Source organism: Neopsephotus bourkii, unplaced genomic scaffold (assembly GCF_033783945.1).
Source record: "Neopsephotus bourkii isolate Nb327-2 ecotype Australia unplaced genomic scaffold, CSIRO-AGI_Nbou_v1 NB_1825, whole genome shotgun sequence".
Lineage (NCBI taxonomy): Eukaryota > Metazoa > Chordata > Aves > Psittaciformes > Psittacidae > Neopsephotus > Neopsephotus bourkii.
Window position 1 is genome coordinate 6,516,650 of NW_026902298.1, and position 144,179 is coordinate 6,660,828.

Genomic DNA, 144,179 nt, shown 5'->3' on the forward strand with positions numbered 1-144,179 from the left:
AGGAAGAAAAGCTATTTTTTAAATTCTCTTAGAAGAAAACACAGCTACAGGTTGGGCAGAGAAGAGACTCAGAGCAGCCCAAGGAGAAGGACTTGGGGTGTTGGTCGATGAGAAAATGAACATGAGCCAGCTTCAGTGTGTGCTTGCAGCCCAAGAAATCCAACTGTATCCTGGGCTGCATCAAAAGGAGTGTGACCAGCAGGTCGAAGGAGGTGATCCTGCCCCTCTGCTCGGCTCTCGTGAGACCTCACCTGGAGTTTTGTTTGCAGTTCTGGTGTTCTCAACATAAAAGGGACATGGAACTGTTGGAACAAGTCCAGAGGAGGCCACGAGAATGATCAGGGGACTGGAGCACCTCCTGTATGAAGATAGGCTGAGAAAGTCGGGGCTGTTCAGCCTGGAGAAGAGAAGGCTGCGTGGAGACCTCATAGCAGCCTTCCAGTATCTGAAGGGGGCCTATAGGGATGCTGGGGAGGGACTCTTCATTAGGGACTGCAGTGGTAGGACAAGGGGTAATGGGTTAAAACTTAAACAGGGGAAGTTTAGATTGGATATAAGGAAGAAGCTCTTTCCTGTTACGGTGGTGAGGCAGTGGAATGGGTTGCCCAAGGAAGTTGTGAATGCTCCATGCCTGGCAGTGTTCAAGGCCAGGCTTGAAGGAGCCTTGGATGACATGTTTTAGTGTAAGGTGTCCCTGCCTATGGCAGGGGGGGTTGGAAACAAATGATCTTAAGGTGCTTTCCGACCCTAACTATTCTATGATTCTATGAAAAGCAGGGATTTTATCATCTCATATTTATTGCATGTCTTCTTTTGCCTTTAGGCATGCTGATAGATCTCACCTGCAGTGTGAAGCACCAGGAAAAGAAGCAGGCACCCAAGTGATCTTTAGGAAAGCAGGATAAAATACTGTTTGTAATGTTCATCTTTCTTCCCTGCTATATGACAGCAACAAGGGCTGAATCATTTCCTATGCTTCTTCAGAGACATTAGCTGCTGGAAGGATAATGGCTACTTCATGCAAAGACAAGTGTTTCAGATTTGACTGAGGTCACCTGAGCATTACATTAGGTTATTTTGAAAGAAGGAGTAAGCTAAACCTAAGAGACATTTTTCAGACACTCTCATTCCAGGTAATCATTGCATAGCTTGTTATGAAGCCCCTGTGATTCCCCATCATAGCCCTTTTCATTTACATTTACTGGATTGGCATAGGCGGCAAGATTTACTTTATGAGTTTCAAAAGCCCAGGACTCTCTCTTTGAAGCTGCAACTGCCCTTTGTAAACAAATCACATCCTCAGCTTTGAACTTTAGCAGCAGTCTGTGATTTTAAAACTTCATTTAAATGTTAATGTGTTATTTTCTAAATTTCAGACTTCTAAACTGCTGCGTGGTTTCCAAATTCCACAATGAAGGTTTCAACGTTAAAATGACATTTTCTCTAGATTATACAGAAAGGATTCTCTGTAGTTACATAGAGAAAAGAGAAAGTCAAGGGTTTCAGCAGATGAAAATACACCTGTGGTCACAGCTGAGTTGTTCACTGATTAGCTACATTAAGGTAGAGAAAGGCACTTGGAAAACACTATTTAAATGCCCCATGCAGCCACAAAACAAACTTTAAGCTTCATTCCATGCTGCATAAATAGCAGCAACCTATAGCTACTATTGATGTATTTACAGAAGACATATATGTACAGTTTCTAGACTCAAGACCAAACTACCAATGGTAATAGTGATTGTTGCCTTTTGATGTAGAAACCTCCACAACACAGATTTCATTTTTCAGTACTGTAGCAATAATCATACATGGCTACAACAGGGCATCTCTTCTGCCACAAGTATATGTTCTAAGTACATAAAAGGCAATGAAAACCATCCCAACTTCATGTCAGGGTAAAATGGGAAAGAGGTCTCTTGACCAGAGTGGAGTCAAGTAAAAGTCTTCAGGAGCTGAAAAACAATACAAAAAAAGGATCAGCTGCCAATTCTGTCCATTATTTACTATTTATTTCCTTCATTCAGTGCATCCACAAAAGTTCAACTCTTTTTTTTTTCTGGAGCAGAAAGAAGCAACAGGAGATGTGTAGAATATCTACCTATACACTGCATTTCTCCCTGTATTTAGGGATCAGCTACAAGGACACAGTGGTTATGCTTACTACATGTACTTCATCCAAACAACTGGATTCTAGGGCATCCATGAGTTGAAACAATATCGTTTTAGATTTGCCTGACTCCTGTGCATAAGGCAGTCAAGTTAATGTCTTTTTGCTAGTGGATTAAGCCATGTATTAGGTATATTAAGCCAACAACAACATATGAGTATATGGGGTCCTACATTTGCTAATGGCACCTCTTAGTTGCCAAAGGGCAACACATTTGTAAGTTGCACAATAATTTTCTACCCTTTAGTCCTCAAGGTACAGAGAGTACTTTCACTGGTTTTAGCTTGATTTCACCAATGCTCCTTCCTTTCAGCAGGTTCTTAGTGTACTGCATATGTGATATTGGCTACAGCTTTCCTCCACAGATGAGTAAAACTCCAGGCATATAATTCTAGAATCATGCTAAGATAAATACACAATAAGCAAACAGTAACAAGATCATACCTATTCCTTTTTTCATCCTTATTTTCAGGTTTTCAGGTCATTAACACATATACTAATTTTTAATCCTATACTGAGGGTGCTTCACAGACTAAATAATATATCAATTTCATGAAGGTGATCAGGTTTCCTTTCAGATTAAGGTACTATATACAAGAGACAATGAGGATGTATTATAAGACACATATGAAAACCTGTGGGAAATGTGCAGACCTCTGGACAAACCCTAGGGCATTTCAGATCGTTTAAAATGCCTTTGCATAGGTTGGTCGATTGGAAAACAAGGAGTTAACTGCATATTTCCTGTTGAGCAAGAAGGACTGATAGGCAGCAAGACCCCTCTGTGAGTTGTTTGTTTCCCTTAATCAAAACCAGCAACAAAACCAAGACAAAGGCTCATCAAAGGGGTGGTTTTCCCACAGGAGTAATAAGGAGGTGTAGTCATTATAAGCAGGATTACAGAACCCTGTGGAAGGTAATGAAATGTTTTCTGACACACCGCACAGTTGTAATTGAGGTCTGCTGGGGCAAAAAGTCTTTGAGCAGTTATTATTTACTCACTGATTCAGAAAGGTCCTTTTTATTTGCAGCCATTTGGGCTTAACTAACTACATAGACTATTTATAGTATCTGAAGTCTGTTCACCATTCGTTTGGAAACAAATACAGCACAACCACAGTAGGTAAGTCAAAACCCTGCATTATGTCATCAGGATGGGGGCTAGAGCCTTCTACACAGCATTTAGAGACACTCTACACAGACCTGAATCACACTGTGTGCGAAGAGGTGGACGGCTCTCCCTGTTGCCTCTCCTTGACTGACTCAGGGGGGCTGCTTGATCCCAGAATGGGGAGAATTTTCTGCAGGGAACCTAGCAGGGGAGCAAGCTAAATCATGTAGGCAGCTGATATGCAAAAAATCAATGGAAATGTTTAGGATTGTAAAGCTTTGCAACATGAATAATTCAAGAATAACTTTCAATAATTAGAAACATCAGTGTAGCTTTGCAACATCAATAATAAAAGACTGACACCAAAGAAAACCTCACATTTACATTGCTGTATTGTAATGGACTGTGGAGATTTGGAAAGTGATGAGTAACTCTATAGGCCATGTACCAACTCTATAGGCATGTACCAACTAGTTTTGCATGTGGTTTCTACATCCCTCAGAACTAATGGTCTGTTTGAACTGGTGTTTTTAGCTTTCTCCATATTCCTTTATCACCACTTTCCTTGGATAAAGCAGTTAAAAAAATGAGTACTTTGTCAGTTTTATTTCACACAAGCATCTCTAGTAGAAACACCTATCAGTACAGCAACTACCTTTAATGAGTGAATTACTTAAAGTGATTAAAGAAATTAATTCAAATTGATTCAAATTTAAAAAAATGGAAAATAATTAACAATAATAGTATCTACTGTCATTTAACGCAGGTCTTTTCTTACAAAGCCCTCAAAACTCTAAAATGTTTTCCAACAAAATCATGGACCCGTAGAAAACCAACTAAGCTAACTGGGAACTGGCCTGCTTTTGCAGACCATGTAGAAGTCTGTAGTCTCCAGTGATGCAGAGTCCTCAGGCTGAAAAATCACATCTGAAAGAGATACAATTCCCAAGACTGAGAAACATAACACAGTCTAAAAGCTCAATAAATTCAACTGAGGTGTCAGTGGTGGATAAAGCCAAACTGTGGAGGACTTGACACATAATTCAATAAAATGTCAGCTCTCCAAGGAAGAAGACAGAACGGTTTCAAAATAACCGAGGGAAATACCTCCACTCTTATCAAAAAGGGAATTATCTTAAAGATAGACATGAGGTTTATATCGCTCATGTTCCCCATTTAAATTACCTGTTAGGTTAGATTAAATCCCAGCAGTGACTCAGTCCTGACTTTTCCATTATTTATAGATCAAAGTTAGTTTGAAACCTTGCTGTACATTCAATAGTAGATTCTTTCCCCAAAAGGTATATATATTATATGCATAAAAAATACCATAAGATTAATGTCACACATCCTGTCTGTGGCTGACTGATGAAAATGTTTCTGTCTGTGGCATACAGAATCATAGAACAGTTAGGGTTGGAAAGGACCTTAAGATCATTAAGTTCCAACCCCCCGCTGTGGGCAGGGACACCTCACACTAAACCATGTCACCCAAGGCTCTGTCCAACCTGGCCTTGAACACCGCCGGGGATGGAGCAGTCACAACCTCCTTGGACAACCCATTCCAGTGCCTCACCACCCTTACAGGAAAGAACTCCCTCCTTATATCCAATCTAAACCTCCCCTGTTTAAGTTTTAACCCATTACGCCTTGTCCTATCACTACAGTCCCTAATGAAGAGTCCATCCCCAGCATCCCTATAGGCCCCCTTCAGATACTGGAAGGCTGCTATGATGTCTCCATGCAACCTTCTCTTCTCCAGGCTGAACCGCCCCAATTTTCTCAGCCGATCTTCATATGGGAGGTGCTCCAGTCCCCTGATCATCCTCGTGGCCCTGCTCTGGACTTGTTCCAACAGATCCATGTCCCTTTTATGTTGAGGACACCAGAACTGTACACAATACTCCAAGTGAGGTCTCACAAGAGCAGAGTAGAGGGGCAGGATCACCTCCTTCGACCTGCTGGTCACGCTCCTTTTGATGCAGCCCAGGATACGGTTGGCTTTCTGGGCTGGAAGTGCACACTGCTGGCTCATGTTCATTTTCTCATCAACCAACACCCCCAAGTCCTTCTCCACAGGGCTGCTCTGAATCTCTTCTCTGCCCAGCAGCTGATCATTTCTCTTGACATCCATTGGCATAACTGTCCAGGTAATTGTTTCCTAGCAGAATTCAATCAATAAAATTAGAACTACAAGAGATCTATTTTAAACTGTTAATGAGAAGATAGATCATGTCTAATTGGATTAGACAGCAGTTCCACAAGCACTTATGCTGGCAGATCAAAGATTCAGAGTCAGAATCAGTAGCTCAATGAAGAATGAGGCAAGTGAAGCTCTATAAACGTCTGGACACATGTGACCTCGGATAGCAGACAACATGGGAGATTCTTTCTTTGGATATAGGCAACTTATGTGGTTTTAAATCACACAAGACAACCTGCTGTTAGCCTTTTTCTTCAGGAGTAAGAACTTGAAGAAGGAGAACTGGAGTTTGGGATTGCAGCAGAAAGAATCAATACCCTTCCAGGTGCCTTCCAGGCAGACTGGAACGCTTGGGCTTGGTGGCAACATGTCCTCCAACCAGGCACCACTGCCTGAGGGTAGTAGAGTGCAGAAGCAGGTGAACATAAGAGATTCTACTCTGCTCTTGTGAGATTCCACTTGGGGCACTGTGTGCAGTTCTGGTGTCCTCAACATAAAAAGGACATGGAACTGTTGGAACAAGTCCAGAGGAGGACCATGAGGATGATCAGGGGACTGGAGCACCTCCTGTATGAAGATAGCTGGGAAAGTTGGAGCTGTTCAGCCTGGAGAAGAGAAGGCTGTATGGAGACCTCAGAGCAGCCTTCCCGTATCTGAAGGGGACCTACAGCCAGTGCAAAACTTCCCTTCCTGCAGCTGAAGCAAGTTGAGGAGGTGTTTCTGAAAATTCCAGCCTTGAACATTGAAAATCTGATTGCAAATGCACAGCAGGCATTTCCTGCAGTGGTCAAATCAGGTAGCAAACTACAGTGAAAGCTTAATAACCTTCATTCCTTTAGGTACATATATTAAAGATCTTTTCTGGTTGTATAAGCTCACTCTGTATAAGCTTCACTCTGTCGCAGCTCTCTGCCTAATAGCTATGGAGCAAGAGCTGTTCTGCTCTACCTTGCATATTTATTCCTCAGTAATGTTATTGTGCTGAAAAGGCAAAGCTACAAAATACTGTATTCGCTTTCAAAAGCTAAGACACTGGGAAGTAAGCAGTTTATGAAAGTCAGATAGAAATAAAGATTGGAACAGAGGAGTCCTGGTTCCTTTGTACAGGAGAAAGCATCCCCAGTGCTTCCAGATTAGCCAAGGCCACACTGCAAGTGTTGTACACTTACAGAACCGCACAGCCTTCCATTTTTAATTAACTCACAACTTGTGTTACTCAGAGGCCAGTGACTGGAACCCTGCTGTGCTCAGACACTGCACCATCTGACCTGCAAACCTAGCATCTAAAGGCTGACAGCAGGTGGAAGGAAAATAAGGTTATAATCCTCCTGTCATAAAAGGGAACCAGGGTTCAGGAAAAAGCAAGCATTTTGCTCAAGGCTGCACAGAGATGTTGCAAACCTATGAAGTGAACAAGGGTTACCGAAGCTGTAGGCTACCATCTGAGAGCTGGTTGTACCCCCTTTTGTTAGGGGGAATCTTCTATGACCTGAAAGATGTTGACATTGGTTTGATATAAATAAAGACCATATTCAAGACAAAAGCAAATCAAGGAGTAAGAATTCACACACCTTCCCTTTCCCCACTGCCTCTAGAGAAGCTCTCAGCTATACCAACGTCTCCACTTGGCACCAAACATATCCCAGAATCACAGCATGGCAGACATGGGAAAGACCTCAGGTTGCTCATGAGAACAAGTCAGGCCTTAAATATCTCCAAGGATGGAGACTCCAGTATATGTCAGTGCTTGCCACTATGTAATCGGTCTACAGGCCACAGTGCTGGGATTCCTAAGGCAGCATTTTGCATCAGTGCCTTACCCTTATCCTGTGGTGAAACCAAATTCCTTTTTTCCTGAAGGATTGGACCCTGCCAGCCTGACTGAGCCAGCTGCAGTTGGCAAAGCCAGGGTCTACTCACTGTGAATAAGATTGTGAAGTTTTACAGGGAAATAAATCTAAAATAAAAAATAAATGAGTCTTTGCATTCCGCTCATTTCTCCCTGTGGGCAAGTGTTAAATCAGTGTCTTCATTAGCTGTAATATGCCACTTGCTCTTTCTTCCGTTCAAAACAATTGTTTAATTTCCTTACCATGGGCAGGGAGGGAGGAGGGCTGGCAGGGCCACCTCTTTGTGCAAGGATGGGTAGCTGTGAGCAATGATAGTTCTTTATTACTTTGACCATTTATCATTATAACTTTGCTTAATATTGTAATTAGAGTATGTGCTTCATTTAACCAAGACTGATAAAAACCAGTTCCTTCATAGGTACTTTTATATACCAGAGATGATTGAGAACTCAGTGAATGAGTGATCTTCCATTTCCTCTTCTGTATCCTCTCTTTTTCAATGTATTTTCATTTCAACACAAGAGAACTATGAAGTTAGGCCAAATCTCAACTTATCTGTATCCTTCCGGTTGGCAGATTGAAAGGTATCACTGGGACCATTTAGCCTAACTCCCTGGGATCATTGTTTGGGACAGATAAGCCACTAGCACTTTAAAAAGGTGTGAAGGAAGGGGATGAATCAGGGCATGAAAAAGTATGCCACTGGTGAATAAGGAAGGCAAATCAAGTAGAACAACTGATGGAGCCTGAGCTATGCCATGATAAATTTAGGAGTATCTTGGTCCCTGTCATGGTTTAACCCCAGCCAGACAGCTTTTCACTCACTCCCCCCCCTTCTTGCCCTCCCCCTATTCCCGGAGGGATGGAGAGGAGAATCAGAAAGAATGCAACTCCCACGGGTTGAGATAAGAACAGTTTAGTAACTAAGGTATAACACAAATCACTACTGCTACCACCAATAATAATGATAAAGGAAATAACAAGGGAAGAGAATACAACACCTCAGCACCAGCCGACCGATAACTTGCCCCCCCCAGCCCGACCAAGCACTGACCGATACCTCCTCCAACCCTGCAGGCCCAGCCCTTCCTTGTAACTCTCCGTTACCTCCAGGGCATGACGTGCTGTGGTATGGAATACCTCTTTGGTCAGTTTGGGTCAGGTGTCCTGTCTCTGCTTCCTCCCAGCTTCTCCTCCTCTTCCTTGGCAGAGCATGAGGCTCACAAAGTCCTTGGCCAAACCAAAACATCATTGTTATCTGCTCTGTTCCCAGCCCGGAAGTCAAAACACAGCACTGCACCAGCTACCAAGAAGGAGAAAAATGACTGCTACTGCTAAACCCAGGACATTATCCACCCCTTATTCCATACCATTCATGTCATGCTCAGATCCCACATTTTCAATATACCATCACTCTTACCTAAGTGCACTCTTATCGTAGTGCATGGACCAGTCCCTATAAAGCTGCTGAGTCCATCTGGTCCATGATGTCAGGTTCCATCTCTTATAACAGTCTTTCAGAGCAGGAGAGACTGTGTGCAGTGTTCACACACATGAATAACCTGGACAATAGTGTCCATTGCTAAGCCCACCCCTCGACCATGAGTCCATCTCTATGTTGCATCTCTGCTCTGTTGGCCTGAAGTGCCATGGGCCCACCAGGCTCAAAATAATTCACTGTCCCCTTCAGCAGTTTCTGCAGCTTGTTGCTGGGGACTCCATACAGCTGCCTTCCATCTCCAATGCTTCCAAAGCACTGGAGGGTCCCAGTAGACTAGATACTTGCCCATACTGTCCCACATGCCCTGCCACTCATGGCTGTCCAGCCTTGGGGGAAACCTCTTGGTCCTCCCATATTGTCGTCTAACCCCAGACAAGACCCAGACCTGACTCTGCTTAACTTTTGAGATCAGACAAAATGGTGGTGGGTAAAACACAGTCTGTATGTGTGCCAACATGGTGAACACCATCACAATCAGCAGGCAGGTCCCAAGGGTACCCAAAGGCCATCCAAAACCTTCAGAACTCTCAAACGATGCTGCTGTACTTGTCACTGGGGCTGGTGCAGCTGCTGTGCTTGCCGGCTCTCCCACCACCAGCTTCTGTTTTCCTGAGTCCAGCTCTTCCTCCTCTGCCTTGCTGGGAAATGCTGCGGGGTCTCCTGCGTCCTCCTGGGGCTCGGCGGGCGGCTTCCGGGGAATGCTCTCGGCCATCACGGGGCTGGGCTTGGCCGCGGGGCTCGGCTCCTCCGCTGCCTTCTCCCGCTCCTCGACCGCCCCGACCTCCTCCACTGGCAGCCGTCTCCTTGCGGCCTCCAGTCCCGCTCCTGCTTGGTCCCCGGGGCCGCTCTCCCGGGCCACTTCAGCAGACGCCGGCTCCCGGGACCGCCCCCCCTCGGCTCCCTGCAGCCTCACGCAGACGGAGGCGAGGGCGAGGGCCAGGACGGTGAGGAGCAGCCGGACGGCCAGGGACCAGTCCACGGCCACGTCCGTCCCGCCCTGCTGCTGGAGCTCGCCCGTATTACAAGTCATTGCCATAAAGTACAGTGAGACAAAAACCTTAGCCCAAGCCCCACACTTGATAAACACTAACACAGCAAATACTGGCTCTAAGTAAGTTACAACATTCTGAAGATGTGAGATCAAGAGGAACAACTCTGAGAGCCAATAAATCAGCATTGTGACGAGTGACTATCAATCCGGACAGATCTGTCGTTACCTCAACCCCTTTTGCCCCACCTTGGGAGCCAAAAAGAACTGTCGTGGTTTAACCCCAGCCAGACAGCTTGTTCACCCACTCCCCCCCTTTTTGCCCTCCCCCTATTCCCGGAGGGATGGAGAGGAGAATCGAAAAGAATGCAACTCCCACGGGTTGAGATAAGAACAGTTTAGTAACTAAGGTATAACACAAATCAGCACCGCTACCACCAATAATAATAATGATAAAGGAAATAACAAGGGAAGAGAATACAACACCTCATCACCAGCTGACCGATAACTCGCCCCCCCAGCCCGACCAAGCACTGACCAATACCTCCTCCAACCCTGCAGTCCCAGCCCTTCCTTGTAACTCTCCATTACCTCCAAGGCATGCCGTGCTGTGGTATGGAATACCTCTTTGGTCAGTTTGGGTCAGGTGTCCTGTCTCTGCTTCCTCCCAGCTTCTCCTCCTCTTCCTTGGCAGAGCATGAGGCTCACAAAGTCCTCGGCCAAACCAAAAATATCATTGTTATCAGCTCTGTTCCCAGCCCGAAAGTCAAAACACAGCACTGCACCAGCTACCAAGAAAGAGAAAAAATGACTGCTACTGCTAAACCCAGGACAGTCACTTATCTGAAAATCAAATATCACCTTCTGGAATAATCTTTTAAGCAGTGCTGGAGATTTTCTTTTCCATACATTCATCAGGGTAAAGATTTGGCTGAATGCTCAGAAATTCTCTTGATTCCACATCCAATGTATTCCATTACCTCATGCATGCAAAAAGCTAAAGTAAGGAACCCACTGTTAGCTGCTTGTCCCAAGCCTTCTTTCTTAAACATGCACTTCCACAGAATTGTCTAGGGATGCAGGAATGCAAATTGGAGAGTTTCCTCTGTTCCTTTCTATCCATTTTTTCCCCAAACAACAACATTTTTTGGCTCTGCAGGCAGCAAGTTCCACAAGGAAATAACCCTATCTATTTTAGAGGCAGATGAGCAGGAGTAGTAATCACTGTATGGAAATCATGCAAGTTGAGCAGAAGATCAAGCATTCTTAATCTTCATCTATGCAGAACAGTACAATTTAGTTTTAATTTAAAGTGTTGTGTAAGCGTGGCCCAATAATGGAAATCCCTGTTAAAGCAAGAGATTAACAAATGGTAGTTTTATCTGAAATGACCAGACATAAACAGAAATAATTATGTACCTATATAGAGAGTCATGAAATGGTGAATTACCCTTCTTGTTCCACCCTGCTCTTTTTATTTAGAATGTGGCAAGTTTAAGTGTCTCAATTCTAAAACCATATAACATAGCAAAGACAGCACATTTAGGAGCTTGTGAAGTTTATCAACAAAGCCTAAAGCCTTGCCTAATCCCCAAGGAGAGCACGCATGTCTTCTCCAATTATATTGCTCTAAGTGCACAGAATTCAAGTGTGTGCTTTGCTTTGCAAGAGGCATCTTCCTTGGCAGCAAACAGGGGTTTGCCCACCCTTTATTCTGGAGCCTCCACTCCTTTACATTAAGACCTTCCAACTAATTTTGTGCCGTAAAACTCTGCTTGCTGTTTCTAGTAAACCACTGCATTTTCATTCTCCTTTTCCGAAGTACAGCAGCATAAGTGAATCAGTATTTCTCACTACTAGAAGCACAATATATCTAACACCAAATATTAACCAAATATCAAACCCTGTGGAAAGAAGGTCCCTAAAGAAAATTGATTCTTAAAACTGAGTCTGTTCATCTTAGTGGGTCTAGAGAAAACCACCTCAACCAGCTACCCTCAGCAACATATTCATCAAATGTGAAGGCTCCTGACAATATTCACCCTCATAAGTGGTGAAATTAAGTCATTTTTAATGGCAATAAATTATTTTTAATGAAAGAAAATGTCAAATAATCTTTTCCTCAGATAACTTCAATATAGTGCAAAGCTAATGGCCATGTAGGAGATTGCTTGGAGTACAATACAGACTACTATTCTAAATCAGTCCCTTGCCAAGACAGGAAGGAGTGACTGGTTATTTGTATTAGCCTCTAATATTCAGTATCTGAAGGGGGCCTGTAAGGATGTTGGGGAGGGACTCTTCATTAGGGACTGTAGTGATGGGACAAGGGGCAATGGGTTTAAACTTAAACAGGGGAAGTTTAGATTGGATGTAAGGAAGAAGTTCTTTACTGTAAGGGTGGTGAGGCACTGGAATGGGTTGCCCAAGGAAGTCATGAATGCTCCATCCCTGGCAGTGTTCAAGGCCAGAGTGGAAGGAGCCTTGGGTGACATGGTTTAGTGTGAGGTGTCCCTGTCCATGGCAGGGGGTTGGAACTGAATGATCTTAAAGGTCCTTTTCAACCCTAACTATTCTATGACTCTATGATTCTATGAAATAGAGCTAGCAGGACTCTCACTGTGCTGATTTGGCTGGGATAGACTTAATTTTCTTCATAGCAGCTGATATGCAAGGAACACTTCCTTTTCTTCATGAACACACTATACCGTTTTATATTAATATGCCAATTATGTGAATTTTCTCTCCAAGTCTGTTGATAAATTACATCACATTTTGATAAAATGTAAGAATAATTTCATGTTCAAAGATAAAGTCCCCTTGTTTTTTGTCTTATATATAGAAACCTAGAATGTTTGGTAGCCTATGCTATGATCCCCTTTGTTACTCCTAAACCCTGTAATGAGCAAATAACTCTTCTAGTTTCTTCGTCTTTGTCCAAGTCAGCAAGTCAGCAGTGTTTATACTTATTTGTAGTTCACTATCCCATGCTATTCTCAGACCTGGATTAAAACTCTCCTCAATATATTTGCAGAGCAATCTTTAGTTTCTCTTCCCCTCTTTTGTGTATTGGACTCTCATCACTCCGTGGATGACTCATGAAATATCCTTGGGTAAATCAGTGAAAGCGCTTCTGACAGCACCATCTGCTCAGCCATACATTTGTCTACCAGGTACATCTTTATGTGGATGTGTTTTGTCCCTTCACTGGTGTCCCTTCACTGGAGGGACAGATGGAGTCCCCAGTCCTTCACTTTTTCTTCCAGTATCTCACAGTCATTTTGAGGCAGTGTAGTATCATTAGCAGGGCTCACATGACTGAGCAGAACCATGCCTTTGCCGGTGGTCTGGATGTGCATCAGCAGCTTTCAGTTATATTTCAGCTTGCATTTTTCTTTTCTAAGTGTTTCTTACTCTAATCAGGTCTCAGGCATATTGGCATATTTATAGTTAGGTCTCAGTTCTTATTGGCTATATTATACTTTATTTATATTAGCATTTATTACTGGTTTTCTGCAGCTTCATCATTAGGACCCTTAAATTTTATCAGTAATCAAAACCAAGTCTAGTAAAGCATGAGAACATGTTAAGAGAGATAACCATGACCTCTATAAACTTTCTAAGCAGTGAAGTAACTACTGTATGTCAGCACAGCTGCCATGCAACTCCCTCAAACAAAGATTTTCTTGCCCTTAATTATTCAGTTTGTATCTCCTAAGCTCCTCAGTAAAAAGCCATTTGCCATAAGTGATCAGTTAAAGTTCTCAATGAATTCCAACTTTTTTCCCCCAAAAAGTACTATACTTGGCTTCTTGCTTTTGCCTGTTACAACTCTAATATCATGCCATGAAATCCACATTCGTTACATGTTTCAACAGGGATCTCATATCCCATCTGTTGACACAGAATGTGAAGTGATCTCAGACCAGTAACTAGGCACTGCTGACAGCTTTAGTTGGTTGACGTTCAACACAGGGCACTGGCTCATTGCCATCATTGGATTCCCAGGCAAGAACTGAAAATCACACAGCTCCTTGATTGTAAAGCCTGACTGATCAAGTGTAAAACCTTCTTTTGCCGTATCTCCTTAATTTTATGAGTATCTCTTCTCTCTTTATTAGACCAAACAATGGCCAGATAACTCATCGTCCCTGAGAGACAATAACAGTGAAGAGCTCTGGAGAAGCCCCAGTGAAGAAAAGCTGGACTTCTTTTATTTCACACATTTTCTATTTCTATTCCTTCCTGAACCTAATAGACTAGAAAGCATCTGTTAAGTCATAGTTACTTTGCCAACAGTTCCTTTAAATTATTACAGGATCCTAGATCTACTAAACAGGAGGAAAGACACAAGTTCATGTCCTTTTTATTTCCAAAATCAAAGATATTGCCTCCCATGCCAATACGAAAGAGTGATAAAACAAAAAAACTTGGCTTGCATCCCTGTTTACAGCCTTGTGGATCTTCTTAAGCTACAGTGTGGTGACACCGATCCACTTCACCTTAGGGAAACTTCCAAAGGAAATCCCTTTTGAAATGCCTTTTATGACTTATTTTATATATGCTGTATTTTGACTTCCCAAGCTTTTCCAAATTTTATTTGTTGAACAATATATTTAAGGATTTCATAGTACTAAATTCTAGTAGAATTTGGTAAACTTATACTTCAATTGCCAGATCTTTACCACTACAGTGTGCTAAGACCATGACTTTATTACTATCTTACTTTCACTTTCTACTTTGTTGCTAGTCAAAATCGATTCCAGTTAATAATTCTAGCTTAATATTCCTCTGCAGTTACATCTCTGTTGCAGGAAGGTGCTACACTTCTGTGTAACATGCCAACTTCATTATATCAAGAAGCTAGAGTCTAAATGAAGTGGATTATTCAAAGTTTGCTTCTTTTCTGTCTTCATATCTGTTAGTCTGAAAAATATCTTAGTAAGGTTAATGCTTCAAGCAACACCTATTGAGAGCACTAGACCACCTGCGGTACAAATTATCTGTTTTCCATTATTTGGAAACTTTAATCTCCATGCAATTAATCAGAAGTACAGTCATAATTTAAAGGTACATTCTTGTGGCTGTGAGGAAGCTTCTTATTTGTATGTAATAGTCCTTATTCCTCACTTCTTTATTCCTCACTGTAGAGGGTAGAGGCCCACAGGCAGCCTCACCAGAGGGTGAGTCCCAGCTATACTGAGCTCTTGTCCGAGAGTAAGCAATTTAATTGCTGACAACAAACTGACAAATTAACTGCAGTCACTCAGGACCTGACTACAATTACAGGAGGTGGTTTCTCCAGGATATTCCTGTTAAAAAGAGAAGAACCATCAGCCAGCAACCTGTGGTACAAAACTTGCAGTTTTATTCTTTTGTGTAGCAGAGACCTAATACACGCACCTGCATTTTGGTAGTACCCACAGGTATATATGAAAACCAAGGGGTTAACGGACTCGTAGTATATGTAATACTCCACCTATCTCTTTTAGGCTGCAAACTGGTTTTCATTAAGCATCCAGTAAGTAAGTAATTTCTCTCAGTGGTCCCCCAAACTCAGTACTGGTGTAGCATCTTTCAGCTCCCCTTTGGAAATGCATGGTTCCCATTTATCACTGCGGTGCAAGCCTTTTTTTGCATTCCTGCCAAAGCTCTGAGGTACCTCATTGGTAGTGATACTTCCAGGGTCACTTCCAGTATACACTGTTACTTCCATTTTTTCTACTAATTCCAGTGTTAGTGATGCTTCCAGTAATTCCTGCAAGAGACGGAATTTGTCACAGATTGCTAGAAATACTGAGGTTGGAAGGGACCTCTGAAGTTCATCTGGACCCACCCCCAGCTCTAAGGACTAGACTCAACTTACCAGGGCCTTCACAGGTAGTTTTGAATGTTTCCAAGGATGGAGGTACCTCAGCCTCTCTGAGTACCCACCCTAGTGCTGCACAATCCTCATGGTGAAGGTTTTATTCCTTCTACTGATTCAAAGTTCCCCTTGTCACAACTTCTGTCCATTGCCTCCTGTCCTTTCACTGCACACCTCTAAGGAAATATTGGCTGTATATTCTCCACAACTCTCCTTAAGAGAGTTAAAAACTGCACCAGGCTAAACGTATGCAGTCCTCAGAAATCATACCCATCTCCATGTTATTGGTCCTCCACTGTGCTCTCTCTTGTTTGTTGATAACCTTTTGTGCATCAGAGACTCCCAAACCAGACAGGGTAGTGCAATTCATCCCTCTTCTTCCCTAGTGTGAATCTCAGAAGTTCAATGTCTGGAATCACAGCTTGGTTTTGGTACTGCAGGGCATCCAACACCATGGGGCTCTGCACCTCCATGGGTTTTGTCTAAAAAGGGATAAAAAGGTTACAGGCTTCAAGCCTGGAAGTCTTTAACATGCATGAAAAGCACACAGACAAATGCCTTCAGGACTAGTGCATCAGACAAGAAAACAGGACTGAAACTATTAGAACTATTGATGAAAGAAGAAAACAGAAAGCCATTAGGCTATCTAAATTGTGGAATATTTGGAAAGCATGAAAGCCACGTCCACATGCTGAGACCTGTCAGGAGTACAGAGACCATAAGTTAAAACCTGTAAAATTAATCAAGCATGCTGTTTCTGTAGGCAGAAGACAGCTGGTAAGTGACCCTGGCCTCCCTGCTGCACACCAGGCTCACTGCTGTGCACATTTACCTTCTACTGAAAGATTCATGAGCCATTTCTCAGCCAGATGGAGGAGACTCCAGGCTCCATCCACAGGCATGGGGATACCAGGTGAGGGGCGCAGGCTTTAGCTGAGCCCTGCAGCTGAACTGGAGAGCTCAGAAATTAATCAGTGTATCCCAGTCAGGGGTGGCAGGAGGTACCTAAGGACAGCAGCTCCAGCCCAGCAACCTTCATCACACAGCTGAGAACCTGGGAAGGAGCTGGACTCTACAGAGCATCTCCTTCTGCACACTGTCAACAGGGGCTTATTTGTAGCTGCAGCCTAAAACCTGCCTTCACAGAAGTGGTATGCACATAGGAATTACATCCTTTTCTTTTGTTCCAGTAGAATTATTTCACCATGGTATAACATTACACAAAAATAAAACTTTAAAACATATTTTCTCTGTAGTACTACATATATATATAACATAATATGGTTCAGCATGCCTTATCTTTAAAATCAACCCTTTTTTCTGCAATATCATGAAAATACAAAAATTAACAATGAAATAGAATGTTAGTTTCAACTGTCTGACTATGACTGACAGAATGTACTTTGGAAAGGTTCATTTTATTCTACAACATGAGATGGAAAACAGTTGTCATCGCTCTCCTGCAAGACAGCCACTGTAATTTCTGTTCTATAAGGATGCAATTACCGTGAGATGTGAAGTCCCCTCTAAAAGATGCTTGAACTCACTGCAGGGCCATTATAATTTACCAACATCACTTCACAGAGATCTCGGTGATTTTTCTGTCATTTGGTTTCAGATAATATGGCCTCAATGACTTCAAGTTTCATTTAAATGTCAAATTCAGATTAAATCTCCAGCATGGCTAAATTCTGGCCACCCACTCTGATGTGAAATTACATGGCTAGGTAGATAGAGCCCACACTCATAAGCATATTGAGTTATTTTTAGTACCCAGAGAAGTAGATAGCTTTGTCTAGAAAGACAAAAAAGGATAGTAATGGAAATCAATTCAGGAGAGGAATCTTAGATGACAGTTGTCCAGCTCAGAGAAGAGAGAAACTGCAGAGAGCAGTGTCTTTGATGGAGTATTTCTCATGTGTTAGGGTATAGGACAGATATCAATTTATACTTGGTATATTTGTATCAGTTTAGTTAGCAAATCTTCACAAGTGTGCTGGTTTTAGCTGGGATAGAGTTACTTTCCCTCATAGTAGCTAGGACTAGACTATGTTTTCAATCTGTGCTGGAAACAGTGTTGATAACACACGGATGTTGTAGCTGTTGCTGAGCAGCGCTTACACAGAGCCAAGGCCTATTTCTGCTCCTCACACAACCCCACCAGAGGAGGCTGGGGGTGCACAAGGAGTTGGGGACACAGCAGGGACAGCTGACCTCAAATGATCAATATCTCTTTGGAGATATAAAAATGTCTATACAAGGTGCTAGGCAATTGGATCTCAGTCTTTTCCAACCTCAACCATTCTGTGATTTCATTATTCTGTCTGAAAAGGGTTAGGGTTAGGGTTAGAGTTAGGGTTAGGGTTATATAATCTTTCAACCAGCCTGACAGCGTCAAAATGAGTCATCTCATCACGTTAATGAAGGGTGGGATTGTTACACTAGGGTATCATGGGTGGTTTAGTGATTGAGAGTGAACATCATACACAGTTGGGATGAAGGAAATCAGGATTGCCAGGTTTTATTCCTAGTATCACTGCTGTTTTGACGGATGAAATGGCTTAACCTCTCTGTGTCTTACTTAATCCACATGAATAATGTAAACACATTTTATTCCTTTATATAATTACCACTGAATGTGGTTTATCAATTAATGTCCTTAGCAAGCTTGGAGATCATTATGTGAAATGCATCACATGTAGTACTAACATCAATTATTGAAGCAGATATATTAACAGGAGCTAGATATTAGCAGGAGAGAAATAAAGTCCAAACTAACACATGTCCTTATGGGTTTGACTGATTGACACAAATATGGCTTATTAGTTAAATACAGGCTCTAAAATGCACGTTTGCAAGTATTCGACACTGATAAACACAGCACGCATTTGACCAAGTCCCAGGCTGTCTCCAAACCTCAGAATAAGAAACTGAATCAAAACATAATTCAGAGTGTAAGCTCAAAACTTACTGTTAGTCATCTTCAGTAAAGCAGCCTTCCTCACGCAGTCACTTCAGCCCCATATTCTTCCTTCCTCTGAACAAAATCAGCACCACTGCTTTGAAATGAATAATCGGGCATTAAATCACCAAATCACAGAATGGCTGAGGCTGGAATGGACCACCAGTGATCATCTAATTCAAACTCCCTGCTCAACCAGGGTCACCTAGAGCGCATCACTCAGGTTTGTGTCCAGACAGTTCATGAATATCTCCAGGGAAGGACACTCCACAGCCTCTCTGGACCACCTATTTCAAAGCTCAGTCACCCTCACAGTAAAGATGTTCTTTCTCATGTGCAGGTGCACTTCTTATGGTTTATGAGACAGTTCATTGCCCCTCATCCTGTTGCCTTACACCACTGAGAAGAGTCTGGTCACATTCACTTGACACCCTGCCTTCAGATACCTACATGAGCATCTCCCTTATGAGGAGAGGCTGAGGGAGCTGGGTCTCTATAGTTTGGAGAAGAGGAGATTGAGGGGTGACCTTATTAGTGTATATAAATATATAAAGGGGGAGTGTCACGAGGATGGAGCCAGGCTCTTCTCAGTGGCAAACAATGAAAGGACAAGGGGAAATGGGTATAAATTGGAACACAAGAGGTTCCACTTAAACCTGAGAAGAAACTTCTTCTCAGTGAGGGTGACGGAACACTGGAACAGGCTGCCCAGGGAGGTTGTGGAATCTCCTTCTTTGGAGACATTCAAAGCCCACCTGGACACGTTCCTGTGTAACCTTATCTAGGTGTTCCTGCTCCGGCAGGGGGATTGGACTAGATGATCTTTTGAGGTCCCTTCCAATCTCTAACATACTGTGATACTGTGATACTGTGATATATAGATATATTTCATATGTATGTGAACCTCATGAAGTTCAACAAACCAAAGCACAAGGTCTTACCTCATGAAGTTCAACAAACCAAAGCACAAGGTCTTACACTTTAGTTGGAACAGCTGCAGGATACAGGCTGGGCGGAGAAGTGATTCAAAGCAGCCCTGTGGCCAAATGGCTCATGCATGAAGTCTGTTCCTGAAAGACTGCACCCTATGGTGCTCCAGTCCCCTGGAGCACCTCCCATATGAAGATCGGCTGAGAAAGTTTGGACTGTTCAGCCTGGAGAAGAGAAGGCTGCGTGGAGACCTCATAGCAGCCTTCCAGGATCTGAAGGGGGCCTATAGGGATGCTGGGGATGGACTCTTCATTAGGGACTGTAGTGATAGGACAAGGGGTAATGGGTTAAAACTTAAACAGGGGAAGTTTAGATTGGATATAAGGAGGAAATTCTTTCCTGTTAGGGTGTTTAGGCACTGCAATGGGTTGCCCAGGGAGGTTGTGAATGCTCCATCCCTGGCAGTGTTCAAGGCCAGGTTGGACGAAGCCTTGGGTGATACGGTTTAGAGCGAGGTGTCCCTGCCCATGGCAGGGGGGTTGGAACTTGATGATCTTAAGGTCCTTTCCAATCCTAACTATTCTATGATTCTATGGAAGGGACCCATGCTGGAGCAGTTCCTGAAGAACCACAGCCTGTGGGAAGGACTCACACTGGAGAATTTCATAGAGCACTGTGTTCTGTGGGAAGGACCCCACGCTGGAGCATGAAAAGGAAGGGATAGCAGAGATTACATGTGATGAACTGCCCTCAGTCCTGTTCCCCATCATCCTGTGCCACTCAGGGGGTAGAGGTAGAGAAATCGGGAGTGAAGTTGAACCCACGAAGAAGGGAGGGGTGAGGGGAAAGTATTTTAAGGTATTTTTCTTATTTCTCATTATCTTACTGTGTTGTTAACTTGCAGTAAGTTAATTTCCCCAAGCTGAGTCTGTTTTTCCCATGAAAGCAATTGATAAATTATCTTCCTGTCCTTATCTTGACAGATGAGCTTTTTCATTGTATTTTCTCCACATATCTTGCTGAGGAGGGCAGTGATAGAGTAGCTTGGTGGGCACGTGGCCACCACCCATGGTTAGCTCATCACAAGCAGTTCATGTGAATTGCACTTGTTATGCCAAGCCTCATTATGCTGCTCTTACCGGAACAGCAGCATAGCAAGGCTTGGCATACTCATGCTGAGAAATAACCTGACCTCTACCCTTGAGACTTGAGCCTGTAGTATCAAAATCATAACATTGCAGTCAGCTAGGAATTTCCTCCTTTTGAGGAAGTCTGAAGAAGTAAGCAGTATAATGGCTTGGTCAGTGATCAGGAACGTTACCTAGATAAAAATAACAGAACTGATGCACTGCTGGTTCCCAGTAGACTGTGTCTTCCCCTTGGAGGGAAGGGACTTTGGAGGTAATCTGTTCCTGTTTCCTCTGAACCAAGGACAGGCTTTGGGACAGGAGGTAGATTGGAAGCCTCCCATGGTGCACCATACCCTAATCCCAGTGACCATTAGTAGTTAAATGTATTTCTAGCCTCTTCAATCCACTGCTTAATTACTGTTAAACCATTAGCTAATCAATGACTACCTTTGAACACCAGGGTTATACTCAGTAAGTCAACTTTAAATAAATCAATAACAGATAAAATTCCTATTGGTTTGGGCCGGCTTTAAAAGAGGCAATTTAGAAACTGATTTTTCAAGGGTTCAATTCTAGCAATTGGCAGGGGCACAAAAAATCCCTCAGCTTCCATCAATGTTATGAATGTTTTTATAGAAACATTACAGTAACATTTTCAAGGGAGTTCAGCACCCCAGATTCCCAGCGTGCCTGAAAAACCTGCTACTTGCTTGGTACTGAAATACCTGCTGAGAGTTTACATTAGTCACTGGCTTTTAAAGGCAAAACCTCTACACTGCCTACCACAAGCAGAAGGGGACTGCTCAGTACATACTCAGTACCAAAGGAAAAAATAATATTTTCTGAAGGAAAAAAAACAAAACAACAAAACATTTTAATGAATGATTTTGCATTTCTTTGTCTATCCATTAGGAAAAAAAGGTGGAAGGAAACTGCAAGGAGAGGAAATAACTCTTTAGGGAAATGCTCATACCTAACATCTGCATTTATAGTTTTCAGCTAAAAGGCTGTTGTGTGCACTATAATACTATAAAAAAAAGACATAAAATCTTGATTACTTTCATACCTAGCGGCCAAATCCCATTAGTGGGGAAAAACGTGTTTGGCCACTTTTTCTAAGTTTAGACTGCTAACATTTTTCACGCTTAATTTTCAGATTATACCATAAAAGTCCATCATGGTCAAATGCAAGGACCCCCACAGGCTCTGAGAAAATGAGCCAGGCCACTGGTTGGTTATAAAAAATTCCTAAATAGCCTACCATCAAGGAACAACTAACATTTGGCAATTATCAGGAGCTAACCCCAAAACTGGGAAGTGTTTGTCTGTGCCTTAAAACAAGGTATGGGTTTTGAGTGCTAGTTTCCCAAAAATCTGGAAAAGAGGCAAGACCAAAGGCTCATTTCCTTCCATTGATTCATCCCTCACCAGTTTCACCAGTAGAAGTTGTTCCAGTAGCTCTAATAGAATCACTTGTGAAGGTTTTAATAGCAAGCAGAGTGGAGCAATAGCTGTTACCTCTGTGCTCCTTAGAGAGACCCTGCCTGAGCTGAAGTGTGACCCAAATACAGTCATGCCATAATGAGTGCTACTATAATTATCCACATAGTAGGCAACTCCATTCAATCTAGCATGTAGTTCATGTCAGCTAGTCTAAAGCTCATCTTTGCAAATACCATGTGTATTCAGAATTAAGCCTGCTAATTGAAATAACAAGCAAAACCCCCAATTACTTTTAATGCTTCCTGATGATTTCTGTAGGGCACATTGTGGAATCCTGCTGTGATTAATTGGCTGGTTGCAAGGAGATAGACACCTGAAGTGTCCCACAGTGCTTTACACCTGATTATTAGCACACTGGATCATCACCATGACTTGAAAGCATTCAGATGGACAAGAAGAGCATATTGCTGTCAAAATCCCAGCATAGTCACTGGATAGTGAGAAGAACATATGAGGTTTCATGTTTAGCATGTAGCAAAAATGACTAGTCATACAATCTTATTATATACAATGTCTAACAGTTCATCTTGTTGCTTCACAACTATCAAGCTAGTAAAGACAGAAAAATCAGGCCTGATATTTTTCTTTGCTGTAGACAAAGCCAAGATTGATGTTTAGTTTCTTTCATAACTTGAATACCAATAAAGTATCTGTTCTTGTGTGTCAGGCCCTGAGTGATTTTATCCCCCTTCTTTATTCATGTACCCTCCTCTGTTTTTGAATTATCCTACCATTATAACTGTGCATCCTGGAATCCTGGGACTTTTTTGGATGCACAAGCATTGGGAGATGCTTGGTCTCAGGACACAGGTTGTTGCATACAGTATCTCTTTCATGACTCCTTAACTGTTAGGTACATCTTGTCTCTTAATGAAAGTTATATTCACCAGGAATAATCACATAAAACCCACTAAATATTCTCAGGCCTGTTGCGAGCCATGCTCCCCTTCATCTGCATTTTGCCTTCCCTCTTCTTTGGGTGGTTGTTTGAGATGGAGTGACTCACCACTGAACACCTTGGGATATCTTCAGCAGAAAGAAAGAGGATTGTTGAAAGCTAATTTAGTTTAAAATGACAGGAACAGTGTGCTAGAACTGTCTAATCTGATTTATTAGTGGTCCCCTGCCAGGTAATTTGGATGAGATTCCAGTCACATGAATGCATTCATTTGTTGGCCTTTTAGAGATATTTAAGATGGCTCTTTCTCATGGAGTTTGCAGTGTAAGAAAAATCTGGTCAATTCACTTTCTTTCTTTTTTACCCAGTTGGTCTTTTAAGCCACCACTGAACATATGGAGCACAGTTAATTTGGGAGATCTGAAGAACAAAGAAAGGCAGGTTTAAGTCAAATTAGCTCTGTCAGAATTTAATTTCTTCTTCTCTGGAATTATTTCTAATATTAAGGGGTTTTAATAGAAAATTCATAACAGGCCCATAAGTGGATACTAAGAGAGTGGGTGAGTTATGCCTTCAAACATTCATAATTCAATGACTGGATGTTGCACAAGAGGAATGGACTGCAGAAAACAGGCAGTTTATTCCCATGTAAACCTATAGTGTAGTATAATATTGCCATTGATGCTAAGAAGCTGCAGGCTTTGTATTTAGCTTTTAAGGCCTCAAAAGAAGGCTGATCTGGCTTGGTCCATCTGAGCTTTCCTTGACCTGTACAAGCTGCACAAACTTGACAATCTGCATTCCTATCATTATTATTATTGAAATTTTTCCTGCATTAAAATATTGTTTTTCCTGTAATAATAAGATCTGGACTATCATTGATTCTTGGATTAGGCTTCAGATTAGATAGACTTCAGATAGAAATCAGATTTCAAACACAGTACTAACAAATTCTTGCTTTATAGATGTTTCTTCTGAAGTTCCCAATGCTTTACACACTCCCTGTCCTGCTTTGCTCCCCTAAACTGCACACTCCAGAGTGGTGGCCATGCTGAAAATGAACCAATGTCAAATGCGGTGTTATATCCAGTGATTTGTTCTGGGATGGTAGATAAACTTTGCAATGCATCAGACTGAAGGGAAGATTATCACCAACTTCATTAACGCAGGAACCCTACTCAGTTTTATTATCCGAGCATTATTAGCATTTCAAACCTCTCTCATTCCAACAGAATGTAAAATGCAGTAATAAGTACCTGTGAGATTTCTATGGCTATGTCCTGACAGTACAGCAGCAGCATTTTTTTCTACTCTTATTTATTCTTCTTTGTTATACATACGCATTTGTTCCAATGTTCTTTTCTATTTTAAGTATAAAACCAGCTGCATTTTAGGAAACAAGAGTTTCAATGCTGTTTATATCTGAAGTGGGTCAGTGACTAAAATAAAAGTTCTATTTTCAATGTAAACTCTCTTAAAAATTACTATTCTCTGTGTTTGCATATTTCAGTGATTATGGCAGCATGGGAAGTAAATGCCATATATGATGAAACCTATAATTTATCCTTTAATACTTTTTTCTTATCTAAAATGCATTTCTACAGTGTATCATACAAGCTAATTCTAGCCCATTTTACACATATACAACATGACCTTTCTTGACGGGAAACTGAAAGATGCAGGAGATCTAACAAGACACCATATGAGGTGATTTACAATAAGTTATTCATTTAATCAGAAAAATGAAGAGACATCACGTGTGAAATACCTGTGCAGGGTAATTCTTTACAACATCCACCTCACAATAAGGAAATTATTTCAGGTGTGCAGGCTGCAGGCTAAAGCTGTTCACTCATTAGGGCAGAGAGAATTCTTTCGTTCTTTGCTTATTCAACTTACATAGACATCCTAACTGATTCAGGTCTTCTTATAACCACAGGAAAAGCAAGTATTATATACTTCTTTCTCTTTTAGTTCAAACTTATCTGAGCTGTTGGTTTATTCTGGACTGAAGACCTTGCACATCATGCCAGGGACTATCCTGAAACCTACGATCATGTTGAAGCTTTGCAGCTCTGTAGTATCGCAGTTCCACCTGAGGCTACAGCCACCTGGATCCCATCACAGATGAATGTCTCACACTGGTCAAGGTACTTATGTCCAAGTTTCCAGCAGTTTAATGCTTGCAATCATTTCTTCCTTTGGTAACTTTTCAAAGGTTTTTCCTCAGTCTGGGATTACATTTTCTGAAAATAAACCCCAAATGTTTTGTCTGTCATTTCCATCTTAATAACTCCTTTACTGGCGAAGTGTAGGGATTGGGCACCTAAAGCATCCCATGGGATACATGTTGGCTTTTCAGGGCAAAACTCATTACTTGTCAAATTCATGTGTTTTTACAAGTCTATTTTGTTTCTAGCTATCGATGTTGGTTGTTAGATTTCCTATGGCTCACCAGCACTTGGATGGTTCTGAGCACCCCATGTGTTGCTCAAGAAAGCTGGAGGTGAGGGTTAGTGCAGGGTATTGATCTGACCTTAATTTAACCTCATAGTGGGTTATCCAGCACCTTGGAGAAAAAAAAACAAGCCATTATGTGATTACTCACTTTTGCACCCTGAACTTTGCTCCCCCATATCTATGCTTTAAAAATGGGAGTCCTTCTACACCCTGGGAACCATATGAACCTACCAAGGCAACTTATCCAGCCCTACCACCGTGCCTGCTGGGTTTTGTAACTGTGGGTCTCCCAAAGGCAAGTTATTCTGACAACAGCAGGCTTTCCCTGAGCATCCAGCCTGGCAGCAAGTAAGGATGTAGCCACAGGGCATGCAAGAGTTAAATTCATTTGGTAGTGAGAAGGGGCTGGCTGGGGAACCCAACGCACCCCAGAAACATCAGGGCAGTGCAGCACATCTGGATCACCTGAAGAGTGCAGAGCACAAGGCTTTCTCTGCCACAAGAAGGCATGGTTTGTCACATCACTGCTTTGCAACAAAGTTCCAAGCCCTAATCTGTATTTGTCTCTTTGCTTTAAGTATATTCTTACTTAGGAGCTGCTTCTTGCAGTGTGGTGAGGGCCATAATGGGAGAGTTGGTATGAACGTAGTTTCTCCAAACAAGAAGTGAAATAATTCCTTTAAACTGTTAGATCAGGAACTGAATAAGTGTTTGTCATCTAATTTCTGCTCTCCCACACATTCAGTGAAGTCAGTAAAAGTTTAGGCACCTAAAAGCTATTTTGAATTGACTTCAGTCTCCTAATCTGTCAAGAAGAACGAAATGTGAATTCTGTACTTCTCTAATAAGAAGTGATCTCATCGCAATCCACTTCTTTCTGCAATTACATGTAGCTCATTAAGAGTGAGTTATTTCACTTAATTTTTATCTCTTACCAATAAAATCCTATTAGGCAGCTAAAGGCAGAAGTCAGCAAACAAGCAGTCAAACTCTTGCTACAGTAAATCAATTGTTGTGTGCTGAGTTTTATTCATCTTCAGACTTTCTACTCAAAAGCCTTCACCTAAACCTGTATTCTCATCTACTCATATCTCTAGTTAAATCTTTTGCATGGCTGACACTCCAGAACTTGTTAGTCTGCACTTTGTGACTGACTTTCAGCTGAAAGTTATTAAAACTACAGCAACTGCTACACTGCTTTACAGTTGTTGACCCACATTGATTTGTGGTGCTGTGTTGACCATGGATTGAGAAAAGAACAGCATCCTAAAATGAAAAATAGAAGGGAGGAAAGAAATGAACAATAAAACAGAAGTGAAGACTATTGCCCCTCCTTGGTAGTGGTTATACTGGTGCTGACAATCACACATAGCCTCCTGGTGATGTGTCTGGTGCATTGGGCAGTGAAGCTATGGGGCACCTCATCAGCCAGACTCAGGGTCTCTGATACGCTTAGTGAGCACTTCCACCAGTTCCCTCAGTACATTTGGAGTTATTTTATAACTATAATACAATGCAGTTTTTATTAGTGCAGTTCTAATGATACTAACACTCATAGTCCAAATGAATCATTACAGAAGAGCTATACACAATCTGAAATTGCTATACACAATGTAGGCTTACTCAGTAGGTATTCACAGAGCTAAACTAGAACAAGATAGGCAAAAATCAATTGGACTACATTGTGTAAATAGCATAGGAAAAAATATCTGCCTCTTTCCAAATGTTTCCAATCTGAATATATTCTGAAAAGTGACAAAGAATCCTTTGAAAGCCCTTTGGAAGGTAAGTAATTTGAAGATAAAAACACCAAAAAGAAATCTTCATAATACAGATTGGAAAAAGTTCATTCTTCCTTCCTTCATTGGGTTGGAAGCTGAGAAATATCAAGGCTTATTTCTTCTTGGCAGATTTTCACTACATTTGAAAGCTTTTGCCACATAGAATCAACTGGGTTGGAAAAGACCTTTAAGATCATCAAGTCCAGCCATTACCGGTTACATTATAAAAGACAGCACAAAGACACTGCACAAAGTCATTGATGATGCAAAGCTGATGTTATTTTTACCAAAATACTAAGTAAAATGTGAAAAGGAGAAAAGCCAAATTAGCATCCTACCCTGAATGCAGAGAAAATCTCTCCACCACCTGGTACATGGGGAGGCAGTTCTCTGTCAGTTTTCCCCAAGAATATGACTGCGTGAATTGATGCTGCATTGTCAAGTACAGAAATACCATCATGACATTATCAAACTATCAGTGAATTAATTAACAGCAATGCTCTTTTGCAAACAATAAGGTCAGGGAAAACTGTGCACACAGAGTGGAAAGAAACAGCCCTCAGATTGATTTTATCATCCTCAAGGGATGCTTTTGTTATTCATGGCATGAAATAAGGCAATAGCATTACTCCTAAGAGAGTAAGAAATATTTTAAATGCTACCAAAGTGTTTAGTATGAAATCACCTATGGAAAAGGACACCCATTTCATCCAGGAGGTCATTCATGAGCTGATGCTGTGTAATTCCTCAGCTCTTCTTAATCAAGAACAGGTCACTATTCTACCCTCTGGTGACTGAAAGCCTTCATGGTGTTGCTGAGAGTTCATCATAGTTATGCTGTCAGAAAGCCAGGCTTGCTGCCTGTAGCCTCCCAAATCCAGCCTCTAAGGCTCTGCCCTCATTCAGTCCTGCACCCTTGAGATCAGACTCCAGTCAGAGTGTTGCCTCCACTGCCTGCCCTTTCACAGCTGAGACCTTGGGGCCTTTGCACCCCTACCATCCCTGAAAATCTCCACAGGATAATTCATCTTCCCTATGACATACACGTGGAAAAAGCCACTATTATCTCGCTTTCATCTCTGCTAATCTTTGTTCTCCAACAGAATGCGCCATGAAACCCTCTGGCTACTCAGCACTGCTGCCATCCTCGGGGATGTGAGCATTGAGAACAAGATGAAACACCACTGAATTACTCACTCTTTCTTGTCTTGTCCTTGGGCTTTGAACATCTGGCACTCCGAGGTGCTCATATTGCCAACCACCCTGAAGAACATGAATCATCCCTTCTTTCTCCCAAATCACAGACTGTAAAAAAGGACGGGGTGAGTTAGAACATCAATAGATAAATGCTGATACTTTCATTTAACTTTTTAATTTTTCCTTTCTGCCCCTGAACTTAAGTTCTTAATTTTGTCTTTGATAGCAAACAATTGATTCAAGTAGGATTTTGAGATAAGAATAAAGGAGAGTGAGCAGAAATGCCACCAGCTTTAGAATCTGATAACCTTACAAACACAATTACTTCTGTCATAATGCTTTTCTAACTATTATTGCAAGGAACTTGATTTTACTGCCTTTATAAACAAGCATAGCACAGCACTAGAATCCCTGAAAAACAGTGGTTACCAGCTTGCTGAAGTGTCCCCTCATATGAGCTCCAAAGGAAGAATCCCTACATGGTATTACCAAATCCCGTCTTCCTTAGTCTCCTCAGCAGAAGCAGTGACCCCGACCATATTTGATTCCAAGTAAGCTCATTTCAAAACCTGAGCTGGGGGACTGGGACTTTTTTAAGTGTTTTGAAGAAAAAAAGAGAAAAGCAAAAAGATAACAAAAAAGAGAAGAAACTGTCTTACCCCTCAAAAAAAAAAAAGTCTGTCTCAATAAGCAGTGACAGGAAACAAGGTAAAAAACACTGAATTGACCATTTTGGTTCCAAACCTAACATACTGTCAGCAACTTGACAATTTTAATAGAAACCAACAACTATTTGTAAATAGGCAGTCATACAAGAATCTGTCATTTAGAAGGACTCTCTGCTTTTTATTGTATCATATACTCTGCCCATTTTGAGATACAGGGAGAGAACAAAAGCAGAAGATGGGTCCTTTTCAGAAAAGGATGTGATTAAAACAAAATGCCTGAAAGAAAAGAATATTTGGGCTATCACTGACAGATGGCCACAGCAAGCACAGTAAGTAATCAAAGGCGTTTGTTAGCTGAGGGGTAGATCCCCATGCTTTTAGTGCTGAAAGTCTGTCCGCTGCAATGCGTATGGTCAGCATCTGTTACAGAGAGCGGTAACCCAAAGACAGATCTGAGCAGTTTAGGGAAATTCTGTCATTTCCACTTTTGATTTTATAAAGAACAAGACAAAGCTGATCTCTGTTTTGATGGTTTGCTTTAGGGTTTTTTTCTACTAGATTAATTTGGAAATGCTGACTTTTTATTTTGACGTGCATCATCAAAATAACATGTTTTGAAACTCACAGTATTGACTGTTGGTTTCACAGGACACACATAAATCATTGTTAGAAGTCTTTTCAATCTTAATAACAGTTTTGCTTCAGCTATTGCCATGTATAAGCTGCTCATCCATCTTCGCTGCCTCCCCTGACCATACTCCTTGGGCTACTACCAGAATATCCCCACTGCCCTTGATAAATTTCAGTTAGTCAGAATAAATCAACACATTATCTACAAGTCTCTGGAGTCCTATACCCAGAGGTAAATAAACCAAACCCCTGGTAAGAGATACCAAGAGAAATGTACTCCAGTGTCAGTAACTGATTCAAAAGTCAATGCTTCTGAAACATTTTATTTTATTGATGTATTCAGCCATTAGAAGGACATTTTGGCTGAAAGAAATATGAAATTAAATGTTTCATTCTGTTTCCTTATGAAAAAGATACATCAAAATTTAAGTTTTCCTATGAAAAATTTAAAGCAAAAAATCCATTTCGTGATCTCAATCTCTTGACTATTAATGTCAGGGTCCACTGATAACAAATGGACAATTCTGACTGTTTCCTATAGAGGGCAGCAAGATATGTGTTAGCAAATCCTTTCTGATGACAGTTACCTGAGTGCAAGTGACCATAACTAATTAGTCTTTCTTGCCCATCTTTGACAAAGATAATCCTAAAATAAAGATGATGAAGACAAAGATAATCATAGAGATAAAAATAAAGATTAAGATTATGAAGATAAAGATAAAGATAGATAAAGATAAAAGATTAAAGATAAGATAGAGATGTCATTATCCAACTCACTGTTAATTATCGAAACAACTATCACTGTAAAATTATCCAGTCATATTATCCAACACATTCTCAGTGCTTCAGGCCACACCTGGAATACTGTGTTCCATGTCAGTCTCTGCTACACAAAAAGGATGTGGACAGGCTTGAGAGGATCCAGAGAAGAGCCACATGGGTGATCCAAGGACTGGGAAGCTGCTGTAAGAGGAAAGGCTGAGAGAGTTGGGCTTGTTCAGCCTGGAGGAAAGAAGGCTCGGGGGAGACCTTATCGCCACGTCCCAGTATTTAAACGCTGGCTACAAAGAAGACGGAGAGTGCCTTATACAAGGAGGCACGCAGAAAAGACAGGGGGCAATGGGCACAAGTTATTCCTGGGGAGCTTCCAACTGGACACAAGAGGAATTTTTTTCACAATGAGAAAAATCAGCCATTGGAATAATCTCCCCAGGGAAGTGGTGCATTCCCCAACATTGGACACTGTTAAGATTCAGCTGGCCAGGCGGCTGGGACATCCAGTCTAGGTCATGCTTTGCCAAGAAAGGCTGTGCCAGGTGCTCCCTGAGGTCCCTTCCAACCTGGTGTACTGTGATTCTCAGAAGTCAACTAACTTTCAGCAAAAGGACAGGAAAAAACCAAGTTCAGGTGAAAGATTGCAACCCCTGAGACTTTTCTCAAGCTGAAGGTTTCTAAGGAAGAGGTTTTGGATCCAGCAGTGTTTAACAGGCAACTTGAAATCAAACATCTGAGCTGGTGTAGAAGGGGTTGCTGTGCTGAGTTACCGCTCGGCACACACTATTTCAGATGGGTACAGGTCTCACTGCTGGAAAGACCAGAATTTGAATTCAACATCACCATAATAACTCAAGGTCCTTTGAATTATAACAACAGAGTTGTGGAAACTGGTGGTTCTTCTACCACAGTTTTCATCTTCTGTGGATCAAAGTCATAGATCTCTATAGCAGAATTATTACCGTTTGTTTGTTTTAATGACTTAAAAGGAGTGTCTCTATTTCTCTTGGGCAGATCAGTCTGATTTTATGATTCGTCTTGGATTTGTCATTGTAACCACTCCATGCTCATTAATCCACTATGAACACATATAGAATCATAGAATCATAGAATCGTTAGGGTTGGAAAGGACCTTAAGATCATCAAGTTCCAACCCCCCTGCCATGGGCAGGGACATCTCTCTCTAAACCATATTACCCAAGGCCTCGTCCAACCTAGCCTTGAGCACTGCCAGGGATGAAGCATTCACAATGTCCCTGGACAACCCATTCCAGTGCCTCACCACCCTTACAGTAAAGAATTTCCTCCTTATATCCAATCTAAACTTCCCCTGGTTAAGTTTTAACCCATTACCCCTTGTCCTACCACTACAGTCCCTAATGAAGAGTCCATCCCCAGCATCCCTATAGGCCCCCTTCAGATACTGGAAGGCTGCTACGAGCCTTCTCTTCTCCAGGCTGAACAGTCCCAACTTTCTCAGCTGATCTTCATACAGGAGGTGCTCCAGTCCCCTGATCATCCTCGTGGCCTCCTCTGGACTTGTCCCAACAGATCCATGTCCTTTTTATGTTGAGGATACCAGAACTGTACACAATACTCCAAGTGAGGTCTCACGAGAGCAGAATAAAGGGGCAGGATCACCTCCTTCGACCTGCTGGTCACACTCCTTTTGATGCAGCCCAGGATACGGTTGGCTTTCTGGGCTGCAAGCACACACTGAAGCCAGCTCATGTTCATTTTCTCATCGACCAACACCCCCAAGTCCTTCTCTGCAGGGCTGCTCTGAATCTCTTCTCTGCCCAGCCTGTAGCTGTGTCTGGGATTGCTCCGACCCAAGTGTAGGACCTTGCACTTGGCACGGTTAAACTTCATGAGGTTGGCATCTGCCCACCTCACAAGCGTGTCAAGGTCCCTCTGGATGGCATTCCTTCCCTCCAGTGTATCAACCGAACCACACAGCTTGGTGTCATCGGCAAACTTGCTGAGGGCGCACTCAATCCCACTGTCCATGTCAACGACGAAGATGTTAAACAAGACCGGTCCCAACACTGACCCCTGAAGGACACCACTTGTTACTGGTCTCCAGCCGGACCTTGAGCCATTGACCACAACTCTTTGTGTGCAGCCATCCAGCCGGTTCTTTATCCACCAAGTGGTCCATTCATCAATATATCTCTTCAAAATCTTAAATTAGCATAATGCTTTTATTCTCATTTAAACTGGATTAATGAGACTGATTTAAGATGTAAATAAGTGGGTCACATTGGTCTTTATTATTGTTTGTAGAACCTCAAATGAAAAACACCACCTTCAACTGCAAAATATCCTCTCACTGAGGCTGAGTTTCAAAAGTACACTGTTCTGCCCCAAGCAGCACTATACATGGCAATTTTATGCTTTAAAAAACAAAGCAGAAAAATCCTAATTGCATTACTTTTGGCTGTCTGCTCCTTCTCTCATTCGTACATCATTTACCTTCTTTTTAGGAGGTGAAAACATCAGCTCCTCTGTAGGAGACAGCTGTTTTGAAGCAATGGTTTCCCATAATACTCTCTTTTTTTATATTCTCTTGTGAGCCATCAAGGTTCATCAATAATTTATATAGCATATAATTATGTAATAAGGCACAAGTGAGCATATTTTCTATAGCTATTCCATGCACATCAACAAGGCTTTGTTCCCTTTAAGGCCTTGAAGTGTGTGTAGTTATGGACCTATAAAACTTCCCCTAAAGAGCCTTACTGCTCTTGTTTTATGTTCTTTTAAAATATCTTGAGGGCTTTATTTTCTGGAAAAGAGAAATTTCAGGCCTTTTCAATAGAGAATGCTCTTACTGCTTTGGCTTCATCCTTTTATATGTCAGTATATTAACAAATAATACAGTGCTGTCCTGCACCGGATTGCTGTTCTAAAACCATTGCTCAGGGCTCACAGAAGCACATCACAGGAAGGAGAGCATGGGATCTCAAGGTAGCAAAATCCAAAGTCATTGAGTTTGTTCCTTCCTACTTTAGACAGGACTCCTCTTGATGGTCCCGTTCTTGGTATTCACTTTGTTTTCAACAGGATTCCTTTCACACTCATGCTCTAAAATCACTCCAAATCTCAGGTTTTCCATCCTGCAGTGGGCAAGGTGTGTTTGCTGACTGAGAGGATTCTTGTAATTCACCTGTAAGCATAAATACTTGCATCCTGTTCGTGCATCCAGGAATGTTTTGCTTTTTACAGCTGGTCCTCCACATCTGTGGAAATAAGAGAGATTCAGAAAAATAACCATGAGTTGAACATTCTTTTCTTATTTACAAGTAAATCTATTTCTCACTGCAACAAAAATTTCCTTTGTGTTCACCAGAGGCTTAGTTTTGTTAAAGAACAAACACAGAAACTGTATGAAGCCAGTCAAAAGATACCAATCAGTCTCCCCAGCAGGAAATGCCTTCAGAAATGGAATCACTGTTCTGACAAAATACTTCTTCTCTTTGATGAAAAGCTAAAAACTTTCAAAGAAAACCGAAATTAAAGATCCATTTTCTGATGTATTTGAAGCTAAAGCTTTCCTGGAAAAAAAATTAAACATTTCCCAGTCAAATTCATTTGTTGTCCAGCTTCTGTTATTCTCCTTTCCATAGACTAAGCAGTGACCTCTTTTTGCCCATGGGTTGTTTTCTTAAATATGATAGAAATTGGTCTCTTTTCACACTAGAATAAACATTCACAGCACTAGGGCAATGCCTTTGCCACACATAAAGCATTTTTGTGCCTGTTCAATGCTGAATTTTCACACTTAAGAGCCATTGCTTTGTTAAAATAACTGTTTGCCCTGTGCTAAATCTCTTTCAGGCTAAAGTGCTTCATGGATGTTATGCCTGGTCTTCCTAGGTCCACGTACAACTCTTCATCCAGCACCACCAAATGGAACCTCTGTGCCAGGACACTGCAACAGAACATACTTTGGAGTGAAGTACCTTTGCTTGAGTGATAGGTCAAACTCAGTTTGGTCTTCCCGATACCAAACATCTGTATCAGGTAAGCTAGCTGAAGTGTCCTCCAGCATAAGACTGCAGGATCGATACTCATCTGGATGATACTGATTCTACAGTCAACATCCCCATCTTCAATAACTGTGGTGACACTGGCTTCCTTGATTACTTTTATAGACTATCTGGATGCAAAACCTTAAAAACAACGAATGGATGTCTTCAATAAAATAACAAGTTTTCTACCACAGAAGCAATCTGGAGTTAAAGGAAAACAAGAATATAACGCAAACCTGTACTGCTTTAGCAAATCCATTAATTTCACATATAATTATTTCCCACTCCATATACAAAATTCTTTGAAAATAGTTCTATTCTAGCAGCATGGTACAATGGAAAGAGATGAGAAAAAAATGGGATTTGGGCATCTGAGTGCAGGGAGGACCAGCTGCTGCTGAAGGGAAGCCAAGAGCTGAGGGTAAACTCAGCACAGGTCATGCCCTCACTGACCAGCTACAGTCCTGAGAGACCTGAACATGGCAGACAGCCGGGACTGGTAACAGGGTCCTTTGATAGCCCCAAACATGTCAAGGAATAAATCAAGGCTGGAGTCATCCAAGGAGCCAAGTCAGGAGTGAAATGAAATGGGGCCAGAGACAGGGCTGGAGACAAGGCTACAACACAAGTGCCCATCCAGGAGCTGGGACTGGATACAAGTGTGCAGCGTGAGTCAAAGTGGTCCATCCAGAACAGCAAATCTGGAGACCAGCACACTTACAACACAGTCAGAACCAGCAAGGCCCATTGGCGCCTGATGTTAGGCAAGGGCAATGCAATTTCCACCGCAGCCACTGATTTGCATGGTCTTGCAGCAGTAAGTTAACTCTGTGTGTTTCACTGTATTTTGTAAAATAGGCATCATAAAAGCTTGCTCTAATTGCACAGAAGGGAACTGTGAGACTAACTCACCGTGTTCTGAGGAGCTGTTGTATCCTTAGGCCAAGTGTGTGCTACTGGCAATGTTTCTTAATCTTATAAGTGCCAATCTGAGCAATAGGCACCAAATTCTTTCCTTCCCTAAAGCCAGTGAAGACAGACCCTGTTTTGCTGTCATACCTGATCACACCACATGTTGACCCAAATTTCCTTGGGATTATTATTAAAAGGCAGGCCTATTTCAAGCCTGCAAAAGCACTAAAAAAAGCTAATGAAATAAATGAAAATACCTTTCAGTAACAAAAGTTAAGCTGTATTCACCGAAACACAACATTAAGCTTAGCCAAGTATCAAGTAAGCATGCTTTCCTGCACTTGTGACACATTTTCTGCTATACACAATAGATGGATGTCTGTGATGTTCAAGGAATTGAAGCAGCAGGGGTCAGTTGCAGACAGTGAAACAGAGCAGGAACCACAGCTTCTGAAAATTGTTTCCCATGCTGGTACCATTGGCACTGCATGACCTGTCACTCCATCTCTTTGCTTCATTTTATTATATTTTTGTACTTCTTATATTTTATTTACCTGGCAAGAACTACAGAATTAGTACTACTATTCATGTGGGTTTAATACTCCATATAGTCGTACCCAAGTGTGTTTGGTAATGCTTAGGATTATCATATAGAATAACAGAATGGTTTGGGTTGGAAGGGACCTTAAAGCTCCTCCAGTTCCAACCCCTGCCACCGGCAGGGACACCTTCCACTAGAGCAGGTTGCTTCAAGCCCTGTCCAACCTGGCCTTGAACACTGCCAGGGATGGGGCAGCCACAGCTTCTCTGGGCACCCTGTGCCAGGGCCTCAGCACCCTCACAGGGAAAAACTTCTAATCTAAATCTGCCCTCTGGCAGGTTAAAGCCATTCCCCCTTGTTCCATCACTACATGTCCTTGTCCAAAGCCCCTCTCCAGATTTCCTGTAGCCCCTTCAGGCACTGGAGCTGCTCTAAGGTCTCCTTGGACCCTTCTCCAGGCTGAAAAAGCCCAGCTCTCAGCCTGGCTCCAGAGCAAAGCTGCTCCAGCCCTTGGAGCATCTTCATGGCCTCCTCTGGACTTACTCCAACGGGTCCACATCCTTCTTATGTTGGGGGCCCCAGACCTGGACATAGTTCTTCAAGTGGGGTCATGAGAGCAGAGCAGGAGGGCAGAACCATCCCCCTTGACCTGCTGGCCACGATTCTTCTGGTGCAGCCCAGCATATGGTTGGCTTTCTGGGCTGCAAGTGCATATCCCCTGCAGGTATATGAATAACTGCAAGTGAACATGTTGAGCTTTCTGTCAACCAACACCTCAAAGTTTTTCTCCTCAGGGCTCCTATCAACCCATGCTGTGGCTGTTAACAGCTGAAATTTCACACTTAAGAGCTATTTCTCTGTTAGAATAACTACAGATTCCTTTTGCCCTGACCACAAGTAAGTAATGAGCATGGGAAGAAAGCAAGGTGTATATTTATACATATCAACCTGTATTCTGCAGAGTGAAAACTACATGAAACTGTGATCAGCATGCCATAAATATGTGGAATAAGCTCAGAATGACAAAAGAGACACAGCAAAATCACCACAATTGATGAGTGCATCAGAGTTTTAGAGTGCTTGGAAGGGAGGAAAGATGAATGCAATCATTAATCAATGATGCAGTTTTAGATAAACAGGGAGAGTCAGGAATACTTAAGAAAGCTGCAGAGACAAAGTTTGGCCCATCATCCTGTATACCAAGCTGTGAGCCAGCCTTACCTATCAAGAGAAATCAGTGTAGAAGAGTTATCTGTTTTCCAGGAGCATAGCAATAGAACATTATGGAACTTTAATGCAGATTTTCCACAGCTGAGATTTGCAGCAAAAAAAGCCTGGACTTTTATGGAAACAGTGATTTACCTCCTAAGCCCTTGCAGAACACAGTGATGGGCTGGTTGGTTAGCAAACCAAATCCCTATTCTCCTGCTTACACTGGGGTGTGTGCCAATTTTCTTGTTACTTCTGTGCTCCCTCCATTATTATTTAATTGGATTTTTTTTTGACACAATAACAGATTTTGGGGAGACAAAACCCAACCCAACACAAACAAAAAATAAACATCAAAACAAACCATTTCTGGAAGGGGAGCTCCATTGATTTGGGGTTAATGTGTAAGATTTTAGAACCTTCTGCAAGAAGTTTCCTGTGTTATCACTCTACACAGGGCACATCCCGAGCACATGGCTTTTAGAGCACTTTTCAATAATTTAAGACTTTTATTCATGGAAAGTAAATTAAAAACTATTTTTTGTTTTTCCTATTGAAATACACAATAGCAAATGTTTCCAAATTACTTTTGGAAGATGCAGATCCCTGTAAACACAGAGCTCTCTTTGGGACCAGTGTGTTCGAGGATGATTACTTGGCTTGTCCATCTTGTTCCTGTACTTTGCCTAACAACAAGTTTGGCAACATGCCATTGTTAAGCTTCTCTTTGTGAAACTTATTGTTGTCTGAGTGTGCAATGAAGATATGTGAATGCTTAAGCTCCAACAAGAAGGTAAGTAGGTTAATGATTTTGTGTGTTGCTTTTTAAAACAGAATATCTCCTTGGTTTTGATGTATAATAACATCCACTGATGGATTAAGTCAGCAAGCAAAATTTTAAGACAAAAAAGGCAAAGGAATGTAAATAAAATTATGTTGATTCCAATGCAGGAAAGAATTTAGAGAGGAAAAGGACATACTGGGTTCATCATCCTTAAATTAAAGACATTGCAGGACCATTTTTAACAGTGCTATTGAAAAAAGTGAAGTAAATGAAAGTGTCCGACTAAGGGAATACAATTACAAATATACTTTAGTTGCTTACCCAGTTTTTTACTTTTATGACAGCACTTGCAGTTGCCCAGTAACTGTAATGGGATGAGGGGATTAATGCCCAGTTCTCAATGATGTCCTCTTCACCGCAGTACAGCGTTGACACTCAGCTTTTGTCTCAGCATTCCTGGAGATCCTCAGAACTATTAAGTCCCATTAAAATTAATTTTTCTAATCACTGAATCATCTTCCTCATCTCCTCTTTAAATATATATCCCAGGTGTACTGTCACCATGCTAAGCAGACAGGAGCATTTTATAACACATCCATTGCCACTTCTGCAGAGAGGTGGTACCTGAACCCAGTTTTCTAGAAAGAAATGATCAGTGAATTAAACATTCATATTGCCTCTTCCCTAATGGTAGATATGTTTTGTGTTTGTATTATAGAAAGTCATACATACACTTAGTGTGGCTAAAGAAAATAATCATCACTTTTATTCTCCTGTAGGCCAGCAAGACAATGACCCTTATTTAAATCTCAGTGATGATATAAGGAGGATTTCCATTCAAATGTCACTTGGCTTTGGGGCAGGCACTCTCATACACCAGCAGAAAACCACTCTTCTGATCTTTGTCAGTGGATCTGTCCATGGGCTAAGTCATCATTAGCAGTTCATGTGTCCCACAGACAAGAGGAGTCCTCTGACAGGCAGGAGGGGAATGGAGACAGCCTCAAAGCCTTGTATTTGTGATTGGAAAAAAAAAAGTCTTTTAAAAAGCTATTGTCTAATAATAAAAAATATGGATAGGCAAGAGAATCGAATGCCATCTTTCCATCCAGTGCTACCTTTCCAGACAGGTTTTTTTTCATCAGTGATACACCTGAGAAGGTTGGAGTAGAATGGAGGATCACCTGAAACTGCAGGTGCCTGTATTTAATCAGATCACCTTTATAGCTGATGAAGAGACCTTTAAAACAGTAAAGAGGAATCCTGATTTGAAAATGCCTTTTACTCATCTGTCACTTTAGAGGGCCCATGGTGACAGCTTAAGCCTAGACATCTGCATTGCCCATAAGATAAACTAAGATGCGTTGCCCCCTTCTGTGTGCTTGGCTTTTTTTCTGTGTGCCCTGAAATGCCCTTTAAAATATTGGAAAGCAAATGTTCTTTCCTATTTAATATGCATTATGTTATCATTCAGGTTTACATGGAAAATCAATTTAATAAGATGTAATTAAATTATGATATGTATCATCATGTATAATTATGTGTACATTATGTAAGGCAATAAAAATTTACTAGAGACTTTTGAGGTTTCGAGAGCTTGAGTATCTCTGCAGCTTCTGCAGGGGCAGGTGAATATAAGCCCTGCTGGGAAAAAGAAGGAGGCAGAGCAAAAAGGAAGCACCAAAGTGGAGAAAACACAACACAGAATCAGAATAGTGATGGAAGAATACAGCAGTCAGCATTGTGTGCACTGGCATCTAATGGCAAAACAGCATGTTCGAGCTTGCTAAAACCAGTGGGTTTCAGCATCTCGGGATTCCATTGCAAACTGGGTTGGCAGCTATAGCCTCAGTTCATCCATGGGTAAAACCTCCTATGTCAAATATCCTACAAAAAGGTCTTTGGGGCTCAAAGGGTGAGTAGGAACACACCCAATCACTTCTTATAAGTCCTAATTCATAGTACACAATTACACTTCATTTCTACTTATGTTTGCCCTCTACAAGTGAGCTCAGTCCCTGTCCTAAGGACAGCCTGAAGATGCTGAGAATGGTGCAGATTCTCTGGGACACCATTTCAGCTAATCACAGTGGAAGGACACAGAGACATCTTATTTGTACAGACTTCCATACAGCCAGTACTGCAAGCTCCATTGTTCACTCCAGATATTTATTTGAAAACAGAAAGATCTCTGAGAATGCCTAAGACAGATCTGAGATGCTTCAAGAGCGTGAAGCTCATGTCAGGACTGATGAACAATAAAATCAGCACAGTTAGATGGATAATTGCTTTTTGGTTTAATTTGTGTCCTTGCTTGTTAGGCACAGCTAAATTATTTTTTATTGTGGTTGCATTTGAAATACAGGAATAATTTATCAGATTTGTTAGAATGCAATGTAAGATGATGATAGCAGTAAGGTTTCATATCCAAAGACCAGTAAAACTATTCTGATAATCACTTTGCCATGAGTGTAGCACCATATGGTTTGGAAGCCTGAATTGTCTAGGAGACATGCCTGCAACTTGAAGACATTAAAAAACCCTCAGAAATAAAACATAAGATACCAGAGGCCAATAAAATAAATGATGTTTAAGGTCTTATTATTACTGCCTTGAATGGCAATGGAGGCTCTGCTGGTCATTGCAGTGTCTTTACGAGGAAGAAAATTCTGCACAACGAGAACTAAAATGTTAGTGAGTTTAAATTTGCACACTAACATCACTAAATCACACCAATCCACATCCTTTGAGAGTTCCACTTCGGGTTTATCTGATGCCTTTAGATGAAAACAAAATGATCTTTGACAACAATTGTAATTTGAAGAAGAATGAAAAAGAAGAATGAAAAAGAATGAAGAATAAGAATCTACCCAGATGCAGAGAGATTGCTTTGAAGCTTGCACAATACTTAACCTAGGATGGAAGGGTGTGCAACATTTCTTTTTGAGGTAATGGTAGGCCATGCAACACCAGCAAAGTCTTGACTAAAGGCACTGGGTGGTTGGTAAGAATATTCTCCCTACCAGAAAAAGCCATTTAAAAACATTACTATTAAATGATCATGAAGCTGTTTTATTCTGCACACTGGCTATGGAAATGGTGTTTTCCTCTGAGTACCCCATCTCTAGGTTTCAGCCATGCTTCACCTGAGATATTTTACCAATAAGCCTTTTTCAGTCAGGACAATCAGTACATTTCTTGTCCATTCACTAAGGGGTGTTGGACGATGGGATCACCAAAGCTGACCACCTCACCATCACTTACAGTCTTTATAGCAATGCTTAAGCAGGAATGACCCATGGCAGAGCTAGCATCTGTGTCCCTGTGTACATTGTTTGCCAAGCACTCCCAGGCCTCTCCAATGAACCTGCAACCACCAACAACCCAACCTGCAACAGAAATAGCAGGCAAGATTGAAAGCACAGACAGTGCAGTTTGTCCAACATCAGGCAATAATTAGGTGATGCTAGTGAATGCTGGTGGAAAGGGTGGCTTTGTTTTCTTCTATCAACCTCTCAGCATTTCTCAGACACTTAGCTGTTCACATACTCAAGGGCTTGTCTAAAGGGGCCTTTCATTTGACTACAGACTTCAAATGCTACTGCAGTATAAATGCCACCATGTTAAGTGCTACCCACAATGCTACCCACTCCTAGGCCTTGTGCTGAGTTTTTACCCTGTGGCTCTTTTCATTTGTTTTGCTCTGCTTCTGGCTCTAGACCAATTCCTTCTTTAAATCTCCTTTTGAAAGGTTCAGCAGGAGAACACTATTCATTTAACTACTTACAGTGGGCTCATATGTTCAAAAGCACTGCTGCAGAGCACAGAAACTCACTAATGCTCCTTGATGAAATACCCCATGGTTTTTAAAATGACTCAAGGAAAAAAAGCATTTTGGCTGTTTTTCTGCTCTATCCCCAGTGATTCACCCACAGAAATATGGAGCTATATGTGTGGAAAGCCATTCTGTAAACAAAACGAAACCTGTTGCTTTGGTTTTCTACAAGTCCTGTGTCAATCCTGTGGACAGTCTGAATTTAAGCCTGGCTTGAGCTTGCATGAATGAAGACAACACTTACTTGCTGCCTAAGATGCAGTCATGAACTCTATGGAAGACTGGTACCCCTGAACCTGCAACGTGGGCTGACACATCATCAGCAGAGAAGCTTTAGAGAAAGATGCCCAGGATCTGGAAGGATGAAATCATCTGTGCAAACTATCCAAGGATTAAACTGATTGCCTCTAAATGAATTGGGCCAGAGCAAGGAGGTAAGTCTGGCAACTGAGCGCTGCTGGAGGGGTGCAAATTTCACAGAAAGATTGGAGTTCAGTGCAAGATAATTTATAACAGTGAGACAAGCTATTCCACTAGAGCACAAAATTGAAAGAGCTGAAGGAGAGTCTGAAAACGGTGCAGTAAGTTCTTGGTAGCTCAAAGAGACTGCTAATAAAAGGAAGGATGAGGCACCGGGATTTAGTCAAATAAACAGATTCATGTGACCTTCACAGTAAAATAAAAGCCCTTATTCAAGACTATTGCCACCATGGATCTAAATCAGAGCTGTATGTGGAAGGGTGGGAAGGATTTTGCAACACTTTTTTTGACCTCTCTTTTCAGGGGGTGATTGGCTCACATCTGGTGTCATACCCAGTATGACTCAGCTCTAGCTGACATGAGCAAATAAAATATTCTGTGATAACTTGCTCTAAGCTTCTCCTTCCCTTATCCCCTTAGGGAGCAGCATAAAGGAGCACAACCTAGTAACAAAGCCAAGGGACCCCCTGCCTGTTGCAGAGTGTGTATGGGCTGATCACTCTTGCTCCCCTCCAACAGGAGGATGTCTCCAGTGGATGGTTTCCCATCCCCATGTATCACCTGCAGGGGAAATGAAGTTTGGAATTAGCCCCAGCATCTGACTAACAGACTGCAGCATCTCCTGAAGAAGAAGGAACTTAGCCTAATGGGAGAAAGCAGACTGGGAACAACTCAAACTTCAGGGAAGGAAACAGTGACTGCTCCTGGAGGCTGCTCCTCTCCTGACAGGTAAGTACAAGGACCAGAGTATTAGGCATGAATCAATGGACTCTACACAGGGTGAGCAGAGAAGCTTGTACTGCTGCCAGTTCATTAGCAGTGCAGAAGAGAAGGGCCCTTTCATCAGTGATGCAGACATTTTGCTAGAGGGAGAAACAGTTTATGCTCTTTAAATCTGCCTATTCCTGAAGAATTTCTCATTATAAAACACTGCAGAGGAAATTACAGTTCTGTTAATTTATTTTTTTTTTCACTGTGTGAGTACAAAATGAAATCATTCCCTTAATGCATTAATGTGATACCTTGAAATAAATGTAAGAGAAGATCTGGGACAAAACCAATGCTGCCTACAGATCTGTGAGACTGATGAGGAAAATGGGCAGACTAATACAAAAAAAGTAATTTGTTTCAGATACTACAGCTTAGCCAATGTGATTTGTATTCCTTCCCCCCCCCCCCCCTTCTTCCTCCAGGGAATAGTTTATCCATTATAAAATGGGGTTTTGCCAGGACCAGTTGTTATTAATGAAAAGTCCCTCCTGTCTCAGTAAGTGTTTTACTCACAAAGCTATCACATTAAAAGTTGGGAATGCAAATACTGCCCTTACTTTCCTGAAAGGAAACAAATGATCTATTATCCACGTTTAAAAGGCTGATAGCTGCCTAGACCCAGAGACATTACAGGATCCATTCAGACTTCCTGAGATAAAGCAGTACATTCAAGAAACCTAATATTCAGGTTATAAGTGGGATTACAAGCACATTTTTCTCCTCGGCTTTGCATCTTCCTCAGCTCTGTGAATTCATTCCAGGGCCAGGGATAGTCAGTGCTGCAGGACACCAGATCAGTCTCTGCACATCTGGCTTGGACTCAAGGTCATAGAGAAAGCCTGCACAGAAGGCAGACTCCTCATCTACAGGAAGCACTTCAGAAGTACCAAACCAGACTTGTTACGACACTAAGAAGTAGGAGTCACTTTCAGACCCACAACAATCTGAAATGCAGCTCTTGCATCTCCTTGTCTTCCTCTCTTTACCAGAGCCACACTAAGGATGCTTGAAGTGCTATACCCATAAGAATTAAGGATGGAGCCTTCTGTGCTATGAATCTAATGCCTAAACTCTTTAACAGCCTAAGCTCTTTAATACCCTACATGCAACAGAAGTCACCAACCCAGGCAGCAATTCCTTGGAGGGCAGGTTTGAAACCTACTTTTCTACCAGGGTAGGCTGCAATTCAACACAGAAGAGCATGGACCAAAATACTTTCATTTTAGGGTAATATAGGTTGGTTTTGTTCTAAATCTTGCCTTCCTCCTAGGTAAAAACTGTGCTTGGGGGTGGCCTGGCTCTCAGAATGACCCAGATTCAACAGCCCCTGTAGAATTTGGCAATCTTTAACATTCAGTACTTTGTTTTCATTGTTGCATTTTCTTCCTTTCCTCCTCTTCCACAATACGTCCCTACTTTTACTTCTCATTCCTGTCTCTAACATCTCTGTCTCCAGCCAACTCCTCTCAGTGTAGGATATGTAATTGCATTAACACACATTATTCTCTTCCTTCTGCATCATTACTGAAGAAATTACTTGAAAACAGAAATTACAAAGATCTTTGGTTTACCATCTCACTCTGCCAAAAGTATTACTCTTAGTCCTAACCTTATATGTATGTCATGCCATTTTCAGTCCCAGGAGAGCTCATATTCAGGCTTATCTGAATTCTTCCTGAGTGTGAGTTTTTCAGATATTGTATTTCATGCTCACTGCTTAAGGAAATAGAGCTCTAATGTGCTACAATCCAATAGCACAATAAACTAAATCAATTGCTTTGCTTTCAATGACTCTCTTACTAATTCTGTGGGGGAAAAAAGTCTGGCAAGATTTATTCCTTACGAACATACTAATTTTTCCCTCATGCTTCTGAGGACCAAATCTTTTTCTCTATTAGGCTGGAATACCTCCATAAATGTAACTAACTTTATGCCAGCTATCCACTAGGTATTTTATCAAACTTTCTTCCTCTTTTTCATAGCCAAGAAGTTCTGGATATTGACCTTAAAAAGTATTTTCCATAGGAACATACTGACTTTTTCTTGGTTTGGGTTTTGACTATGCGTTTTGAGACATTTTGGATCTCATTTGCAAATGTATTGACACCTTTGTTAGACACATACAAGTACTAGCAAACCTTTAAAAATACTAACTTTCCTTCCTTTCCCACTGTCCATGAAACACAAACACGGTTTCACTGTATTGCAGGCATATTATGAGGAAAAATATGTTACTGCAAGATAAGGTCTCAGATATTGTGCTAGTGAAGCACATACAGGTAGACAGCTCCATAGATATATTCTATTTCTTCTTCCTTTCCCCTACACTATTGAAAATCATTACACTTCATGTGTGGTTATATTACTTGTGCTAACACATAAATTACCTTTTTCCATTCTTCTACACTTTGTCCTTCATGGACTCAGGATGGGTTGTTGTCCCAGAGGAAATCACTGAAATGGGGAGCATGAGGAAGATCAGTTTTATGCAATAGAAACCTGACTTAATTATGTCTCAGGGTTTCCGAGCTGATACTTCCTGACATCAAGTTGTTCTGTGGAATATGCCCTATTTCAATGTATCACCTGAAAAACAAGCCTAAGTCTCATTAAGCCAGTCAATTAACATCACGACTGCTCCATAATGAGGTAACAATAAGCCTTTGAGACCTGCTGGTCTTTGGCATTCCCATCAAGGGGAATATTTCAAAGGTTCTCCAGCCCTTTGCACTGCAAACATCACCACTCTCATAGAAATGATTTCTGGACTTTACATCAATCAGTAGAAGAAAGCCCATCAAAGCTCTGCTCTGCCTGTGTAAAACTAATGCCATAAACCAATTATTTTTACTTCACATCTATAGCCCAGAGAATTCTCTCTTAAGTTTCTCCACATTTGTCTTCTGGTTTTGTGGCAATAAGATCAAAGATCCTGTTGAAGGGGTATTATCAACAGAGCTAGTCCTTTTGTTTTCAGAACCAAGTTAAAAACAATGCAGCACCACATACATCTGCCCAAGGTTCTTTTAGTCTTTTGTTTTGTTCTCTGCAAATACATTTTTCTATTTTATAGCCTAGCTGTTCCCTTTCTTTCCAGATGAAAGACTATAAATGCAAACAGATTCTGGAGTGAGGCCTGAGAACAGTAAAAAACACCGAGTAAACTAACTTAACCCACCTCACACCACCAGTTATCGCAGTTGGTGTTGACTATGTAAACAGATTCCTGCATGAACAGTAAATCTAACGAAGCCTGATATCACACAGATCTGTGTTTAATGATGCTCACAGCCTCTTGCTTCCTTCCCTCCTTTAGCAGAACTGCCCATCCATCTCCTAGAAACTGAAGGGGCAAAAGTTGATGCAAACTGGTTGCTTGCAAGGGTTTGGGAGGGCTGCTGCTGGGCCAGCACACTCCATGGGCAAGCATGATAATCAGAGCAGATGGCAGTCACATCGGGTTCACTGAATGCCTTCCCCAGAGTCACAGTTGTGACAAAACTTTAATGACTGACTTTAACAAGATTTCAAAGGTGATGGCTATGCCTTTTTGCCAGACTGGTGAACTGGCCAGTGCAAGGTGATGCAACAGGTAAAGATCCATTTATACAACTCAATAATTCATTGTCTTGGCATGTCAGGCTAAAAACCTCAAATTTTCCTGAAGAAATGTCACCAGGGAGGAAACAGTGCAGTCCATACACAATCTACTTTGTGGAGAGAGAACAGAAACTTGATGTATTTATCCATCAAAGAGAAAATCAAGTTGATAATTCAGGTGTGATTGTTTCACACCTCCATGAGGCATGGGTGCAGAGAGTTTTCTCTGCAATATACAAGTGCCATAGCAAGGTGCAAGGATTATAGTCTGAAGCTAGGACTTGAGTCTGGAAGCAAAATGCAGGTTTCATCAATGAACTAGGCGTAAAATCACTGGAGATACGTTTTGTAGTGCACGATGGAAAATACAGCAGATGTAGGTGATGATGGAAAAAAACAGCAGAGTGGGTATTAGTAAAAGAGAAGGCATCATTCAGAGCAAGCTGGCATTGAGGAAGTGATTTCACTGAAACAAGTGCAAATTCATATTCCTGTGAATTATATTAATGAGTTATGCACTGGGTGGAAACAGTAAAATCTGCAAGTGTTATCATGGACAGACAGCTTAATGTGAGCACACACTGCAGGCATGTTGTGAAAGACTACAGGAATAAAAGATCACAAAAGGTTACTGTCAATAGCTCAATCTGTTTTCAAAGATAGTCAATAAATCATCTCATTCAGATTTTGGAGTGCCTTTATGGGAGAAAACACAGTGTTCCAAGTCCTGCACAGGGCTTTAATCTGGTGATGAATAAAAGAAATCATTTTAAAAGATGTCTAGAAGCAAAAAGGAAACAAATATAAAAGAGAAACTACAAACAAAATTCGAGCAGAAAGGGCGCCTAAACTCTTAAGCAAAATGCCAAAGGAAATGCTGGATTTTAAGCTGCTTGATGTATTCGCACTGAAAGATATATTGTCATTCTTGCGTAATGACCTGACGCCTTTCTGTGTAAGAACTGAGGTATCTGGGTGTCAAACAACAGTCTGCAATGCACCAGGCTTGGGTTTGGTGATCTCTGGATACCTTTTTCATCTTTAAGCTATATGAATATGTGAATATTGTTGCCTTTCCACTTTCACAGCTGCTTCTTATTTCAGTCTCTACCCAAATTGAGAAGGAAACCAACACTTTTTGCCTAGGCTTACAAAACTTATATGTTTTATTAATAAACATACATTTCTGCTCCAACAGCTGAATTATCCAGTAATGAGCAAAAGGAGAGGTCTTAGTCCCTTACTTGTATAAGCTATATAACTTTACATGGGTTTTTGCAAATGCAGTTAAACTCTGCAAAGTATGAAGTGAAACCAGCAAAGCAGAAGTGTGTTTTCTGTGTGTTAACACAGGATGTTGGAAAACACATTCTGCAGGTTTTTCCTTACATTGCCTGTTCATCAGCCTGTCATTATCCCGAAGTGCATTGTGCCTTGTAGATATTTATTTGTGTCTATGGGTATTACAGGTCCAGTGAAAACTGATTTAATAGAAAAGTTAGAAAAAAAATGCTCAGGTTTGTGAGCTGTAGGTAGTGCAGTTGTTACAGAAAAGTTTGAATGCATTTAACTTTATCAGTCTCCAGTTAAAGAGATCATTTAAAACGCAGATGCTAACAGCAGTGTTCGGTGAGGTGGCAGGAGATCAACAAGAGGGGTAAAGAAGGGTCAGCTCAAAAGAGAAATGTGTGCCCAATGCACAATTCAACCAGCCTTAATCGGGATCTGCTGACAGAGAGGCACTGGGATGGGTAAAAGTTTCCAAACTTCCATCTTCTGGATATTTACAACTAAACTAGACAAAGCAGGGGTACATATATTTCCAAGCAACAGTTAACTGCTGAGCTAGATGTCTTATGTATCTTCTTCTTTGTGTGCAGCTCTGGTGTCCTCAACATAAAAAAGACATGGATCTGTTGAAACAAGTCCAGAGGAGGGCCACGAGAATGATCAGGGGACTGGAGCACCTCCTGTATGAAGACAGGCTGAGAAAGTTGAGACTGTTCAGCCTGGAGAAGAGAAGGCTGTGTGGAGACTTCATAGCAGCCTTCCAGTATCTGAAGGGGGCATATAGGGATGCTGGGGAGGGACTCTTCATTAGGGACTGTAGTGATAGGACAAGGGATAATGGGTTCAAACTTAAACAGGGGAAGTTTAGATTGGATATAAGGAAGAAATTCTTTCCTGTTAGGGTGCTGAGGCACTGGAATGGGTTGCCCAGGGAGGTTGTGAATGCTCCATCCCTGGCAGTGTTCAAGGCCAGGTTGGACGAGGCCTTGGGTAATATGGTTTAGAGCAAGGTGTCCCTGCCCATGGCAGGGGGGTTGGAACTTGATGATCTTAAGGTCCTTTCCAACCCTAACTATTCTATGATTCTATGATTCTGTTTCTGCTTTCAAACTACATTCAGATACACAACAATAAGATCATCAAACTAGCCCTGAGCATGGAGTTTCCACCCTAAACCTGAGCAATCCCACCAGCTGCTACTGCAGGAACAGGGAGAATGTTTTGTACATCCATGAGAAAGAAAGAGAAAAGGACAGACCAAGATCTGCAGGTGCTTGTCCAACGTATGCCAAGGGATGTGCTTGGAGCCCCTTGTGCTGCACTGCACCACTTCTGCAGCACAAGTTGAAACATCCCTAAATATTTCGACCTATAGTTAAGCCAGGAGCTCCTCACATGGCTGCAGAAGGCAGTGCTTACTCATAAACTAAGCATGTGAAGAGTGAAACTACACTTGCAGATGAAATCATCAAAGGAGCATAGAGGCTTTAGATGCACATTATCCTTTGCTAGTTATGAATCCTCCAGAGAGCTAATGGCAGCATGACTGTATCCCTAATGGGGTTCAGGAAAAATGGAGAGGAGTCTTACCAAAAGTTTCTATGTTCTAACTTTCTGTTAAAAAGGAAGACACAAATAAATAGGAGGTAGCTATTTTGTAAAACACAGCAGTAACATTTCTTCATTACATCAATGAAGCAAACAGTAAATTACATTGTCTGCCAAAGTCTGATGGAGGCAATTGAACATGAGATGAAAATACTGTTTTACACAGGAGGATGTATTGTATGGGGAAGGCAAAAAGCAATAAATATCTGTATCTTGCAGCAAACATTGCCTGAAGGGAGCCACCCATACCCACATTTATGTATACAGAGCATTGAACATCTGCCATAATTATCTGATGGATGCTCCCTTCCCAAGTACAAATGTGTGAATATAAACCAAGGTTCTGAAAAGTAACTACCAGACCTGGGGAATCTCACTTGCATGCCTGACTTGAGATATTGCAATTCAGACAGTTCTGGGTAACTGCCCCTCTAGTTCTGTTCTTTTGATAGGAATATATTGGATTCCTGATCTTGAAGTGCCTTCCTTTGGTAGCAAACAAGAAGGGATAGAAGGAAAAAAAGAAACCAGAAAGAAAGGTACCAGTTATTCTCAGTGCTTAATGGTGCAGGAAATCCTTGCTGAAGCTGATACAAATCTTACTTATTTCCTCAAATAACACTGGAATTATGTTTTAGAGGTGTTCCAGGGAAATTCACAGTGAATTAAAGCTGTTTGTAAGAGAACACTGAAGACCTTAGAGGAGGGAAATGGATTTATAGAATCACAGAATAGTTAGGGTTGGAAAGGACCTTAAGATCATCAAGTTCCAAACCCCCTGTCATGGGCAGGGACACCTCGCTCTAAACCATGCCACCCAAGGCCTCGTCCAACCTAGCCTTGAACACTGCCAGGGATGAAGCATTCACAACCTCCCCTGGGTAACCTATTCCAGTGCCTCACTACCCTAACAGGAAAGAATTTCCTCCTTATATCCAATCTAAACTTCCCCTGTTTAAGTTTTAACCCATTTAGGGTTTATTTATTTGATTGATATATATATATATATATATTTAGGGTTTATTTATTTGCTATATTTGCCTATCAAGCCCAGCACCTTGTGTTCAGTGCTAGTAAGAGCTTTACCCTTTCCTGTTTGATTTCAGAATACCATGATGGCTTTAGATCTTTCAATCTTTTGATTCCTATTTTCTTAATTGAACATTACTACTTCTCTTGCCTCTCCTCCAAACTTTAACATAGCACAGAGGAGGAGAGGTAAACTGTACAGTCTCAACCAAAATATCTATTTCTCTTACAAAGACAGAGATGTGACAGTGAAGTGTGAAATAGAGCAGCGAACAACCACTGTGAAACCAGAAGCTACACAGTTAGAAGGAAGAGTCCATGCAAGCCAGTCTTGTTTCCTGCCACTGGGTAGTTCACCTCACTGCAGGACAAACTGCACATTTCATGTCTCAGCCCCAGAAGAAATACACTGCGCTTGAATTAATAAATCTTATTGGCATTGTAATGCCTGTAAGGGATCATTTCTCTTTAAGCTGAATGACTGTGGTTGGAAAATCACGATGCCAGCCTGGCCTCCAGCAGTCCCAGGATTTACTGCCCTGTTCTGTATCAAAAATCAGGAGTGTGGTAATTCAGGACACATAAAAAGGATCATCCTGCTGTACTTTAACTAAGAAACGTAGCACTTTGAATATAATGAAGGAAAAAGCTCCATACTATGAATAAAACATCTCCAGTGGAGAGGCCCAGGACCATTATTAAAATGCCCAACAAGCTCCTTACAAACTGCAGCATTGCCTCCAAAACATGAAAATGCCAACATTTACAGGACAAAACCATAGAAGCTGTAAACAGGAACGGGCACTGCATGTGATAGTGCAAGGCGAGGCATGTTATGGAAGCAAAATGAATGCATTTTTAAAGAGGAAAGGTCATCAGCTGAGCTGGTGGAAACTGATGGGAACAGAAGGTGTGGGCTGAACAGAGAGGGGGGTAGTCTCAGGCGGAACAAGAGCTTGACTGTCTGATGCAGATTTTAGTGAATGAAGACAGATCCAGTAGTAGTCTGAGGCTGGAAAAAAATAGGTGGGGAAGGTGGGGAGTCCAGAAACAGCCTGTAAAGGTCTTAGGGAAGAGCTGGGGCCACTGCTTGTTGCTGTGGGATTTTCTCAACAGCAGATCAGTGCGATCTCCATGGGAGGATGTCCTGATGCAGCTGGACTGCATCCAGAAAGGCTTTCCAGCTTCCAGCCTGGATCTTCATCTCAGCTTCCGCAGCTGCATTTCACCTGAGACATGGCTCACGCTGTTCCTGTTCTCCTCCAACCTCTGCAGCCCAAACGGTGGCGTTTCCACAAGAGAGCCACGGCCCACTCTGGACAAGTTTTTGACTTCGGTGACTGGAGAATCAGACCCCAGGGCACCTTCTTTCATGAAGTCCTCTAATGAAGAGCTTCAGGCCGTCTAAGTCAAACTTTCCATTAGCATCTCAGGTTATTTCAGGGCATGCCAGGAGATGCGATTTTCTGCCCAGTGCCTTGAGTGACTTTGTAAGACTTGGCAGGACATTTAGTGCCTGTGCTGTAGGCAAAAAATAGCTTAAATTGTGAGTGCGGCAGCAGATAAGTAGATGTTACTGTGTTGGGGGATGAATGTCCAAAACTGAATCATAGAATAGTTAGGGTTGGAAAGGACCTTAAGATCATCAAGTTCCAACCCCCCTGCCATGGGCAGGGACACCTTGCTCTAAACCATATTACCCAAGGCCTTGTCCAACCTGGCCTTGAACACTGCCAGGGATGGAGCATTCACAACCTCCCTGGACAACCTATTCCAGTGCCTCACTACCTTAACAGGAAACAATTTCCTCCTTATATCCAATCTAAACTTCCCCTGTTTAAGTTTGAACCCATTACCCCTTGTCCTATCACTGCAGTCCCTAATGAAGAGTCCATCCCAGCATCCCTATATGCCCCATTCAGATACTGGAAGGCTGCTATGAGGTCTCCACACTGTTCTCCAGGCTGAACAGCCCCAACTTTCTCAGCCTATCTTCATATGGGAGGTTCTCCAATCCGTGACCATCCTTGTGGCCTCCTCTGGACTTGTTCCAACAGATCCATGTCCTTTTTATGTTGAGGACACCAGAACTGCACACAATACTCAAAGTGAGGTCTCACGAGAGCAGAGTAAAGGGGCAGGATCACCTCCTTCGACCCGCTGGTCACACTCCTTTTGATGCAGCCCAGAATACAGTTGGCTTTCTGGGCTGCAAGCGCACACTGAAGCCGGCTCATGTTCATTTTCTCATCGACCAACACCCCCAAGTCCTTCTCCACAGGGCTGCTCTGAATCTCTTCTCTGCCCAGCCTGTAACTGTGTCTGGGATTGCTCCGACCCAGGTGTAGGACCTTGCACTTGGCATGGTTAAACTTCATGAGGTTGGCATCAGCCCACCTCACAAGCGTGTCAAGGTCCCTCTGGATGGCATTCCTTCCCTCCAGCGCATCAACCGAACCACACAGCTTGGTGTCATCGGCAAACTTGCTGAGGGCGCACTCAATCCCACTGTCCATGTCAGCGACGAAGATGTTAAACAAGACAGCTCCCAACACTGATCCCTGAGCTTTTGAACTCTCAATTAGAAGGCTGCTACTTGCTTGCTGCAACTGGTATGGGCTGGTTATAGATTCTGACAAGAGCTGGGCCAAACAAAAGTGGCAAATCCTGAATCCTCCAATTAATAAAGAAACCTGAGACAAAGCCATCAGTCATGAGGCAGATGCGTTGAGCAGGGACATCTATTAGACCAGTTTGCTTAAAGCTCTGTCCAACCTGGCCTTGGACACTGCCAGGGATTTCATTAACCACGATGAAGCATGATATATAGAGCACTGGGCTTTGGTTTCTCAAGGCTGGCAGTTGAAAGCAACCAAAAAAATGTTCTGTTCTGCAAAGCAATTGTATTGGGTATGAAAATGGTCCAAAAAATGAAAAAACTCTGAACTTTCCAATGGCATTTTTATCTCAACATTTAGAGGAATAGATACATCACAGATACAGTTGAGTTCTGGGGTGTTTACAATACCATTTAGGAAAGCTGCTGAAAACTAAGATGCAGAATCAATTCTCCCTATGTGTGCCTGAGCAGATACAGATGGGAGCCCTTCCAAAATAAAACTTTGTTTCTGAGTGCGTATGTTAGAACAGAACCAAAAAGACTTCACTTGCTTCAGTAGTTTTGAGTTCACTCTCAAAGTCAAATCAATCCATCAGGCTCGGAGTCAAAGACTGTCCAGCATAAATTATCCACAGAAGCCATGAAAAGCACTTCACAAAATTCCACATCCACAAATTTAAAGAACTATTGAGCTGTTTAAAAAACACTAAAGGAGCCGTTGTCTAAAGAAAAGATGTGCTGGGCACCTGCGACTGCAAAGTCAGAGAAAGGCCAAACCTGAGCAATCCAACCCACAGTGCAAATTGCCAGTAAGCACACATATGTATGTGTACACACACGTGCACTACACAGAAACAAATGCACACAGCCAGCCACAAAGATCAACACACACTGGAATCCCAGTGCTCTCACATACAGCACCAATGGGCTGGTCCATTTCTCCTCTCTGGCTGATCAGGATGAAAGGCTGTTAGTAGAAAAAATACAAATATACACATATATGCAAAAATACACACATGTACAGATATAGAGAGACACGTTATCAACCTCTCCAGCTTCTGGTGTTAGACATTCAGTCTCCTGCTGCTGACACTGAAGAAAACAGTTATAAATGGAGTTCAGTCAGAAGACAGGAGAGACTGCACTGGTCAGGAATGGGACACGGACAGAGAGACACCTCTACTGACCATCTCCAGCTCACATGTGATTATCTGGCCCCTTTTATGTCTACATTAATACAATCATAGAACTCCATTTTTTCCAAAACACTTTGATCCTTTCACTCCCCACCTTAGGCTCCTGCCCTAAATGCCTAAGTGCAACCCCAAAATACACTTCCCACTTGCCCCACAGAGGCCCTCAGCCTGTGGCTCCCTTTGGACATTTAGACATTAACTCACTTTATAAAGCACCTCCAAAAAGATGCAGAAGCCTGACTTTACCTGAAAAACCTTGGGGAGGAGGTGGGATTTTTCAGGAGTGCTTATGTGACACTGAAATGAGATTCATTATCGATGAAAAGACAGCTCTTGATCTCGTCTGACCACCTCAAGGCACTCACTTGCCATTCCTTGGATAACTTCAAAGGTAAATTCTGCATTAAGAGAGCTATTTCTTCTAGTGATGTAGTAGCGGTGACAGGCAGGATAACAGTGAGTTAGCAGGGTAATATTACTGTAATCTTTATTGATACAGAAGATTTAAGTTACAGAACATTAGGCAAACCCCCCTCTTACTTGCCCAATATTTGAGTATGAACAGTTACAGACAAGAAAATGATCCAGTTACTTACAGCACAGCTAATGATTAAATTACATTAAAACTGTTAACAATATTACATTGCAAAATATGAGTGCATGTACAGTATATAAATATAATAGCTTTCTGTTCCTTGTCAGGAACATAAGCCAATCACATACATCTTTCAGTTTAATTTAGCTTGTGCTAAAGTACATTTCCATCTTAAATATATATTCATGTAAACTGTATCTATTAAATCTCTCAGCTTCACTCCCTGCGTCTTAACTTGCAATTTATATTACAGTACTTTAAAAGCTGAATGAACTCTCTTATTATTCAGAAGAGGTTTCTGTCAGAATTTCCTCTTTTAAATCTTTGGCAATGTTTCACAGGAACTCTCTTATTATTCAGACTTAGTAGGTTTTTATTACATGACATTTTAATCTCATCCAAAGCAAGATAATCTGATTCCTGACTCTTTCTATTTGAAAGAGCAGGCCATGCAAATGCACTGTATGAGTGTTAAAGTAACAGAAGCCCTACACTGTAGGAGAAAATTGACACTGTGCAAAACATATTAATAAACAAAGATTCAAAAGATACAACATTGCTAGACATGACAACACTGACCCGCTGCATAGACACACTACTTCATACCTGCTCAGTCAACGGCAACGCACCGGTTTGAAGATCTGCTCCTTAACAGGCTGCACCCTGGTCAGACGCAGCAGTAAGATGTGTAAGGGTTTGTATTTGAGCCAGGTTATCCATAGCTTGATGGCAAAGATTAGATTCCTCAAACCTAGCAAGCTTCTCAAAAAGTTGCCTGACTTACAGAATGATATGCTCCATTCACCTGGGTATCAAGGCTGCCTATTCAGGTTGTAGATACCCAGTTCAGCAAAGCTTCATTAACAGTACCATGTCACTTGCACTGTCACTAACTCCAAGTGGTCAAGTCCTTCTGCACCCTGGCTGAAGCACCTTCTCAGAGCTGCTCAGTAGGACACAATCGATGCAGAACAGACGGTATGAATGGACATGACAGTCCTTTACTCTCCAAACACACATGGGTGGAAAGATGCAAAAGTACCAAGAAAAATGACCTGCATTTTAATCTTACCAGACCTACTAAAAATGTTCCATGTAGAAGTATTTAAATGTCAATTAAAACATGCTGCACAGAAATACATTCTATGATCAGCATGCAAGGTACAGTTTAGGTAAACAACAGATTCATTACGAAACAGATGGAAACACTTAGATTCAATGTCTTTTAAAACAGTTTAAAGACTAAAAAAACTTTAAGATGAAAAGCTGAAGTTACCTTTTGCTTCTGTTAAGTACCTGTGTTTGCTCCTCTGTGGCACTTTCATATGAAAGGTTTATTCTGCAGTATCATATCTGCAGAGACTCATCCCTTTAAAGTGCCTGCCAAGTATTTAACTTTACCCATGCTACAATGAAAATAACAGCATTATTGTATCTATTTACTTGAACAAACAAAGGCAGTTTGAACTACATGTTAAAACAAATCTTTGTCAGAAATGCCCTCATCAAGATGGAGATGAAAGTGCTGAAATACAGTCACCACATGGTAGATAACTGGGGAAACATTCTGAAGGGAAAATATATAGATGCATAAAGCATTATATTACTGTAGCACTGTAATATGGTTCAGTATTTCTGAGAAATATACTGAAAGCAAGCAAAATGTAACACATATTTCTATCTTAATTTGTATAAATACAGTAGAGAGATTTTAGCAAACCATATTTCTTAGGGGGAGAATGTTACCATTAAAAATATTCCTTAGAAAAAGAAATTTCTTCATAGCAGGAATGATAAATACAGTTCTGTTATCCTACAAAATATAGTGTTTTTAGAAAACAAAACCAGAAAATATAGCTTTATCATTTGGAGTTGAAGTCGTCTATGAAGTATAAGCCCAAAAGCCAAATATGGACCCTGAAAGGTCAGGATTCCAGTTGGGAACTTGGTGTTGCAGCCTTGGCGAACAAATCTCATTTCGACTCAATTACTGGCTCATCAACTTGTTCTGTTTTTCCTTCCAAAATAGACAAAGGAAGCACAAATCAGTAACGGGCATGTTAGTTGGGGCTGTTCAGCCTGGAGAAGAGAAGGCTGCGTGGAGACCTCATAGCAGCCTTCCAGTATCTGAAGGGGGCCTATAGGGATGCTGGGGATGGACTTTTCATTAGGGACTGTAGTGGTAGGACAAGAGGTAATGGGTTAAAACTTAAACAGGGGAAGTTTAAATTGGATATAAGGAGGAAATTCTTTCCTGTTAGGATGGTGAGGCACTGGAATAGGTTGTCCAGGGAAGTTGTGAATGCTTCATCCCTGGCAGTGTTCAAGGCCAGGTTGGTTGAGGCCTTGGGTAATATGGTTTAGAGAGAGGTGTCCCTGCCCATGGCAGGGGGGTTGGAGCTTGATGATCTTGAGGTCCTTTCCAACCCTAACTATTCTATGATTCTATGATTCTATTTAAGGCAGAATATAAGAATGCAAAAATAATGACTGTATGTTCCAATAGAAATATAGATAGGCAGTCTATAGAAAGTCAGTCTACAGACTTCTAGTAACAGATAAAATAATCCAAACAGTATTTCATGCATTTCTATAGCTGAAATCAAGGCTCAAGAAATGGTGTAAAAAATGGTCAGGACAGCAGTTACCTAATGTACAAAAATAAACTGCTTATCATGCAATGTTTTTGCATTATGAAAGTAATATTGCTCTGAGAAACAACATCCTGCAACTTTTCATTCAAAATTCAAAGGGATATATAATTGCTTTCTAAAAAATACTGTATTTTCACATGTATACCCTAGGTCTCATGAACTGTACCTCTCCACAGAGCACCAGTAGTTGAAAGCAAGTCCTGAGTCATTTCTTCAGACAACCTGCAGGCAGGTGGCATTATTGAAGTAAGGGCTTCAAAACAGACATCCCTGGTGACCCCCCAGCTCACAGTGCTGTGGAATCATAAGCTCTTTCACAAATAACTCATACCTTTTATGTAAGAGAGTATGGCAAAAGCTCCATTCTAGAAAGTTTTGTCTCGTATTTCCCTTCCTCATACAGAAATTAACATTGTGAATCTTTAAGCTGCTCTGGACAGTCAGACCTCTGTGGCTCTACTGAGCATCACAGTTGCCATTTCCCTGGAGCAGGTGTCTGGCATGCTGAACATCTCATGGTACAGAAACATACAGTAACAGATCACATAAGGTGGCAAGAACACTCCTAACTAGCTAACTTTTAGCCTAATAAAAGGCCCATCCTTTACCTCTAAACCTTACCCTACAGTCTTGTCCATTCTTCAGCTTGGACATTAAGATGGTCAGCATGAAAGAAATGCCTTTATGCTTACTGTCATGTAAGCCACCAGTAGCAGCAGCCTGCTACGCTAGCCACAGACAGCTTGAGCCTTCCAGTTACTTGAAACCCCTCCGTTGGAGCCAATGTAAAAAGACTGAACAAGCGTCACAGTCATTCTGAACAGTACTCTGATTCCAGACATAGTGACTCCCAGGAACCAGAGCCAGGCAACTGCAACTACCCAAGAACTTCTCCACAGCACACATTCAAGTCCCCAGAAAGGCAATGAAAAACACAGCTGCTCTATTTTGCAACTGCAGTGCCCCTGGTTCACTGGGGTGCGATTCACCCCATCAGAGGCAGCAAGAGAAGGTCCATGCATTACCAAGCTCCCACTCCAACCCTTACAACAGAGCTGGAGTGAAAACAGTTATGCCTAGACTTGCTACCTGGATACGATGAATGGGCTGACTTCCATCTTTTCTGACAAAGAAGGAATCCTGACTTCTTTATTAAAAGAATATTCTTGCAAATAACCTAAAATCATGTTTCCTTCCTATTTTCATGTATATACTTTAAATCCTGACATTAATTCAGTTTTTCACTACATGAGCAGAGGCTGGGAGCAAAGGAGTTAATTCCGGTAGCAGATGGGAAGGAATGAAGGAAACAACAAGCAACAGAATAAGAAAAGGCTGCATGCTATTTTTCAAAATTTCATTTAAAATCCATTGGAATTTGTCCCATCCATAGGTCTGCCATCCATCTAGGATTTCTTGTTAAAAGAATCAAGTTCACAGTGCCTGGTTATTACTGTAAACCAGCCGCCATGTTTGTAACATTGACATCTGCAGCGATGCTCTCTGTTGCATTCGCTAGAACTCTGGATGCAGGATAAATGATTTCTTCAACTGTCACATACGTCCCTGTTAAAAATCCAACAACTCCAATGACAGCTATAAAAATGTCTTTGAATACTGTCCACAAATTTAAGTTTTCCTTGTAGAAAGTGAGGATTTCAACCAGAGGTGGCAGAATCAGTGCCAGAGTGCTGCTGCTGACGGCTCCAACAAAAGAAATCACCAGGTCTAGGCGAGGGATCAAAACAGCTACAGCACCTGAAACACAAGAATAACAATGGTTGCATCAGATTCAACATCCTCATGAAAAACAAAACGATGACAAACGCATCTTCTAGTGGTTCAGGCTGCCTAAAAAGTTTTATCATTCACTATTTTTCCAGCTACAAGTGGTGTGCCCTATATACTTGTCTTGACTCTAGCTTATTAACACTTCATGATTGTACAGATACATGATAGGCATCTTGTATCTGGGCAGAGAAAGAGGTGTCCTTCAGGTAACCTTAGGAACACCCAACACTCAAAAATAGGTAAGATAAGTCTTCTATCCCATTGTTACGATGGAACCTACTCAATACCAGTTTTTTCCACTGCATGAATATGACATTTAAAGACTGGAAATGCCAAACGTTTATGCATTAACTAGGACAAAGCTGAATAAAATGAGAAAGGAATTATGCCAAAGTTAATAAAAGTCACAAAGTACCCACACCTCTGTAACTTTTGCAGCCACAATTCCATTCAAGCCATAAATTCAGGCCCTGTGAATGCCTAAATAATACAGGATGAGCACTCAGACCAGACTGACTGGCAAGTGTGCTTGATAGCTGCACAGCAATGCACAGTCCATAAGTAACTTAAAAGTGCAGCACAAGCATATTTTCAATGTCTGGTAAAACTCTCAGCTAATGAACATGTTGAATGTGTTCTTCTGAAGTGTAAGAGATGGCTGCAGATTTAAAACTGTTAAAAGAACCCTTTTCTCAACTTAATTTCTGAAAAAGCATGCTTTTTCATACAGCTCAATCTCTAAAACAAAACTAAGGAGAAAAAGGAACAAAGCAGAAGATAAACTGCATTTATACTATGAGGTGACAAATTCTACTTTCATGGGTGAAAGATGAAGAGGTATAGCTTGCCCACAAGACAACCACACACACCATATGGCTTGGCTTTATTCCCTTTGGAATGGAAAACTCTTTTATCATTATCTTCCTGCAGCATACACTATGCAGAGATAGAAAGTACTTCACATCATTCGTCCTCACACTGCAACGATTGCTTTGTCCAATGTTACTAGGGAAGACTACACTCACACAGGAGAAGATGGTTTCTTTACCTGAAACATCTTTGCCCTTTACAATGACAGGTAATCCAGGTCACTGTCCCAACACAGAGCAGAGCCATAATGACCTGTTCAAGGAAAGGGCAGATCCATCCCTTTCCCAGAACCGTCCATATCAGTTTCTCAAATGTATGTAAGTAAATTCACTTTTTACAGCACTTTGCATCAGATTTCAAAGCTGTTTACAAAAGGTTTTATAGTTACATTCTTTTTATCCTTATGCAGAAAGATACATAAAGAATGACATCAGAATAAACAGTGATTTAACTCAGGTAACATCCCTTTTGGATGGCAACATACAAAGCAAACCAGGCAGCAAGACACTAAGGAACATTCTCACGCTGCAGGCATGAGCTGCAACACCAAGTGATCTTCATAAAACCAGCAAGCAAAAGGTGTCTGCCACAGCACATGCTGGATTATGCGCAAATGTCTTTCACAATTTAATTAACTACAATCCATGGGCTCAGAAATGACATCTGGTTAGGCTGTTACACCTGAAATGTTGTATTTATTTGTCTCTACAGTAAATTTGTTTGAGCTTTGCTACTGATACTTTATCATACAAGCCTCTTTAGACATACTTCAGTGAAATAATGTAGATAATTGATAGATGCAGCTAGATTTAACAAATAGATGTAAAGCATGCAGCTAAATTCACTAAGATTGAGTTCTAAATGGATGATCCTATACCTTTACAGTACTGACAACCTTCCTACTGTCAATCACTTTCCTTCAGCCACCCATTTCTACAGACCCACCAGAAATGAGTCTGCAATTGAAATTCTGTCCTCTTGTTCTCAGTCTCTTAAAATGAATTACAGTTCTGAGACAGCTAAAGGGCTCCCAACAGTGCAAGCAAAACCTAATGTTTACTGGTTTTGCTGGAGGGAGCAGAGATGAAGAAAAGAGTAGAGAGCAGTGGCTAAGCCTTGAAGAGCTGGCCTTGCTGCTTCCAACGCTGCTAGAAAGTCCTATTTCCCTCCACTCACCATCATTACACCAGACTCCCCAGTCTTTGTCTTGGATATGTTACATATATCAAGCTATGTCACAGGAAAATCCGCAGTGATCCATGATTAATGAGTTGCCTCACACACAGCAAAAGCAAGATCCAGACAACAATAAGTCAAAATAATTTTATATAAAGAAGTTTGTCTTGCCCTCACCTTTGGAAATAAAGAATTCATTATATACCTTTTGATTACTACATAAAGTGAGGAAACAACAGAGTTGCCTTTGCCTCAGTCATTCTCCCAGCCCCTGTGATCAGTGAAAATGTTCAACAAGAACTATCACCACTGGATGAGGATTGAATCAGGGATTACTTGAGAGAACTCAAACCATAAAGGTATACAGGACACGATGGGTTGTATCCAAAAGAGTTCAAGACAAGGGGGAATGGGTTTAAACTTAAACAGGGGAAGTTCAGGTTAGATATAAGGAAGAAGTTCTTTACTGTGAGAGTGGTGAGGCACTGGAACACATTGCCCAAAGAAGTGGTAAATGCTCCATCCTCAGCAGTGTTCAAGGCCAGGCTGGACAGAGTCTTGAGAGACATGGTTTAGTGTGAGGTGTCCCTGCCCACAGCAGGGGGTTGGAATTAGATGATCTTAAGGTCCTTTCCAATTCCAATATCCTATGACTCTAAGAGAACTGGCGAATGTCCTTCTAACACAACTCTATATTGTCCTTGAAAGGTCATGGAGACTGGGGGATATCCCTGGTGACTGGGGGAAAGTAAGCATCAAGGCCAAAAGTATAATCCAGGGAAATACAGCCAAGTCAGATTCACTTTTGTCCTTGGGAAAAAATCAAGGAGCAAATAATCTGGAGCACACTTTTGAGAAAAGAGTGTCTAGAAACAGAAAATGGATTTCTGTATGATAAATCATGCTTGACCAATGACTGATTTATGGATATTGGTACAATGACTTGATTTATGGACGGGGGAAGAGCAACAGGTGTCATTTACCTTAACTTTAGAAAGGTCTTTGACATTGCCTGCCACAATATTCTTGTATCTGGATGGAGGGAAACCAGATGGGTAAAAAACTCACTAGACAAAAGAATAGTGGTTAATGAGTCAGCCTGAAGGCTGGTAAAAATCCTGCAGCTAGTAGGGAAAAGTAAAAGCTCCCTGTAACTGATAAAAACATGAACTGATCACTTAAGATGACATGAATGATGTTCTTTAAGCCTAGAAAGTGATAGTGTGCTCACTACAATCATAGAATAGAATCATACAATAGTTAGGGTTCAAAAGGACCTTAAGATTATCTAGGTCCAACCCCCTGCCACGGGCAGGGACACCTCACACTAAACCATGCCACCCAAGGCCTCGTCCAACCTGGCCTTGAACACTGCCAGGGATGGAGCATTCACAATCTCCCTGGGCAACCCATTCCAGTGCCTCACCACCCTAACAGGAAAGAATTTCTTCCTTACATCCTATCTAAAGCTCTCCTGTTTAAGTTTGAACCCTAACCCTAACCCCTTGTCCTGTCACTACAGTCCCAAATGAAGAGTCCCTCCCCAGCATTCCTATAGGCTCCTTTCAGATATTGGAAGGCTGCTATGAGGTCTCCATGCAGCCTTCTCTTCTCCAGGCTGAACAGCCCCAACTTTCTCTGCCTATGTCCCTATAGCACAAAGTGACAGTGTTGAAGGTGAGCCAACATCCTATTTAAGTCCAAATTAATTTATATCATTGATCATTAATCATAATTCAAAGCTGGATTAAAATTAGTATTTCAAAAGTGATAATTCACAGGGGTTTTTATTTCTGAAGTAAAATGGCTTAAAAATATATTAATTCTTAATTTCAAATGATGTATCATACTATGCAAATAACAGCAGTGCTAAGCACCCTACAAACCAAATACTTTAGTCCCCAGTGAAATTTTAGCCCCTTCTATATGAGAAGCCACACTATCTTAAAAGCTTTTCATAAAAAGCAAATGCTTGGATTAAGTATCTGAATTGGCCTGCTTATTTGGGGCTGGAAAAAGGCAGAGGGCTTTGTTATGATCAGTACTTATTGCATAGGGCGTGTTCTATTATTAATACTGACATGCTAATAAATAACTTCTGAATTTACTGCAACTATCAAAAGTAAATTAAAAAATATTGCCCATAAAGAGATAAGAATCCCACTGCAGTGGATGACCAATCCATTTCCAGAGTAATGCTTAGCAACAGCTGGTGTCACCGGCACAAGTTAGTTAAAGCCTGCTGTGTTGATTGATGATATAGAAAAAACAAGCTGCCAAGTGCCTTGGCTTCCCAGGGAGAGCCACGTGCAGAAGCTAGTTGAGGTTCAGCTCCCTGTGCTGCCAACCTTAGGGAGATTAAGCACTGAATTATGGCCTGCAGTCCAAATCCATCAAAAATTGCAGTCATCTGCAGATGTTTTTAATCTTGATTTGCTGGCATTTCACCTTGCAAAGTAAAGATCAGAGAGAGCAGCTTGCTTCATCGTGTACAGAAACTCAAGTGCATTAGCTGCCTGCAGCTCAGAATGGGGAAATGCAGGAGCACCATGTGTCAGAAGCACAGTTCTCTCCCACAGTCAGCTCAGGGAGAGGTGTGCTCACTGCAGGCTGGGGCTTACTGCACAGGTCAATCCTTAGGAAAAAATACTAAATTTACATGTGTTTCATGAATGATTTTTAATTCAGTAATCCCACAGAAAATAAATAATCACAATTATTGATTTCACATCAAGCTATTTTGATTGCCAGCAATCGTATATTCATCTTTTTTTTCTAATAACCAGACCTCTCAAATAATATGTCCTTTTCACATGACAGTGAACACTTATCACTTTCTAATAGCAGTAAGTAAATCTCATTGTCACATCATTGCTAATATTTATTTTACTTCTGGTAAGCCCAAAATTAGCCATCATCATTAGATCAACTAACAAAGCCAACAAAAACATCTTCACAGTATGTAATACCATCTCCATACTTTGATAAAAATACTTTCACTTATCAAAATTTACTGGAACATTCTTGTGGAAAGAATAGAATGGTTTGGGTTGGAAAGGACCTTATGATCATCCAATACCATGGGCATGGACACCTTCTGCTAGACCAGGCTGCTCAAAGTCCTGTCCAACCTGGCCTTGAGCACTGCCAGGGATGGAGCATTCAAAACTTCCTTGGGCAGCCTTGCCCAGTGAAATTACGTACATTTGCTGTCTATGGTCTTCATATTACTAAAAATAGTGTAAAATAACACAAAAAAGTGAATTATGGTATGTTTGAAATTCACCAAACCCCCTACCTTTTTACTGTCACAAAACCTGTTGCAGTGATTTCATCGTTAGCTCTGGATCAGACTATATTTATAGTATAATATTCAATTTAGAGTACTTTTGTTAAACAAAATTAACTTCATGATTTAAGTATAGGAAAGATCTTGCACTGGGTTTGTTCCCTTAACATTGATTTGGTTGTTGGAGAATTGCTTTACTCTCAACCTAAACTGAAGGAGCAGTTAATTCCTTTCCAAGATCTTTGCGAATATTGATTTAAGGATGCAATTATAAACATGGAGTTAGAACACTGATCTACCCATTGCCAGTATAAGAATCAATTTAGAAAATAAGTGAATTTTTAAGAGCACAAAACTGCCACAAGTTTTGTCAAGTGGAAGAGATGATACTGCTCTTTCTAGATCAGATGGGGAAGAATTTTCTCTCAGTAGTTTTCCTTTAGAGAAAAAGTCATGAAAGAAACAAGAAAAAGGAATTAAGACAATACTCACAGGAGAAGGGTAATATAAAAATGTATCAGGATGGACTAAGAGGATTTTCAAACATAAGTAAAGAAAAAGGATGAAAAATTATAGTAGAAGTGGATTTAGCGGCTTATGGTAAGGTAGATCAGTACTGACTTGCTTTTGGGGATAAACAAAAACTGATGGTTAGATCAATCTTGAATGTAAACAGCATGTCAGAGAAAAATCATATTTTATAGGTTAGGCACGGCTGAACACTACAGAGCACCATGGAGGACTGTTAACATGGTCAGAAAACACAGGAGGTCAAAATTCTGCTCTACCCCACCAACAAATATCAATACCTCAGTGGTAATACTCTGTATCTGTGTAAATGAAAGTTTGGTGTGTACCCCATAGACTGAATCAGCCAGTATGTTTATTGGTTAATTATACCTCATCATTAAAATATTTACTAAAATAGGTAATGTAAATAAGTAGAATATATTTTATGTAATTTGCACAAAATATATAATATTGATTAGAGTTAATCATAAAAACAGTACTTAGTTTCAGTTACTGGATGAAAAGCAAAAAAAATGTAGCACAAGAACATGCACTGAATATGGACAGATTAGGCACACACTGAAGATGAGTGCTCCTTCAGACCTGAGCTCAATGATATCCTATCACAAAGACCTTGAAGGATCTATTACAAATGAAACTAAGAAATCTTTCTGTACTAAGGACTGCTCAGATTTTATCCCTCCCTTTTGTTATCACAAGATATCTTATACACTCTCACAGTTAGTGATTCTTTTTCAATGAGACAAAGCACTTGAGAATATAGTGTAAAGAAAGTCCTATAATAAGGAAGAAGAGTAAATGACAAGGTCTTATCCAACCCTTCCACTTATAGCGTGAATTTAGTTAGTATATCCACGTGAGCAGATCATTCAGCCATTTATAAGCATCTTCCTCTTGAGAGTGAGTTGCAATATTTCAACAAGGCAGGGGAAGGAAAATCACATAAAAAGAAAATCAAATAGAAATGTGAAAATGTAACAGTGCAAGCATGTGGTTTATTTAATATGCTATACACAATTTCTTAATTTTGCTCTGGTATTTTAAGGCTGTGTACCTTTATTATGACAAGTGATCTTTAAAACTTTCCTAACTGCAGCAGGCTGGTGAAGTCATTACAAGGAAGTCATAAAAGACTTAATTCTCATACGGGTCCATCTGTATATCTTTGCTGCCCATTACACATGGTAAAGGTAGAGGAAACAAAACAGGATAAAAGTTTAAAAATTGCTAATTTTGACTAAAGGCAATTCAGAAGACACCACAAGCTGTTATTACCCAGCAATTCCTTTCTATTCTTTTATCAAACAAGACAGATATTTGTTTGAAATTGTTGTTTGAAAGCCTATCCCACTCTGCTCAGCACTTGTCACCTGGAGTAACGTGTTCAGCTTTTGGACCCTGATATACAGAAAGGATGTGGAGAGCCTGTAGAGGGTCCAGAGAAGAGCCACAAAGGTGATTCAAGGGTTGGGAAGCTGCATGCGAGGAAAGGCTGAGAGACATGGGTTTGTTCAGCCTAGAGAACAGAAGGCTCAGGGGAGACCTTATCACCATGTTCCAGTATTTAAAAGCTGGCTACAAGGAAAACAGAGACTGTCTTTTTACACAAGGAGTCACATGGAACGCAAAAGAGGTCATGGGCACAAGTTACTCCCAGGGAAATTATGGTTGGACAGAAGAGAAAGATTTTTCACAATGAGACAATCAGCCATTGGAATAATTTCCCCAGGAAGTGGGGCATTCCCCAGCACTGGACACTGTTAAGATTTGGCTGGACAATGTGCTGGGCCATCTAGTCTAGGTCATGTTTTGCCTAGAAAGGTTGGACCAGATAATCCTTAAAGTCCTTTCTAACCTGGGATTCTATAATTCTGTAATTGTGAGGATCAGGTTATCAAGCCACTAATCACGAATAACACTAAGCCATCATTTGTATTTTAGCTTTTATGCTACATGAAGCACTAGCAAAGAAAATGCCTGGAGTGACTAATTAAAGCTATGAAGTAATTTTTTAAGAAACAACTTGAAGCAAAGCAATGTATCACTTTAATCTAAAAGAAAAAAGCAGTAGGATGCCAGCATACACACTGGCAGAAACGTTACCCTTTGATGGCCCTAAGTATTTTCTTTATTGCCAATTGTTTTCAATACACAGAGAAAAAGCTCTCAAATATTTTCAAGGAATGCTGCTTTCGTTACCTTTATCCTTTGCAGTCTTCAAAAGGCTTACTTGCAATCTGCCTATCATTTCTAGCATCTTGAAAGAAAAACTTTGCCCATTTGGCTCTCTGCAGAACAATGTATCTATGCATGAGAGAAAATGTTTTTCCCCATCTATAAATTAGGAAATTATTTTGAAAATAAAGGGCTTTTTTAATTAGAAGTCTGCATTCAGGACCTCCTGCCAGTTGCCATACAGCCTAGGCAGCAGATGCCTTGCTGGGGCTCATTTTAAGAGACTTCCAATCTATTTCCATTTTTTTTTCACTCAGTATATATTAAATATGGTTATTTTGCTTTTCAAATTGTAAATGTTCTCTCACACTAACCTAGTGATACAGGTGGGTAAGAACAGTTTTCACTCATATTCATATGAGCTCCCAGAAGACTGCAGTCAATCAGAGATGCTGACTGCACATTCCATACCTTCCCTGGAAAGCAGAGTTTGCTCTCTACCAAGTAGTGCTACTAAAGGAATGCAATCACTTCTAATCCCTGCCACTCTTAAATTTGAGTAAAACCTTACCTAAATTCTCCTTGTCAGTTGAGTGATAACCAGAGTGCCACACACAAGTAACTTAAGGAAGTGTGTGTCAATTCTCTGGTGAACTCTCTGCATGGACAGAATCGATAGCAGGGAATCTGCTCGACCACAGTTTGCCTCTACTAGAGCCACAGTTGAGTATCGTATCGGTTTACTTATAAGCAGGAAAAATAATTACCACTAGAAAACTAAAACAAAGTGCCAAGAATCTGTAAACATAAGATGTACCCAGGTATCTTTAGCCAAGTCACTTCCTTCTTGCTCAGAAGTCAAATCTTTCCACATGCCACACTTGTGACTAAGACATTAAAGCATGTGCATATCACTGTGTGAAACATTATCCCAAACAGTTAGTTTTACTAGTTAGACCATTTTCTTCTACAAACTTATTGTTAAGACAGCATATCCAAGAGAAATTAAATTCCATACACTGTTGGGTTATGATTTTCTTTTTGTCTTGTTTTTTGTTTGAGTTGCAAAGCAATACTCTGAAGAAGAAATGGCTTCTGTATGTAAGTTGCAAAGACTGGTAACATCACCTCTTAGCATTCTGCTCCACATTTTACATTGTTTCCTGAAGGGAAACAAATACTTTCAATGTTTTGACAAGAACTTTCACTTTCCTCATAAATTTCTTTGCTCCCGTTATATTCATTCGAGGGAACGCTTAGTAGCACACTTCATAGGTCTTATTTAATAGCATGTATCTGAAAACAACTGAGAATTTTATCTACATGACTTTCAAAAGTATAAGTAACATCATATAAGCCTCCCCACTAAGAACTTGACAGACTTCACTGTCAGTTACCCAGGGGACTTTATCTGAGCAAATACTGCTCAGCTGGTGTTGATGAATTTTTTTGTACTCACTTTTTCCCCAGGTTGAACTACTCCTTAACTAAAACCTTCACCTTTACTGAGCTAGCTTCTCAGCAGGAGAGGACAATGCTCAGCATCTTCCAACTCACTAATTAGCCTGCATGTCTCTATTGGCTAATTAAATGTCCTGTCTGCAAAGAGAAAGATTAAGGAATTCACTGGCTATCCCATCCTTGTTTTAAGCCAGAGCCACAGGTAAGACCACTTGATTAAACACGTCACTCCAAGCTGACTGGATGACACTAAAGATACACACACAACTTTGTAAGAAAGGGAGAAAAATTTGTGATAAATCCCAAGGAGGGAGAAGTATGAAAGCTGGGCTTCCTTTTCCTTAACCCAAGCTTGTAAGGGAATACTGCAAGAAACAGATCAATTCAGCAGCACAACACTGAGATAGCATAAAGATGCCCTAGGCAGAATTCTTACATCTGAAATTCCTGTGACTTTACCAAGTAAATTCTTCAGGCTTCATTTTCACCCATGCAAAGAAATATAAATAAATAGCAACACCAGCAATATGTTTGCTTTAACAAGGCAGCTTGAAAAAGTAGACTTATTTATTTAGTGCTCTAAAACAGAGGAGTCATCCACCTGGGCAATAGACTTGTTTGCTCTTTTGCTGTAAACTGGCTTACATGCATCTTAAATGGTTTTCTGCTGATATTTTCTCAGTGTTGGCAATGAAAATCATGTTTCACTTTTTGAGCTAGACAACACTTCAATGACTGGCAGACTTATCACTCTCAGTTCAATATACTGAGCATCAGTTACACAGCTGCATCAGTGTGAGTAGATGAAAACAACAGTGCACCAGCTGATTGCCACACTAATGCTTTTCTTAATGAAGCTCTTAATTAGCTGCAGTGAAAAAAGGGAGATAGAAGGAGGTGAAAGAGAAGAGAAAGCAATGCTTCTCAAAGAAAGAAAATATCAGCGATAATTAATGCAATACAGTTAAGATACTGTGATGATTAACATTTGGACATCTATAATATCACTACGGCAGGAGTTCACTGTGCTGAATGCCAGATAAAAGCACTATCAATTTTATTTCATACAGCTTTCTTTCCTTCCAGAAAACCTCTCATGCCTTCAGGTGAATGAGAATCTAACTTCTGAATTCGGCACAGACTTCTTGTAAATAGACATCAACAGAGAGAGATGGCAAGACTGCAAGGAAGAGGTAAATTTATTTTTAATCCTATCATAAAATAAAATTGATACAGAATCCCACTATTTTTTACAAGTTCTTTTATACTTATGATGTAAAAGTCCCTGCCCTCACAATTTATAATCAAACAAAAAGCTAAATATAAGATGCAGTAGTTACACGTAAGGACAAAAATAGCTGCCTACTTCAATGCTAAGTGGTTTTATATTTTGCTAGACATGTACGATAGTGTCAGAAATAAAAACATGCCCTACTCTACATTACTATTCAACTGTCCGTGAAATCATACACTAAAAAGGAAACCTTCCTGAAATGATGTTGAAAAGCATCCAAAACAATTTCATTTCTCCATTCAAGAAAACAAAAATCAATTTCATGAGAATATTTGCCTGTGCAATATTAGAGTTTAAAATGGTATAAAACAGAAAATTCTGAAATTTAGTGGTGGTGTTGGAGACCCATACTTTTAGAAAATACCTAGTTTAGTCAAGGACAGAGCTGCCTGAAATGTTTGACAAGCTATAATCAACATCACAGCACTGCTTAGTTGTCTTAACTATGCAATGTGTGATGCAGCAGCTGCAGAACTGTGACAATCACACGCTATCCAAAAAAGCACTCTTTTTACATCACAAGTGATGGCACAGTAGCTCTATGTACAACCAGGATGGTAGAACTTGGATGTTCTGGCCATTATTCAAGCTTCTACCATGATAAAGACAGAAAAGAGTGGCTGTTACCAATGCAAAGCCCAAGGAAGTTGTTTGATTTTCTTCTAAAATCTAATGAAATATTTAGTAATCACTTTGAGATCACTAAATTCCCTAAATTGAGACTTATCCTGCTTTTTCTGCTCCTTCATTGACTAAACTGAATTTCAACTCAAGTAATCATTTAGTTTAGTAATTATCCTAAAAGAAGTTTGCTTAGGCACAACTGCTAATATACACAATACTATCACGAGTGTCCAATAGAGATTTGCTTTCTGCACACAAGGAATGAGATACAATCTGTTTTCTTGACAGGTACATATTCAGAAATTCTGAAAGCTTTATGAATTTTATTAAATAACCATGCTCACCTATGTCGCAGAATAGATATGGTTCTATAACTATAGAGTGGTTAGTTAGGGATGACCTTAAGATCATCTAGCTCCTGTTCCTCTACTGTACTCTCATGAGACCCCTCTTGGAAGACTGAGTACTGCCTTGGTGTCCCCAACATAATCAGGACATAGAAGTGTTGGACCAAGTCCAGAGAGGGCCATGAGGATGATCAGGGGACTGGAGCACCTCCCATATGAAGACAGGCTGAGAAAGTTGGGGCTGTTCAGCCTGGAGAAGAGAAGGCTGCGTGGAGACCTCATAGCAGCCTTCCAGTATCTGAAGGGGGCCTATAGGGATGCTGGGGAGGGACTCTTCATTAGGGACTGTAGTGACAGGACAAGGGGGAATGGGTTCAAACCTGAACAGGGAAAGTTCAGGTTAGATAGAAGGAAGAAGTTCTTTACTGTGAGGTTGGTGAGGCACTGGAACAGGTTGCTCAAGGAAGCTGTGAATGCTCCATCCCTGGCAATAAAAATAATGCAAATAAATTTAAAGGCCACAGCCCTTCAGAATCATATATGAATGTTACATTCTATGGATAGTCTAGAATTAACTAAATACTTTATGGTACTGCATATTAAATACTCTAAATTTTAACTAGTTTCATGTTACCTCACCACATTCTTGTTCACTCTGGCCTACTTATGGCTGATCTCACTCAGTTCTGCTAACAAGAAAAGCAAAGCATGGGACTTTTGAAGAAACTGGACTAAAAATCACTGCTTCACAGTTGGCCCAGACATGTACTGAACTGCAGAGACTGATATCAGTGCAACATGATTTCATCCTACAGATTTCCTGTGGCCAGATTTTCAAACTCAGGACCTCAAAAGTAGTCAATATGAAATCTCCTCAGTATTATACCTCTACATTACAGCACCTAAATAAGCAGACTGCTTTCCTCACAGCCTGATCACCTACTGCTGCATAAGACAAGCTAATGAAATAAATCTTATCGGCATAAAAGTATCAGCTGTGCAAATCTGAACATCAAAGTGTTTTCATACAGTCAAAGCTAAATACCACTTAAGCACCTCGTCAAATCAGAAATTGCTTCCTATAGAGGAACTGATATTTAAAGTGACTTAAATGTATTAACACAAGGATAGTTCAAGACAAGAGTCTGAACGACAGCATTAAACCTAAGTGTCAGACACAGACTGGCACTTGAAGAACAAAACTAAATCCTCAGGGTTTTGGAATACTCTAAGACAGCAACAGAAAAACATTAGGAAAAAAACCAAAGCACTTAAACTTCCACAAATGTAAGTGCTTTTAATATTTGAAATTTTTAGATCTGGACTGCTTATGGAGATCAAATTTTAAGCTATATTTTCCCAGTTCTCCAGAGTTAAATCTTTTGCTTCCAAGAAGTGAACAGGTACATAAAAGCAACTTTAACATCTCATTCAGCATTAATGTAGTTGAAGCTTGAATGCTAAAGCAGAGGTGGTGAAAACCGGACCAACAAAGTTATTAACATGCAGATCAGAAGGAAAACCAGGTTATACGAACAATTTGAAAACTGATGTGATTACCACAAGAAAAGAAATGTAGAAATGCAGTTAGATTTTGCGGAGGACAGGGTTTCAAAAATTCAATTACTAAAAGCCAGACAAAACTGGACAAGAAGTGAAAACAAAGCTTCACAAACCTATTTATTTTGGTTCATAAGCCTTTGCTTAAAATGGAAGAATATTGCATCTTACTCTAATAGACTTTTGTGACTTTGATTTGGGTTAAGGTATCCATCCCATTCAGTAAAAGGTATTTTGGTAAATGTGAAATACTGCAGTAGAAGACACAGCTACTTGTGTTAGCTGCACCAGGGACAGATTAAGAGACTGTAAACTGTGGGAGTTCAAAACAAAGGAAGGACTGTGTTCTTCATCCTTATTGTACAGATGCACTTTTAAAGGCCTGGTCTTGAAAAGCATAATATGGAAGAATTAGCACTGTTGATTCCGCTGTCCAAATGGTATCTTTATGAGAGTGGGAGATCTTAATTTAAATGTTTAATATAAATGCTTTTCACAAATTTCTGGCAATCAGATGAGTATGTAGGCATAAAGAATGGGCACGACATTATACAAACGTATATATTTCTATATATATGGAATGTAATATGCTCTTTAGACAAAATGAAGGATTAAGACTGTACAGGCAACCTTGATTTCACAATTTGATTTCAAAGCTTCACAGAAAAACTAAGGAATTGTACAGGGTAACACAATTCAAGACCAGACTCGAACACAAACCTGCATGCTGCATACTGAATATTCTTGACTTCTTTAAATAATGACAACTTTTCCAGATAGCAATTGTTTCAGTTTTTCAGCATTCACACTACCAGCATCATACAAAAAAACTTATTGGCTATGAATGTTTGGTATCATCCATATAAATGTATTTAAGCAATAGAAAAAAAAGGCTGGACAATGCTGCTAGCAAGAATGAAAGTCATTATTCCTAACTTTTATTTGAGAGTATTTTCGTAAATGTTCATTTACTTGTTGCTGGACTTGTTTAAAATATAACCTCACATACATTTTACCACATTTTTCATTTTCCCTCCTCTTTGTTTCAGCAAAAAACTAGTATCACATACTCCAGTTTCAACTTCAGTAAGTATCTCTACCGACACACCCAGGTGTTTTCTGCTCACACTAGCTTTAAATAACTTCAACATCCTCATGTGAAGAATTTCTTCCTAATATCTAATCTAAATCTACTGTATTTGAGTTTAAAGCCATTCCCCCTTGTCCTGTCACTACTTGCTCTTATAAATGCAAAAGTAAAGAATACTGAGTCAGAGCCTTCACAGTTAACGCCTAATGCCCGGACAAAAACAGCAGGTAGAAGCTGAAATATGAGAACTTCTTTTTGAACAAGATAAAAAACATCTTTACTGTTAGGGAGGTCAAACACCAGCACAGGTCACCCATGGGCTGTGCCATCTCATTTCTTGGAGCTACCTGGACACAACCCAGAGCAGCCTGCTTTCACTGGACCTGCTCTCAGCAGAGGACCAGGGCTGACAGTGACTTCCTACCACTGCTGTTCTGTGATTCTAGAATTGCTCTCATGTTCTGGAAGATTATTTTGTCATTTACCTGTATAATGGAAGTGCTCACTTACAGGTGCTATCCACCTCAGGGTTTTTTTTTCCCCCATATTGGAAAGAATGTCTGGAAAGGGGCACTGCATGGACAAGGTAGAAAAGCAGGAGTAATTTAATGGTAATACTGAACACAAAGTAAGACAGAATAAAGATCTACTTCATAAAGTCTAAACTGAAGAGCACAAGAAGTACTTGGCCTTAACTCAGTACTATAACATTTGCCTTTTTCAGTGTGGCATTATAGGGTTAATGAAGGTTTAATGGACAGTATGTTTTCTCTAACCTGATTTTCATATACGTATAAAATAAACTGAGTGAATTGAACATGTTGGAATCATGGGTTTTATCCCATGTCTAAATATTTCAATATAGAGATCCTCTGTAAATGACCTAAGAGTCTCCCCTTGTCTCTAAGCCTGAACCATTCAACTAGCAAAAGGGGGAGGGTGGATTAACTGCACTGTGAGAACATCAGGCAAAACTAGAGTATTTGTAATGAGTCACATGTGTGCTAAATGGCACCAGTTCTCTAGAACTCCAAAGTGCCTAACAATTAGTATAACTCTTGACAGCATTTGGACAAGTAAGTAGGTGGCAAGAACATTGGTACATTGGCAACAAAGGAACATCTAATTTTCCCAGTATGTATATGCATCACCAGCTCAGTGGCCATCCCCTACAGAGCAGATAAGGTACAATGAAGACAGTATAAGTACCATGTTTTACATCTCCACTAGATAAAAACATACACACTAGCATTGCTACTTCAAAGAAGAAAGATGCTATGGATGTAAATTAGGAAAACCAGAAATAACTGTTCATTCACATGATAAAATAAACCCAAACCAAAAGCTAAAACAAAACAGAGATTTAACACCAATGAAGCACCAAAACTAACTGGTTTCCAGCAGTGGAATATAATGCTCAGTTCTTCTATGAGTATATAATATCCCAACTGAATATTGTAAAATGTTCTCCCATATTCTCATATTACAACTCAGGAAATGACAAAGGGAAGGTTTCTCATACAAGCAAAGAGCTGCTACAAAAAGACGGTAGAGAACTGTGTTGTGAATAAATAGAAGTATTTAGTCTTTAAAATCTCTAACATTTAAAGTAAATATTTTCAACAGTTCTGCATACAATTAAATTTTTTAATATAATTAAACACGTAATCCATTAAATATGATTTTGCTGTGACCAGAAAAAGTCCACGGGTTTTGCACATGCATAACAGTGCAGTCTCTTGACTTGTGTTAGCCTTTTACCTTGTTTTAACTGTGACAGCAATCCTCTAGCCATTAAATTGACTTCTGCCTAACTTGTTCTAGCTTAGTTCTGTGACTACAATATATGTTAATAATCTGTCAAACACTCAAGTTACCTACTAAGTAACCCTACACTGTTTAGAGCAATTTTACGTTGTGTATAGCTTTTCTGTAATAATTCATTTGGACTACAGTGTTAGCATCATTAGAACAAGACTAATAACAATTGCATTGTACTTTAATTATACTCATAAAATATTAACTAAACGTGATTAATAAATCCTTGCACCTGTGTATAATGTTTTTCTGTCTTAGCCCATAGCAAAATTTTGAGTGTAAAAAAACAATCCTAATTGAGACTTGAGCCAACTGTATATATCACTGTGTGCTCTGCTATTGTATCACAATAAATATGACTCACCACAGAACTTCAGTCCTAACAGAGCATGTTGGTTTACAAAGCTAAACTACTGACAGTTTCAGGAGAAGCTTCAGACATATTAATTCAGATCAACAGCATTTTGCCATTTGCACTCGTCCAATTCCACACCCATACTTACAGTAGCTGTTAAATATTTTTCTGACATACCACCTCACATGCACTTCATAACAATGAAAATCTTCCTCTTCGTTAAAATAAGGATCCACCTTTTCCCATTCCTCCCTAGAAAACTGCTACAGCTCCCAGATTATTCACTCATGCCTCAGGATCTATGAAAAACTCAAGCTAAGGCTCAGTCTGAAACCCTTAATTCAGTTCCTTGGCTTGGAATGATGCCAATAACTAGGAAAACTATTTTTACTAAACAAGTAATTTAAATTTTCATTTACCTATTTTAAGGTTTTTTACTATCTATTGATAAGCATCAGCATTTATGGAACAGAATAACCCTACAACTGCATTAGTTTTTAGCTTTCTCATACACAGAGAACACTGGAATGAGATGGAAAGATAAACGGGATTCAATCTGTAAGACATAATTACTATCTGATTATACAGCATTTCAGTATAAATACAGGGTAATTAAACAAGACTTAATTCAGATATTGCAGCACCTCTGCCACTGAAAGCACTGTGTGCTGTGTCACCCCATTATGACTGGGTTTTCTGTCTTCACTTCTGTACTGTAAAGGCACCATCTTTAAAAGAACTCTGTATTTAACACTGAAATACACTTTTTCCAAACAACTGATCTTCTCACCATTTTTAAAAGATATTCTCATGTGTCCTGGACTGTAGGAGTACCCAACCACCTGCAGACAAACTTCAGGAAGGAGAAAAGCCCTCCACTAAAGATACAGGAGATGCAGACAGTATGCTGAGGACAATGAAGTTGGGAGTCAAACAAGACGTGCCCCGGTCCAGGTGCTCCTCATGTATTTTTTTAAGAAGTTGGGAGTTACTCACTAGAAATATATGGAATGTTTTTAATACAACACTACTACAGCACTTGACTTTTCAGAATGAAAGTTGAAAACCGGCATAAATACCATATGAACAACCTGGAATGGATGGATGGGTCTTACTAGTTCTGATAACATAAAGCATGAAAGAAATGTGCAAAACCACAAAATTGGAAGAAAAAAGATAAAGGAAAGAAAAAAAGGTTCCTCAGACTAATCTCTGCACTTCACATTTTGGAAAGGAGTTCTAGTACATGAAATCTAATCACATTCCCAACACTAGAAGCTGAAAAATCAATTCAAAAGCCTATTAAAAGGAAGCATTGCTTAGGTTTGATTCCTCTGCTGCCTCTTAGAAGGATAAGAAGCTATTGTCTGTATCTGTAAAACAAGCTATTTGAAAACAGCAAGCGAACACAGACGTTTAGCTATCATTTTACATTACTGTAGAATGTTTGCTTCCCACTTATAGAAAGCTCAGACCCTGAAGCCTACACTTTTAAATGAGATACCTAATAGCAAAACGTAAGGTCCAAATTTGTTTGCCCCCAAAAGCACAAGTACAGCATTGAAACAGATTGTGCAATTTGTCTCTTAGTCTCCAAATGAACACAGCAGATAATGCAATTATATTTTGGAATGTAGAAGCACAAAAGGAAAAAAAAAATCATTTTTGTTCAGAATAACAAAGGATTTGAACTTGTAAAAAATGAAGCTAAATCCTCCTGAGATAACCAGTTACGCATTGACCAGCCTAGCACATAACATACTAACATTTATAGTAAACTGCTTTAAGTCTCTTATCTGTGTAAATGTCAGTTGATTTCAAGGGAAGAGAGTTCACTGGGATCAGAAAGAAACATTCCCAGAACCAACACTCCCCCATGCCTGGAGGCAACAGTTCTCCAGGAAATACCATTCAACTGTTTGGCCCCATTTCTCTGTGTATAAGTTTTCCTTGTAAATCATTCCTTCCCTGCCTGAACTCCAGAAATTCCCAAATCCCCGACAGACTGTTTTCAGCTTTGCCATCGTATCCCCTCTTCAGAGTTCAAGGTCAGGCAAACACATCACCTACCCTGCTGCACTCTGCAGTGGTGCTGCAAGTCAATACCAGCACCCACGACTGGAAAGCAAATAAAATTACTAGCATCTTTTCAGAACACTGCTCCTTTGCATGATACTTTGCTCCCTTACAGTTCTGTATTGATGAAAAAGGCTGTTATAAAATTAAGGGAACTAGAATTACATACCCGATTACCCAGCTGAGTAATTTTAAAAAGCTGTTGTGTAAGAAACTCAGTTCCAAATTATGAGGGAGATTATATGTTTTGTTCACGACTCAAAATAGGTCACATTTTTTCTCCCTATAGCCTAACTTTATATTTTTTCTTTTATACATATATATATGAATACATGTGCCCTCTAAATTCTCCAGTATCAGGTAAAAATATTGCCATTGGCATCTCAGCAAGCAGCTTTGTTTAAATTTATTAGTGTAAATACTATAGATGTTTTAAGCAGCTCAAAGAAAAGTGGTTTGAAGGTAGAAGAAAGACATTTACTGAAATTGCCTTGATAATTTAGTGCATGAAATGCTGCTCTGCAAACGTACCACCAGTTAGGGAAAAAGTTTAACTATAATTTTAGTTATTATGCGTGCTTTTGATACCACCTGTTATTTTTGTGATTTATAGTCTTGGTCTTTACACTGTAAACTATAAATGACCAAAACAACAGCAGGTGTCTCTGCCTGTGGCAGGGGGTTGGAACTATGCGATCTGTAAGGCCCCTTCCAATCCAAACCATTTTGTGATTCTATATCCTGGCAAGTAAGATGGACAATACTCACCATTGTGAATTGATCTGAACTTGCTCCATGAATGCTATCAGGTTCATGGCTTTTATATTCAAGTTGCAGCACTGAGAACCACAGGACCCAAGATCCTTTTGAGAATACCTATCATGCTGTTTTCTTATTATATACACTCCTTTGTTACAGAGAACTTGAAGACTCATCATCTTTAGTGAATTTAAAATGCTACCCTGCACTTTGGTAACTAAATCAGTAATAATGAATTCTTGCTTTTCTATCAAGCCCTTTGTTCCTATTTAATCATAGCAATTATTTCTATTGTGCTTACCCCCTGTAATTTTATGTTATACAGAACGACAGTGTCTGAGCAGAAACAATTGCTCACAATAATCTGTGTGTTTATTTTTATTGTCATTACTGTCATTCCAGCTCTCTCATTGCAAAAATAGAGTGCTCAAAGTTATGCATAACAGACTATTTATTATCTATGCTGACCTTTTCCTTGGGGTTCAACCACCTAATAAAGACAAATCAAAAACCCCACTAATGCAAAGAATGAAAAGTAAACAAAAGTAAGGTATCTTCTTATCCCTCCAATAATTGCCAATAAATATTGTAATAGTAACATGAAAAAAATAGTTACTGTATTGGGTTTTTTTGCACTGTACCATCAGGTATTTTTTTGTTGCCAAGAAATGCCTTTTAAAGAGAGATCTATTTACCAACATGTATTAATAAGAAACTGAATCCCACAGAGCTAAACCTGAGCTAAAGTCAGAGAAAACTTGCTTTTTCACCTGTACTCACTCTCAGCCCAGTACACCCTTGTCAAAATACAGAGATCAGAATTGCACCAGTACTTAAAGCTGTGGGAAGCAGTTTTCTATGGCAGCAAAATGATGCCCGGCGTCCTGTTCTCTGACAACTGCACTGGCCTTTTGGCTGCTGAGCTGATGGTTTCAGAATCTTCTTGACTCCAAGATCCCAAGTTTTACTGGGTACTTCCAAGCCCAGCACTGTTGTAAGAACAACTGAAATTACTTTTTCCCCTCTTTTTTTCTTAACCAAACGATTTATTTAAAATGAATTTCATTCACTATTTGCAAGCTTCTCCTCTTTGCAAACTCCTTCAATAGCTCCTCATCATTGCCATGGCATTCCGCTATCCACAAGGTCTGATTCCCAGGTCCATCGCCACTAGACCTTTTTTTTTGCTTTTTTAAATACACCAAAATTATATCAATAGCCTTCCAGTCCCATGGCACAGAGGCCGTTGGTAGTAATAGTTCACACACAGCTTTGCATTTTAGTGCTAACCTCCTTCAGGACTCTCAGGTGAATAAAGTTAATAAAGAAAAACAGGAATACAGAAATAAGCTACTTCAGCTCTTGCCATGGAGGAAATCTACACAAATATCAAAAAAAGAGAATTGAATTCTTCTCACCTAAATCTTGGTGCCTGGAGACAAGCTCATTGTGTAGGTTCCATTATATTAGGTAAAGATCTATTCAACATCGTAAATTAAATTTTGGGTACAATTCACCTAAGCAAATACAAAATTCTTATTCAGAAAGCAAGGCAGCCCTTACACTCCACTAACCACGTTGATTAAAATTCATCTCATGGTAGTGGGAGCTGGCACAACCAATTTAGATGCAAACATATATAGAGAGATGCAAGACAAATTGCATTCCAAGATACATAATCTTCCAATAGTTAAAACTGGTTGAGAGACTTTCATGCTTTGTGGCTGAATTTATTTACGATAACTTTACGCTTTATGACTGAATTAAAGATACTGATACTTAAAACACTGTAGGATCTCTGTAACTGACAGCATGAGAGTACCTGTAAATGTAACAAGGCTCATGAGGACCTAACTAGACGATTACACACCATCCTCCCCCTGTGAGTTTAAGCTCATTCTTAATTCATACAAGTCTTGCATGTATGCAACAGATGATAAACTCTATGTGAACCTTACATACCAAACACAACAAATGCACTTGAAGGGAAAAGTGAGGAGACTGCAGAAGTGAGGAGATTGCAGCAGCACACTTGCAGATGCACCTAATGGCAACAGAATTTGCCTTGAACCCACACGAAGACCTGGCTTACACTACGTAATGCCAATTATTCTGAAGAATCGTATTCTAAATGTTTAAAATTGAGCACTTTATAATGAAAGAACACAGCTAACTTCAGATTTTCCATCCTAACTCTTACCTGTTAGTTTACCTGTAGAAATTCTGAAAACACATTTGTGTTTACAGTGTATTTAAAAGCTAGTGTAAAGAAAAATAACCTTGGAAATTATTCCATTTCCAGACAAGATTTGAAGGGTGATTTGCAGTTTGTTAAATAAGCCCTATTCATACTATGCCCTAAATGAAGGATATATTCTGTAGAAAATCTACAGTCTCAAAATCCCAACCATAATAAGTATGGTTGAGTCTTAAAGGACATGAGAAGTAGTTATGGTAAATAGAGTGTCTATAAAGAATCAGAGATGACAGACTACACATGCAAAAGAAATAAAAACTTAACACAGATCCACTTGCCAGGAAGACCCTGGAAGTCTGTCACAATGCACAGCCTTTATTAACTCACATCTTAAAAGCTAACGGAGAGAGCTAGAGTTGAAGACACGCAAACAAGCCGTGTATAATCTTCTTCATATTCCGCAGTATGGACTATTAAATGACTCATAAACAAAAGGAACAAAATCAGAATAAACAAATACCATTTTTTTGAAACAGAGCATTATTATTCTTCCCTAATACCTCATACAGTTGAGCTGTATAATAGGCCTTCACCAAATAATTTTCTTTTTGGAATGTATTAAAGCGGAGATGTCATACTTAATCTACATGGTTCCAGGGCAGCATCAAACAAGTCTGGAACAACTGACAGGACAAAACAGACTTGATGTAGATGTTAAACAACAATACAGCAGAGCTACAGTCAGGCCAAATTAAAAGTTACCAATAAGTCTGACTGATAATCTTTTCAGCAAGTAATAACACATTTGAACTTAGGAGTAATTAGTTTTTGTCCTACAAATAAGTAATCATACATGATACTTTTCAGCAACTGTCACCAACAGATGTTCAACAAAAGCTGTTTGCACCAATGAGTAATTAAGAAGTGTTTACAACTGGTATTATTTGAGACTATAACTGGAAAATTACATGCATAAGGCAGTGGCTCATTCCCTGCTGAGAACCTGGTGGGATGCACAGTTCTCACCCACGTTTATGGGAGATGTGCATTAACTCAGTGCTCCTCCTCATCTAGAGCAAAAGACTTTGATTTACCGTCTTGAGAGCCATGGCAGCTACCCAGGTGAACATGAGGCTGATAGTACAACCAAAAGCAGTAACATGGTCATAAACATAAAACAATGTAAGTAAAGAAAGGTAAGTTATTGGTTTGTACTGAAAACTGTTTCAGTTTTGGCAGATGTGAAAGGGACTGTATGTGTGTTAGTATTCTTTTATACTCTGCATAAAAAAAAATCTTAAACAAGTATCAGAAAATGCCTCCTACACTCAGTCTATGCAGTTTAACAGAAAGTACACCAACTGTAAATTAATTACAGCCTGCTTGCATTAACATGTGGAACAAAAAATGTGGTAAGAAAGAATCCTTACGCCTAGCAGACAAAAGCTAAAGCAATCATAGTAGCTAAAAGTTGAAACTTTGTAAATGCAACACAGAAAAAGGAAGATTTTGAAATACACAAACAAAACAGCAAGGGTAATAAGACACTAGATTCATCTTCATAATCAACATGGATGTGCCTGACACTTCAAGCCTTCTCTCCACTTTGAAGTGGACAAAACTGGAGCTACATGGGATGGCAACTCCTTCTAGCAATTAGAAAAGAGCTGCAAGGAGGAAGCCATTTCTAAAACACTGACTCATAGAAAGATGCCCAGCACGACCCAAAACACAAAGTGTCCTGGTCCCTTTTCTTCCACTGAACAGATGTTAACGTTGCCAAGCAATTCACAATTCTTCATAATACCACATCAGACAGTTGTACCCTCAGGAGGCAGGTTAATTTATCACTACTCCACAGTTTATTTGCTACAAAGCTGTGTGAGAATTAAGATCTGAGATATCAAGCTCAATAGAGCCACAAACATGATTTATATTAGTTTTCATTTATGATGCTTTAACCTTTCCTTAGCCTCAGCTAGCTGCCTCACAATTCCCTTCTAGCTTATTAAATGTTATTTTGGATTGAATTTATTAAAAAGAAAATATATATTAAAAATTACTTCACTGTACAGACAGGGCTTTAAATTAAACAGTGATATCCAAAATTATTACCCTTTTTTCCAAAACAGTGACCAATCTAGAATATGTGCTTCTGTAATCAAAACTCGTGCAGGTCTCTGAGCTGCATATTAACGCTACTGGGTATTTCCACAAAACACATAATTTCTTAATGTCAACAAAACAAGATCAAAATTTTAAATCAAGCTCTACACACTTTTTAGAATGTATCCTTTTACAATGAACTGAATAATAAATTCTTTTAGCCTAGTCTATACATCTAAGCACCAGGTCTTAAAATTAAGCTCTTACTTCTCAGCGGTGCACTTTGCAGCAAGTACTTGGAATCATTTTGCCTCCACATTCCAATAAGAAATACAGTCTGTAGCTAGCAAATAGGAGTAATTAAAAGAAACATAAACCACATAATCACAGCTCTCTTAGCCATACCACTTAGATTTCAGATCTGGAATATGTTGTGTCAAATTTATTATTTGTCACATAATAATAAAGGCTGATTCCATGCATTTATACTAAAAATCTTCTGGCACCATGTCTGATATTACAATGATTATGTCAACAATAAAAATAAAGCATAAAATAAAGGGGAAGGCATACAAATAAAGATAAAAAATAAACTAAATGTAGAAACGATAAAACCCAACAGGTTTCTGGATACTGGATAAACAGTGGATAAACACAGAACAAGATTTGAGTGGCTTTTCCGACAATAGCAAAACTGGAGGCAGAGAGCTGAAAGGGCAAGGAGGATGCAATTAGCAAGATCATGGGCAGGAACCGGTAGAGTGAAAAACGGTACTTCACAGAAACAGAGGTGAACAGAAATAGACCTGAACTGTGCAGAACAAAAATGTGGCATCTGATCTCAATCCAGCAAAGACAGAGGGGTCTAGCAAAGGTTACAAAGGAAGAAATGTGACAAGAAGACAGGAATTCTGCTAACCTAGAGGAAGTGCAGCAGCACTGGGAGCTAGGGAAGAGGAAGCGAGACCTGGCAGTGTCATGATGACTCGTGGCAGTGTCGTGATCATGGCATGATACCATGATACAAGAGAACTGGATTTATCCTGGAATAAACTGATTCTGATTTTGGATCCTCCTGAAACTGAACTGGATTCTCCTGGAAACTGCTTTCTTGGGAATGGCTCAGTGAGCCAAGACTGACCTTGTGATCATCCTCCTGCAAGTCCTCATTTGTCAAGTCCTTACCTAAAATAAGCCTAACAGACCAAACATGCCCCCAGAAAAACAAACAAACAGACAAAACATTCCAGATATGCTTTTCCCCAGCAAAGTTTCCAACATGCTACAATGATACAATGACCTAGTTTTTGAGTAACACAAAAGCTCTGAAAAATAGTAATAATTGACTTTTCAACTCTTCTCTCAAAAAGCTAACGCATTATTAGCAACACAGCTGAAGTTTCCCTTTTCAGACAATTAGTTTCAAGCAAGCTGAGTCCCTTTAATCAGTGTATGACCCCTGAATGGTCCAGCCATTACAACAGATTTTGTCACTGATACCAAAACCATTTCATTTTTAAAACTTAAAAGGTTTGGGCTTTTTTTTTTCTATTAGAGAAACACTTTCTGAATCCTGTTAGGAACCATGTTCTGCACTCAGTTAAAGCGAAGCACTATTTAAATCGATTCTGTTCAAAACAAGTGCTTCACTGAAAAATGACAAACAGAAGATGAGCTTAAGCACAGGAACTTAACACAGTTGTTGGTGAAAAAGTATTACAGATAGTGCATGCGTGCAATTTGTATAAACCACTCTAAAAAAAAAGACTGAATTGACAGCTAGGATTCCTATATTGTTCAGCACTTTAGATGAAAGCTGTAAAGGCAAACCTAAACTTCCTCCTCAGTTCAGGAATATCAATTACTAGTTGAGACCATGCTCACTGTTCAATGCACACCACTATTTCCTACTAGTATTTATGACTAGCTGTGAGAAACGCTGGGAAACAGTAGGAGGGATGGGAAGAGTAGGGGACAAGCAAGCAAAACAATATGAGTAACCGGCAGTGACAGCAGAAATACAAAGCTACTTTGGAGCATTAGCACCTAAAGTGGCCCTCCTTGAGCACTATGACCAGGCATCCATGTTTGTGAGTACTATTTTATGGGTACAGAGCAGGATGCTTTAGGCTTAATCCTGACACCAACAAAGCAGAAAAAGGATTTCTCCATGAGCAGTATGCACTGCATAGAGAAATGCTGACATGAAACAGCAGTGTGTGACTATTACTTAAAACCTTTCATTTTAAGAAAATTATGTTCAAGTGTCAGCTTTAGAGTATTATTGGCAAAAGAGATGGTTGTCAAATAATTGGTCACACCTACTAAAGAAAGTGAGACCAAAATATAAACACAAGGTTAGATTCATTCATTTGTGAAAGTCAAAACACTGTATCATTGAAGCAAAACTTCAGGTTTACTAGCCTCCAGAAAAATAAATAACCAAACATGTACTCATTTAAATAAGCGGGACCCAACAACATGTAACAGTAAACATTTTACATATGTTCTGCACATACTTACAGGTTGAGCAGGCCAACAGCACTCTCACCACAAGTTCAGTGAGTAACTGCCACTTCTGCTCCACTTTGGAGGTGACAGCTGGAATGAGAATCTCCGCAGGGACGTAGTACTGAATTGAATAGGTCACAAAAATCCCAAAGGAGTACAGCATTTTTACAGACTGATACAACCTGTTGAAAACATTTACACAAGTTCATGTAAGCTTTGAACACTTCACTAAAAAATAAGCTTCCTAATGGTACTTAGGATATATATACATATATGTATAAATACATATTTTCCTTGCAGCAAACAAGAAGATAACATTACCTGCTTGCAAGTTATAATATGAATATATTCACTTGAATATATGAAATTGCAGAAGATAGGCTGACCAAAAAAAACACGGACCAAAACAAATATTACTGCAATCATAAATGAATAAACTTAAAGAAGAACATGCTAAACAGCCAGCAGTTATTTGGGAAAAGAAAATTCCAAATTCATATCAAATAAAATCTGTACACATTTCACAGTGGCGGTAACTACTGGACACTTTAAAGACCAATATCAATATCCTCCAGAATTCCACATGTTCACAAAGTGTTCCTAAAAAGATCTTTCACACTGGAAAGAACACACCTCAGGAAACTCTATTTGTTAAAATTGGAAGGAGTTCCTGGGACAGCTAGAAATCACCCATAGCCATATTTGCTTTTGCTGTCTACGCTCTCCTCTTCAAAACTGCTAGGTACAACACACCATTAAATGACTGTGCCATGTCACAGTATTTCCCAGGGTTTATAGCAGTACAAAGGAGTACCAAGGCGCAAATTGTGCCAAACTGGCGGACTGGCAGGATATAAAGAAACTGGGAAAAGAATATAGAAGAGAGCTCATTCTGATGCAGCAATGTCTTTCCTACTATACAGAACTAGAGCTGCTGTAACAAGACAAATGTTTTGGGGATTGAGATTTACTTTTTAAGATACTGCCTGTTTTCTTGCAAAGCTGCCTTAGGATGGTTTTAAATTCTGTGCCAGACAGACAAGCTGCTCTCTTGCACCACTTTAAGAACTCAGTTACATAAAAAGCAAAATCATCTCTACAGAGACTGGTAAAAGGCACAAGCTGCATTTTAAGAAGAGGTAAGTGTTTCTATTCTCATTAATCTCTTTCCATTCTAGGGGTACTGCACCCTGTATATCATCTGATTATACATAAAAATGTTCAGAAAATGCATACTGCTCAAAAAACATAGTGGACAGTTTCTTTATAACAGTATAAGGCTCCATTTAACTTCTTTCTGCCTAAATTGGTTTAAAATACTTTTGATGGTTCCAAAAATATTAACTGACTTCAGATCATCCGGCTTTATACAGGCTTTTTTCAGATCTGTGCAGAATCAGAAAACCCCATCCTTGGAGTAAATTATGATTATTTATGAGAAAAAAAGTGTCATATCAAAGGTGAAGACAAAAGAAGTCAAGGAAAAAAGTTCACATCTACCCTCTTATAAAGTGTACCCCAGTAAGACATATAATAAAAGCATCTGTGAGGCTCAGGCACAGAATAAGGAAAGCATTTAAAAAAAATGCCTGCAACAGTTGACAGCCTAAACTGTGCATCTTGCCTCTCTATGTTTGTTGGAAAATAACCCATATATAGAATCACAGAATGGTTTAGGTTGGAAAGGACCTTAAAGATCATCCAGTTCCAACCTCCTGCCATGGGCAGAGACACGTTCCACTACAGAAGGTTGCTCCAAGCCCCATCCAACCTGGCTTTGAATATTTCCAGGGATGGTGCCCAGCTTCTCTGGGCAACCGGTGCCCCTCACCATCCCCACAGTGAAGAACTTCTGAACATCTAATCTAAGTCTGCCTTCCTACAGTTTAAAGCCATTCCCCCTTGTTCTATCACTGCATGTCCTTGTGATCAGCAAAAACAAGCTGAAAACTAATCTTTTCATTAAGTCCCTTTTCAACATATTCTCATTAATATATTCTGTTGAGTGACAATTTGCACTCCAAAAGACAATCTAAACTAGAACTGCAACAAGTATCTTCTCAGAAAGCTCCAATCTAGCAGAATGCTTTTAAGAATATGAGAAGACCTCTATTTAAATTAAACTTAAGGACTTAACTGGTCTAAGGGCTGTGCAAGCCTTCTGGTCAATTCATATGCAAGAACATCAAATACAACTGCGTCACAGGATTTAAATTTTCTTTAGTGGGAAAGGCTTATTTTTAAGACAGGGATTGTCCAGCTGGAATTAAACACATAAGCCAATCTCATTGCTTAGCTGCATTGCAGGCTTTTTGGCATGACCACTTTCTTCTTAAAACTTGCCCATTACTTGCATTTCTCTAGTTAAATCCAGCCACTCCTGGCTTTTTATGTGAGGATGAGGTAACCAAATATTGTCATATGGTTCACTGGAAACCTGTTTTGCTAGCACAGTTAATTGCACACATTTGCTCATCAGTACTCTACCAGGGAGACCCACAGTACTGCACAGCAATAGAGTCATACTATCACAACCCATCGGCATACCACTGAGGTGCTTTTCCTCCTAATTTTGTTTGGTGCTCTGGGCAACTATCCAGGGTAAGACAAAAACAGATGACTTTGTTATCTCTACATATGTGCCCTGAGTAGCTCTGAGGTTATTAAACTTAAAATGCCAATTCCCCACCTACAGAGCATCAGTTTCCATCTCTATAATCTCTTTCTTTGCATTAGGCCTGTAAAGCCATGAGGATAAATATCTTATCATCACATCTGCCCTGTAGCCAAGAGATATTTGGAAACTTACATGTGAACAGCCCAGTTAGACTGCAGAATAAAGCAAATTATTACAGCAGAATAAAGTTCATTCTGTTGCTTGCATGAGCACAAAAAGCAACAGTGAGTAGCAACCTCACCTTACTCCACATTCCTCTAAATCCTTTTCTAAAAGCACTTCTCTTAAGGCACAAATAAACATAGAGCTATCATTTAAAACAAACTTTTCACTACTTATATCAACCACGAGCACCAGTCAGCATTCAGTTCAGCAAAGCAGGTTTTGATTAACATTATTTGAATGAATACTTCACAATGCTACCACAAGAAGCATCAAACAGCAAGATGCAAGCATATAACCTCGAAGGCATTACTTGGTCAGAATGAAAACATTGAAATACTTTTCAGCTTTCACACTTGTGCACTGCTGATAGACCTAATTTTAGGCCAGATATAAAAGTACTAAAAACATTAAGTTATATTTAAATTAATAGTTACAGTATATATCCATCCATAGACAGATACAGAACTAACAATGCACCAGTTGAAATAGTCTTCAGTGACTCCTCAGCATGTGGCATGTGGGGTTCTCATATCATTAAAAAAAGCTAAATAAAAATTATAATACCTCTGAGACATGGCATAGAACGACAGAATCAACTAAGTTGGAAAAGGCCTTTAAGATCATCAAGTCCAACCTTTACCCTAGGACTGCCAAGTCCATCACTAAACCATGGCACTAAGGGTACATATTTTTTTGGACAGTTCCAGGGACAGTGATTCCACCACTTCCCTGGGAAAAGCATAAGCTTCATTTTCCTGATAAGAAGCCATCATTATACACTCTTCATGGACTTGCATGTGAACTACTAATCTATTCAGTTTTTGATGTCTTCTATTCCAGCAGTTTACCTGCTAAACTCAGTGATTCCACTAAAGAAGGCCACTGTATTACAAGGATATCTAAGATAAAACTAGCTGGTTTCAGAACTGGTTGCAAATACATACTCCCTCCTTCAATAAACCTTGAACTAGCTCTGTCTAGAGATTTTACTATAAAGATCATTCACCTGTTTCCATATGCAATTCCTTTTAACATGCAAGCAATTGCTGGCTAGGATCATAGCTCAACTGTGGAAGGCACTAAGACAGCATATATAGTACACTTTTAAAAGAGTTGGAGCACGTATCAGTTATAAGCATGACAGCACTGAAGCATGCAACAACCTTTACAAGGTTTTTGCCTTCTAGGTTACTAGTTTTAAGTCATGTATGCACTTACCATATGTCTTGTGGCAGGTTTAAAGTTATGCTGCCTTTGATTTCATCCCCAAAGCGCAGATACCCCAGAGTGGCCAGTGAGATATACAAGGTCATGACTATTCCCATGCCAATGTTTAATGCCTGTGGGAAACGTGTGGTGTCCTTCATTCTGTTTTCTAATGGAAGTACCTGGAAATAGAAGGAGAATCAATTACATCAATTACCTACAGTAAAACTACTTTTCTCCCCCCTTTCAAAGCAGATTTCCAAAATGTAGATGATTATTAATAAGTAAGATTACAATAATGTTTTACAGCCTGGAAGATCACAATGTTCTATGTAGCCTACAGAAATGTTCAGTTATTGAAAAACACCCATCTTTGTCAGAAAATAGCAATGGTGTGAGAACATAAAGCAGTATTTATAGGTTAGAAAAAACTAACAAGAGAAAATTATGGTGTCCAGATTAAAATATGTAGGCAATGAATAACATCAGTATTTAGTAACAGAACAGTTCAGAATCCAAGGGTAATTCTCTTTTCATTAGGCATGTCTGCACTGTCAGTCTCCATCACAGACAAACCTACCATGCACATGGTTGACACACAACCTCATGCTCAGCAGTCAGGCTCAGCTCTCCCAGCAGCAAAGCTTGACTCCGTGGCTACCAGAATACAGACCCACACGTTCTTCCATTCTTCTGACAGAAACAGGACAAGGCATACTAAGCACTGCTTTTTAATAAATGTAGCCTTGGGTGCTCTGCTCCTGAATTATAGCCAAGTGACCTTGATGGGCTTGCCATCAATTCAATATGAATACACAAGCATTATAACCATTTCTTCATGCAGTTTGCTGGAGAGACTGGCTTTTACATGCACTATGTGGCATACACAAAAATACCCCTAGTAAGTTCTTGAAAACACTTAAAAACTTAAGTTTTTAGCTTCCAAGAAAAAAATCCAGGCAACACAGGAAAACCAAGAAATAAACTGCTCTTCCCAGCTTGAATTTTATCAGCATAACAGATCCTCTTACATCTTCATTAAAACACAAACTGAAAGTATGTGGATGCTCCTAGACAAGAGTGCCCTTAGACAAGAATACTTTATCTAGGGAAAATACTACTAATATCTCCCTATCAGGCTGCCCAGAGAAGCTGTGGATGCCCCATCCCTGGAAGTGTTTCAAGGCCAGGTTGGATGGGCTTGGAACAATCTGGTCTAGTGGAAAGTGTCCCTGCCCATGGCGAGGGGTAGGAACGAGATGAGCTTTAAGGTCCCTTCCAACCCAAACCAGTCTGTGTTTCTGTGATCTCATCCAGGAGAAATCACTCAGCTCAGACACTCAATAGTTCCTCACAGGCAGCCTACAACCACTGTTCTATTCTGTCCTTAATAGCTGTTTATATTTTATTTTTTAGTTCTTAATCCTTTTACATTTTAACAAACTTTTTTGCAGGCAGTCAACATTATCATACAATTATCTATCCAAAACTTAGTTTATAGAGGAAAACAAAGTCCAAGTGATGCATATTATGTTCAATGTATTTGTGCCCAGAGGAAGCACTTAAATATATTCTTTTATTATTATTATTTTTGCCAGTACTACTATTTTTTATCTTTTGCATTTAAACCCAGTCAGTCTGGAGGCCCACGTTTCACCATGAAAACAAAGACTTAATTAAAATTAAAAACCCATTAAAAAACATTTCAAGACAATCCCGTTATGCACACTAACCCTCGCTTTTTAACTATCCATTACATCAAGCTCAGCGATTAATATCAGTGATGTTGGATGTCATTCTAAGCAACTTGATCTAGTTGAAGATGTCCCTGCTCATTGCAGGGAGAGTTGGACTAGATGACCTTTGAAGGTCCCTTTCAACTCAAACTACTCTGTGATTCTATGTCACTTCATGCACACTAATGAGTAGGTCAAAACAAAACATACTACATCTAAACACGTTCCTGCACCAACACCCTCACCTGAACATTACAATCTTCATTTATAGTAAATCTAAGGAAAAGATACACAAAAAGAAATAGTACTATCAGTAGCCTGCTTATCCTTAAGTTAGTATCACGACTAGATATGCCTCCAGAACAGATGAGGATGTTCATGCAGCCTTTCCTACCTAACTCAGACCAGGCAACAGCATTCCTTCCCAGACCCAGCAGCAAGCCTTCCCAGGTTCAAGGACTCTCTCTAAGCAGCAGTAGGCTTTTGAGACAGTTGCTGTCACTGCAGAAGATGCTTCCCTTGGCTGAACTAATCCCCAAAGAAATTATGCAAAGACCTTGAGTTGGGTTTTATGCGGTATCCAGTATAATGTATTTCAGACAAGCTGAAAGTTGTGTACCTCACAGGATTAACACGAAGCCAAATAACAACCAATTACACATATATTACACAAACTCCCTGCTGCTTAAGTTGTTAATTTCCGTCAGGATCCAAAAGATCATTCAAGTGTTCGTAAGGAGACAGAGGCTGACAGGAGGTACAACATGAGCCAGTGCTTTTTCTTACACTGTCACTGTTGGGCAGCTGCTGGTTAGATTTTCACTCTACATTTCTCTCTCGTCCCTGTTGCAACAACTTCAGAAAACCTAAGATTTTAACTGAATGCCAAAACCATGAGGTTCTTTTCACGAATGCTTTTGAGTTTTGGTCTTATTGCTTCTTTTTTGGAACCCTGAAGCTGAACAGGCTTTCTTGTCCTTTCTTCTGAAGCCAGAAATTAATTACACTCTTCAATTCTTCTAAAAGGTTTTCTGAAAAAGTTAACACCCTACCTAGATGACTGCATAGCTTTGAAAGAAAACAACCCCAAACATCTGATTCTCTCTCTGTCCAGTACATTATAACATCTTGCCTCCAAAAGGATGGTTCATCGATTCAGTATCACACACTAAGTCTTCAACACTGTTCTACACTTGTTCAAATGACAATTTCTGCTGTAACAAGCAGTTACATTAAGCTAGTCCAGTAACTCCCACACTGTTCAGACCTATAACCTGTTACCACATATACAACCACTGCAGAACCTAATGATGAGAAATACTATGGTCAGGGAAAACTTTGGGGAATAGTCTTCTCTCTCAAGCAAGGTCACCAAGGGCAGAATGCTGGAGAGGAGAGAACCATGACACAAGTTTCAGTTTCAAAGATTTTTTTTTAATGGGTCTTTTCCCTGCTTCCAACTTCCATGCTTTTGCTTCCTTCATGCTCTTTCTCCTGCAGTTGACACTAGTCACGTCACAGCCCTAAACACCTATAAAATCAGATATTTTGACAATACCGATCCTTTTCATAATCCTTTTTTCCCCTCATTTTTCTCTATCCCCAACTGAATAAATTCGACATCTTTTTTCTCTGTCACCTGTTTCAGAGAGACCTCCCTATTGTTTTTGAGACACTGGCACATGTCACTATTACCTTCCTTGAAACTTCATACTTGATCCCTTCAGTAACTAAGTACATTTGATTTCTTAATTTCCAAAACAGGCATAATCCATCTTTTTTACATTCACCAAATAAACTCAAACATACCCATCATTCACTGACAAAGAAGTATAAATGCATCTTTGAAATAGCCTGGCTAATCTACCATCATCCATTAGGCAAAGTACCCTCCCTTTCATTCCAAGCTGCATGAAGTAGGTATAAACATCCCCCAGTAATACCACTGCCTCCTCATTCCTTGCCTCGACTATCCTGCTACACTCTCTTCCTACAACTAAGCTAAAGGTGTCTGTCTGATTCTAATCTGAAATCTCTACTGTACATTTTATACTACTGGATCAAAAAAAAAACCCCACAGGAGAATTCAGCCTGCAGATAATCAGATAAACTGATTTAATTGTCACGACCACTAAAAACTAATCTTGTAATGGATAACTTAAAAGCAGGCATGCTTAGTGTTTACATATAGATGGTCATCTTTCCCTTTTTTAGGAAATATCACTAAAATGGCAAAAAAGAAGCAATCCTCCATCTCTTACACTTTTAAAGTAAGTATTTGATGTAGGAGAGAGCTATATAGATGTTTATTTAGTATAAGGTACAGACAACGCAAGAACTTTGGAAAACTAAAACCAATATATTTATCAATATTTACTCAGAAAAAAAAATACCCATCTAGAATCATGTCCTACTGCAACAAAACAAAGTTTGTTCATTCAAAGCAAAACAGCTGAGGAAACTGGTATCAAAGGATGGAATTTAAGGTATGTAAACATAAATTCTACTACCTACCCCCCAAAGGCAGAAGATTGAATCCTCAGAAAACCAATGTAGCCCTAGCCTGGCCCATTCTTTCTTGTCTGCCAAAGTCCCTAATGAATTCATCTGTTCACTGAAAGGTATATCTGCAGCCCTACAGTGTACTAGGGAGCTGTCTAAAGAAAAAGTATGGTTTCCCCAAGTAAAATAATGATCATAGCATATAATATTATTACATTGCTATATTTTGCTTCCCTGTCCTTGACAGCAACTCTGTCACTGTACAGAAGAGAGTCTCACACATTGTTTTGAGCAACAAGCTTTTATTCCACCACTTTTAGATACACTTTTAAAGCTCACTCTCTTGAGGAAGATATAGAACATCACTATTTTGCACAAGCACAATAAACAATCTAATTTTCCTTAACATATCCCTCATGACTGCAAATAAATGGGTGGCTACTATTACTCACGGAAAGATGCAAGCCAAACTGTAACAGTAGATCAATTTTTGTAATAAAAGTTTTCTACCAAAGAAATAAATCCAGACGCCAAGTTCTCCTTACAGAATACCACCTTCTGAAATTCTAATTCCAATCACTCCAAAAAGCAATCTTCTCAGATTCTTCCTACCTGCCTCTTACTGACACAACTTTTAAGGTTCACATTTACCATGTACGTTTAAGAGTAGGTCGTAGGTCGTCTCCGCAATCATTAAATCCAGTCACCTCCTCTTGCCTCTCCAAATGCAAAAACATCCTCTGAGAACTGCCATCTTTCATATTTTGAGGGTACAAGCCTGTGCACCATCTCAAAGGAATACCAATGAAACTGATACATCCCAGTCTAGAGACGGCCCAAGTACATTTAGATGATGTCATCTTACGTGTTAAATGTCTGCTTCTGACAAATCTAGTCTGGTCTTAAAGCAACAGAAGAACACCACTGGGTTTCATTATTTTTTTTAAAGGATAATACTAATCTGGGCAGAAGAGTTTTTGATAGTGAGAGGCTTTTATCTCAAAGGCACAGGCCTCACAGCCTCATCTGCATCACTTTCAAAATACAAATAACAATGTTTTAGAATTATAATCCACTTAATGTTCTCTTTTCTAAATCTCCTGGAATTGGTTAGCTGCTGCCTAATGTGATTCCAGAGCCTGTCTTTCCGTATACAAATACCACTCCACCTTCTACTGCAAAGCTGTGATATCCAATTTAAAAAGCAGTCTTTAAGTTATAGGCTGAAATGCCAGAAGCCTTATTTTCCAAACCTGAAATTAATATTAAAAAGAAACAATTTCTCTTCACTAATCAGTCTGCAGCGCTCAACAGGAAAAAAGCCCACAAACCTACTCAATTGTACAAACCCACTTCACTTACAACACTGGTATGTAACAGAGAAGAAAAAGTATCTGTTTTAAAATGTTATGAACCTATTTCATCCTCCATCCTTCTGATGCTTACATTAGAATATCATTTCCACATTTGGATTTGGATTTTATACCTCTAACGAGAAAGCCAACCAGGCTTTTACCACGAAACATTCATTAGGAGTAACTTGTTATTATACAAGTTTAACATTATGCAAAGTTATTACCTGCATTTCTGTTGCTACTACTGTTCCACAGACTTTATTGATGCCACTAGGTAATATAACTTTCACAAGGTCACCATAATTGTTTTAAAATCTTAACTTACAAGTGTTGAAATCCCAAGGCAGCTCTCAAGACTGACTGATAACCACCAGATTGACAGTACAGAGCTCTCAGATTTGCTCACTCAATATTAAGGGATCATGGGGTAGCCCTGCTGCCAGCTCCTCTTGTTAGCACATAGTGATGATCACCACCTGGCTGCCGAGACATTCACAGTTTGCAAGAGGTACCTTATATCAATAAGCAGTGACCCCATTTTTACAGACAACTCAAATAGGGAGCAAAGAGATGAAGAGCACAAGCAACAGACTGCAGCACTTTTTAATCCTGTTACAGGTACACAGTTGAGCATGCATTAACATTAGAATTAACATTTAGCATGCATTAACCTTATTTCTGCTGTAGCAGTTGTAGCAACAAATGAGCAACCTGTCTGGGCTTTAGCAAAATAACAAATTGTCCAAATCTGCCATCAAATAAGAGTTTACATTGATCTCGCAAGCAGGTAAGAACAGCTTAATTCATCATATTAATATCATCAATTAATCATTGTAATTATGCCAAAGCAACAATATTTCAAATTACTCCCATACTGCTGATTTTCTTATTACACAGGGACAGCTAATCAGTTCTAAACTAATGACAGATTTTAACTAAAACCCATGTTTGTACACTCACTGTCTAAAAGAGAAATATACTCAATCAAGATCAAGAAGAAAATCCTACTAGGAACCTGCTGAATCACTGCACCTTCCTGAATCACTTTCCCCATAGTGAACAGGACTTGGACTCCTCCATTTAATTAGTCTCACTCATTTTAATAGTTACTGAAGAACTACGGTCATACTTTAAATAAGGACAAGTGCTAAACTAAAAGTACCCAAAAAATCAATATATAAAAAGCTTTTTGGAACAATGGGATGAAAAAGAATCAGTGCTAGAGTATTTCCCCTGCAGTCTATTATCTGGTTCAAAGAAACCAGACAAAAACATTTCCATACTAAATATGGGATTATGAACTGACAGTTTCTGTCTAGATTAGCCACTCCCCTGTTAATAAAAAACAAAAGCAACTACATGTCTTTGAAAATAAATCCTCCCAACTGCTGTGGCTAAGGTGCACTGCTTTATACTGTGCCTTGTAGATCTTCTTGAATTGACCATTAAATACTCCTAGCAGGAAAACCATTTTACACAGAACAATGATGGAAGAAAAACCACATCGAGGGCATTTTTCTTCTCTTGTCAGATTCTGTTTAAGATGATTTAACCAGCCCAAAAACCTCAGAATTTCATTTGCTGTCCCCGTTCATACATTCAGTAATCTGGCAGCTCTCAGATGAGAATTAGCATAATGTATGTTTGGAATCAAGGACAAGGAAAAATGAGGCTTCATAACTGTTTAAGGCCAACTTACTGCATTAAATGTAACAGCCACAATCAACTTTTCTGATCAAATTAAAACTGCAAGGCTTCTGTTTATGTGATGTCCAGATAGCTTCACATTAATAGTGCTGTTTCCAAGATATTCCAGAATAAAATCTAGAATCAAGTCTCTAACAAAAATACTAAGATTAGGTAAATCCATCTTGAGTCCCTGCAGGCAGAGAACAGACTAAGAAGCCAATATAACTAAATGGTAAAGGTTTTTTCCTTACCAGATAATTCAACCACACCTACATAAGAATGACAATAAACAAGACACAGGGTAACAAGCTGTAACACATCAGATACACAACAGCAACTGACTACACGAGTATTCTCAATCCATTGTAATGTGGGTTAAAACACATTTGCTTACATCTCAGTGAAAGAACTTTAAACTAATCTTGTTTCACTTCACATTTGCAAGAGGTCACAAACATATACAGAGAGATCACAGCTCAGTCTATGATGTCAACTTAGTGAGCTGTAATAACTAGTTATTAAATCAATCACAGAGAATTGTATGAAATATTAACTATGTGAAGTGGCAGCAGTGTCCGCCTCTCTTTGCTTCACTCATCTTTTTTACTTCATGCTTCAACAACTTTGCTCAGTTCTGATTACTCAGATCCATAAAACCAATTTTTTTTTTGTCAGATCTTCCCTCTGGTGCACACAACTACAGCATAAGAATGCACAGCAAACACTCTGCTTCTCAGGGATATTTTGGACATGCAGAGACATATGAATATAATCCTGCATATAAGGAAGAAATATTAATCAATTCTTTAAAGGTTTACATTTGAAGTCAATGTTACTACTGCTGTACTAGGATTAGATCCCCCCCACCCCAGGTTGGGTTCTAATGAGCCAGAAAATAATTACTATAAATCAGTTCTCCGCCTATAATGTAATAAACTACCACTACCAAGTGGTAAGCCTTCCATGCTTTCCTGAGACTCACAGGAGCCTCATTTGGGATTTCCTGGCTACAACACCCACCTGTGTGCTATAAGCACATCTGATACAACTGGGATATGTATTCAGACCTATCATACATGACTTGCATTTGACCACATATAGTAAGTGTAGTCTGTCCCAGATGGACTATACAATTTAAGAGCAACAACCTTAGTATAGTCCAATCTGCCTGATTCACTGCGCATGGGATTTTTGCCCTGTAGGCATCAATCAAAATGAGGAAAATTAATGATTTCCTATGATGGAACTTCCAGATGACAAAAGGAAAGATGTCTGGATACACTCAGATATATGGTAGCTAAACCGCTGCATCAGTCAGTTCACAGTTTGAAAACAAGTCAAGAACAGTTTGAGAAACAGACTCACAGTCATTAGATCCAAATATACTGTGTGTGAAAATACACTGTTGCAACATAAGAAAAGTTAAAGGGTTTTCCTATTTATCTCTTCTGGCAGTGATATTACAGCACCAAGATAAAATATTCTGGTTTAAGTCAGAGCTGATAATTCCAGAAAAGAAAAGAGATTTGAAAACTCTTCTGTGTTATGTCAGTGACAGACCATCATTTCAGATTAACTGCATGCTGGTTTGGGGTTGGTCTGGGTTTGGTTTTTTGTTTTGTTTTGTTGTGTTTTGGAGGGGCAGGAAAGGGCAGTTTATTTGGCTTTCAATCATACAGTAACACCTACCGAAGCATGTAATTGTATTAGTAACAAATAAAGTGTATAATCTCCTAACAGTTCAAAGACATTATGACCTACCATTCCCAGAAGCCTCTTCAGCTATTTTTTAAAACATGACATGTGAAAAGAATGCCAAGTAACTTGTAAACTTTGCTAGCATGAGATGTAAGCACGAAGCCCTTAGAAACAGCAGAGATTGAAAATTATCTACTTTCAAAAAACAAGCTTCCAGAGTGATGAATCTATTTAATCCACGTCTTTCAGGAAACGATGAGGAACTGAGGTTCATTGTCAGAAGGACATGAATTGGAAAAAATTTCTATTCTTTTTCTCATCATCTCCAGCTCTGTCAAGTCATATTTACAGACAAGTTTGAAGCAGGAAGAATAATGCATTTCTAATAAATCACTTTGTCTTCTGTGATCCCAAAGGAAAAGAAGGATGCTAAATAAGCTTCTGTTTTTACACACTCATCACCTAAAACTGAGCTGCTGAATCACTGTAATTATAGTATCATCATATTATTAGCTGGGTATTGTATTATTATCTAGCATATGATGATACTAGTTATGATTACACTATTGTCTCAATCTGTTTGGAACTAAAGGCATTCTTGTAATTTGGGAAGGTGCCAAGTGTCCAAGTAGCAATCAGTATTCACCAAACTCCCCTGTGAAGGGGATGTTATGTCCTCAACTTTTGCCTGATTTGATAAGATAAATTAACCCTTTTCATATCAGTGCTTCAACAAAAACAACAAAAAACCAGCAGCAGTAAACTCCCATGATCTAACATAGATTGAGGTATTCTGAAGAGTCAGTAAAAATCACTTACCACACCGATTCCTTCAAAAGCAAATATTGCAGTCCCAAAAAACAGTGGGTATTTCTTCCAGCCAACCACAGGAGGCAGTTTTCGTGGATCTATTATATCCTGAAGAAAACAATGTAAAACCATGCTATGCAAAGTGCATTATCTGATCTTACAATTTAGATTTAAACATTACCCTATAGCAAAGAAAACTCAGCACATGCTGAGTGGTGCACACATGGCTATTTACAATCCCAAACTCAGTCCTTTACACACATTCATAGCTGCCTCCCCACCCACACAGGCACTTGCACATATATTTAATCTGTGTTCATACTAGTGACACTAGAAATCATGCATTTAAAGTATCACACTAGTGTGTATGAGTGAATATCAATTAAAATAAAAGGGAAAGCTCACACCTCAAGCTTAATCTTCTGCAAACTTCTCATGGTGTTGCTTTCATACTGCAGTTATTCTCATAACCATAAGCAACAGCAAAAGAAAATCCTTTTAATACAAGCTGAGTTTCTACAGACCAATTAATACCAGAGTAATTAATTCTCTGCTTCCCACTCATAACATTCACATGATAGCTTTCTGAAGCAATACTGTCACTCAGCACTTATCTACACTGTGCATGCAACAGCATCTTATCACTTTTCAAAAATCCCAAGAAATAAAAAGGGAAAGGTTTTTACATGGGATTTTTTTTCACAACCACTGGTTTAATTTGTTCCATTATGAAATGCCTCCAAATACGAAAAAAACAGCAGCAATCCAGAATATGCAGCAACTATTCAACTTCCCAGGAGATGGAAGTTTGCAAAATGCATTCCTAAAGGGAAGTCTTAATTTTTTTCTGACTGTACTGGAGAAATACTAGACATAAACATCGCTGTTGAAATTGTTCTTCTGTTGCAACAGAAAGATTGACCACAGATTAAAACCTTGACAGTTCTGTGTGCAGCCCATAAAAATCCACATATTCTTTCCCCCAAGGACTCCAATCTGTTACAATACATATTTTTTCTGAAGTGCAACAATATTATCCTGTCTTTCAAAAGTACTGTAGAACTCTGTGCTTAAAGCATGTCAAGTAATAGGGCACCTCTTCAAATTAAATACAAGATAATTCCACCTTTCAGAAATTGTCGGTCAGTATCGGATCTATCAGAGACCAACTGCCACATGCAACAAATACAATCTGCCACACTGAAAACAAAAGACAATAAATGTTTCTATACTCACTCTAACAATATACTGGTAAATGATCACCAGGCTGACAGCCATGGATAGATTGGCAAGCAGTGAAAGCATAGACAGGCTCTTCAGGTCACGAATAAAGACCAGGAGGATCAAGAATGGCAGGAAACACAGCATGTATATTCGTAAATCAGTACTCCTTTTCTCAGAAGGACTGCTGGTGGCACTGACATTTATGGGAGCTGTCTTGTTTTCCAAGAATCCTTCATGGACCTGTACAAATTAAAAAAAATGATGATTCCAAATGGACACAAGAGGAAAATCATTCACAAAGAGAACAATTATCCATTGGAATTATCCCCCCAGGGAAGCAGTAGACTCCCCGGTGTTGAACACTTTCAAGATACGGCTAGAGAGGGTGCCGAGACATCTAGTCTAGGTCATGCTTTGCCAAGAAAGCAGACCATATGGTCCTTGAGGTACCTTCCAACCTGATTTCTGTGATTCTATGCTACCAAACAGCGCTAGCACTGAGTATACGGTCACTCTGCTAACGCATCATTGAACATGGCAGTCACACTGGGCCAAGAATAGCAGCCAAAGTAGAGAAAGAAGGACAGACTGGAGATACGGTTGGTAATCAAGGTATCATTGGCACTTTGAGACTTGCATGATGCAAGGAGCCTTAGTTGATATTGGAAAAACCAACTGTATGTAATCAAGTCATTCAAGTTGGCACATTGGCCAAAACTCAGATTTTGCAAGTCTAGGAGGAAAAAAATACATAAAAATATACAATTGACTTTCATTGTTTCAAACAATCCACAAACTCAGGAAGAATTAACTTAAAATTCTGTCATCTGTAACAAAAAGCACTGGATAGATTTTTTTTTTTCATTATGAAAAAGGGAAAGGTAAAAGATGCAATTCTGCAACCATGTTTTCCAGAAATCTCACTCTAAAATGAAAACAGAGAACACCAGTCATCATGGAAACACTGACTGTTTCCACCTTGCAAGAACCTTAAGTGTCACTTACAAGACATTTACCTTCTGTTAGCTTTTAATAAGAAAGTTGCAAAGAGCTAAATACATTTCGACCTGAATTCCAGTGAATCCACGCAGCTACAATAACTCTACTTTCCCAAGCAACATGTCAAACACTTAACCAAATTACTTCCCTAATGCCACATGAAGTAAAACTCCCTGCAGAAGTTTCCTGCTTTCCCACCATTCTTAAAATAGAAATACAGAAACAAAAAGTACACAGAAATACATTTTAACAGCCTTTCACCTTAACAACAGTCTCATGCGTTTACTTGCTTGCCGGCACCAACCAGCAGCCAGAGCCACCCTGCACACACGAACATGTAAGGGGGATTCTAAGAAATACAGTGTGATTTCAGCACGTAAGTCCCATTGAAAACCTCAGCTACAATAAATATTCAACCTACCATGCATTCAATGTATACAAATAACTGGAGCCTGATGATGAGCTATTAGAGAACAAATTACATTGTTCCTTTATGGAAAAGGAATAACAGCAGCAGGATACAGTTCAGGTTCTAAAATACATTCTTGAAATACCAGCTGGATTCTCAGAAATGTCATGACTTTGAGGAGCCTCCATCAGATCCTGCTGCTCGAAGTGCAAAGAAAGAAAAGAGATGAAATCCTGAACCTGCCCCATCCCTGGCAGTGTTCAAGGCCAGGCTGGACACAGGGACTTGAAGCAACCCGCTCTAGTGGAAGGTGTCCCTCCCCGTGGCAGGGGGGTTGGAACTGGATGAGATTTAAGGCCCCTTCCAACCCAAACCAGCCTATGAATCCATGAAAGGTTAACATTGTAGAAGAGCTAAAACAGACAAAAGTGATTGACAGGTGGAAGAAAGCTGAAGTAAAATGCTAAAATGATAAAAAGTAAGGATCATTATTTTCCCTTTTAGAGTGGCTGTAGGAGACTTGACAGTAAACATTATACTGGTCTGTTGAGGTGCAAGCCAACATTATCATCACTCTGAAAGTATTTTATTAGATTTTATATTTTTTTTATTAATCAGATATCACTTAAAACTGTTCTAACAAGTAACAAAATACAAAGCAGTAGGAGGACTTTTTTTGCATTCTTTCTCATATGCTGTTTAGCACAGTGCATATTTACTGCTGATTGTGGTACAATGGACTACGACTCACTGTCTGTCCAACTTTGTCTCCAAAACATTAGAATTAATATTATCTCAGATTCCTATTCTGGACAACAATCACTTTGAGTCTCCTGCTACTCTCCACTCATACATCACTGCATATGGCAGTCATGCTGGGCAAAGATCAGCAGACATTGTATGTCTTTTTCCTAAACAAAGCAACATAACCTGAAGTATCACTGGAGTATCAGCCAACTTAGTCAAACCTTTTTACTTACCCATCCATTGGATCTACTCTTGAAAAAGACATACATAATATTCTGTATATGTCACAGAGCCCAGTGAACATTGTTCAGCTTCCAAACTGAACACACATTATCTGCATTTTTTTTCTGTGCTTATGGATGTATCTGTGATTTCCACAAACATTTCCCTAAACCACGAGGAAATATCATCATGGTTTTAGAAAGGAAGCACACAGCTGCTGAAGTCACTATGCATAGTGACTGCAAAGGCATTAACTTACATGATAGTGTCATGTCTGAAACAGGAGGGCTTCATCAGATGTCTCATTCACGTAGCCCAAGCACAGCATTCAACTTCAGCTGTATCCAGGAAGATCAAACACTCATGCAAATCTGGTTACCAGACTCCTTATGTCAGGCACTCAAAACATGTCTAATGCACAACTAGTGACTGCAGAAAATTCAGTTCAACAGAACTATCTCAGAAGCCACAAATATTCCTTTCCTTAGTCTCTTCAAGTAAGACCACTGTTTCCTTGCCTGTATCCCTAAACCTTCTCTTTCTGTCATACAGTCCATAGACTTTTTAACGTCTAGTGGGATCACAACAGTAATCATTGAAGTCATTGGTTCCTCCTAATTCCTTTATTTATTCAACTCAGAGCAACACCCAGTACAATACCTTGTCCCAGAGCTGGCACAAAAGTATTTTATCAGACAGATAAAGACTGTGTGGTATTTCATTATTACTCAGTGCTGAACAATATTTTTAACAAGTGTCATTTTATTTCTTAAGTTTGAGGAGGTTTTTTTTCCTTTTTACAAAACCTAGGAAAAAAAAAAATCCATCCTTTAGCACCCCACCTATGGGTCATCTTTGAAGTGCTAAAGATCTAATAAAGTGCTCCCACACAGCAGGAACATGTTTTCATTTTTCAGCTCCAACAGCAAACAATGAAAAAAGGACACTTTTCTAGAGAACTCAGCAAATATTCACGAGTGAGTTGAGAAATGCCAAGAGGTAACTTAAAGTCTTCTGTTGCTCAAGAAAAGCAAAATATGACTGAAAGGGGACCATGCTCTTTGAAGCACAGATTCTTTTCCTATCCCTCCTACCCCAGTGTGTTCCTGCTCCAGTCTTGCTGCAGCCAAGTTCTTTTTTCCAGTTTCACCCTTCCTCTCCAGTTGTAGACACCTTCACCTATAAGCCTCTTACTGCAGTGTTAACCAGAACTCCCTCTACCAACCTAAGTTTCCCTGGAAAACATTCCTTAGGAAAAGCTTCCCTTGAAATCTGATATAACTGGAAATAGGGTCTTGCAGCACAAAGCGTCTGGAAAACACTGGTGTAATGCAGCCAACACTGTTATAATCCCCAAGAGACTAATGAGAAAAGATTTAGTACCAGAAGCTATACTGCATATCCGTAAGTGAGAAGGATTTCACAGAATTCAAATGATGAAATAAGTATTTAGAATCACATGCCCCACTGTGTCTAACTAAATATGCACCTCAAAGTAATCTGGGCTGATGAATATTCCATTCATGTACCAGAACCATTTTAAAATGCTGTCACATTTTCATTCTCCGAAACAGCAAATAAAGTGAAGGCAGAGATCACCAAATTTGGGTTGGCACCAGGTTTAACTGAGACTATCAAAGAAAAGATCTCAGTGGAAATTCCCATGAGTTCCAGTGGACTTAATTTGCAAGCATGATCGGAAAAGTACAGAGCATAATGCAGTGTCCTGGGTTCAGAAGTAGCAGTCATTTTTCTCCTTCTTGGTAGCTGGTGCAGTGCTGTGTTTTTGACTTTCAGCCTGGGAACAGTACTGATAACACTGATGTTTTTAGCTGTTGCTCAGTAATGTTTAGTCTGACCAAGGACTTTGAGTCTTATGCTCTGCCAGGGAGGATGGGAAGCCAGAAGGAAGCAGAGACAGAACTCCTGGCCTAAACTAGCCAAAGAGGTATTCCATACCACAGCACGGCATGTCTGGTATATAAACTGGGGGCAGTTACCCAGAAGGGTTAGATCACTGCTCGGGTCAGGCTGGGTATCGGTCAGTGGGTGGTGAGCGGTTGTATTCTCTTTCCTTGTTGTTTCCCTTATCATTATTATTATTGCTGGTAGCAGCAGTGATTTGTGTTATACCTTAGTTACTGGACTGTTCTTATCTCAACCCATGGGAGTTACGTTCTTTCGATTCTCTTCCCCATCCTTCCAGGAGCTGGGGGAGGAAGCGGGGAGTGAGCAAGCAACTGCATGGCTCTGGGTTGCCGGCTGGGCTTAAACCCCAACACAGAGCTATTGGTCAAGAAGCTGTATCAGTAATTTTTTATTATGTTGTTCCTTTACCTCAGCTCTCCACACATGCCCCCCTTCCCCCCCAATTCCCTCTGTCCACCTTCCTTCTCCTCCTCCACTACCCCAAACAGATTTTAAGCAACACCAACTTGTTTTCTCTGGTGCCCTCTACGGGACAGACTTCTGCAACAAAGAGTTGCCAGGAAGACTCCACAGATTCGTCCCTCCCAGAAGAGAGAGCACAGGGCAGCCTAAATCAAATACACTTGGTATATTGGAAGGGGAACTTCTGAATTGCTGATGGCTTTAATTGATTCACAGGTTACATGCCATGGGTCTCTGCAGCTACTGCTCTTGTAGCAGTTGCTTCCCTGTAAGATCTTTTAACTCTTCTTCAAGAAAGCAGCAAGTTCCTAAAAAGGTTTCATGGGTTGCTTTTTTCCCAAAATCTACAAAAGCCACAGTCAGTAAGCGTTCAGTCTCATCTGTTGCTTAAGGTCAAAACACATACATAAAAACTGGCTGATCAGATACGTATTTGATAGGAAAGGCTCAAACTTACATTAGAAAGGATGCAACATAAATCTCCACTTCAGGAGGCCAACAAAAGGACGTCAGACGTAAAATAGGATTTTTAGGTTTTGAGATAAGATTGTGACAGTAGAACTTTAGGTTTTACAGTTCTGATTGATTTCTTCCCTCTACCAAGACACAAATTACAGAGTATCCAGCTTCCAAATACACAAATTAACCTCATCTTCATCTGTAGAACTTGGAATACTTTTTAGACACAGTATAAATACTCACCTACAAGGGGAGGGAAAAAAACATACTATCCCCTATGTACTAACCGCCCCACAAACAGAGAAGGATAAATTACTTACAGCTAGAATATAAAATAAAGGATTTACAATGCCAGTAAGAAATTTTAAGCTTCTACAAAGAATCAGCTGTCTAACAGATAGGAAAGCATTGGGACTGACTGCTGAGGAGGCTGCAGAAATTTCAGTGTCAGGCATTTTTAAGAACAAAAATCAGGATTAACATCCAAAGGACCCTGTGCCAGACGAGACCATTCTAGAAAATGGAATGGTCTAAACAAGAACCAAAGAAGATTCCAGTGACATAAGGTCACGGGGAAAAAGGCTAAGTCAGCAGAAGGCCTGGCCGAAAAAAAAAAAAAAAACAAAGAAAAAGAAAATAAATCAGAGGCAGGGTAACATTACTCACTTGTTTCACATTTTCTGCCAAGAACACAACATAAACGCTACAAAATCCCAGCTGTGTTATCACTAGGAAGAAGTCGACAATATACCTGAGGAAGAAAAAAACAAACAGGCATTATACTTAGGATCCAAACAATAAGCCCATTTCTACCTAATAGGCAATTACTGCTCCTTTTACACTAGTCAATATACTAGACTCAAATGCCACATTAATCTCAAGAGCACTGCAATGCAGGTTCCTTTTATACTACATATCAAGACTACTAATGCAAGGGAAGGAAACTTTTATTGTCATTGCCACTTTAAAGTAGCTACATGTCATTTTTGCAAAATATAGTGCATATTTCCCCATTATTTCTATGTTACATTTAAACATAGATCAAATAATAGCTTTGCTTCCTTTCAGAATAAATATATTGAAGTAATTAACATCTGCAGTGTCAACTTGCTTTAAGCAGAGTGAACTCTGATGAAGAGAAACGTGTTTACGATAAAAGAGAATGATAACTTAAATTACTTCATTACACTACACAATACAGATTGCACTTCTGGTTATACCACGTCTCTTCCTATATTACCAAATTCTTTTCTTCACAGTTCTCATAGACCTGAGAATTGAAATGCTTAACAGAGAGAGACACTCCCCAATACTCTCACGTTTCCTCTACTAGCTGGCTGCAGGAAATAACAACCCTGAATCAAAGTATTTCAAGCACACAGAACGCGCTGCCCAAGCAGGTAACATCTTAGTAAAAAGGAGATCTCCTAACCATTCCAAGGATAGCCACTGAATGTTTAATAAAGAATTTATTAAACTAAATTCTAATGTAAACTTACCGTCCCCAAGAAGCTCGTTTCTGAAGAGCAGTCAGGGGCCCCACTTCCATGGCGTAACTAACTGTGTCACTATACCCCAGTGAAGACTTTTTCATCCTGAAATCAAAAAGATAGAAGAAAAAACAGAGTTACTAGAAACTATGAGGGCTTAGATCCCTACCTTGAAAACACTGGTGGCCTTCCAGGGTTATAAGTAACCACCTGTGGCACCATTCTGTGGCTGCTGAACTTTAGAGGTATGGTTGGGTTTCTTTCCCCCAGGAAGGACTATTCAGCACTCTACAAGCATGTGAACCACAATGTGGCTTCCCCCTAATGCAACAGTTTCTTGATACATTAATCCAAAATCAGATTCTTATATCAGTAATCTCAAATCTAAAAGTCGCAAAGAGCTTCAAAAGGATTCAACAGATTTTCCTGGACAAGCAGGCATTGCAGTTGTTTCAGCGATCTCAGTTTTACATACATCTGCAAAGGCCATTTAAAACTACAGAGGAAAAAGTAAAGAACTCAGGAATGAGAGGATCCCTTCACAGGACAATATCATCTTAAACTGATATGGTAGTTTTTTCACTACATGGACAGGGATAGTTTTGTGATTCTGTTCAGTTCGAAACCTTCATTTCACTTTTTAAAAACAAGACTCTGCTTCTGTTTAACATCCGACAGATAAAAATGTTTAATAAGTCACTATTAATCAAAAGAATCAGTCAAACTTTATAAGCTGCTTTCCCCCCCCCCGGTATCGTAAATCTCACTTGGAAGTGCATCTAGTGTTTATCTGCATCATTTTAACACATTCCTTCAGCACTAGAATTTCAAACAATCAAGTTATCACAATCCAAAGACACAGAGCTCACAAATACTTTTGAAAGATTAACTATTAACAAAAGTTCTTAGTTTATCTTTTATCCCTATGAAGTACTTATAAACTGCCTATTTATAAACTGGACACTTTTCAAAGCTATGAAGATCCAGAAGCTATGAAGAAAGCTATGTGGATAAAGAAGGACTAATGGACTGAAACCAAGCAATTAAAACTGTAATGAGAAAGACCTCATTATGTGCCAGCAAAGATAGGAAACCAACTTCATTTTGTGTATGAGCAGAGAACAAACATTTTTTCAATATATTAAAGTATAGCTATCATTTATAGCTTCACAATCCAAAACTGAGTGTTACTTCTTGCAAGTTCAAGATTCTGAACTGAAGAGAAGAAACTGCTACAGCATCAGGACATTCTGCAGGCCAACAATCAGAAACAGAAAAGAAGAAAGAAAAAACATAATACTCAAATTCAGCAACAGAATGAGCAGTTCCACATTTACCTCTGACATAGACAGTGGCTGCAACGTACCAAGATGTGCATACAGTGAACAGATATAATTCCTATGAACACAAGGCTGATTGGTCCAATCTGGTATGGAAAAAAAAAGGGAGAAGACAGGAAATAAAGAGGATTTTTCATTAAAATATGCTGGGAGAAAATCTTTACATGCAAAAACATTTACATGGTAGCAAATAAATTAAGAATTAAAAATTTTATGCAACTAGATTCCCCACCCCCTTCAGATGAAGACTCACTGCTGATGTTTTACAGCATTCCTTACTTTTATCTTGTTACTTGAGAGGCGGCTACTAAGGGGCAATAAAGCACAAATACGGAATGGGTGTGAATAGCTTCATCCTCTGAAAGCCTCACTAAGATATGAGCCAAAAAAATCTGTTAAGTGAAAAGACTGCATATACTGTGCAAACCAAAACAGTGGCTTGAACCACTTCAAAGTGGCAATAACATTTCCTTTGCATTAGTAGACTTGATGTATAGCATAAAAAACAACCAAACCCTTGATAATTTCTATTATTACAGATATAAGTTAGAGATAATTTGAAAATCGAACAATATGTTTGAGTAGCAGTTTGACCAAAGATACTTGCTTTTCACATTTACTTTCATTCTTAAACTGAACATCCAGTAAGAAAGAATTATGTAGTCGTAAAGTGAAAATGTCACTTGGTTAAGTTTAGCCTGGCTTAGGAAATGCACTGTTTGTTACCCAGTATAAACAAGCTGTGCTATACCCTGCTTCTGAAGAACAAGCTGATGCCTGTTAAATGTGATCTGTACAAAGAGATCAGATGTAGAGAAGTCTGTACAAAGATAAGACAAGGCGGGAATAAAAATTCCTGCGAGTTTGAGTGCATCAAAGTCTTCCTCCTAACAAAGTTTTGTTTTCACCAGAAAAACATTTCAGCTAAGCAAAAATACAACACAGTCTTCAGGGTGAAGCAGTAACCTTAAAAATCAAATCCTCACTCTTCAGTACTAAATTCACAGTCTAAAGAGGAAAAAATAGAACACAATTCTCTTGAAGCTGACAGTGATAATATCTCAATACAAAAAGCATTGAGATTTCAGTTTTTCAGGCTTAGACACATATCTTCAGATCTTCCCAGATAACTTTTCTACTATTTGAACCCTTACCACAATGCCAGCATTTTTTATAGCAAGTGGAAGACCAAGAAGCCCAGTTCCAATGTTTCCCTTGAGGAGGTGTGTCAGTGTTTGTGTAAACCTGAGGATAAAAATACAGTCATGTTAGAAGTACAGTGAGACTGGGGGAGAGAGGAGGAAACAGAAAAAACAAAATCACACCCTCTGTCACTTATTAATAAGTGGATAAATTCTGAGCTTCAACTGCTTTAAGGTAGTCCAGCTACTTTAAATGATGCATGGCATACTAAAATAATGCTCTTATTCCTCTTTACATATGAGCTCCCCCAAATAGAACATACAAGTCCGATTTTCAGTTCTTCCCTCCAGCTTGTGGAATGTTACTTTCTGTGCAACTTTACTATCGTTTAGCCTCAGAGTAAAAATTGACAAGTTTCATCACTTCAGTTTTAGAATCAGCAACATTCTGACCTGCAAATTGCAAGTCTGACAGCCAAAGCTCTACCAAAAGAAAAGCTTCACACGTTCTTCTACTGAAGCTTTAAGAAGCTGATTATTTCCAAAGTTGTCTTAAGTTTCTTTACAGAAACATAAAATCAATCAAAACCTTTTTTAAACAGTGCTTAGGTTCTGAGTGACACAATCACTTCACAAATCAGCACCTTGGAATATTTTACAGCCAGTACATTGTTAGCTTACGAACAGCACAGAACCTACTCAAAAGAGGCTGCTTTTTGGCAGAACTATGCAAAGTCCCAATGTATTACTACAAAATTGTACCACAGGTGCAAGAAAGTGCCTTAAGAGTTCAGTAAACTACTCATGAGAAACTAAGGAACAAATTTTAACAAGCTGATACTTAAGAGTAATACGTACGTAATGCCTCCTCCATCACCAAGCTGGTAATGCTTCTCAACTGGCAGGATAGCACTTTCATGCTCTTCATCCGAGAGGCCACCTGAGTTTTGTTCATCAATTAAAGGCTTCATTACTTCCATGTCTGTACAACAGAGTTAACACTACATTAGCACTAGAAAATAGCTTATAGTTTAGAAGTAAAAGAGGACTCAAAGTTCCCATGCCATGAGGCTTGCACATGTTCCTAACTATAAAGCTGATTTAGGCAGATAGATACAACAGCCCAAGTTTGCACAGGGAATTCTGTCTCTGTAAAGCAGCACACCATCTCATTATTATGGCCAAACATTGTTTTTTTCATTATGAAAAACAACTTTATCATAATGTCAATGCTCCTAATCACTTTGCAAGCTAGTTTAAGAAAACCAAACCAGAAAAGTCATCCACTGCTACCAAAGGATGAGATCTTACCCTCCATTAGCTTCTTGCAAAACTAAGCATTTAGTTTACTCTTATCAGTGGTGAACAAGGGTACTGTCAAGTCACCCCATCCTAAAATGGGTAGGTAAAACAGGTACCGTGGAGGAGCTCTCGTTACTGGCAAGAGAACCAAGATGAAGCAATTAGGGTGCATGCTTTGAAACCTGAAACTACATTAACCTTTTCATGTAGCAAAAACTGCCACCACAGTCAACAAATGCAATTCCACCATCCAGCCAAGTAACAGCGCCAAGCAACAGCAGCCTGCAGTAAACAAAACTGCCTCTGAGGCAAAACTAACAGCTTATACCAGTTTAATGTTGGTTAAATTATAATTACTTATTTTTTAATTACTACAGTTAAGCAAAATGAATCTTGCCCAGAGCAAAAAGATTACTTCTTACACTTGCCTACCACAGTATCATTCATCAAACACAGAATCACAGGCTGGTTTGGATTGGAAGGGACCTTAAAGCTCATCAACCCCCTGCCACAGGCAGGGACACCTTCCACTAGAGCAGGTTGCTCCAAGCCCCATCCAACCTGGCCTTGAACACTGCCAGGGATGGGGCAGCCACAGCCTCTCTGGGCACCCTGTGCCAGCGCCTCAGCACCCTCAGATTGAAAGATTTCCTCATGTCCGGTTTAAATCTACTCTATTTCATTTTAAAACCCCTTTGACTTCCACAGGCACCACAGGCCCTGGTAAAAAGTCTCTCTCCAGCTTTCTTACAAGCCCTCTTTAGGCACTGGAAGGCTGGAATAACATCTCCCTGGAGCCTTCTCTTCTCCAGGCTGAACAAGCCCAAGTCTCCCAGCCTGCCTCCATAGCGAGCTGCTCCAGCCCTCAGAGCATTTTTGTGGCCTCCTCTGGCCTTGCTCCAATGGGTCCACGTCTTTCTTGTGCTTTCAGAGCTGGATGCAATACGCCAGGTGGGTTCTCATGGAAGATCACTATGATGCAATGCTACACCATTTCCTAAGCTAACAGCAGTATCATAATAGTCCTTTTCTAAAATCTGCATGAGGAGATTGCATTTCCAATCACACATTGCTGGAACACAGGAAGGAAAAGTTCCCCTCCATGAGCAAAATCTATTGCTATGCATAAGTTGCATACGCTAACCTTCAGTGGCACATTTTGCCCTCATGCCGTTTCTTGAGCTTTCACTTAAATGACTTCCCCTACAACTGACCATCAAGCATACACAACTTTTACAACATGTTCTGCTTTTTCATCTTTTCCTCCTCTGCTGGATCCGCTAAATCATCTCCATGTCAAGGAACACATAAATACTTTGGGCTTGATTGTCTCACCTTTGTGCATTTGCCTCCATGACATGACATTCCTTCTTCGCCTCATAACTACTCGGTTTTTAATGCATACAGTACAAAGGTCTATAAAATCTTCTTTGTAAGTTCTCCTTATGTCTTTTGGTACATGCTGTGCTCTACTTGAACCTTTCTCCAGGCAGTCTGCCACCTCAAGATTTGTTGACAAGATTCAGGAAGACCTGTAAAACTGCCAAAAATTGGAACGGAACTCTCTGAACTACAGCACACAGCCTCACAACAGAGAAAAACAACTGCAAGCAGGTGCTCTTGGTATACTTTCTTATTCCACCTTTACAATGCTTCAAGCACAGTTGTCCTTTTTCACTGCAAAGTTTGCCTTACTATGGAACCACCTAAACCCAAAAGAAAGGAGACAGTGAATTTAACCACCCCTGCTTTTTAACTTGAGTCACTGGGGCAAAGCACCTGACAATCCTTTCAAGGGAAAAAATGGGTGTCCTGAATACCTCTATTATGGTGGCTTGAATGTTTACTTCTGGTCCTGGGGAGGTATAAGTTACGTATCTTTTAGTATCTGTTTTCCCACACCATTCTGCTATTTTATAAGGGTCACTTATGCAACAGAACAGCCAAATTTCATACACCCAGATGAAAGCTATCACTGATTATGGCAGAAAACCAATGCATCATAAAAAAGATTTATTTTGAAAACCATGTTAAAGTTTATTTCCAAAGTGGCTCAAAGTACAAGGCAACACATCTCATACAAAACTTGAGTCCTGACAGCACGGAACCTCCTATTTGAAAGGAGTAGCTTCTGTTCTGTAGTCACTACATGCAAGAACTGAACCACTTTCTGCTGTTTATCAGTTACCTATATTCTGCTTTCAGTACATATCACGGTAACCTTTCTAGTATCATTGGTCTACTGGGGGATTTGAATAAAGATCTGCATGTCAATAAAAGTTAACAGAGTGGCAGGATCTTAAGCATTTCTTTAAATGTGCTTCTTTCAAACTCAGCTAAGCAAAGGCAGCCAAACAATACTGAAGTGTCAAGCTGTTAGGTGTCATAACACTGATTTTACAGGGAATTTCCTTATGTGAAGACCATAGCTCCAGCTGTACCTGACAGAAGGGGAAAATTCACCTTAAACATTGAAAATGGGTCTGTTTGACCACACAGAAAGAAGGTAATTTACCCCACGTTCCACTACAGAACGTTTTAAAGATGCATTAAATTGAAACAAACATTTGCATACATTTCTTTTTATAGATACAATCTCTGCCAACCTGCATTGCACAGTATTTGCAGTCTGTAACTGATTTTATTGCTATTAGTTTACCATACTGCTGTACTTCTAAAACTTCTAAAATGCTTATCAAATTGGTATCCTTAAAAGAAAAAAGGAATTTAAGTTCATCTGACGCATCTCAGAAATACAGCCAGACCTTCCAAAGTCCCAAGACCATTGACACCAGCTTTTCTCTGAGGTGGTAGCTAGTCGCAACAGCAGCAACAACTGGAGCACAGTCAAAGGCTTACTTAATTATCTTCTACAAGTAGCCGTTTTACCAGACAAGAGGCATTTATTTCCACTCGGTTATTATGGAAACATTTGTCTGAGCATATGTCTGGAAACAAAGAAACTCTTCTCTTAAAAACAGGATTCAAAGCACTTACTACAGGTTCCCCTCGAATACTGCTATTTGGTCTCTATTCTAGCCACAAAAATGCTTTTGAATTGCCTCTTTTCCCCATTATTATCCTTTTATCCCATGAGTGGTGCATAGCTTTGACCTAAAACATGTGAATCCCTTAACAGTAATGGTATTGGGACATAATATAAGGTTTGGATCATGCAACTTTCTAAGCATTTGAGAATAGATCTCCACTGTTGGAATACCAAGGCTACATCCATCTTTATGGCACAGTCCATATGCACAGTGACATCCAGATTTGTGAAACATCCACGTTTCAAACTCGGAGCCTACAGTGCATTAAGTAAGGCAGCTTGAGCTTTTTCTGCCCCATAAGGCAGATGCATACTCATCTTCAGTAGATGAGCAAGTGCCCTGCATGCTGGGATCTAACCTGAAATTAACTGTTCTGGGAAGTCCATGGTCACTGCCTGAAAATGGGCACAGGATACATACATTCACTTTGATTCCTTCCTAGACAGGTCCGGTATGTGCAGTTCAAATGTGCAGCTACAAGAACAGGATACACATACAATGCCTGGGTCAAAGGCTGCCTGCTGCTTCAAGGAGCACATGGTGCAGAGCACACCTCAGCCTACCTTAGGCCCATGTTCACCAAGTGGTCCAGACTGCATCCAGACACCACAGACCATTAATGACCTGATCCAGTCCTCAGTCACATAACTCACTAAAAATTTTGCATCAACTTTAATCAGCACAACTAAGAATGAAGGAATTCACTTCTGCACACCCTAAATGTCCTAAACCTTTCATAACATATTCAAGCAACCCTTTGGTTCAAAAGCTCCGCAAGAAACTGAACTTTCACTCAGAACTTAAGTTTTCTACACTGTTCAAGCAGTTAACACTTTCAAAATTAACTGAACCTTTTAGGTCTACATGAAACAAAACTTACCTCCACCATTTTCATTTTATGGCAGAAACAGTGACAAGAGGATGAAGCAGTTTGCCAGGTCCACACAGCAACTTAAAGGCTAAGGAAATACTAAAAACAAAGCGAAAATGCAATCTTCCATTGTTCCTTTGGAGAATGTCACCCTCTCAGACAAATTTTATCTAAAACCCCTTTTCTAATCCACCTTGGCAATATGATCTGTTGGGTTTCTTTCTTTTCCTTGAGGGCTCTGAAGTCAGTGTCGTCAAACAGAAAGAACTGGATTTGACATATAAGCATAAGAAGATTTGGGGTACAGGATGTAGCTTAGCGTTGTTTACATCAACTGTTTTCCTCGTTTATGGGTAGAAGAATCACACAGGTCTTGAAGTACCACTTCACATATACATTAAATGCATGGCAAAAAGCATTATGCAAACTGGTTAGTCAGCTTCTACACAAAACCGTGCTAACAGGGCCAGAAACACAGCACATGACTCACAGTCCTGTGAAATGGGTTTATTAACTAGAGGGTGACCCAGTGACTCTGTAATAGGGATGAAGATTCAGTTCAATAAGCAGCTGTTTTGACTGCTGGTTAAAACAAGAAAATCAGAACCACAGAATCTTTACACTAGCCTAAAATGTGGGCTTATGCTGGTATTTTCTCACAGGCTACAAACTGCAATCCATATTCAGATCCAGAGGGCATATCCAGTGCATCTGCCACCTAACCAAGCCTGTAACTGCTCTTACAGGACAAGTTTAGTGACCAAGACTCTGAATAGAATCATAGAATAACAGAATAGTTAGGGTTGGAAAGCACCTTAAGATCATCAAGTTCCAACCCCCTGCCATGGGCAGGGATACCTCACACTAAACCATGTCACCCAAGGCCTCATACAACCTGGCCCTGAACACTGCCAGGGATGGAGCATTCACAGCCTCCCTGGGCAACCCATTCCAGTGCCTCACCACCCTAACAGGAAAGAATTTCCTCCTTATATCCAATCTAAACTTCCCCTGTTTAAGTTTTAACCCATTACCCCTTGTCCTATCACTACAGTCCCTAATGAAGAGTCCACCCCCAGCATCCCTATATGCCCCCTTCAGATACGGGAAGGCTGCTATGAGGTCTCTACGCAGCCTTCTCCAGGCTGAACAGCCCCGACTTTCTCAGCCTATCTTCATATGGGAGGTGCTCCAGTCCCCTGATCATTCTCGTGGCCTCCTCTGGACTTGTTCCAACAGTTCCATGTCCTTTTTATGTTGAGGACACCAGAACTGCACACAATACTCCAAGTGAGGTCTCACAAGAGCAGAATAAAGGGGCAGGACCACTTCCTTTGACCTGCTGGTCACACTCCTTTTGATGCAGCCCAGGAGTCAAGGACACATAACTACAATGTAACACAGAAAACACACTGATATGGGATGGCAACCACAACTGTAGTAACAGAAGAAGCCTCGTGTCCCCATCAACTGCATTCAATTTATCATCTTAACACTGTGAAGAGGCTTTTTAATCCAGCATTCTGAACCAGGGCTCTCAAGAAAAAACAGAGTTACAAAGAAAACCTTGTCACTAATTATTTTCTGAATCTGCAACTGGTTAGTAAACAGTTTGCCCTGTAACTCTCAGTTACTCCCTCAACCACAAAGAAAACTCTGTTCCTGCACTCTTCACCCTATAAATAGCCTCCAGCATTTCTCCAGAAGGTAAACTGCAAAGTACAACGTTGTCCACGAAGCACATGTGGATCTGGCAGCATCTGCCACATTACTCACGTGCTTCCACAACCATGGAAGAACTTAAGAGATCCACATGAAGTTACTGCGAATGGCAGTGCTAGGGCCATGCTGGTCCAGATCAACAGACTTCTGTCAACTTCTCTAGTTCAAGAAGGAGCTAACAGAGAATCCCACTCAACCACACACAATCCAGCTCCCTTTTTATTTTCCACAACTCCTACAGAATACAAGAGAGACAAGAATAAACAGAGAAACCCTCTCAAACTAAAATGTACTTTCCAGAATTGAAAACTCCTCTGGTTTAAAAATTCCTGTAAAATACAATAATTACATTTTCAGGCTAGCAGAAGTTAGCATTAGCTTTTATTGTGTTTATTTTTCCAAGAACTTTAAAGTTTTGTTTCATGCAGTCATATGAATCACTCTTCATTTTTTTCTTTGGAAAACATATATTGTGTGTCATTTACTTTTCTCCATTACAGGCTGTAACCTAATAGAGTAGATTTATCATGCTTTATGGCTGAATTTATTAATCCTGGTAACAGCTGTTTCCAAACAAATGTTGAAAGTCAATAATGCCACTCCATAAACAGGAAGAACTGTTTGCTTTTGCATCCTGCCTATCAAATCCAGAAGCCTAATGAAACAAGACACTTGAGTTATTAACCAAAGCATACACAGCTCTCCATAGTTTATTACACACTCTCAGTGGAGCTCTTTTACACCAACCCACAGTGGCTCATTTATTTGGGAAGATGTCAGTGTTAAATAACCCACTATTCTGTCTGGAACAAGCTACACATTTCTACATGATTAATACACTTCCAAATGATGACATGTTGGTAAGACTCAAGTTTTATTGAGTATTCAACAGGACCAAAACATGTAAGATTTCAGAAGCTTTTTACCAGGTGTTGACCTTCACTTAGAAACCATTAATGTCATGAAATACTCTGATTCTAAGGGTTCTGACAGAGAAACTGACAGACATGTGAAACAGCCAACAAAGTCTAAGATTTCTGTCTGTCACCTGTGTCAGAAGGTGGCAACATCTCACTGTAAGATGAATCAGCCCCTGGGACAATACAGTCTGAAGCACATCTGCTTCCCAGCATTATCACTGGACAGCATGAATTCTTTGGATTACAGTGGAACATCTCTTTGAGATGAGATTTTTAGTCTGCCCAGCCTAGCATTACTTGTGCTTTAAGAGTATGCTATTAATTCTCTCGTCATCTACAGATAGACAAATTAGGGGGCAAACACAGTATGTGCCTCCCTGCACTCAAGATTTAAAGCTCCGAAGACTAATCTGCAATAAATACAGCTAAAATATCAACACACATAGCCCCAAAAGAGCCCAAATAAACCCCAAGCATTCACCGAAGATAACAGCATCACCTAACAATGCACACAGAAGGCGTTTCCACTAATTTCTATACAAGACCGCGACTTCCCAATGAAATGAGGGTCCAGTCAGACACCACTAACGCCTTCAGCAGCCGCCCCGAGCGACGGGCTCCGGCTAAGCGGGGCCGCAGCCCGCCCTGAGCCCCGCTGTGGCGAACCCTAGCTGGGTATCCCCTTCTGCGGGGTCCGCGGAGAAAGACGAGGCCCCGCCGGACCTGCGTCGCGCTCCGCTTCCTTCAGCCCCGCCGGCCGCGGATGCCTCTGGCCCGGCTCCAGGCTCCCAGACCTCGCCGCCCGCCTCCCCACTCCCGCTGCGCTGCTTTGCCCTGAGGAAATCCCGGCACTCGCCGACGCGGGGACGCGGCCGGAGAGCGCCCACCCCTCCCCTGGGTGGGATGGTTCATCCCGCCCGCCTCGATGCGCTGAGCACTGCAGCGCATCTCCCGTGGGCAGAACCATTCCGCCTCGAGGGGAGGGGGATAAAGTTAGCCGGCCGCTCTTCACGCTCACACCCCCTCCTCTCCGCCCCGCAGCACGCCGCCATCCCGCAGCCCCTCGGCCGCTTCCGCCGCCCCGCACGCCTCACCCAGCTCCTCCCGGCCGGCGCCATCCATCTCCCCACCGGCTCTCCGTTCGCCCTTCCGCCAAGGTGGAGCCGGCCGGCGCGGCGCTGCGCATGCGTCCCGCGCGATGGGCTGGGACCGGGGGGAGCGAACCATAGATAGCAGCGGGAAAGACAAGCCCGGTGTGGCTGGTGTTGGTCCTCCTGGACTGTGTGTGTCCCTCGGCAGTCCCAGAGTTGATCCTGTGCACTGCACAGCCTATCCCAGCTGGTGCGGGGCTCTGCAGCCACCTTCCAATGGCTTCCACTGCTGGAGGTTCTCCCCCTTAACACCTCCAAGTCTCACTCTCACAGAGCCTCCTTGTGCCTCCTCGGTGCCTCCTGGCCCGGCCGTGCTGCTGTGGCAGTGCATGGTTCCTGCAGACCTCCAGCCACCCTCAGAGAATCATAGAATCAAAGAATAGTTTGGGTTGGAAGGGACCTTCCGAGCTCATCTGGTGCAGTCCCCCTGCAATGGGGAAAGACATCTTCAGCTGGATCAGGTTGTCCAGAACCACAGCCAGCCTGGCCTTGAATGCCTCCAGGGATGGGGAATCCACCATCTCTCTGGGCACCCACTCCAAACCACAACCAAGTCAGTGTTTTACCACTCTCATTTTACTTTTTTCCTCACATCCAGCATAAATCTCCCCTCTTATAGTTTAAAACCATCACCTCTTGTCCTATCACAACATGCTTTGCTAAAAAGTCTCTCCCTATCTTTCTTATAGGCCCCTTTTAAGAAGTGAAAGGCCACAAGAAGGTCTCCCTGCAGTCTTCTCCAAGCTGAACAACCCCAACTTTCTCACCTTTCCTCACAGGAGAGATGCTCCAGTCCCCTGATCATCCTCACGGCCCTCCTCTGGCCTTGTTCCAACAGTTCCGTGTCCTTTTTATGTTGAGGACACCAGAACTGCACACAATACTCCAAGTGAGGTCTCACGAGAGCAGAGTAGAGGGGCAGGATCACCTCCTTCGACCTGCTGGTCACGCTCCTTTTGATGCAGCCCAGGATACGGCTGACTTTCTGGGCTGCAAGCACGCACTGAAGCTGGCTCATATCCAATCTTTCACCCACCGGTACCCCCAAACCCTTCTCCTCAGGGCTACTCTCAATCCCCTCATCCCCCAGCCTGTATTGATAACAGGGGTTGCCCCGACCTAGCTGCAGGACCCTGCACTTGGCCCTATTGAACCTCATCAGGCTCACATGGGCCCACCTCTCGAGCCTGTCCAAGTCCTTCTGGATAGCTTTCCATCTGTGGGTCATGATCACCCCTGGGAGAGAGCAGCAGGCCTGATGTAACACATGCAGCTGGTCCCTTGCCATGTGCGACAGCTCATTTGGTTATGAAGCACAAATCATGGCTAATTTGTGTTTGCCTTCCAGCACTAGAAAATTAACTTGTATCCGTATTTTTTTAACCTTCAGAGCCATTCAGGAGCAGCTGCTTTTGGATCAGCACAGGCTGCATTATGGGAATTACTGTTGCTGCTTGTGTCTGCTGTGGTTCCAGGTCAGGTGGCCCCATAAAGCTTTGCCAACATCTGCTGCCCTCTGTAAGGCTGGGGAGCCTGGCTTCGGACAGGGCACTGCAAGCATACAGCCATGATTAATAACTGAAGGCTGAAAACAAGGGTAGGAGTTAAAGAGTACAGCAGTGCTTGACAGCTCAGCTTCTCAAGAGATTTGCAGTTTGGCCTCCTGAAAGACAATCGACTTCAACAGGCACAAATTATTATACCTATGTGAAACAAGAGATGATTCAAAAGGACATTTGTGAGAATCATAGTTAATGATGGATCAACTGTCAGAACAAGAAGAGTTATTTAGAGTTACCAAATGTTACCTGTAGTCCTGGAACTGATGTTCCACTTCTTGTAGATTCTACAGGACCACTGCATCTTCTCTGTGCACTCTTGTAGATAAGGATATTTATTAACAGCTTCACTAATAAGCAAAATAAACGTTGGGGAAATGCAGACAGTGTGAAACAGTGCAAAGCAGCAGTTTAGAAATCCTCTGTTTATGAGTAAATGTTTCTATTCATATTAAAATAAAGCAATATTTCCTGTAAATCCTTAGATTTTTTTGCTTTATATCTTTAGAAGTCAGTTGTACAAGGTGCTAAAACAGATTTCAGCCATACTCTGTAATCAAAGCTGTAATCAGAGCTCGAGGTTACTCTGAAGTGATATTCAGAATGCTTACTCTCTAAACCTTTCCTCTGAAATTAAGACTTAGACTTATGCAGTAAAAGGTTTTATAACTCCATGAACTTTAATTTTCGTTATTTGAAGACCATAATATAGAGCTGGTTGCAGGGGCATGGGGAGAAGGGATGGAGTGTTGTCCTAGTTGTCCTATATTGAAGAAAGACATAATGCTCTGAAGGATTTTCAACTGAAATTACACTGTCTAACCCAAATGGATCACCCTTTGATAGAACCTTCTTCCAGCAAGCATAGTCTCTTGTGAATTTTGAACACTTGGAGACTCATCTTCCACCTGATACCCACCCTTTAACTTACCTTTCATGAGAATCATATATTAGGGATTTTTATCAAAACTTATCAAGGTTCTGCCTACATCTATGGCTGATTTGACATAGTTTCCAGCTGTTGGCTTCCTTAAACAGAACATCTTTTGGTTTTTTGCAATGAAAACATATGATAAAATTATTTGTCTTTTCTCTACACAGGAGAAATGTGGGAATATTCTGAGCCTCTCGGAAGCTTCAGTCAGCTTCAGACATGCATCATTCCTTCATTTATCTACAATTAATAAGTTCCAATGGGGAAGATACTCATTTTCAATTGGCAACATGTATTTCCAGACACCACAGTCCTCCAAACATTAATGAAAAAGAATGAGCCATGTGATTGAGCTACTGCTTGGCTTCCTCAAATTTGTCTTGGAAAAGGGTTCTCAGTCAGCAATCTGTGACTGCAGGTTACTGATTTAAGGAACTGAGTCACTAGTTACAATGCTTGTATCAAGACTTTACACAGCGTGTATGTCTTTTCTTTATAATCTTGGATATACTTTATTCTCCGTTGTTTCTAACAGTGCCAAAGTTTGCTGAGAAAAATGTATCAGGTCATTAATATATATTCAGAATGTTTACTCAGTTAAGAGTATTCATTTCTTCTCCCTTGTCATTGCATCTCAGGACTTGGCTCACAGTAAATCCTATAGAGGTGTTGAAATACATTAAGGATATAATACATCTTTATTTCACATCCTGCCCAATGGAAAATGATTTGTTTCTACTATGTGCTGCTGCTGGCACCAAAGCTTCTTCGTCCAGAAGGACGTTTATTACATGTTTAGAGAGGTTTTTCTGATAGGCTTAAAAAAATTATACGAAGTATCTAAGTAACCAGTGGTGACCAATGAATATCCAAAAAACATAGGAGCTGCCATAATGTGATGGATATTTGTGACTTTGTAATATGCATTTTGTTCCTCTTTGGTAAGAACAGAAGGATTTACTTTAATGGAAACATCTGGTTAAATCCTAGTCACCCATCCATCAATGCAAAAGTACTTCATGATGTGAATATTGCAGTCACCAAATGCTTGTTTACCCAAGGCTTCATCTTCTGAACAACATATACAAGTTGCCTCTTAGAAATCATGGATTCAACTCGTGTTGGTTCAGAACAAGGCCAGATGCAGTACAATACCCACTTCATCCATTTTTATTGTTTGGGTTTTTTTATTAAAAGCTAAGCCTGAAATCTATAGGAGCTGTTTTCAGGATTTATTTTATTTTTTTTCTCTACTTAAATCAAGCAAAGAATTGATTATTAGCTTCTTAATAGAATAGCTGACCTGCTTGGTCTGGCTAAACCTCAGTTTAATCCATGGCTAATTTTCCACACTTGTTTAGGGAACAAAAATAGAGGAAAATATACAGAAATAGTGTTTTGCTACACAGTCCCACCACACAGATGTCAGCTAGCTTTCGTTCTGACATCTTTAGCTATCTTTAGTTCTTTAGCTTAAGTCTTGAGGGACTTTCCTTTAATTTCTCTATGGAATCTTTTTCTTTTGCAGTCCTTTCTGTTTGGCTTCTAGACCATCCCAGTGAGTCCTGAACTTCAATTATGCGTTGTGCAAAAAAGTGTGCCTTTGAGCCTACTACTTGATATTTAACCCCTAGTTTTGCAATCTAACAGTAATTATTGCACTTAAGTTCTCCAAGTCATTCCTGGTTTTACAGATCACTCATTCTCTTCTATCTCTTTTCCATCTTAAAGAGTCCTACTGTATTTAATCTCCCCTTACAGAGAAATCATTCCATACTTTTTATTATTCCTGTCCCTTCCTCTGTGTTCATATGAGGACACCAGAACTGCAGAAATGCAGGACACTAAAAACCCTTCTCCCTACATCTGACTGCTTTTTACTTCTGCTTCTTATAACACTTTGTATTTAACTTTTACTCAGGTACTCGCTTGCCAGGTGATTACTTTGTGTGATGTTTTAATAAGCCATTGGTAGAACTCAATTATGTTGCCATCTGTCTGTCTGTAGCCTGTAATCCTGCCTGATTGGCAGATGATTGGCATTCCTCCAGGGTTTATATCACTGGTTTATATTTAAGAGCACATTTAGAAATCACCTTGAGTATGAATATGGCATCCACATTTCATTAGATCCTGGACAGCATTTTGCTCATCTGAGTATCAAAAAGCAATAGCTCCTGTCATTTCATCACTGACATGAAAACACATATGTCTCTCCTTACCTCTTTCCAGTTTGTTTCACACAAAGTCCTTATGTTCAGTGTTCTGGTCTATAATGGGCCATTTCCAAGGATTCCCATTTTTGCTTTTTCTTGGTACAAATATTCTGCCTTCTGTGCATCCTCCTTTCAGGTATTTATAGACATTGATGAGATCCCCCTGAGCCTTCTCTTCCCCAGGCTGAACAGTCACAGTTCTTTCAGCCTTTTCTCATAGGGAAGATGCTCTAGCCCCTTCATCATCCTTGCGGCTCTTCGTTGGACTCTCTCCAGTATGTCCATGCCTCTTTTGTACTGGGGAGCCTGGAATTTAACACAGTACTCCAGGCATGGCCACACCAGTGCTGATCACCTCCTTTGACGTGGTGCCAATACTTTGCTTAATGCAGCCCCTTAGACTCCTTTGTGACAAGGGCCCACTGCTGGCTCATGTTCTACTTGGTGTCCACCAGGACCTTCAGGTCTCTTTTTGCCAAGCTGCTTTCCAGCATATGCATGTGCCTGGGGGTGTTTATGAGGTGTGTGGAGTTGACAGTCCTGTTGTCACTGTCAGCAATTAAGAACACAGATCATAAAACAACCACCGAGTTCAACAGCTATGCTTCAAACTCCAAACCTGCTGTTCACCACTTTGATTGCTACAGAGGTAATGAACCCAGAAATATTAGCTGGTCCCCACTGGAATCTGTAAAACACAGCTGTTGAGTAACAAAATGTTAAAAGCCTGGTGTGTGTGTTGACTTTGATGAAGAATAAATATGATTGCAGAAGATGCTGCAGCTGTCAAAAGTGCTGCTGGTGTTTCATACTTCAAATAGAAATATTCAAATATCAGAAACATGGAGAAAGCCACCAGGATTTTTGCCAGCATGAATCATTATCACGTGGCTAAAGTACAATATTTTTTCTGTCACTTAATGACAATAAAGGATCTACATTTGCATATCGATCCGTGTATACTGGGACAAACCAGTCAAGTGTTGCCAATAGCAAGGTTCAGTTTTGTTGTTTAATTTGGTGGGCTGCCAGTGTCAACTTCCTTTCAGTACAGTTCGAAGTTGAAGTACAGCATCACTTCAGTAAATAACTTGGGAATATATCGCAAATGTGCATATTTGTCAGGTCTTACATCATTTATCTGAAAAATTTAAATAGAAACAGATGCAGTGCATGACAGACTTTAACAAGTTGTACTAAAAATCATTATGCTCATTTTGGGCAGTGTTTCAGATTTGCAACGCTTTTCCATATAATCCTGCTAACTTCACAGTACTACAGTTTGAAAAACAGTGCTGGAATTCTGAGGCTGTCCTAGAAATACAACACTCCATTTACCCTAAGCATCTGCATGGACCTATGCTTGTGAAATTAGCTAGGTGTCTAAAGGTCTTCATATGATCAGGTACACTACAGGTCTTGATAACTTTTGTCTTGTTCTAGAGTATTCAGTAATAGAATTGTAGAATGGTTAGGGTTGGAAAGGACCTTAAGATCAGGGAATTCTTTGTGGCCCTGTTCTAGACTTCTGACTGGCTTTCTCCAAGACTACATCCTGGCACTGTCAGGGAACAGTCCTCTTCAAGTCAGCCCCCAAAAAGCACTGTGGACATGAACACACAAACCCTGGCTCTGCAGTCCCCCAACACTATTCCAGTGGGCTCTGCACCTTCAAACAGCCTGCATGTCCTTGTACAATGCTTCCAGGGCATTTAGTGTACGCACAAAGACTGAAAATAATGACAGAAGAAGGGAGAAGAATTGGCGGAAGTGTGAGAAAAATCCATCCCATTTTAAAAGGGAATTCCACCACTCATCCTTTCCACAGCTAAATATAATACATCAGCCCAGGTCTCTTTTGATGCTCATGGCCGTAACATCACAAAAAGACACAGCCACCAGCAGAGCCCTGCTGCTGTGAGCCACCCTCCCACCCCTGTGATTCACATCATCTTGGGAACTAGCACAGCTTACGGCACAAAGCATTAGTGCCAGGGTCTGCTCTAATTTGTGAAAAACCTCCAGAGAACTGCAGCTCAGAGCAAGTGCAAATCCACATCGCAGCATGCGCTGCAGGGACTCCTTTCATGCGTCCTGGGGGATTCTCCCTCCACCAGCTGCAAGGCTTTCAGAGCCCTGGTATTCCTGTGAAGTAACGTTCAAAGAGGAGTGCAAAGGGAGGGAGGATTATCTGCCTTATTGAGCTTCCTGAAGGAAAAGTAGTTGTAGGGCACTGTAAAACCATGGCTAGTTAGGGATTAAAAGATGATATTGAGAATATTTCTTTTTAAGCTGCAGGAAATGTTAATTGTGGGAATTAAGCAATAGTTGCATAGATCATTGGTTCTGAGGAAAAAACAGATCAAATCAAGCAACAGAAAAATAGCACCTCCTGGAAAGAGCCAGAAAGTACTGGATATTAGGAAATCTGTGATCATCAGACAGCTGAACATTGGAGTAAGTACATCTGTAGGATTTCCCCAGGATCTGTTTATTACTCTGAAATTTGCTATTGCTCCAGATTACAAGTACCTGCACTGGTACTGATTTCTTCAGTCAACATGGGAATGCAGATCTCTTTCATCTGCTCTTAGATTTATTTAACGCTTTGTGAAACTAAAGAGTGTGCCACGTGTCATTCATCTTAGAATCTCTGGTCAGCCGCTGATGCTCAGGAAGCATTTAGAAGCTGTTGAAAGGCTCATGGGCAGAGGGAGATCACTCACCAGTTACCATCACAGGCAAAACAGACTCAGCCTGGGGAAATGAATTTAATTTATTGCCAATTAAACAAAGCAGGATAACAAGAAATAAGAACAAATCTTAAAAACACCTTCCTGCCACCCCTCCCTTCTTCCTGGGCTCAACTTCACTCCTGACTCCTTCTGCCTCCTCTATTAACTGCTCCAGTATGGGCCCTTTGTACAGGGTGCAGCCTGCAGGACAGACTGCTCCAGCATGGGTGAGAAAATCAACTCTATCCCAGGCACGACCAGTATGGCATCTCATGTATGTCAGAAATGGTATCAGAATAGGATGTTGCCTTTGTTGGCGTGGCGACCTGGTTCAGGAACGACACAACGGCCAACCCCTGGCCGCTCGGGCCATCAGCTCACTGACACCAACGTGGTGGATGGCAAATGGCGTTTATTGGCGAGTAACACGGTGTTATATAGCCTAGGTTTACAACGTCACGTCCGTCTGCTTACGACCTAGGTTAGGCCCTATTGGCTACTCAGAGGGGGGTCTTATCTTTCCGTACAGCGCGACATCTTCCGATCGCCAGACCCTAACTACCTACAATAGGATGAATGAAACTGGATGTGTTGGCTTTATATGGCAAGTTTTTAGTAGCGGGAGAGGCTGCAGGGGTGGTTTCTATAAGCAGAGTCCAGAAGCTTCCCCCATGTAATTTCATAGCCAGCCCATTTGATTTGTGAAATGTCAGTGCCACAAATAAGCAGCCATCATTTTGTTTTCTGTGTAAGCACAATGAAGTGGTGTCCTCCATTCACAGAGCAGTAACTGCTGCACTGTAATTACAAACAAATCATACTACATCCTGACAAAAACCATTTTTCTCCTTAAAGATCTCATTCTTTGTGGACTGCAGTGTTTGCTTTTGAATTGTCAGTTGCACAAAACTCTGTATCCCAAATCCCAGAAATAGAGCATTTAGTGGAACAAAAGGATGCACTGACAACCATTGCCTTTTTCTGGAGTACTTTCCTGGGATTGTGTGAACACCCCCTTTTCTATGGAGAAGTTCATTCTCTTCTTTACTTCACAAAAGAATTTCCAAAATAATGACTATATCCATCTTTTGCAAGTGCTGTATATTTAGACAGAAGTAAACAATAATAATTTGTTTGCATTTAATGCTGAATATTATACTTTTAGCTCTGGACTTCTGACAATAGAATGGAAAGCTGATTGGTGCAGTACTGGTACCCATTTACAGCTACAGTGCTGTATTTAACATTAAAATAACCTACATTGTTATCTTAATCCTGTTTTTATTTTTAGTAACCCTTGCCTTATTTCTTCCTCTTACTTTCTCAGCTTAGGTTCTGAGATAAACTTGGTGTCAGCATCAACAAAGCATGTAAGAGTTATGCAAAGGTGACACTACAAAGAGGGACTGAGTCAAAAGGCCTGCTTCTTGATGGAAGCCATTGCTGCTTCCAGTGAGGTCTCTGTCTTTGTTGGTTTGCATTAAAGGATTGCATACAATCTAGAAATAAAAAATACGTATTTTTGGAAAACCACCGATTTACATCACCATTTTGTGTTCCAAATGGGAAAGTTTTGGTGATGACTGCTATTGATTACAAAGTGGCAATCATGACTTCATTATTTTAGAGGTGACAGCATGGTGCATGTGTGCCAGTCCTGGTTGGCGGATGGGCTGCATGCCCCATTATGGAGCCGTTTGGACTGCCTGTACGAGTAAGCTTACTAGATGGTGGGTACAACCACTGTTCCATGATTATCTAGATTAAATTCTAATGAAAACAGCTGGCTTGGTTCTGAGCTGATCTTGCACATTTCCAGACATAGCTTGCACACAGATCATTCCCAACAAGGAAATTGGATGTAGCTAACTCATTTTGAAGGGTGATGGACTTTAGCTATATGGGCTGTGTTCTATTAGGTCCATTAGTTTTACATACCTCATGCTCAGGAAAGACCCTGCCCTGTTTTGATTACTAGTCTAGAATTTGCTCACTGGTATAGATTCACTGAAGAGCAGGTCTGTAAGCAGATGGTTCCTGAAGGAGCCAAGAAGTTGCAGAGTCTCCTCTGTCCATAGCTGGAACAAGAGCAAAGCATGGGCAAGGTGGAGAGAGGAAGAAGGTGCTTGCTGTGCAAGATGCTTCCTTCCTGGTAAAGAAACATTGAGAATCATGCCAGGAGTTACAGATTAACCATCTCTTGTGTAGCCAATGGACACAACCGAGGTCAGAATCTGCTTCACAGTGATAACCACTAGTGAAAATAGGACATAGTTACTTTTACTTTGTCCTGTTCAGACAAACTAAGATGGAATGAAAATAAAAGTATTGGCTGTTGACATGTACCAACTGCTGGCTCTGGCAGCCCATCAGTGGGAACTTTTAGAGGTAGTATGGATGTGATTTCTGCTCAGTTCATCCAGTATGGATCAACTGCCCCTATGTACACTACAGAAGTGTAATTAGTAGCAGTTCAACAGCACTTCACAAATGGAAATGAGTAAACTCTTCCCCTGCTCAGCACAACTCTCTTTTTCTTAAGGGATAATCCAGGCCTGGGAAGCCTCCTGAGGATCCATGAAAAAAGGCTGTAGTTTCTTAGGGAATGAAGGGGAGAGAAGCAAAAGAGTGAGGTCCATTTTTATATGTGTTTTCTAGTTATGCAGTAGTTTGTCGCATTTTAGCCAGAAGTAAGATTGTGCTGATGAAAGGCTATTAATGTAGAAAAGGAGAGGCAGAGGCAGAGGAGGAGACCAAATATTGCAAGGATAAGAAATGATCCTGGCCAGATCCTTTCTTCACTGTATAGTAAAGCTGGCTTAGGAACCTAGAGGGAGATCAGAAAGGCTAGCTTCATGCCTAGACAAAGAGTACATGGGCTTTAAATGCTATTTAGTCCTCCATGAGGATTTTAAGACTCTGTACTGTGGACACTGAAGGCTTTTCGATGTAGATTAATGTTCCTGTGTTAGCAGCACAGTGGCTGCTTCACCCTTCCCGGGCATCACAGGTACTGCAGAGATAGCGGCTTCCTTGGGCATCTCTGTATACTATTAATCAAGTTCTAACCTCTGTGGCATTATTACAGGTTGGAGCTTGAGGGTCAGACCAGACAATTATTCCTTTTAGAGACGCAGATGCCCCTATCTGAATTCAGCCAGCAGCAGATAATGAAGAGCAATGAGCAGTGGGGTCACAGTGATCAGGCCAGGAATGCTAACCCACCTTTTTACTTACTCTATTAATCTGTTACTCTGAATGTCTTACATGAGCAGCTTAGTCCACTGGTTACTCAACCCACACCCCTTTTGGCTGAGATTGATATGTCTTTTTGTTTCAAATTATTACATTTGTTCATCTTTTTACTTTGGTCAGTCTTTCCAAATAGCTTTAGGCAACAGGCTGGACCACGTTTCTCTTATCCTGGCTGAAGCTAAATATAAAGAGCTGTACAAAACTGTGACAATATTCAGAATTTTCTTCTTAAAAAAACATATTCACGAATTGCTTAGAGACATTTCTATATTGTACTGTTATGATAGCAGTCTGTAAGATTAATCTCTACTGGGGAAGAAAGGAAGTTCCATTATATGCCACTTAAAAAAGAAGAAAAGGAGAAGACAAGGAAGAACGCGGAGAAAAAAAAAGCCTCTGGCCTAAAGCTACACAGAAATTCTGTGATAAGAATTCCACCCTCTTAACACATAGGCTAATACCATTCCTGCCCCATAAAAGCCTTTGGCAGCTGTATTTTTAATAGACCTAATGTAGATGAGATAATGTAAGATGTTCCTTTCCATCAGCGCCGCAGATGATAGTGGAGATTTTCCTACAGCAGAGCCATTTAAGGGCAGAGAATTAACAGTTATTCTTAAAATATCCCATTCCCTTAACAATGCAGCACCACCACAACCAATTCATATAAAAAGTTTCCAGTTCAGTGAATAACCTGCTTGTGTACACATATAAAAGTGGTCCCAGATGTACCAGTGTGCACCTACAATGTGACATGTCACAGCTGGCAGTGCAGCTGATGAGAGCTCCCTAAGTGCACTTCAACTGATGCTCCCAGTTCCTAACCAGCTCTTGCCTCCCATCTAGTGGCTACCTCTATACACCAAGTATTTTATTCAGGTTTTTTTGAAATGAATGGGCTGAACAAGAACCTTGGCTGCGTTAGAATAATGTAAGTCAATAGCCCACGGCCTCAGAGTTTTCTAAATAACTTTGTCATATTGTTGATTCCTTCAGAGACTCTAGAGGAGCTTTTGTGTTGGGAGATTAAAAACAGAAATCTGAATGTGGACCTCTTCTATTCCATCTTTTTGAGCCCTGTAAGGAATCCATGCTCACAAATCTCTCACTGTTAAAACAGAAAGCTTACTTTTCATCTCAAAGTGAAAGGTTAAAATCTGGTATGGAAAACTCCCCCCAGAACAGTGGCCTCTTAAGACAAAACTAACTAAGAGACTGAAAGAACAACAATAAAATCCCAAAGGCATGCACAGACTCTTGACTTCACATCATGCAACAACCACAGAACCATAGGACTGTCCAGGCTGGAAGAGACAAAAGGATCATCAACCTTCCATGGGAAGGGGAGCCTACATGAGACTATCTAGTGCTGTGTCTGGTTGCATCTTGAAAACCTCCAGTGAACAAGGAATTTCTCCTCTTCAGCTACAAGCTGACCTCCTTCTGTTTCACACAAGTCATCTCCCAGGCAGGCAGAGTGTACCTGCAGCATCTGATCTGAGAACTGGACCAGGCGAAGTCGGTCCTGAGTGTGGGTCACACCGCCAGAGCTGGGGGAGGGAGGTAGCAGGAAGGATGCCAAAGGGCCAACCCCAGCTCCTCACTGCTCCCAAAAGCAACTGCATGTTCACAGGGAGGCCTGCAGCTAGAAACAGCATCCAGCATTTAGGAGAAAGTGCTGTGGGTAGAAAAGGGAGGGCAAAGCAGAGATGCTGTTATGGAATATCAAGGTCTGGAGTGGTCTGGGTACCTAGGAGTGTTGTTCTGGCTGCCTCGGTTCAGCTGGGTAACTGCCCAAATGAATATAACTTTTATTAGACACCTATAAATATTAATCATGCACCCTGTTGAGGAGTACAGCAAGCAGAATACAAAACAGGGAGTTACCCTGTGTCAGAACATGCTGACATATAGAGCTAAAACATAAATACAATTAGTTCTTAAATAGGAAATACTTCCTTTGGGGTTTATTCCAATATAGGGCCTATTATTTCTGAATTGTACACAGCACCTAAGAATGGCTCAGAACTGATAGGATCTGAGGTACTTTGTATTACCAGCAGATACTCCTATTAGCAGTAACAGTAAATTAAACAATGGCAGGGCAGAGTCTTAGACACAAGCAAGTGATTGTTTATACTGCTTAATTGTTAGGGTAGAGCCTGAAGCACTTTAGTGTTCAAAGGTTCCTAAACAGCTCCCAGGTATAATTTAGGACTTGGCACAGGCCATGCACGTGTTAAATGACTGCTCTATTTTGGAGGGAAAAAGGGTTTGAAAGTCAGTCCCCATGCCAGAGAAGGCATTTAGCATGGTACTACAGGCATTGCATTTGGCTACATATTGGTTGGGAAATGAAAGAGGTCGACTTAAAGTTTAAATAAGGTCCCCCTACATCCATAAAAAAGGACATGGAGCTGTTGGAACAAGCCCAGAGGAGGGCCACAAGGATGGTCAGGGACTGGAACACCTCCCATATGAAGATCGGCTGAGAAAGTTGGGGCTGTTCAGCCTGGAGAAGAGAAGGCTGCGTGGAGAACTCATAGCAGCCTTCCAGTATCTGAAGGGGAGCTATAGGGATGCTGGGGAGGAACTCTTCATTAGGGACTGCAGTGACAGGACAAGAGGTAATGGGTTCAAACTTAGGGGAAGTTTAGACTGTGGAGGGACTCTTTATTAGGGACTGTAGTGACAGGACAAGGGGTAATGGGTTCAAACTTAGACAGGGGAAGTTTAGATTGGATATAAGGAGGAAATTCTTTCCTGTTAGGGTGGTGAGGCACTGGAATGGGTTGCCCAGGGAGGTTGTGAATGCTCCATCCCTGGCGGTGTTCAGGGCCAGGTTGGACAGAGCCTTGGGTGGCATGGTTTAGTGTGAGGTGTCCCTGCCGATGGCAGGGGGTTGGAACTGGATGATCTTAAGGTCCTTTCCAACCCTAACTATTCTACGATTCTATGTTTCATAAGCTCTGGAGCTTGGTGAGCTTCTGTAGGCTGCCTACACCTCACACTCTGGTTTGCAGAGATCAGAACATATTTTTCTGCTGAAATAAGCACCTTGCAGAATCCAAAATTGCTCCCAGTGTTTGTAGCAGTTGTGTGTAAAACCCCTCCTCTCTCCTGAGGATGCAAGGAAATAGTACAATTTAAATGAAGATTGAATTTATTTGTCTTGCTATTCTTTAACTAAAAGACAAGAAATCCCCTGGCAGTGGTTATTCTTCAGTAAGGAATAGCATTCTGGTTCTGGATCTTTATGGAATAGTGATACAGGGAAGCATTTCCTTTATGAAGCCAACAGTTTCATTTAGTTCGATTAGTTCCAAAGAGATCTAAGTGATAACTCTGAGAAAGTGACCATCATTTTTAACCAGTCCTGGTTCAGTTGAATACCTAATAAAGGCCATGTATAAAGAAAAACATGGGGTTTACTTACAGAATTACAGGAGTGACCAGTGTAGCATAGATGTGTAAATAATTAATATGGAGTGATAATAAGTGAATGCACAGAAAGCTGAAAAACTGTAGAGTCCTCTAACTGCTTGCCCTTAAATGCACCAAGTATCCTGATCTTAAAACTACTACGTGAAGTACAATCAGCTTGAAAAGAAGAAGTACTGGCAAGAAAGCACTGAAATGATAGTGCTGAAATGTCTAAAACTCCCTAAGAAGTTACCAAGTTAAATTTTATTCCAAAATCAGCCTTTTTTTTTTCACTTTGCAAATCTTACTTGATCTGTCTTTGAAAGTTAAAAGGCAGCTTTACAAATGGATAAAACGGAACCTTACTGTCTTTTGCAACCCTACTCTCTTTTACATCTAGTGTAATCTAAAGGAGCTTCACAATAAGCAGTCTGATCCAAAGTCTGACAGAGATAATGGGAACTCTCCTACAGCTTCAGTAAGTTTAGGTCAGGCCTTCAATAGTGACATATCCAAAAGACTAAAGTACTAATATGAATGTTAACACTTCATTAATGAAGGATCTTATACTTACTTAACCCAAACAGTTTTTATTAATAGTTCTATCTGTACATATGTGAAGAACTAATACTTTGAGCCAGTTAATTTAGCAGTAATTTCCTGCTTTGCAACTAATGAGATCCCATTGGAATAAATATTATCATAGCTGATCCAACGCAGAAGTGCAGTTGAGCAGGTTTGGAAAAACAACATCCTGTCATCATAAATGCCAACCAGATTTGTTTAATAAATGATACTTCAGGCAGAATCCTCAAACAAAATCTCCATAGAGCCCACAGATCCTTGAAACCAGTTTCTACTAATGAACGATGTGTGCACAAACCTCTAACCTCTGTAGTAGTCAAAAGCCAGATCTAGGTTGTTGGGGAAAAAATTCAAAGCATGTCAAAGATCACCATGGTATACTTTCCTTTTCCACTGAAATCAGCTGTTCTACTAGAAACTGAGTTCTTCTAGACACTGTGCTATAGTGATGGGCATGGTGTGACTGGTGCTGTGATTGAGATAGTTCAAAGCATTACTGGCAGCAAAGCCCCAGCTGTCTCTATCTCTGGTAGTAGTTTTGTTTTGAAATGGACTGGAAAATAAAAAAGGTCTTTGCAGGTTTCAGCAAATGAGGGTCTTTAGTGTGATGTCTACACAGAGACAGCATACAGCTATCCAGCACATGTCAAGCCCACTGCGTTTATATGGGCTATAGGGATGCTGGGGATGGACTCTTCATTAGGGACTGCAGTAATAGGACAAGGGGTAATGGGTTAAAACTTAAACAGGGGAAGTTCAGGTTAGATATAAGGAAGTTCTTTACTGTAAGGGTGGTGAGGCACTGGAATAGGTTGCCCAGGGAAGTTGTGAATGCTCCATCACTGGTGGTGTTCAAGGCCAGGTTGGACAGAGCCTTCGGTGACATGGTTTGGTGTGAGGTGTGCCTGCCCATGGCAGGGGGCTTGGAACTAGATGATCTTAAGGTCCTTTCCAACCCTAACTATTCTATGATTCTATATCGAAACCATACAACTTGTTACGTGTTGAAGCCTGTCAAATGGTACGTGATCCTCCAGTGATGATAATGGTTTTATGCTGATGTGAACTGTGGTGTAAATACAGATAAGAAATGCTATTTCCACTGAGAAGGAGGAAATATATCAGTATGCTACACTCTATTAACCTCTCTAAGTACCTCTAAGCAATTAGCTACAAAGACATTTTAACTCCTTTTAATTCAGTAAAGGTTTTCTGTCCGTTATCTTCGTCTTGGTTGCATATTCAATTAATTCACATTGCATTCTTGGGAATCACTGGTGGTTTTGACACAGGAAACTATTTCTCGGGCATGAACAGTGAGATACTTATAGGACCACTGTGGGGAGTTTGGGAAGCAGATACACTTTCATATTTTTAAGTCCCACTCTGAATAAATATAGGAAAATAAAAAACCAAGCCACCATTAGATGTTAAAGCTAGAGATCAGCAGACTGAGAAGAAAGCAGAAATCTTGGAACTCTCGAGAAGCTGAGACGTGGTGGCATTTCAAGTGGTCCAGAGTTTGGGCGATAAAGTGAGATATATTCTTTATAAAAGCATGGTTTCCATAAGTGATTTTTATGTGAACTCAGCATCGTGAACTCAGCATCATTAACTGATGTTTCTGCTCAGAAAGGAGCATCAGCTATTTTTCATATTAGTGGAGCATTATGCAGGGAATCAGAACTCTGTTCCTGAGCACTGGCCCAACATCTTCACAGCTTCCAGTCAAGCTCTGGAAAGCAAGTTTAAGCGAACTCAAGATTTCTACATAGACACCAGATGTGTTAAAGCACAAGCCTGTGTAAGCAAGCCCTTGAGAAGAAAAAGACATATAAAACCATTCAAATTTATGCTACAGAATGATTATTGAATCCTCTGTAGAGCTAAATCAGTTGCCTTTGGTGTATTGTAGTGGTTCAGACTTTATCCATAAAGGTAGGGCTTTGTAACAAAACAGCTCTCATTTGTGCTCCTTGCAATGATGTGGCAAACATAGAGTTGGTATGCAGTGTGTGAAAGTGCCTGTGATATGAGGTGCATGAAAGTGCCTCTCTTCTGCTTTAAAAAGCCTGTGTCAGACATACACATATTCTGCAAAGAATGCCTGTGTATAGCAACTGTACATCTCTACGTCTCGAGCTGCTCCATCTCAAAGTTAGGACAGTCAGAGCAGTAGATATGGGTAGGTAACTAACAGCTATTCTTGGGCTTGTAAGACTTGGTTAGTTTACCATTTAACAATCAATAAAGAGTCTTTACCTCTTCCAGTACATTGCTGGCCACAAAATATGGGGGCATTTCTAAGCAGATAAAAGCATAAGTATTCCTAGACATACAGCACATGACTAAATAACGTTTAGATACAGCAGGACAGGATACTAACAACACGTGTTTTAATATAAGCCAAAAGTGCTTCTAAAGCATGTGTGTTTGGATACTTTTTTGGAAGAAAATCAGTTGGAGGTTCCAATGCTGTGATATTTGATATTTGAGTGATATTTGCTTAAATAAACATGTTTGCATCTATTTAAAGATAAGTGGTTTTTTTGTGGTTACTAATTGCTTGTATTAATGTTCAGTCATGGCTACGACTGAACATCGATACCATAATGGGTTTAATCCCTACAGGGTGAAGACATAACCAAACAATTAATAGGACTGTTTGGTTTTAGCTGCTGTGGCTGCTTGGTAATGTTCTCCTCCTTGAGGAGTTTGTGGTTAAGAAACAGTCCTAGTGTGAGGTGTCCCTGCCCATGGCAGGGGGGTTGGAACTTGATGATCTTAAGGTCCTTTCCAACCCTAACTATTCTATGATTCTATGATTCTAATCAAATAGTGTAATGGCTACCGTTATAGGAATTAAACCATACAAAGTAGAGCAAAATGGCAAATGTCTTGTGGAGGAAAACAGCTGCTAACAGGATTGCTCTGTGGTGCTGCTTGGTGACTGCAATGACAGGATTGCCAGTGGCTCTGTTCTGTCACCAGTCACCGTGCTAGCACAGGCATCAAGGGAAGTTTATCCCAAAGTGCTAATGTGATGCAGGTGGTGAACTCCAGCAAAACCATTCCCAAGTCAATAAAAGATGTTCCTGGTTTTTCCACAGTTCTCTTTTTTTTTTTACAGACTAGAGGACAGGGGACTCAGCGGGACATTTGTGCTGCCTGCAAACATGGGACAGACTGATTCAATGCCATCCGCAAGCTCATTGAACTCAGTTGTAAACTGGCAAGATTTCTTCTCCTGATTCCTGCTGGAGGAATGCCCTACTCTGCTAAGTGGGGAGAGTCAAAGAAATGGAAAATCTACATCTGAGACTGTATTTCTTTGATTAGCATTGTACTGAATGCAGAGTACAGGTAAATCAGAACACAGAACTCATGGAACAGCAGGCAGGTACGTGATGCTTGGCAACAGCCCCAGGCATCTCACAGCCGCTTGAAAGGCTGAGTCTCACAGCACTCTCCAGAGGTAGTTTGATAGGGGGTTTTTTTTACAGATAAAGAATGTCAGATCTTGGCAGGTCATGTGTCTTGCTCCAGCTCCTAGAGTTTTAATTAAACTGTGGGAAAGGAGAAAGAAATGAAGTGAATTGTGACTATCAGACACCACTTTTAAGGGTAATACATTCTCTTCTTACCAAAAAAATAAAAGCTTTAGAAAACTTCAATTATTTGTAACCTTATCTAGGTGTTCCTGCTCCGGCAGGGGGATTGGACTGGATGATCTTTTGAGGTCCCTTCCAATCTCTAACATACTGTGAAGAACATATTCCTCCGTATGGGAGGGCAGGGAAGCATTGTACAACTATTTAAGGATCTTCAGCTAAAGGAATCTAAGAGGATTCTCAGCCTTTCTGAGGATCAATCAAATCAAATAAATCAATGAAAGGAACTGATCCCTTAAATCTATGAGATCCACAGACATAGATACAGCAACATTATCCACAGTAATGTAACAGCACCTCTTCAATTTCATACTTATGTGTGCTGAAAAAAATGTCTCTTTTTTTATTAAGGAAAATGGGGGGAAGTTAAACAACAAAAGAATGTTAAAGAATCTAGTTTTAATTCAAAATACTTCTCTGGTGGGTCTATCACACACTTCCTAGAGATAGAAATGTCCAGTTCTACTCTCAACAGTGGGAACCATCATTCAAAATTAATAAGCCAAATAAATCCTGGGTTTATGACTGATTGTGTTATTTAGTGCTCAGTGAACTGGTCTTCCACCAACGGAAGGTCTGAAGTATATAGGTCTTGATAACCTTAAGCTCTCACCTCTGTACTGGAATGCAGTCTGGACTTGCAGGAGGCACAGCGGACAAGTCAGAGTGCTGATAACAGAGGAGTCAAGCTGTGGTGTGCTGTGCTGTTCAGTCCTCAGTATTATGTTTGAGAACTCCCTGTAAATCCAAAATAGTCCAAATATTCCTTAAAAGTTAGGTGAGAGGCTAACTGGACAGAAGTTATTTCAAAAAATACAATCTTCCAGATTCACATGGAAAGCAAGTTCTCATATACTGCTTTTGCATTTTAGTTCTGCTTGGTTCTCGCTGCATTTTTGGATAGTGATGCATTTATTACAACGTAATCTTCTGTCTGTCTGTGCCCAGGAAGTTCTTCCTGACTATATTTTACTTTCTGCTTATTTGCAGTTTTCCCTCATGTCCTAAGCCATATTATTTTGCTGCACAGGCCTAAACCTGAAAGAATTTCAATGCAGTTCCCCTGGGGACAGAGGAATGGAGCAGTAGGATCATTAATTGTGTTTCTAAATATATCTCAAAAGTAGCCTAACAGGCTGTAAAGAATTCCAATATCTATAAGGAAAAACTGGACAAGAATAAAGCCTTACTGACAAAAGCCCACACATGGTGAATACAGCTGAAGGGTGGAAATCTGCCAACAGTGGCAATGTCATTTTCTTCTCAGCTTTTCTTGGGGGCGATGCTCAAATTATTTCTCTAATTGACCCCCTTCAGGAAAAAAGAAAACTCTTTTCCTGCCAACTATGTATTGACTGTATTTCGAATGGGGTATAAAGAAATTATATTGACATAGGTTAGCTGGTAGGGTTTAATTAACAGAGCTGAGAAGTCTCATACCCAGAAGGCTCAGCTCTTTTCATATGGTGGAAGCTGGTAGAGCCAAAGCCGAGACAAGAGCCCAAGTGCTACTGATGAATTCTACATATGCCAGAGAAGGGCTGCTGGAGACCTCCTGGAGTTAATCTGCAGGGTTAGCACATGCTCCATGCCAGAACATACCACATCCTGCAGCCTTGTGGCGTAAAGCATCTTGTTAGGATCAAAGTGAAAAGAACCAGGCAGGGAATATTTGAGAGTCAGTCTTCTGTTATTGATAGAGAACAAGAGAAAGGCTTCAGCCTGCTTCATTGTACATCATGCATGCAAATGCACATGAGAAAATCCATCCTCATGCTTCCTACTGCTTTGTTATCCAACCCCTGACTACAGTCCAAGTAACCCACCCAAGCTCATGGCTGGATTGCCAGCCAGAGGTGTGTGAACTGATAACCCTTTTCTTGGGGGCAAGGTAGACAAGTGTGTGGTAGGTTGTAATGCTCCTTTCTGAGGAAACAAAGATTCCTGGTGGCCAAATCTTCATTTCAGGAGTTTTTCAGAAGTTCAGTGGAGGCTGAGAAGTGGTTTCAGGGATTTGCAATATGAAAGCAAATAGACAAAGTTATATTTTTCTGTGCAAATTCTTGCAGGACAAATAGTAGAATATACATGCAACAAAGACAGCTGCAACATTTCCAGATGAAAATGTGTTGTCGAGTTAATAGTAGGAAGACTCATCTGATACACAGTGACTGTGTCTTTTTAATTATCACAGTTCTCTTTCCCTCATTTGTTGTCCTAATAAAACTGTTGAAGAAACTTCATTTTAAGGCTGGAACTAATACAATTAGAAATATCAATTTCAATCTCAGCTAAAGTCACCCAGTTAATTAGCAAAAGTAATGGCGGTTTTAAAATCAGTTTCCATTAGAATATGGTGGGACCTGACTCTGACAGGATCGATAGCCATTTTCTACTTGTCGGTAACCAGTGTCTGGAATAACAAGAAGTAAATAGATGCTGATGTGATTTGAGGACTGGAGGTTAGGAATTCTCATAAAATATATACTTGGATGTAAGGGTGGTCATGCTGGGTACCTATACTCAATGTGTGCTTTAAAAGCTTTGTACTTGCATGTCTTCTTACACAAGACCAGACTCTCAAAATACCTTCCATAAATACATGGTCAGATATTTTTGAGTGCATTTCAAGTGCTGAGGTGGTTTTTTTGAGCCTCATTTTCATTATTTTCCTGGAGCTTGAAGATTTCAACAATGTGGTTCTGATTACGGAGCTAAATCCAAATAAACGTGGAAATATCCCAGCTAGCTCTCTGCAAGGCAATACCCAAGTGTGATCCAGGGTTGAGCGCACTCCCAGGACAACTCCCAAAACACAGTGTGGGTGATACTACACCACTGTTTGCCTGGTTCCTCCAGAGCTATTGCAGAAGGGCCAAACACCCCCCAAGTGCCCTTGTGCCATGTGTTAGGCCTGGCAACGTGTACCTGCCATTTCATGCTAAGACCGAATCAGCTCTTACAACATTACAGACAGCCCAAAACATGAATATTGAGAAGAGTAACTTCATTGAAGGGCTACAGGGGCAGCAAATGGCATCCAGGGGAGACGAATGCCCAAGTGCAAGGCATTGTGGATGCAGATGGACAACTTTAGCTTTAGGAATTTGATCTGGGAGTGAAGGATCCCAATCATTTAATTGTGTAAATGTGACCTCACCAGTCTGGATGGTAATGAGATGTAGGTCTCAGGACTTCAGCCCTCTTCACAGCCTGAGGACACATTTGAGGAGTGCTCTGTAGTTAGTACCAAAACTTATAGAACACCTGCAGGATGAAGATCCTCCCACATAGCAATAAGTAAGTGATAAAACAAGTGTTTGGGCTACTTAGACTATTCCTAAAAAGAAAATAAAAGTAATCCTTTCCAGAAAAATAGGCTACAGTAGGAGATTCCTGTGTGTGTATGAAGAAGACTCAGTCTGACAAGAAAATTACATACTTGGCAAAGAAAACTTAAAAATACATGGCTTGCCTTGCTGGGTGGGTCTGAATGGCTGATTGTCATGTGTAATGTTTTGAAAGGTTTGAAATATGTAATTTAGTAAGACAGCAGGGCCTGGATCCTGCTTGTCTCTGAGACAAAAAGCCTAACAAAGCCCTGGGAGAAGAACTAGCAGTTGCCATTATTCAGAATAACCCTCAATTTGCCTTGTTCTGTTGCAGCGGTCGCTCCCTGAGATACTGGAGATATAAAGTATGGATTTTCCTATGCATCAGGCAGTGGTGTTTCTGTTGCTGACTTTACCACCCATTTACAGGTCACACCGAACAACTGAAGAGGTAGAAAGTCTCTTGGTATTTTATCCTAGAGCTGTTCAAGCAGCAGAGCCTGCAATTGTCTGAGAGTTTAAGACTGCATCTTTTCATACACTACTTAGTTCTTTTAACCCCGCAAGAGCAGTTCCTTAAAACCCTTTCTCATGAAGTCACTAAGCTGTACAAAACACTAGAGGTAGATTAAGGATTTTTACGCTATACTGTGTATTTACACTATATTTTACACTATATTACACAGATGTTAGGTAGGTATCAGGCTCTATCGTGATCTGTGGAAGTAGTTGCAGTGATTGTAAGAGCAGCTCATCTTACTCACCAACTAATACCTGGAGCATCTTTACTTCTGCATGTGGCACAGACATGAGAGGTGCTGAGTTGTGCAAAGCATTGTCATTCTCCATTCTCATTAGGCTTTACGCTTCCCTGTGGGCAAGGCTGTGTCATTCCCTGAGGAATACCTGAGACACTTCCTGCCAAACCAGAGGCAGAGAGAAAGCAAAATGCAAGTGGTCCAGCCCCTACTGCAGGTCTCAGAAGAACCTGACCATATCTGAAACTCATTTTCCAGGTAAAATACACCAATTGTGGCACTCTGCATTACTTTCTTCAGAAATCAAGGTGGAAAAATCTATTTCCAAAAGATGACTTGTCATTAGAAGGGGTCTCTGTGAGGTGAATTACTCTTCTGTCAGTGGAGGAGCCCCCATCCATCTCATACGGATTCATGAAGAAGGTCACGTCACAAGTCCTTGCCTTTGCCTTGTCACAGGCAAACTCCACTTGGCAGGATTTGCTCTCCCAGTGTCTTTCTGCTTTAGTGTTAGATGAAACAGGCAGAGGGAAAAGAAAGGTGGTAATGACACTGAAGAAACCACAGTGAGCTCTGATCTGAAACCCTCAGCTCCACATACCCTAGGCCTGGGGTATGTAGAGCTCCATATACCCCAAGCATAGAAGGATAAATTGAGCTGAAACAAGTACTTTGAAGGATGGTTATTTCAGTCAGAGGAAGAGAAAACCTCTTTTGTGAGAAAACCTCAGAGCTAGAGCTTAGCTTAGCAAAACAAGAGCTGAGACATAGCTGCCCTAGAAGATAAACAGCAAGGAGAAGAAGTATTTAAGGTAAAGAAAGAGCATGTGGTTATAACTGGTTGTAAATAAGTTTTACTCATCAGATTGGAAGAATGTTTTTCAACTCTGACTGAGGTTGGGAAAAGCTTCAAGGAGGATTTATAAGGGAAGGAAAACTAGTTTTAAGTTTTGCCAGTAACAAAAAGAATGATGTATGGTGACCTTCTGTACCATGAGAACCTGGACCCACTGATCCAGAAAATCCTTTCACAGTTCCTGAGCTTCTTTATTTCCCTGCTGAATTAGAACAAAAAAATAAATCTCCAAATCTCTTTATATATTTTCACCAATGTCAAGCACATAAAGAACCATTGGGGGAGGGAGAGGGGGGGTGTCAAAAGACCTGAGGATTTAATGCAGAAAAAAAACTGCATGGTTGTTTTGGTTTTAATATTAGCTTTCTTTATCTACTAGAGAAGTAGCATCTAACCTAAATGCCTTTGCAGATCACTTTCCCGTCCATGCCACAATTTCAAACCTTTGTGAGTAAGAGTAATTGAAATCTCTCCATGCCACTGGCTGCTACCATATAATTAATATCAAAGATAAAATAGATGCCCAAATGAAGATATGAAAGGCTCTAATTAAATTAAAGATGATAATGTTATGTAAGGAGAAATATGTTTAAAGCACACTATACTATGTGACAAAGGAAAGCTGTATTATGTAATTATTTTGACTTGATTAACAATCAGATGACACCAAGGAAAACACTAAATGCCTTAATGTGTAATTAAACGTACAGCAATAGATTGATATTCACTAAGAAGCAATAAATATTTAGGTGAGAGCAACAGTTCACTATAGCCAGCAGGATTAAATTATTTATACATAACAAACTACTCTGGCAATAGAGCAAAGGAAAAAATAATGTTTTTTCCAGTTTTTACTCTGGAACGTGCCAGCAACTTTCCTTTAGATCTGCTCATCTCACTGCAATGGTGTTGTGTGTTTGCTGGGAAACTCGGCTGCTGTACAACCAACAGCACACCCCATTCTGGGACCTAGTGCTCACACCGACTGTGTGAACCTCATGAGGAGTTTCACAGAAATCATTACCAAGAAAGTTCAGACTTTAAATCTTAATCAACGTTGCCTGCAAAGGAGGGCTGTAAACATTACTGCATGTGTAATAAATGTCCTAATAAATGGTTATTTCAGCCAATATAGATTTCTGTGTGTGACTCCGGTAGGGGAGCAGCTTGTCCATGACCACAGGTTATAAACACTTTTGTTTATTATAAATCAAGCCTGTGCTTGATTTACAACAGTAATAGATTTGTAATGATTAATAATGTATTAACCTTTAATAAACCCTCCATGAGCAGAATCTAAAGACCTAGGCGGGTTTAAAACATTGACATTCCTGCCTGTGACCGTTGTGTCAGGGCCTTGTTACACATTTCCCACATTGACCAAAGATGAAAACAAATTGGGATTCATGGAATCAGGAAATCTGGTCATGCACTGCACTCATAGAATCTTTTTAGGCCAAAAACCAGTGTGTGTCAATGTAGGTGACGGACAGATTTTCTCACACAGACACCACTTCATAACCCTGTCTCAAAGAAGTGAATAGGCAATTGAGAGTTAACGCTGACTAGTGCAACAGATACCTGTAGAGGGCAGAAGTCACCAAACCGCAAATAAATGCTCCAGTAAATTAAAGAAGTAGGAAAACTTTATTGGAAGCAGTAACTTTAAAAAGGATCACTGAAAGAAAGTGAGCATCCTTCTCTGGGCCTCAGACCAGTGCCTCTGGCAGCTCCTTTGACTGCTATCCCACCTCATGTCCCATAAGCT

General features: G+C 40.4%; 1 protein-coding gene across 2 annotated transcripts; it reads right to left on the reverse strand.

Annotated features, from left to right (window-relative positions):
• Positions 1-57,581: 57,581 nt before the first annotated feature.
• SLC36A4 (solute carrier family 36 member 4) lies at positions 57,582-119,141 on the reverse strand. 2 transcript variants are annotated; one of them, XM_061343787.1, is made up of 11 exons: positions 119,031-119,141; positions 110,930-111,053; positions 110,084-110,174; positions 108,927-109,015; positions 107,599-107,694; positions 106,766-106,850; positions 100,885-101,112; positions 99,658-99,756; positions 89,871-90,040; positions 85,823-85,992; positions 57,582-59,538 (listed from the first exon to the last, which is right to left on the reverse strand). In XM_061343787.1, the coding sequence occupies exons 1-11, from the start codon at positions 119,056-119,058 to the stop codon at positions 59,231-59,233; spliced, it is 1,488 nt and encodes a 495-aa protein (XP_061199771.1). In that variant the 5' UTR covers positions 119,059-119,141; the 3' UTR covers positions 57,582-59,230. The 2 variants fall into 2 exon arrangements, with proteins under 2 accessions (XP_061199771.1, XP_061199772.1); XM_061343788.1 differs by lacking the exon at positions 110,930-111,053 and having other exon boundaries at positions 119,031-119,095.
• Positions 119,142-144,179: the final 25,038 nt, after the last annotated feature.

What these genes read in the sequence shown, in the direction of transcription:
- SLC36A4 (XM_061343787.1), bottom strand. Translation starts at nt 119,058, where the DNA reads ATGGATGGCGCCGGCCGGGAGGAGCTGG. An exon ending in AAACGAGCTTCTTGGGGACG is followed by an intron (nt 106,851 to 107,598) that starts GTAAGTTTACAT and finishes TTTCTTCCTCAG; the next exon opens with GTATATTGTCGACTTCTTCC. An exon ending in CTTTTGAAGGAATCGGTGTG is followed by an intron (nt 90,041 to 99,657) that starts GTAAGTGATTTT and finishes TTCTATTTCCAG; the next exon opens with GTACTTCCATTAGAAAACAG.